The 144,179-nt window shown below is 41.8% G+C and overlaps 3 protein-coding genes across 7 annotated transcripts in view; 1 reads left to right on the plus strand and 2 right to left on the minus strand.

The window, feature by feature from the left end:
• Window positions 1-2,522, plus strand: part of NOV (nephroblastoma overexpressed) — a 6,509-nt gene extending 3,987 nt beyond the window's left edge. Inside the window, exons 3-4 of the mRNA XM_026055701.1 lie at window positions 150-358; window positions 1,825-2,522. Coding sequence (XP_025911486.1) covers window positions 150-358; window positions 1,825-2,121 — 506 coding nt within the window. The 3' untranslated portion in view covers window positions 2,122-2,522. The remainder of the gene's footprint in view (window positions 1-149; window positions 359-1,824) is intronic.
• Window positions 2,523-41,034: 38,512 nt separating this feature from the next.
• On the minus strand, window positions 41,035-98,887 carry ENPP2 (ectonucleotide pyrophosphatase/phosphodiesterase 2). 3 transcript variants are annotated; one of them, XM_026055686.1, is made up of 26 exons: window positions 98,693-98,739; window positions 98,288-98,390; window positions 92,273-92,428; window positions 89,970-90,095; window positions 87,897-87,957; window positions 86,656-86,753; window positions 85,910-85,989; window positions 84,583-84,702; window positions 75,146-75,201; window positions 72,816-72,881; window positions 72,066-72,138; window positions 67,651-67,806; window positions 63,897-64,008; window positions 62,390-62,515; window positions 60,238-60,269; window positions 59,317-59,444; window positions 56,847-56,934; window positions 56,621-56,708; window positions 55,519-55,697; window positions 55,188-55,239; window positions 52,287-52,423; window positions 51,672-51,807; window positions 50,166-50,243; window positions 47,457-47,589; window positions 46,606-46,762; window positions 41,481-41,651 (listed from the first exon to the last, which is right to left on the minus strand). In XM_026055686.1, the coding sequence occupies exons 1-26, from the start codon at window positions 98,723-98,725 to the stop codon at window positions 41,481-41,483; spliced, it is 2,745 nt and encodes a 914-aa protein (XP_025911471.1). In that variant the 5' UTR covers window positions 98,726-98,739. The 3 variants fall into 3 exon arrangements, with proteins under 3 accessions (XP_025911472.1, XP_025911471.1, XP_025911473.1); XM_026055687.1 differs by lacking the exon at window positions 67,651-67,806 and having other exon boundaries at window positions 41,035-41,651; window positions 55,188-55,236; window positions 55,525-55,697; window positions 98,693-98,887; XM_026055688.1 differs by lacking the exon at window positions 67,651-67,806 and having other exon boundaries at window positions 98,693-98,887.
• Window positions 98,888-137,178: 38,291 nt separating this feature from the next.
• Window positions 137,179-144,179, minus strand: part of TAF2 (TATA-box binding protein associated factor 2) — a 60,218-nt gene continuing 53,217 nt past the window's right edge. For all 3 annotated transcript variants that reach the window (XM_026055683.1, XM_026055681.1, XM_026055682.1), the window contains one exon: window positions 137,179-138,850. In XM_026055683.1, the coding sequence (XP_025911468.1) occupies window positions 138,585-138,850 (266 nt within the window). In that variant the 3' untranslated portion in view covers window positions 137,179-138,584. The remainder of the gene's footprint in view (window positions 138,851-144,179) is intronic.

The raw sequence follows: 144,179 nt of genomic DNA on the forward strand, positions 1-144,179 counted from the left end.
TGACTAAGACCTGTCAAAATCATCGATTTGGGATTTTTTTTTTCTCTCATCTCACTTGTTTCCTCCCAAATGTAGAAGAGCTCAGATATACTGGATTCTCACATTAAGTCGTTCTTGTAATAGAGTTTCCTGTGGGGTTTTGTCTCCAGCATACAGACAGGAGGCCACACTGGGGATCGATGTGTCCGATTCAAGTGCCAATTGCATTGAGCAGACAACAGAATGGAGTGCTTGTTCCAAAAGCTGTGGCATGGGCTTTTCCAGTCGGGTTACCAACAGAAATCAACAGTGCGAGATGGTGAAGCAGACACGGCTTTGCATGATGAGACCTTGTGAAAATGAAGAGCCATCTGATAAGGTATGATGCCAGCAGGAACAGGGGAGCAGGGCCTTTTCCGGCAGAGTTCCAGGGTTGCATATTTCTGTCTAGAGTGCCCCAGATACAAGCGGATGTAAATACACCCTCTAGCACATGTGCAGCAAGCCCAGTGTTTCTGGAAAGCATTAGACTTGCCTGTGTGTTCAGGAGCATTGCACTGCATATGCATATCATTTGCGCCATCCCAGCTAGATCAGATGTATTGCATGTGCCGACTGTCTTGGCAGCTCATGCAGTCTAACATCTCCCACAAGCGCTGTTGTACTCCTTGTGTGTGTACTTCAGAGCTTCTCCGGTCATGGGGAAAGGATGCGTCATATTTCTAGTCTATTGGGCATCCTGGAACTGCAGACAAATGTGCAACACCTTGCAAAAAGTGTTCAGGTAAATTGAGCTTTATCTTAATCCTCATGGAGCTTTTTCCAAAAGCAAATCCAGCACTGACACTTCAGGTGCTATAAGTGTGTATCTAAGTGAGCTGCCTTTTTTGCTGTTTCTACACGTTACACATTCTCACTGTCAGTGAGGATAACATGTAGCTACATAAGCGGGCCATCAGTGTATGCAGTGTCCTGGGTGATGGAAAGCATGCTGAGGCCTTTGCAGAATACTCTGTGCAGTTTTAAACACTGTGTTGARAAGGATGTGAAACATTTGGAAAGAGTTGAGGACAATAACAAGAATGATCAGAGGTCTAGAAAACATGTTCTGCTGGGAAAAAATTGATTGATTGATTGAACTGATACTAAAAGCAAGAGAATGGAGATGAGTTCTCATAACCATGTTCAGATATTGCAGCCTGTTCTGAGTTCATGGTGGATGTGACAGGAAGTGAGGAGCTTAGACTGCATAAAAACAACGACATGAGCAAAAACTTTCTGAGCAGTAAGAGCAGGGAACCATTAGGGTTGTCTGGAGCAGTTGTGGAGTCTGTCACTGGCGACTTCCAAGAACAAGTTAGACAAACATATACTAATAATGACGTGGGTAAGGCTGWTCCTGCCTTGAGTCACAAGAATGGGCAATGACTTTTGGCCCTCTTTTATTCCTGAACCTAGTCCTGTRTCTTACTTATTTGGCTTCCTAATTCTCTGGTGGAACCACACTAGCCTGAGAAGTTTTCTGGTGGAGTATAGTTTGATGATGAATGTTGGCTTGTCTTAGCATGTAGTCAGATGACAGCAATGAGTTTTAACAGTGTAATCTATTATTTATCATTTATTACTGGCATATGTAATATGTAAACTAAGATGTCAAAGGCACACCTCATAGGAGTGAGAACTGATAAGTAGCTTTTGAAGTAGCTGCAAAGTCTTATTGGTGTAAAGCTAGCAAAGACAATGAATACAAGTTTTCAGAGTGGATCTACATCCTTGCATGTCATTTTTTAACTGCATTCTGTCTTATGCTGTGATATATTTAATGTCTCTTCATATTTCTCTTAGAAAGGGAAAAAATGTATCCGAACAAAGAAGTCCCTGAAAGCTGTTCGCTTTGAGTACAAGAACTGCACAAGTGTGCAGGCATACAAACCTCGTTACTGTGGCCTCTGCAATGACGGGCGATGCTGCACCCCACATAACACCAAAACAATCCAGGTCGAGTTCCGCTGTCCTTATGGCAAGGTCTTAAAAAAGCCAATGATGTTGATCAACACCTGTGTTTGTCATAGTAACTGTCCTCAGAGCAACAATGCTTTCTTCCAGCCATTAGATCTAACATCTAGTGAAGCAAAAATATGAAATGCTTTAATTAGGTGGCTCAAAAGGTATAAATATTTTATGTAAAACTTGACCCACAATCAGGTGAATGTAAGTGCATATTTAAAATATCTAGGACTCTTTCTAAACAGTCTAGACACTTTTTTTTCCTATAGTTTATTAAATACCTCATTTTACATTTCCCCCCTCCAAATATCTTTTATTCACTTGAAGGAAATTTTGTACCTTGGACAGAGCCTTCTTTTTTTGTTGACAGTGGTGTAAAGCTAGTTAAATGAGCAGCTAGTCTCTCCGTGAGTTACAGGAATTATGCCACTAACTTCAGTGGCCATATGACTGGGCTCTTTAGTAGCAAATGGATTCCTTGGGGAATGCATCATACTGTATCGCATAAGCTTCCAGATTCTTAACTTTAATTTGCATAATATATATAAATACTTATGCAGCATTCGTTTTCCATTCTAATGAAATTCTATTTCTGATGATAGTAAAAATCTTACTGATGAGAGTGTTGAATTCTTGTGGCTTATAAAATATTTTCTGTCTGTACATCTGACTTTCTCCGAGGATTCAGTTCGCACAGAGCCCCTGATGTGACAAAACTAAGATCTCTTATCCTGAAGTATAGGAGGCTGATAGCTGATAGCAGTTAAATTTCGCTTTGGCAGCTTCTCCAGCAGCCTATCCCAAACCCACTGAAGTCAATGACTTAGGGGGACTTGGTTCTAACCAATGTGTGTCTGTAGATACAAGTGTTAGGATGCAAAAATAAGAATTATGTAAATTCCTCTAAAACACTAACTGTATCATATGGTGCTTCATATAACAGAAAGGTGTATATGTAAATAGAAACTGTATATATTGTAATGTAACTTTTCTGTACTAAATAAATAAACTTTATATGATCCAAAATATTTTTCCTGAAATTGTTCTTTAAACTACCAACTTTTAACAGCTAAAAGCAGCGGTAAGAGAAAATGGTCTGCAGATTCCAGAAGCAGCAGTTAAAATCAAAAGGCTCAATTTTGTGATATGCTTAGTGCACCTCATCCTAATCTCTGACCTGTCTAACAGAGATGCAATGTTTTAGTGSCAGGAGAAGAGGAATAATTTGTGAGGAGTAGGCTAGAAGAGAGAATTTTTAGGGTAAGTTTGCCTGGGAGACTGGCTGGTGTAAACAAAGTTAGGTTTGGATGAAGTGTGCCCTGAAAGGTAATGGTGGAGGAGGAATGTGATCTAGAGTTTTGGCTTGGGAGCATAGAGAGGGTTGTTTGGTTTTTTTAACTGTTTTTTCTCCCTTACCTGTTTCCCACAGTGGTTTTTGCAGAGCTCTAATGAAGGTGGTATAGTTGTCTTCTTACAGTGATAGCTGAGAAAAAATTCATGTGCTAAAGTGTTTTGTGTAGTAACAACCAATAAGTACTTACCTGTTGCGCTCTGAAGTGATAAGGAAGTATTTAGTTGCATCTTGCAGCATTTCTGCCTCACAAGCGCGGCCGATGACCCTGCGTGTGCTAGCTGCTGTACAGCAGTATCCCCCAGGAGGACAGARGCTGAGCACGGCTGTTTTGTATATCTTAGCTCGTGTATGTTTGAATTGTGGATTGTGCAGTCAGGTCATAAGCACGCTTGTGCAGACATGCAGCTGCCTAGACTGTGGAACCAAGCCCAACATGGTCCCTGTCTCTCTGTTGGAGATGCCAGAGTAGTGTCTATGCCACAGCCATGGTCTTGATCACTTATGTGTGGTAAAAAGCAGCTTCTATCTCTTGCAAAAAAAGGCAGAAAAGACCAAATGGGTGTGTAGTTCTTTGAAGGAGCTGATAACATCCATTTGGAAATTCCTCGGATATGCAAAGGTGCAATTCAGCTCCGTGTTAAGACTCCTATATCCAGTGTCTGTGTGTAGGTTTCTAAATGCCCATTTTAGCCAATGGAGCCCAAAGCAAACTGTGAGCAAGGATCAGCAGCAGAAGTTTCTTAGTAACTTTTAAGACATCCTGAGGCCTTGGCACTAAAACCCATACTGGTTCAGTTAAATTTAGATGGATCTTTGGTCCTCACCTGGACGCTTGCATGAGAAGCCTCAGGAATTGTACCAGCGACAAACTCCTTTGTAATCCTTGCTGTTGTTATCCAAACAGTCCTGACTGCTTTATGCTGTTCAAAGGGCTGGAGCAAGACTTGTCTTGCCCTCATCAGGAGCATGCTCTTGCACACTCACTGGCCCTCCCCTGGTTAATTTCTAATGTAGAAAATTTGTAAAGTCCTTCCTCCTTTTCCTCCCCAGCAGCCTCATGCGCTAGGAAATCCAGAGTATGGGATAGGACAATCCCAGGACTCCTCTAAATGGCTAAGGAAGAGCTAAGGAACAGGTAAGAGTCTGGGAGAGAAGAAAAAAGGATAACTCAGGCTACTTTCATCTCCATCTCCATCAGGCCCTCTGAGGTTCAGGCTGGATTGTACAATGCTTTTCTAACTTCAGGCAAGCTATCAAATATTCCTCTGAATCATCTTGCAAATCAAGTGTGTCTTAAGTTGAAAGAGACACATCAACTACCAAGCAACACAGCATTTGGTTATCTGGCCAAATCTGAACCATCTTTGGATTAATTAAACCTAGCTGACCCCAAGCCAGTAGTAATTAGAGAGGAAGGTGGTCAGCTACCGACTTTCTAAGAAGCAAAAAGTTGCATTCAATCACTTTATTTTGACAGCTCCTCTATTCCTTTCACACTCAAATAAAATATTTTTCATTTATACTTGTGCACCAGCTTATCCTAGTTGTGTTGCTTCTCCTTTATCCCTCTGCTTTACCTTCATGTTATCTTGATTTCCACATAATTCCTTATTCTTTCCTTGGACTGGAGCTTACAAGTGGAGCACAGACACCAGAGAGAAGCCGTTCAGTAGGTAGCTTCCTCCTTTCAGGCAAATTGAAGGTCTCATCTGCAGTATGAACCCATGACCCTTTATACATCAACCAAGACCATCCACTATTCTAGGTTTGTGTTTTCTTCCCCACCAAGGAAAGGCATTTAAAGTCCTATATCTTAGATGAGACATAAGCCCAACTGCCTGTTGAGGTCCTTCTTGCAGATCGTCCATCACTTCCTCTGAAAGGGGACTACGAGCACTGTGGTATATGAGCTAAATTTTAACTTGAGTAATCCCATTTGCCTGTTTAACTATGGTCTTCACTTCAGTGCATTCAGTGCCAAAATGCCTCCTATATCTCACCCTAGTGCTGCTCTATGTAATCTCTATACGTCTTTGATCCACTTTATGAGAAGAGAGCTGCACTGTTACGAGCCTTCACAATCTCCACAACCTTCACAAAAGAAATTTTCAAATACTTATTGCTTATCTTTATTCACACCAGAATTATTATGATCTCAGTGTCTTCTTACAACTATGCAGCACATCAGCAGGTAAAATGTCTTTTAGAAAGGAATACAAATGTTTTCTCTGGAAAAAAGGAACCAATGATCTGCCCTAGTTCTTCAGTCTTTCAGACTATTTACAATACACCAATTTAGTGGCTATTTTTAACCTCACCTTAGCTGATACAGCTTTTCATTTGGTAACAGTTTTGTTTTACATTCATTTAAACTTGTTTTACTTTAATATGGACAGTTACTAGCTTAGGCTTCGAGCCAATTTCAGTGTGTTCCTGCAAGAGGCCACGGCACTAATTTAATTAAAACACAAGACAATGAATTAAGCCTGTGACATTTTTATATACAAACTCTAATGGTGAAATCCTCAACTTTTCTGTTTTAGAGCTATGATTTTCCCAAAYAAGCAAAATTAAGTTACCTAGATTGAGCAAAATTAAATTAAGCAAATTATTCAAATGTCAGTTATTCATTTTAGTGTCTCCCAGGATTCCCATCAGAGCATCGCTGGGAACATCGCTGAACGTTCAGTTCCCTGCTTGATAATGAAGCCATACGGCTTCATTAAAGCAACAAGCTTCTCAAATTTAAGCTACTTTAAATTTGTTTAATGCAGCAGTCAGATTTCCAAAGATACTCTGAATAGAGACACCATTAAACTTGTTTTCACCTAGTATAAGAGTGACTGAAGACTGTGACTAAGCCATCACAACTGCTCTTTCTTCAGTAGTGGGAGTTTATCCACCTCTCTGCTCAGTCCTATTCTCAGCAGGCATTTCAAGCAAAAAATCAAGCAAAATGAGCTTGAGGTGGGAGTATATATTCTGTCTGATTTGCAAAGGACACTTCAAAGCATTTATTTCCTGGCGGGTCTTGGGAAGGTAATTAACTGTTTCATTTTAGCACCATAGTAGGAGTTTTTGCTAATTGCAAATCTAAAGAAGAGCAAATATACTTTTTTTATTATTATTTTTAACTGCTTTTTGAGTTCTGTCAATGAAACAGAGGCACTTTTTCATTCTCTTCTAAATCACTTACTTCTGTTTTGGGTATATTTAGCTGCACCTATGAAAGCCACTATTCAGAGTTCAGGTCATTCTTTCTCTGTGCTTGTACAAACCTGAAAGAATTGGGGAAAAAAACAAATATAAATATTGCAAATTTGAATCTTTTTTTCTTCACTGATTGTATGAGGGGGCCATCTGTCAGCCTCCTCAGCTAGATGCCTGACATTAGAGAGAAAAATCTCACAGGGAGTAAAATTTTACCACCAATTTCAGTAAGATCATGGTTTCACCCTTTGTGTTTTCCAGTATAGTTTCAGGAGTAATACAGTAAAAAATGCAGGAAAAATAGAGTATCCCTATTTTTTTTCTTTCTAGTCCAAGCTATAATTTACCTTCACTCTGTTTTTATTTATTTATTTATATGTGTGTTGGGGGGGGAGATGAAAGGGAAAGGAATTTAGTTACTGTTTCTAGACCTAATCTTTAGATCTCATAACAAATCTGAACTTCATGAAATATGATCATATATCTCTCATCTGACAAGTTACTGCATGGGAATTTGTATTCTCAATTTTTTGAAGTCATTGTGTGTGTGTGTGTATGTATATATGTATATATGTATATACACATACCTATATACACTTTTTTTTACCAAAGTCTTCTGCATTATTTTTTGTTTCATAAAGCCACTCTAGTTATGTCTACCATAGTATATTTTCTAATATGAGATCTCCAGTACAGGCACAAACTTTAGTGTGACCTGCAGGAAAATTCTGCTCTGATTTTCCCATTGCCAATCCCAGTTAATGTATTATAGAGGTATGAAGAACTGTTCTCTGACCATAAGATATTCAACTGGCATCAGTTGAAGAGACCTACCATGCAGGTGTGAGAGGAACCGTATATTTGCAAATATTTAGTAATTGAGCTTTACGTTGGCTTAAATGGCTGCAGTTATGACCATTAGTCCTATAAATATGCATTTTGAGCTAAAAGCCTGTATATTCATGATAAAGCACATTTTTAAAATCTAGTGTTCTCTCTATGGGCTGTGGAGGGAGTGCAGATGCTTGCCTGCCTGCCAGTCAGCTCGCTAAGGTGGCATGAAACAGCCTCATGCGAAGCCTCCCCCCTCAGCCGCAAAGTAGGGACTAGTCATCGCCATCAATTGATTTATAGATTAGCAAACAGAAAAAGAATACTTATTTACATCCCTGCAAGCAGATTTACCCATCCTGGACAGGTAAGAAGTCATATTAAAATAGTGAAGAAAATGCCCCACTGACCTAAAATGCTTCAGTGTTCATATGGTTGCTATTATTCTCAGCAGAAGAATGAAATATTGCACAAAAAATATTGCATTTCAGTTCGTACAGATAGACCTGTATCTCTCCTCCTCTCTCAGCCTCTCAGCCTTTCCATGCTGTGCCGAGTTTGCTTCTCTCCTTGTTTTGTATCCGTGTCCATGCTTTCCTCCACAAAGTGCTCTTTTTCTCCCAGCTCTCAAAGCCTCGTCCTCAGTATTCATTTCTCCTGCAGTGCCCTCAAGTGGAAAATTCAACGTCCCTCTCCCACTGCCGGAGGCCTTCCCCGGGCATCCTGCCCATCCCATGAGTCTTGGGGCCCTCCGGGTCTGTGGGATGTCCGTCAGGGCCATGAAAACCTTGCTGCTCGGAGCTAATCAATCAGAGCTTTCCTCAAAATAATCAAAATGTAATCTCGCCAAAAGGGAACCATTTTCAAGGGAGTTCTAATGAGGGGAAAAAGTGTGGAGGGTTGAGGTCAAACCTCTCCAACACCACCTTGTTGGGCACATTAGAGACCTGGACTCAGCACCCTGTCTTGCCTGGTTCAGTGTAATCCATGCATCAGGCTGGACAGAGCCCTGATCCTACAAATATCCTAGGACTGTACTCTAACAGTCAGCACAGAAAAGTATGCACATGTTAAACCCTGTGGGAGGACTGCTAGTTTGTTTTGAGGTTTTTCCCCCTGCCGCTCTGTTTTTAATTAAAGAATTGCACTTCAATACAATGATGGTTTTCTGTGCAGAAAGAAACAAATCCCAGAAATCCTTGCATGGGTTGAGGCAGAATTAAGTCCTCTGAATTGCTTTAGTAAACAAACAACTACAGTCACTGAAACGCTCGGAAATTTGTACCCTGGCCAATTTGCAAAAATCGCGTCTTCAGATTGCTACCTTTGGGGCTGATTCTGGAACAAAATGCAGCTCTTTGGGGAAAAGAATCAGAATCTCAACTTTTTTATACGCCTTTGACATCCTACAACTAATGCAGCTTGTGACTCTGATTTTGTGGGGCACGCATGTGTGACTGCATTAAAAGGCCACAGCTCTGGCACAGGGCGCACGTCTAGGGCCACGCAGCTCCGGCAGCAGGGCGGCGATTGCTGCCGCGGCCCCGCTGCACCGCTCGACGGAGCAGGGCAGAGGGGCCCCCAGCAGAGCTGCCGGCCACGCTGGTCTCCCTACGATATGGATCTCAGCCAAACGGCCCGGTTCTGCTGCAAACCCTGGAGAAGGGGGACACCTGCTGGTTACAGGTCACGTTGTATCGCGAATGACGATATACTTTATTTGGTTCTGCTCCTAAAAGAAGCAATAGGAGCATCTAGAAGGATTAGGCCAACTGGTATTACTTATGACAATTTAGTTACCATCGATTACGTGGACATTAATACTGAGGTAGGGCAGAAGTTACCTTAATTGCTGTCCCACTTTTAAATGTATTCAAATTATATTTATTAGCATTATGGTAGGCCATAGCCACCCTGGAGACCTCATTTGGRTTGGTGTAGATCTACAACACAAAGAGACATTTCCGATCCCAGAAACTTTACAGTTAAGTGAGAAAGACACAAAGGATGAGGGAAAGGAGAGGCCCTTTCCCCTGGTTAGCACACAAGGCAGTAAAAGCTCAGAATATATGAGCAACTCCCCTCAGCACACACAATTTGTGGTAAAACCAGGAAATGAGCCCTTTTCTCTCAAGTCACAAACTACTGCCTTAACCACAAAGGCTATCCTCCTCCTCCTCCTCTTTAGCCGTTCAAGTTGATCCTTCACTTCAGAGGACCATGCTGCAGTGGAAATGTAAATAGATGTATGCATAAATGTATGCATGTATATAGGTGTGTATATGTATTATATATGCATACACACACACACACACACACACACACACTCTTTTGGTGAACCGGAGAGGTCTTGCGCACTACATAATACTTTTGCAGACTAGTAAGACAGCAAGGTGTTTATTCATGGAAATCTAGGATCTCAAGGAATGTGACTACTTGCTGCTTTGGGTGTACAATACACGCTTACCTATGACAGTATTGAAAACCATCATATTTTTGGGTAACAAGTTGCCTGCTGGAATTTTGCTTTGCATTTCTCTCCCAGCTCTAGGAGCCAGCATGCGCTCCCGGGGCACCTGGCACACAAAAAGGGAAGGAGGAGAAAGTCCCTGCTCCAGCCTTCGGACCTGGAGCAGAGGGAAGGGGCAAGAGCTGAGCCTGAGAGATTTGGCAGGGCCTCAGTGTGGTCGCAGCTGCAGGCTGAGTTCTTTAAGATATCTTTGCTCTTTTATTTCAGCTTATTTGGGTTTTTGGTGCCTGAACAGAGACAATATTTTTCTCRTCTTACTTCACATTTGTTCAACATTTTGAAGACCCCCAAAGAARACATGCAGTTGAAATTCAAACACTTAGCTTCACCCAAAGTTTTTCAGTGTTTCCAGGAAAAGATGTTTTCTGGATTTACCACGAGGGGGAGGCAGCTGAAAAATTATCAGATGCCCATTTTTGGAACTCTGKTTTTTTTTGTGTGAAAACAGCAGGATATCCACAAAAGGAGTATAAGCAATCTGACCCCAGGCTTAGAGAAAATATTAACCTTTTCGCAGCTGTTATTGACTCATATCCTTTAACGTAAGGAATTTTTTTAAGTCTCATAATTGCAGTTAGAATAAACTTAGCATTTTTCCAAGGGAAGGAAATCTGCTAATTGAAAAAAAAAAAAAAGCTCTTGCTTCTGTGCATGTGCTGAAATAACAGAAAGAGTCTCTCCAGAATTTAAATCAACCAGCAAATGCATCTTGCATGTTTAGTATGAAGCAGATCAAAGAAAAGAGTCTTCCTAAATTTCATATGCTGCATATTGAATCCAAAAATATGCATTTGTACAGAAAAGTAGCTGCTTGTTATAATTAGATTATTCTCATCACTCCAAATCTCTTCCCTAACCCAACTAATCTTGCTGTGTGTCTACAACAGACTTTTTTAGGATGTAACTATCAAAACCTAAGGACATGAAAGGAGACAGAGCAATATCTAAGGCCACCGGAAACCTTTCACAGCCCCAAAACCCAGCTGATGAGGCAGACTAAAGGAAGACAAGGCAGAGGGAGGGCAGCTGCCTTGCCCACGGTCACCACCAGATCGGTGGCAGAGGCCAAAATAAGAGGCACTAGCAACGTATCTCTTGGCTGGTGGTTTTTTTTTCTTCTTAAGTGATGAAAGTGAAAGGAGGGATCTCTCTTAGGCTCTCCCCAGGGATTGTACCTCACCAGGCAGGCGAGCATTCGAAGGCCAAGGTCGAAGTGAACATGTAGCCATGAAAAGCAGCTAGGGGACCCTTTGGGAACACTAACTGTGAGCACATGAGAAACGGTCCTCTCCCCTCTCTAAGTAAAAGCCTCTATCAAAGATTGGCATTCAATAGCAAGCCTGCAGAATAGGCCACCTTTGAAAGCTATAATGAATAACCTCGAAAGAAACCCTTATAAAATCTTAAACATGTGCAAGATACTAGCCAAGGGCTTAATAAAATACACAAGCCCCACACGCAAAAAAACAGGCAAAACAAACAGAAACCTATGGCAACTCCAAACATAACAAGATGGATCTCATAAGGGGGAATTAACAGTAAATCTCTCAGTAACGTGCCCTTCGTGGCCAGAGGTCTGCTATCTCCCCAGGGTACGGAGCACAGAGAAACCAAATTAAACTGTGGTTATCTGCTGTCTCTGGTGAGATTCACTTAGCTGCACGTCAGAGCCCAGTGGGCAGTTAAAGCCCGGGCCYGGGAGTCGGAAAGTCTGCGCTGGGTTCCCAGCTCCGCCACAGCCTTGCTGCGCAGCGCTGGGCCGGTCACTCCGGCTTTGTTTGCCTCAGTTTGCCTTAAAAGGTGGGCATGGCGACAGTGCTGTAACGCCGAACGACACTGCAAAACTCTTTGTACGTCTGCCCGTACCACTACCAAATGGGCTGGTTTCGCGATGCTCGCCATCACGTATTTTTGAGTTATTTGAAGAGCAGCCTGCCTTGCCACTAGGAAACAGGACCGTATCGTATGGCAACTATGAAGGGGAACAGCTATGCAAGCTTTGCAATATATCACTGCTGCAAAGGTACCTTCACCCCTGCAGTTACGTGACACCCTGTTCAATAGAGCCAAGACCAGACAATGCACGTTTTATGCCCTCCCCGTGAGCTGGGCAATTTACAGCTGGTTTCTCACAGCCTGGGGTAAGCTCAATTTCATAGAATAGAAATCCTGGAAGAAATTCTCAGCCCTTAGTGCAAATCTAGTAATGTCACTTGGCAAGTTCTCTGCCCATTAGGCACACTATTTTCCCATGTTTCCACAAAGTGAAAAATCCCTGAGCCAGCCCAATTTCGGATGCAGGCATATGTAACCACACACAAAGAAATTTGCAGGAAAGTTGGTTGTGAAGGAGGGCTACAGCCAATGGCAAAGGACATGAAGATGGGGTACAGGAACATGGGACAACAGTATGCTTAGAGAGCTAGGTCCTGGCAAGACAAGGGCGCTCATCCTGATTGATATTTACTTCAAAGCAGATGGAGGAAAGTCAATAGAGCCATCCCAACACACAGAAGAACAAGGAATCAGCCTACAAAAATGCTTGCCACAAAAGGAAGTATTTACATTAAACACTGCATCCATTTTAAAAGAGAACAATGAATATTGCAAATTCCAGCCCTCAAGATTTAGAAATGCCACAGATAAAGCTCCCTGTGTGAGGTGTGATCTAAACAGGCTCCAGCATCAGTCTCACCCCTTATCTGCTTTAAGAGTTGAATCTGGGTGTTGCAGACCCCGTTGCAGGCAGAGGGTCTCCAGGAGCCCAAGTCGTCCCTGCGTCCTGTGTCTATTGTGAACCCCAAGAAGCCCTCTTTGAGGATAGCAGGTATCTTGGATAGGATCCAAAATAGCAGCTGGAGCTATTAAACTGCTATTAGCAATAGCAGTTTGTCTCCATGATGCCAAACCAAGATGATAGGGACCAAGGTAGTAGAAGCTGGTTTTCCCTTGCAGACAGACAGGGAAGTAAATTGAATGGGCCAAACAATCTATGTTATCTCTGTAAAAAAGGCCARATCAGCCAGGATGAAGTTGAAATGACTGTAATGGAGATGTTCTTCTTGAGTACAAACCAAATATGGGTTCTCCCTTTTTTCCTCAACACTGGACCCGTACATGGACCTTACCTGACYTCTCAAGGCCTGTTAGTTCAAAGTGCCTCTAGTTTATACAGTTTGAGACATATGTTCCCTTATGGGAGTATAAGTAAATCTTGAATTTGTCACTTAGGAAAAATATTTTTAAATAATTTAAATTAATGAATTAAATAAAACAACTTCAGACAGCTTTATTGCATCTAAAAAGCCAAAATTACATGCCATGTGTGACAGACATTAAGATACACAGAGTGAGATCCAACAGCTTGTGTCATACGATGTTCTTCTCTTCGCTTCTAACTTCAGTCAAATCTTTGCTCCTATGTTGCCTCACAGGCTCTTTTTCTTGTCTTGCCTTTTTTAAGATGAGCTCCTTAAAGGGCCTGCCTAGGGGCACTGTAGTTTTACACTGTCATTTTTAGATGTTGCTATATTTCAAATAAAGATGTCATTTACATTTCACTTCTAGGAATGGAAAAGAAGTAAAAGAAAAGAGGACAAAGTAGATCAAGAATAGGAGGCCAGGAAGCAAGAAGCAATGGAAATACATTAATAAGACATCTGGGTCATCACCCAATAGAAAGGATCCAAAGAACCTGAGAAATCTTCACAAACTGTCATGCACACATAGAGGAGCGTTGCATAGGGAACACTTTCTGTAAATGACTTCAGCAGCTGGGATATGAAAGGTGAGGACCAGTCCTCCAGCCTTCAGAGGCCTCTCTGTTGTGTGCCATTTGCAGGTCTGTTTTCCACTGTTTGATTTCATGTTTGAAGTTGTCTGATATTCGCATCCAGAAAATCACCACAAGAGAATTGAATCAGGATGTGTTCTAAGACGCTTTATTTTCCCAGGCACTCCTTCTACCCACCTCCCAAGTCTCAGAATCATACTGCATACGTAAATAAGAAACAGGGTTGTGAAATCACCCCCAGCATGATGGAGCCTGAGGCCCAGCCTCTGCAGACTGTGTTGTTCAGCCTGACCTACGTGAAAAAGTAAAAAGTGATGCAGGATCTGATTCCTGATGTGCACACAGTGCTGTTGGTAGTGAGCCAGCCTGTGCAGAACTCCTTGTCACTGTGTGTTATGGTCTTTCTCCAGAGCACTACTGTTTTGATCTGGTTTCAGTAGTTCTCTATAGTTCCGAGTAAAAGCCAATTGTACAGAAATTAATTTTTTCTTTAGGGAACAAGTCAGTATTTTTATGGCAGTAAAGACAACAGCATGAAAAAGATGAATATTCTCTGTTCTTGTGGCCCACATCTGTAAGACAGCCAAAATAAAGATCCACAGCATCTCACAGATTGCAGTGAAATTACCACAGAAATAAAATTGCCACATGCCCCAAACTTGACCATGCTCTAGACACTTCTAAACTTTGAACCAGTTTGACTCTAGAGTCTGTTCTGAGCTTTACTGTATTATTGGCCTTCTCTGTCAAGAAACAGTATCAGACAACACACACAAAGCAGGTGCTTACCTGAAACAAGATTTTAAGAGTCTTGGAAAGCACTTTCTGAATAAGAAACACATGAAAATCCCAGGATAAATTCTTCCAGCTGATATTTATATCACCACTTGGATACAAACCTAACTATCTCTACCTAGCATGATGGTGCTTGTGTTTATAGCTCTGGTAGGCTAGATTGCTATATTCTAGCAATACAGGTCATCATAAATTATGATAATAATAGATTAAATGTGGAATTTGTGGAAAATGTGGAATCCACACAAACACCTGGAACTCCTGTAATTTGGACAGCACTTGTGCCTAACCAACAGTAACTAAAATTGTCAGACCTCTGGGAGTCTGGACATTGTAAAACCAACCTAGATTCAATGAGAAAAACACTGCATTTTGGTCAACACGCCATCTTCTAAGCTAACCAAAGAGCATTCTGGTTTGGGCCGAACTAAAGCAGGCCATTGCTCTGCACAAAGCATTTCTCCGCGGATCCATATAAAGTGATTTCACTGCTGCCTTGCTCTGCAGTCCCAAACTACTAGAATTGTTAGGACATGTCACTCTTCTTGTCTCAGCAAGGTTTGACATCTGAACTGGTTAGTGCATCTGGTCCTGGCTCACACCAGCCCTGGGAACGTTCTTGTGGACCTGGCTGATGGCTCACAGTTCAGAGCCACAATCAACTAAAGGAAGAACAAAGCATTACAATGGGAGACATGGATGAACCTGAGAACTGGAGGGACAGAAACAGGATGAAACTTTATGGTATATGATGCAAAGTTGTGCATTTTGGGAACTATCAAAACTATTTAATATAAAACACAGGATCATGATTTGAGAACACCAGAGAGGATTGTTTGTTATATGTTTTCTTCTCAAACACCCATCGTCAGTAAAGGTGAACTTAAGCTAGAGTAGATGCAAAGAAAATGGGAACAGGAGGCCTACCTCACAAGAGACTACTAGAAGAATCTGGTTTAGCCTGGAGTAAACAGCAATGGAGAGGAACTGTGACTATAGCTACATGAAAGCAGATGAAAAAGAGCAAAAGAGCTAATAAAGCTAACTAGCAAACCTGGTCCAAGAACAAATGAGTGCAGAGTGGCAATGAAGAAATTTAGGCTGGAAATTAAAAAAAGGACTCCTGAGAAGTTCAACAGCATGTTCCAATAATAAGAAGAAAAAGCACAAAAACAAATCACTTCTAGGACCGTGCTTATTAAATTTATTCCCACCATATGTTTTCCAGCAATAGGAAACAGCTCAAGTTTGAGGTTAGATTACTTTACAGACCAAGAGCTGGGACACTGAGCAGTCCTGGCTAGCATAATCTTACCAGTGAAAGCCGCTGAGAACCTCACTGACACCTGAACTTGACCGGGATGTAGAAATTAGTCTTTTACTCTTCCTAAATGTGTTCAGAGGCTCAATCTGAAGTGTTAGGYTTACTCTGGGAGTCAGTATCAGACACCTATACACATACAATTGCAGCTCTGCTTTCCCTGAGGTGGCAATGGCAGGGGTGCTGCCTCTCCTCTATGTAGTATCCAAGCATTTGTCCAGAGAGTGGGATACGTGGACTCAGTGGGAACTCGCACTGGTTCAGATTCAGCCAGTGAAAAAGGACACAAAACTCAGTGCGGCAGAGAAAGCAGGAGGGAATCATAAGTCTGTGGGCAGAAGGGAACCTTAGGTCCCGTCCCCGCTCCCAGGAGTCTTTCTTTAATTTTACCAGACATTGGATAAGATATGAAAACAGCTCTGGGAGCAGAGACCAGAAGTCAGGCCACTTCCCAGATAAATGCCCTGTTCCCTGAACTAAAAAGTCATGTTTGTGCTCTTCCTATCCTCCGATGCATCCTGAATTATTTTCTGCAGTTTCCCCAAGAGCAATGCAGCATGCCCAGTCCAGAATAATCTAGAGCTGGTGATTAAGACACTGCTGTTTGATGGGAGTTCTTAAAAGACAGGGCAACTCTTCTAACCACAGAAAGCAAGCATGGATTTATTCCCCACCCTCCACCCCCCTCTCTTTATCAGCAAGAGAAATATGCTGGGGGACACATTAGGCAGGCTGGCCATGTGCTACAGCACCCCTGCAGTCACTCTGTGACCATCCCCGCCTGTGTGGAGTTGAACTCCACTCAGGTCTCAGAAAAAGTCTTCAGGAGACGTTCTGGGCTGTGGATCACAAATGAGATGGAAAATCTTCCCAAGAAAGACAGCTAGACCTCAGGGAGGAATGGGATTTCTGACATGCCCCTGTCCTCAGCACATCCTATGGATGTAGCTATGGATGATGCATCCTCATTTTATGTGACGTTGCTCTGTGATGCTGAAAGTTGGAGCATCCACCATCCCCCAGAGTACACAGGGAACCCAACATAAACTTCTGTTGCAACAGCATTCACAAGTCAAATGTGGTAGCACCAAGCACTGAGGCAGCCAGTCCTACCTAAATCCAGATTTTCTGGCTAAACATGGCCACAGGTGTCTTCTGTGTGACCCTCCAGTGGAGCTTCTACCATGCTTCCAGGTACAGACCGGGGGGACTGGGCTTTTCCAGGGGAACATCCTCGGGCTGCTCCTCCTTGCTAGTTGGCAAATTTGTACACAGCTTTCTTTAAATGTTGTAAGCCTCTATCCAGCTCTTATAAAGATCAAACAACTTTTATGAACAAACTCTTTCCCTTTTCTTACCTAAAGTATCCAACCTAAACTGAGGTACTTTCCCTGTTAGAGAATTTCCCATTTTTTACCTTAAGGAGGCAGTAAAAGGACCAGCAGAACTTCCCAAGCAAAATAGGGTTCATCATCTTTATTTTCTCATCCCAGCTTAATCTTCCCCAACATGGGCTGCAATGACTGCCTCTCTGAACTCTCTCTACTACTTAGTTCTGTCCCCACACCTGCCTGACTGCCACTTCAGCAAACGAAACATGAAAAATGCCCCTCCTTGTTCCCTCATGGTGCACTGCAAGCTTTCAGGCAACTACTCCTGCTACCTGACTACAGCAATACAAATGAAATGACAAGCTAAGTAAATCATAAACTGGAAAGACCAGATCAGTTTGTGCTATTTGTCATTACTTCATGATATTTTTACTTCTAAAATGCAYGAGCAGAGCTGGCAATGCAGCTCCTAACACATGAAAGGAGATGGCATGCTGTAACATTTAGCTTTAAGCAACATARTGTAAATACACTGTAGGTCTGCATGATTGTCCAAGTCAGTGGTTCCCGAAATTTTAGGATAAAGGGACCACCATTAATGCTCAGACCCTCTTGTGGACCACCATGTATCCTCTATCATCAAGCTTTTAATTGAAAACACGACTGAAAGCTGTTCAGTTTGGCTCTGCAGACCATCTGTGGACCACTTACCATAACCTCATGGACCACCAGTGGTCTGTGGACCACAGTTTGGTAACTATTGGTCCAAGTGACTCAAGGCTAGAAATGTGCCAGAAAAAGCAATGGTGGGGTACAAATGTCATTACAAAGATATTACACRTAACTAACCATATGGATACAGAGCTTTTTATACCACCCGCAGCTTTCAATGTGGGAACGCAATTCCAGCTCCTGATTGTCTTTTTGCTAATGCCTTCCATACAGTGTATATTTTGCAGCACATCCTGGGACTTGTTTATATGCATGAGCTTTGTGCCACAGCCAGTAGCTACAATTAAGGCATAATTATATGTGGTAGGGCAGGGAGGAAAACTTGGCTACCAGTAAATTTCACAACCCGTGGTTCTCCTGCATCTAATAAAATAGTTTAATTGGGCTCCTTCTTGTTTGCCTCATTCTTTAACTAGTTATGGGCCTGAGCTGCTTTTTCAAGGTCCTGGAGTCTTGTAGGTCTATATTTTAAGGCCCAGTTCTCCTCCTCACATAGAGGAGGTGGAGCAGTGAAAACCAGAGATCTTTAGCCACAAATAACTACTTCGAGTTTTGCCCAAAAACAGTTTTCTTATATGTTTTGGGCATTCTTGAATTCTTGGTTTATGTTTTTAGGTTCATCCAAATTCTAAATACACATTGATCTTTGAACAGCAGATACTTGTTTAATCTGCTGTAATGCGCATATACACACACAGAGGGTTTATCTGCAGGACACAGTGAGGTGCTGTGCAGAAATACCTTAAGTATCTCTAAATGACGTTGCTGAGTACTGTACAGCACTACACAAAGCCATGCTCAGAAACCCAGAGGACCTTAAAGGCAGGCCTTTTCGGTATTGGTGTCAATATGCATGCCACAAGGTAGAGAAGCCCAAGTTGTCTCTAAACAAGCTTCCTGACGTACTAGAAATAGTGAAGCCATGACCCTGTGGAGCAGTGTAGAGATATTGTAAGCAGCATATTCTTTACTACAGAGCGTACGGGCTACTGTGGCACTTTTGGAAAGAAAAAAAAATGCGTTCAGTCCTCACTCTGTCATGTAGAGGTAAATAAGCACAGTGATGCTGCAAAGTCCCCAGGTACCAACAGGCTTGTTACAGTATGAGAAGTCCAAGGAAGCCTGAAGGGAGAACTTCAGGCTGCTAAAAGTGGATCTCTGCTTCTTGATCGTTCATAAACTGAACCCATGCAATGCATGTAAAGGCTGAGATGACATTGTACACAAAATTCATCTTAGGCACTTCCTGACTTGGACCTGGTAAAGCTCTTCTGATTGATAGTATTTATGGCTGTTTGGGAAGCAAATGCCACATTATTGTTTGGATACAGAAAGGTTGGGTCAATTGCTCTAAATCGCAGAGCAGCTCAGTGGCAGGGCCAGAAACTGAGCTGAGGAGTTGTGATTACATGCTCTCTTCTCTCCACCCTAGGCCTGCAGCCCAGTACTGCAAAAGACGTCTTGCACTTAGGCAGACAAAGAAGAGAGAGGAAGCAAGAAAAAAGCAAGATAAAAAATCTGGAAAAAACATTGCAGAGAGGAAGACATTGCATACCACCCCTAAAAAGCTGTTTGTCACATAGCAGCAGTTCTCCCAAGCCAAGCCTGTGGAGACAAATTTATCTCTTGTGCAACATAACCGAAGGAAAGAGACAAAGTTACTTCAGGATTGGACTTGACCCAGTAAAGCCTAGTCATTTTGTTTGGTTGTAATAAAAACTTGCTGTATTCTTGAAAAAGATCTGAAAGTAGAGCTGGGCAAATGAGAAAAAAAATGTCAGCAGCATATGGCTTTGTGAGATGGAGGAGCCATGGAGATTTGTTTTTTCGTACAAACAAGTTCCCCGCAGATGATGTAGATGGTACTCAATTTACACAAATGCCCTGAAAGGCAGAAGCTCTATCTGGGCTGACGCCAGTGCTTGCCGTTGCCCATGTCACCCCACTGTTACACTCCCTTCTGATGTGGCTCATTCTCCATGACTGAGAAACAAATGTGACACCTAAAGAAACAGCACAGCACAGGCTCGCATTTTTATATGGAAAGGTAATGGATTAAACTATCCATCTCCTGCAAAATCACGATAGTCAGCTCATGCTAAGTATTCTTATGGCTCCCTTTTTAAGTAGGAGATGCGGAAGAGAGACAGACTTTAAGCACAAGCTATTCACTGTTCCCACTGGTGCCATTGGGACCTGTGGGTATGTGGCACCTCGTAGGAGAGCTGCACCCTAAGAGTGTCCCATTAGGACAAAGTAGTGTTTTGGAGCATGCGTGACTTCCTTCTTGTAGGAGCTGGGGACCTGGATTTTACAGACCAGGTCTCCCAGGGCTTTGAGTGTCTAACTGAGCACCTAGGACTAGTGGAAGTCACCAATCCTATGTCCCACTGGAAAAAAATATTATTATCTATTATTTTGATTCCAGTGCAAGTGCATGCGAACCTATGGCGTTCCGAGGCATGCACAAGCCTTGCTTCCTGTGCTCCAAGCCAGCCTGCTGTAAGCTAGTCATGCAGAGGGGAGGCTTCATGAGCCCATGGAGCACCGTGCAGGAGCCAGTATGCCCCACAGTGAGCTCTGGCACAGCACTGGGTGAACGCGCCTCTGTGGGGGAGGAGTGGGAGTCAAGGCAGCTCAAAATTCGGGGGTGCAATTGCTACGCGTCTTTTTGCAGCTCTGCAGCTCTCCAGGAGGAGATAGCCACCTCTTTGCTTCCTGACAGGGGTACGCGTGTGAACTAACATTTATACATATATTTATTTTATGTTTTTCACAGACTCTCTTGGAATTTCTGGGAGCTTATGGGTCTGAAGTAATGGGAGGTCTGTTTTTCTCATGATACCTCGGATCCTGCATGGAGGAAGTACAGCAAGAAGACGAGACCTAATCTCATATTATTCCATCCTGGAGGCTCCTTGAGGAATTCAGAAAGATGGTGAAAAAAACACAAAAGAAAAACAGAGGGAAAAAAAGAGAAGAAACCCACAGACAAAGAAATCCAGCTTWATTTGGGTTTCCCCTAAACACGTTACTCAACTGCATAGCACTGCTCACTGAGACTATATTTCCTCAGATGTCTTGTGACTCATAGAGCTACATAAACTATGTTTGCCATTTGTTATGGCACTAAGTGGTGCATATTTAGTTCATCTCTCTCCCTTTGTATTCTTCTTATTTACTTTTCCCAGCAGCCTGACCAGTAACTCCTTCCATCGCTGACTATGCCCATGGTGACCTTTCAGGATAAGCAGACTTACAAACTATTTTTCTGCTCCATGAATTTATCTCCTTGTTTCAGCGCAGTTTTTGGACACAACCATTTGCTATACTGTCCAGAAGAAAGTCAGTCTAATTTTCCATTGTTTAATATTTCAAATGACCAAAGTCAARTAGAAGGTACTAACATTGATCTTGACAAGGGAAAGCAAATTATTCCACTGCTGTTTTTGTTCTTCTACTAAGCCTGTTATCACAACACACTCTCTAAGTAAAACTTTTTACATTCCAGTCCATTTAATGGGCTTATCTGAAACGTCAGTATTAATGCATTAGCATGTCATGTGTTGATAAAATAACAGTGGCATTGCCCAGTCGCAGCACACTTGGAGGTTCAAGTGCTGAAAAACAGATTTATAGGGGGAATCACACTAAGAAGTAGTCTGCAAATGCAGATATTTTCATAGGAAAATTAAAGAAGTTCTTCGCTCCCACCCGTGAGCAGTTTTATCTACCAGCTCTCATCATTCGAGATGCTGAAGTACATAGACAGCACAGTGTACAGCGGGGTTTCCCCCATGCTTGCGCTTCCACAGTATCTCCGAGGCCTGTCCCAAAACCAGCATAGTTTCCTCTTGAATAAGTTTTAACCCATAATAAATTCATTTTATTTCAGTCTCAGAACAAGAAAGGGGTTGAATGGGCTAGATGTAGCTGGTTTTCACTCCACTGGGGAGCTAACAAAGAACTGTTCTTTTAAAGCCCTTCTGCGGGACTTATCTGTAGATAAGGGGACTTCAGATACACCTCCTGCCCCTAGCGCTAGACCAATAGGAGAAGCAAGGAGATGCTCTCGTAGGGGAGAGCGTAGCATCCTGCGTCCCTGTCTCACCCTGTTCCCTGCGGCACAGCACACCTACGAGGAAGAGAAATGCCTCCCTCCACTCCACAGGGCAACTGAAAAGCAAAGGCTGTATATGAGAGCCAAAGTAATAGTTCGAGAAACTTCTGGTCCTTAGGTCCAAAATCACAATTTGAGCAACTGCCCAGGTCAGCAGCTTCCCCCTTTAGCAAGGAAGCTCCCAAGGCCCTGCCACTTGGCATCTGCCAAACCCAGGACTGTGCTTGCTCAAAACCTAGTCACCCGGCTCCTGCTTAAACCCCACTGGGATCCAAAAGTCAGCTTGGTGGGGCAGATCTTTCCAAGGCCCCTTCAGCAGGCACATTCTGGGCTCTGAAGCACACAAGCAGGATCAAGCCTTTCACAAAATGTAGCTGCAGCCTCTTTTATTGAAACAGCAGCTGGAGCATGGGGTGCAATTACAACCCACCCTCTCTGCCTAGAGGACAGGGCACATACCCAGGAAGCGAGAGGCTGAGGCTGGAGACCCTCCTCTACCTGAAGTGGATCAAACCCAGAGCTCACCCTCAGGAGCATTCACCCTGGCCACCAGCCTAAAAGCTAGGCGAGCTTCCTGAGGTGGCCTCTGTACACCATCGGTGTGCTAGATTTAAATGGACAGAAAGACTAACCCTGCAAGTTTAGGAGTGGGCTTCATCCAGCATCAGACCCAGCAGAGGGCTTTGGATTTCAGGGGCTGGCTCTAGGTCGACCCCCATACCACATATTTTTTGGACTGAGCACCTGAGATGACTTACTCTCTCCCTCCCCTGACAAGGGGGCTTGAACGCCCAGCCGGGTTTTCCCTGTCAGTCTCGGGCAAGTTGCTAAGCCTTGCCATGGCTGTTCGCAGCCTCAGCCAACTTGCTGAGGGTTGCGCAAGAAGTCTGTGGCAGAGCTGGATGCCGAGGCTGATGATGGAGCACCATGCGGTCATCTTGATCACTGAACTGCCCTGGTTCTCCCGAGGCACACCATAACGCCCTCGCACAAACAGTCCTGTGGAGTGCTATGGCACACAGAGACACACAAATGTCTGCTCAGAGGCAAGATCAGGACATATTATCACATTATGATATCTGGGCCAACTATGATATGATATTTAGGCCAGGCACCTGGCTCAAATATGTGAGGCATCATGGATCTTCATTTAATTTACTGGGAGCTGAGGGCATTCTGATCTTCGCAGGATCTGAACTACTGACCTAAAAGTGAAAGGCCCTTTTTCCCATGCTAAAACTACTATTTTTCCCATACATGAGTTTTCATATTGGCTTCTATTCAACTGCTGCTTCAAAAAACAACATTTTGTGTGAATATTTTGAGGTTTAGAGAGGAGGGTTTGGGCTAAATGTAATAAAAATTAAAAAACTAAAACAATTAGTGGCTGAGAAATAGCAATAAGCTTCAGCAGAATTTTTATAATAAAAAAGGAAAAAATCCTGAAGGAGGTGGAATCAAAATAACACTGCCATCTTGCTATTTCTTTTATAAAAAGTTTGTAGCAAATATGAAAAAAACAACCTGATGTTACAACAACTAAAGAGAGTTGATACAATCTATAATGTACTGTCATATAAAGACAAAGAGAAGTATTCCAAGGAAAATTTTGACATCTGGGAATTTTGTTTTCCATACTACAAAAAAATTCAATATTTACATGAAAGAAAAATTTTAAAATGTCATTCTGGGTCCATGAAATATTTCTTTTCAACAAAATCACCTTGATTAATAATGACACACTGTATTTTAAAAATAGGGTATAAATGTTAAAGCAGTCTTTTTTACAAAAAAAGTGAAACATGCCCTTCCAAAGAGGTCAAGCAGCACATTCCAAGCTTTATCAAAATGGCTTAATCTGTATTTCCCCAAAGCAAAACATTGTCAAAGTAAACACATTATTGGGGAACAGTTTGATTTTCACAAAACAACAGTTTCCGGTGGAAAAAATCTTCTACTGGCAAATTTGCAGCCCATTCTCCTGATTTGCATGAGGCGAACTGAGGCACAACAACCCAGCAAAACCACCAGGTGAACCTACTAGCGCAACTCACACCATATATACGTGGCCTTGCCCACACTTACCTCCTCCTGCGTATTAAATTGCACAAAYACACTTCAACCCCATGTCCAGGGGACATTTGGCCACCAGACCACTGCCACCTTGCTCCGTACGGGGAACAGACAGCCAAGGGCTGGGCAGGTGCATGCGTCCGAAGGAGAAGCCGGGACACGTGGGGCTGGCAGGTCCCTCCTGCCCCGCGGCACTGGCGGGAGAGGGGGAAAAGCCGGGCGCCGTGTTCGGCGCCTGCTCACAGCCGGGGAGCTCCCTGGGCACCCCACGGACGGCACRGGCAGGGTCCACGTGCCTTGACCTACCCCTCCAGCAGCGGCTCCTGCACGGCCAGGCGGGTCAGCAGGGCTTGGCCCCGAGCTTCAGCCCCTGCAGCTGCTGTGGTTAAACCATCTTCTTAATTACGCAGGAAAATGTGCTGCAGACCACAATTTACATTGGTTCAGCTCACCCCTGCCTGCAACCAGAGTAAACTGCGCAAGAGGAAATCACAGCTAAGAGCAGCTTTTGCCTGTCCTCACCAAGTGTTATCAGGATGCAGGGACATCGGCGTCTGGGAAATAAAGGCTTTGTCCGAAATGGAGGCACAGTCACAGCTGCGATGTTTCTTAAACCACACAGACTTTTTTTCAGAGTTACCTTTATCTTGGTTCATATTGGCTGTTGTTTATTTAAGCCACTCTCTTCAAAGCTACTGCCACTATATGTGTTTCCATTTGCTCTAATGACTATTTTTACTTGTTGTGAGTAGGTATACCCAGAAAGTCGGAATGAAGAACAGAACCAGCTTGCATCTAATTACAACAATTGCTCTTGCTGTGTAATGCTGTTTAAACTATACAAATTCGTCTTTGCAAATGTAGGCTAAATGGCTTCAGCAGCGTGCTTTTAGAGACGTTGCGGACGTCTTACTCCAAGCAAACTGAAAATTACTTTCATCATATGGTTTGGAAAAAATAGCCAAACCTCAGGGCTTACTAATGACGGGTAAATAAACCAAAGTTAGAATCCTGGGGAAGGAATAAACAGTAGCCGTGCTTGAGATTCGGTGCGGCGACCCAAGCAACGATACTGATCAATGCCTTCCCGGAGGAGGACAAATTAGAGAGCGTGGAATTAGAGACACCATTCAGTTTAACATGAATGGAGCCTTAAGGAAAACAGAAGGGAACAGCCTTGTGATGTTGTAAAAGGGCCTTTTTGTTCAGCCCGTACCATACCTCCTTTCATTGTGCAATGCTGTTATCATCTTTCATTAGCGGCCCTTTCAGCACAGAATTTTTCTCCCATGAAACAGGCAGATTTTTATGGAAGAAATTAGGACCATTAAATTAAAATCTTGGATGCTTGGCAACAAAATACAGTTGAGGAGAGAAGTTTAAAGGCACACAAGAAGCAATCAAATCACTTGGCAAACGGAATAAGCAAATAAATACTTTGTGGCTGGACAAATGTCGTGTTGTATTAGCTTTCAGGAACATCCTGGGAAATAAGCCCATGGCGGGTATAGGAGACCAAGTTTAAAATCTCTGCTAACTTTGAGGCAACAGTATGGATCTCTTGGTTAGGGTCTCCTCTTTTCTGTAACACTGGGTCAATTTATTTTACCTAAATATTCCTAGTGGCTGGAGCCCAGGTAGCCACAGCTGCTGAGCTGGGGAGCGCCCACGGCTTCCTCTGGCTGCAGGAGTTGTTCGGGATAACCTGCAAAGTGAGCCGGCATCAACGGGTGAGCAGAGGACGTGCCCCAGCGGCCTGCCCACCCCACGGGGCTGGCATAGCTGGAGAGGAAAGCAAATACAAGCCTYCACCAGCAGAAGCGTGAACTGAACGTGGGTGCCCTCATCCTTTGTGGATGTCCTCATCCCCAGTGGACGGGGATTGCCTGCGATAGTGACACCGCTCCTGCCTCTTGCACGGTGTGCAACTCCAGACCTTACTTTCCATAGTGTCTCTTTGGTTATAAATGCTCAAAAGTGTGTGTGTGGGGGGGGGGGGGGCGGCAGAGAGTGAGAGAAGATTCACACACCCCTCCCTGATCACACAGAGTTAGTGGATTAAAAATATAAAAATTCACCCTGGTCGTTCTCAGAGCAGGCCCTGCTTTTCCTGCAGTGAAAGGCAGCGTGCAACTGGAGCTGTCATGCAAAAAGCAGAGTCAGACGTTCACAGTTCCTCTTCTGCCTTGTCCCCAGCAAGGCAAGGGGAAAACATTAATCTGGCCTTTATCTCAGGTCACCTACTTTCTGCTCAGCACTCCCTCCTGGCAAGGGGAAAAGGCAGGAGGAAGGGTGCTTCCTACTCACTTGATCGTTGCAGAGTGTATCAAGAAATGCCTTCAGCCTGAGAAGGAGAGAAGGGGGATCTGCAAGGGCTAGGAGGAAAATRTGGTGCGAAAGACCAGGGAACACACAGTTCTTGTAAGAATTGCCATGTATTAACACCTCCAAAACTCTTACACAAGAACTGCGGCGTCCAACTCAAGGTAATACTAGTGTTTGATTCATCTTGACAGCTCCGAAGGAACAGATCAGAGAGAGTGGTTTACATTAGTTGCATGCAAACAGAACAAAATCCAAGCCAGTAATTCTATACACTTAGTGTTTTCACGAAGTCCAATTATACAAAGCTGAAAACAATTATGAGCCAAATTATTTCAGAGAAAGAATTTAAACAGGAAAAATGTGAGTGATAATTGGGGACTATTTAAACACAATTTACTAAATGCCCCAAAAGGCACATTCTCACATTGCATAAAAGAGGTCAAGTGGAGTTAAAAACAAAAGCAAAACAAAACAAAAACACAAGCTGGCTTAGAGAGGAAATTATATCAGCTTTTATAAAAACCTCCACAAACAATCTCCCTCCACTATTCTCCCAGCAACAGAACATTAAACAAACCAAAAACACATATATCATAATGAATAAGGAAGGAACTGCTGATAAGAMATGCATATCAGAAGACAGCAAGGGTAGATCACTGAAATGAGAAGCAAAGAGATACCAAGAGAAGTATTTGGCCATCATAAGGACAATGAGAAGGGATCTTTCTCCCAAGTRTAAATGTGGGGAAAGGCCCCCTAAGAGTAGTATTTATTTACTGTTAGATGGTAAAAGTGGTGGAACTGTGATTCATAACAGAAGATTTTAGGAATTTTTTCTTTTTTATATTTGGTGGAAAACAAAAAGGCTTAGTCCTATAGCATGTTGGCTGTGGTGCTGATGAAACACAGTAAGGAAAAAGGGTATGAAAAGTGGACCTAAATAAAATGACAAATGCGCATCATTTTCAATCAAGTGTCCCACCCAGGAGTTCTCTAAGTTTTTAAATACTGGTTTTCAGTTGCTTACCATATTAAGAAGCTTACAGAGGAGTGTGAGAACATTCATGTGTTCAAAGGGAGTGAACAGCACGATCCATGGGGCAGAGCATGGCAGGGAAGGGGTGACCACGATGGACCTTCCCAGCTGCGTGTCCAGCCCTGGCCCGTCGCAGTGACAAAGTCAGGCTGACTCTGCCCCTGGGCCAGGAGGAGGCACARCAGGAGGAAAAGGCTGCACCACAGAGCTGTGCAAGTTGCTGGGATGTCCTGTAGGAGATCGCTCTCCCACAGACGAGCAGCTCCAGCTTTCGTGCAGAACTGGGATTTCACCCTGCAGATCTGTCCACCTTTATGCACCACACATGCAGCAGTGCAGACTGCRCACTTGGTTATAAGCTGGTCTCTGAGCACTGCAGAAGCTCAAAAAGCAATTTAAGCAATTTAATGACCTACCCAAGGCTGGGCATGTTAAACCTGACGCTGGGCCCAGGTTTCTCAAATCTCCTGCCAATGCGCTGCCCCTGGAGCAAGTCCCAGCAGCTTTGGCAGAGGCAGGCAGCATGCAGTGGGGCCAGCATGAAGAGTCCACAGCTCCCAGCTTTGGCGCCCATGGGTCCCCAGCTCAGCGGAACATGGGCCCCTACGCAGGGGTACGATCTCTTGGGTTTTGCCGGCTTTCTGCCAGTTCGTTTAGCCTCTACTAGCGTCTGACAGCCCACTCTTGAACGACCACTGATGTCAGTGCTGGTGCTCCCTGGAAGTGTGCTCGTCTGCCCTGGAAGGGACGGCCTTAAAGCGGCTGCAAATTCTGGTCTCCGGTGCTAACTTGATCCATGGCATTTATGACGTCTTCCAAGAAGTCAGGCCATGAGAACAGTGGTTTTAAATTGCTGCGACAGATGGTATCTGTTTTGCTCACAGCTGGTTGTGTGTTAATACACGACGTTCTTTTGAAAGGATTTGGCTGAGCAACAGAGAGAAATGCTACCAGCTTGCCTTGCCTTGGCTGCTGCGCTCCAGGTCAGGTGGTGCCGTATGGAGGGAAGCAAGAGCCGAGCTTTCCTGAAAATACCAGGGATGGGAGAAAGCTTCCCCAGGGAGAGAGGGAACGGCAAGGGGGAGTCGTCAGCAGGAGAAAGCGGGAGACGAGCAGGGAGCAGACACCCGACGAGGCCTAATGACAGCGAGAAGCACTTCAAATACCCAGGGGACTGGGAGGGCTCGCAGCAATTTGAGGAACCAGTAGGATGTTGCTGGACTAAGATAAAGCTCAAAGCGAAGGCCCTGTCTGTAAGGACACAATGAGCAGGAGCAAGATTTGTCTGTAGACCTTCTTATTTTCCTTCTGAGTTTCCTTGAAGCTCTCGTTTCCCTTCCAGGAAAGCCTGGCCGTAGCGTTGACGAGCTCCCGTGGTGCCGGCTGTGCTGGACCTCCAGAAAGGACACCGCTSCTCTGGCGAGCTCCCCGTATCGCAGCTCTTCCTACAGTCCACATCACCCCAAGCCAGGGCACGAACCCAGGCAAGAAACCCAGGGCTTTTAGCCCATTGCCACAGTTTCACTCTCACCAGATAAGCTTTTGCATTGAATATTGCTCAAAAGAGAAACAAAACCAAGAACCACAACAGCAAAAGCAAGTACGGCCTTGTTCCATGAGGCTTAACAGAAGCCTTGAAACAATATTTTCATTCTCCTCAGGAAAAAGGGGGAAAAGAAAGGATTAACAAGTAAATGAGTATTAAGATAGTTACTGGCTTAAAAAGGAAGAAATGCAACCACAGAAAACTTTCTGCAAAACAGGGTCTTGCTGCCTGTTTCTGCCACATTTAAGGGGCAGCCCAGAGAGGAAAGCAATACTGGGAAATGATACCACCGCACGCCAGGGCTGAGGCCAGCTGAAGGCCCTGCCTTGGCTGTGGGCTAGGGAAATGCCCCCAGGCAATCCCACCCGTGAGTGGTGGCTTTCACACAGGTCATACATCAGCTCCTGTTGTCTTCTCCATAGCAGACAGGATTCCCAAACCATGGGACAAATCCCACAAGAAATAAACCCCGACCACGCATGCAAACGGGGTTCAATGCACCTCCTGCCTTTGCCAGGGTTGTGCCTGCTGCTGCCACCACCGGTGGTGGCACCTGGGCCATCCCCGGTGGGACTGTGGCAGGAAGTTGGGCATCTGCTCGGAGGAGCCCTGTGGCTGCAGGGGCTGCACTGTGCACCCACTGGCAGCGTCCCAGCAAGCCCTGGGAACACCATGAAAAACAAGGCTGTTTTTGCTTATATCTATATATTCGCCGTTGATTGATTGCTCAGGAGTGAGTGGGACTGTCCTCAGCGTAAGCTGCTGCAGGACACGGCCGGGTGAAGCCTTCTGTGAGCTGGGCTCCCTCGTCTCTAACCCCCCGAGCTGGCAGCAGGAACATCTCCTGAGTACGGCAAAGAGACAAGGGAGCAAAGTGGTTGGGCATCACTCTGGAAACTCCTCAAACGCTACTATCCTCAAGTCATATTTAGGTATTACAGTTGTTACTCAGTAGAGCAGGTATTTCATTGAGCATTGCTGAATGGAAATCTAATGTCTTAAATTATGCTTTATGTTGCTTAAGAAAACTTTCGATGGAGAGTTTGTTCTATTAAAAATCTGAAAAAGCTAAAGATTTTGGTGTTTTGGATTGTTTTTCAACATGGGAAAATTCTGGGCTTGATTTGAGCCTTGTTGATAAGAAAGAAAAAAAAGAGTTACTGCTTGACTTTTCATTTTTTGAGTTCATCTTGTCCTCTTCATACATTAGCTTTACTGATATGTTTGAACAGATTTAATACAACATGCCAAAAGTAGTCAGAGCAGTATATGTAATAAATGATATATAAATAATAAATTGTATACAAAGAGGTGATAGCTTGACATTTGTGTCTTTGATCTGGATGCTACTTAGCATTTTGCAAGTTTAATCTTTCTCTGTTCATCTGCCTGTTATGTATATGTGTTTTATCTTTCACATCGTTGTAAGTACAGATTTTGATTCAACATTTAAAGATCATTTAGGAACTATTTTTAATGTTACATAAGCGCCTACACATCTTACGTGCCTCAGCTTTTAAAATTTCATCCATACTCAGAAGAAAACCATTCGGATGGAATGTACCAGTTAAAAATACAGAGAAAAATCATAGATTTTGCAAGACATCTATAAATTAAGTATGTGTTTTTAGAAGAGTTAAATAGATCCTTTATTGTACTTTCAACTTGTGAGCTAGACAGGCACCAGCACAAACCCTAGACAGCAGGCAACAGTTCATAGCAGGGTAGTAGTCAAAATGCCAAAAACTAATTTGGCTCTTCCCCCCCACCCCAAACTTTTCAGAAACATTTTTCTTAACTTTCTGGACAACCTCAGACCAAGGCAATTTATCTAATCAAAATAAAAGGGTATTTTTACATTGTTCTATAATTTAAAATACCAAACATCTCAACAGACAACAATTATTTTGTTTATTTGGTTTTCCTGGAAGCTCACTACTTGATAGGCCTTGAAATACTAAAGCTCATTGCAGACTAATCAGCCTTTTAATCACTGCTATTCTGCAAGCCCACTTAGAGATCCATAATTATTGTCTCATTTTCTTTTATACACTTCCTTTGCTTTATCAGTGAATACAAGAATTCACCACCACAGCTGAGAATACTTAAACAATAAAATAAACAAACAAAAAGCCCCCCAGATCCATGCATTTTGGAATGAAGTCAATCTAGCGGAGCGATCAATTACTTTTCCAGCATGCAAAAGTTATGCAGAAATGCAATGGACAAGTAAATATATACATATAATTTGTAGCTGACAGAAATAAGACTTATTTATAAAGATCAAGGTTGTTTTCAACCATATATTACCATTTCTGGAAAATCAATCTACATTATTTTTAGTACAGGTTAGGAACTGGGAGCAATGATTGAGTTATTTGCCAAGAACAYGGTTAGACAGGCTTGGAAAACTGGAAACTGTGATTTCTTTCCAAAGGGAACATGTAACATAGTCACAGCTGGTATCACTACATAGAAGAGTTTGAGTTCATAATTCGTGGCGTAAGTGACAAAATACATTTTAATACAAAGCCTCATATTACCAAGCAACAGGAATTACCCTTGAGCAGAGTTTAGTCAAGTCCCTATGAAGCTGCACAGGGGCTGCAATAGTACTTGGCATTTTACATTTAGAAAGTGCAGTTTAACATTGTCTAATCCTCCCACCTCACTAGCAAAAGGACATGAGATTATCACTCTGTTTAGCAGAGGGGGAGGTAGACCCAGCAGACAAGTCAAAAGTCATGAAGGTATCTGGGGTTCATAAATACTTTTTTCCAACACCTCTATGTACTTCTCCCCAAAGTAAAACTCAACGTACAAAAAGATTTTGCATCTTTAAGCTCAAGCGCTCTCAAAATGAAAAGGATTTAAGTTACAAATGTGATTTAAGCACACGCATAAGTGTCCTGCTGAATTACAGACTGACACAGATTTGATACAATTGATCAAATCCACAGTCCAACAACAGGCGTATGTTTGCCACTTGCATGGTACAAAATCTCTGTCGCACCTGGGCACCGTACCCCAGCATTGCACCCAGGAACTGCTCTGTGAAGGGGCAGGTGCTTCTCCAGATGAGACAGAAAAGACCAGAGAAACTGAGAAGAGGAACCAGAAGGAGCCCAGCAAAATAAGTAGTAGCTTTCTCCTTCGCTGGCATGCAGCTTTACCTAGAGAAACAAGACTCTCTAACTGCACATTAATTGGAGCTACCCTGAAGCCATGTTTCCTGGTGCCTCTTCTCTTTTGGTTACAGAGGTAACTGTAATTTAGCATGATTCAGTCTGTTTTGTTGTAGCAGTTAGTGTTCATCCATCCTAGCAACAAATGATGTTGTGCAGGATGAAATATTCGTTTTTCCTAGAAAGGAAAATTCCTTTCTAGGACAGCACAGCGAAATTCCTTTTGGTCAGAGAGGAACTTCTTGGAACAACTTTACATTTATAAAAATTGACTAATTTGTACAGATTGGGTAACCAGGAGAATCCCAAGTTTTACCACATATAGGACCCAATGTAAAATTAATCTCCTTGTTCCCTCAATAAATGTTGTTAGTAAATGGTTTGGCAATGTTTCACCTGGGCAGAGAGGGCAAAAAATAATTCACAGTGGAGACTCATGAGCTAAAGATAATTCAGTACAAGAGGGTGAAAGACAGGGAAAGATTAAGCTCCTTTCAGAGAGAAATACTGTTTTTTATGTTGCAGACAGAGGGTGTCAAAGACTGCACAGAGGAGTGAGATTATAATGGGAGCTGTTTCATTCGGCTGGTAAGCACATTTTGAAGTGCAATCCCGCATACACTAACACCTGCAGGGAACTGCTGAGCAAACTGTTAGCCCTGTTCTTCCAGCCCTGCAAAATACCTCCTGAAAACTGAAAAAGTAAAAAATCAAACATAAAAAAACGCTTGCCTAAGAGGGGCTTGGGATGGTGGAGTGAGAGGCTCCACAGTCGGAAGCGAGGGGCGAAACAGCAAGGGAAACGTTGGGTGCACGGGAGGACAGCGTCCCCTCAAGGAGCCCTGCTGGGAGGCAGAGCAGCYGCCCGCTGGAAGGGGCCAAAACCCCAGCCCTTGGGTCTTTTAAAGCAAAGCAAGCACACGCTGCAGGGAACATCTGCACAGGAAAGAGTAAGATGATCTAAAAAGGGATTTTTTCCATGAATAGTGTCTGGGGTGATGGAACAAGCTGAAACTGTATCAGCAGATCACCCCATCAGTAACTGCTGTCCTCTTTGATCTGCTAACCAGGCATACCCTGTGCTGCTTCCTATCCCATTTCAACCTAAATGAGCCACATAGTAGATCTCGAACATTTAAACTGTTCAGGGAAATCATCTGTTACTCCAGCTGATGTGGGTTAGTGGGGAGCAATTGTGCAGGCAACTGAGGAAGCAATAATCTTTGCAAGGAGGGGAGGCAATAATTTCTTCACCCCGCTCAGTGCAGCTGAAAGAGGCCATCTCCAGAGCCTAGCAACATCACACGATTTGCATCTGCAACTCCAGGAAATTCAACCTTCTGCTAGAGGTGGGGACTTCTTAAACCATTCCAGAAAGTCCCACAACAATATGCCCTTACGCAAAAACTGACCCTAAATTTTGTGGGGATGGACTAAGTGGCTGCTGAAGAATGATCATTTTTGTGCCAGCTTTATTTGTTGGTGCATATTTATTTATGAGAATGGAAAATACAATCCTCACTATGACATCCATATTGTAAAACCAGAATTAAGCAAAGGTACCCAGGGCATAAAATGTAGTGCTGTTTGCATGTGTTGTCATAAATCTAAACTCATAAAATAAATACAAAAATTAAACAGGCCTCTTTTCCAGGAATCCATTGCAACAGTTTCTTTTCTTATTCAGAAGGGTTGTGCTTGCAGCTCAAAAAAAAATACATTTTGGGAAAGAGTGGGTGGATTATTTAAATACCAGAGAGGAAGGAGAGCTTGTTAAGATAAGGATGATGCTGGCACAAGCAGGATAAAAAGATAGAATCTGACCATGAACACATTTAGGCTTGTCATTTTTTATCATCTTTATTCTGGATCTAGCTTCCAGTTAAAGCACTGAGGCCAACAACTTAACTCCACTTAAGCTAGAGCTTGTTGCAATTCTTATTTAGCAGTTTCCTAAACCAGTTGCCTTCAGTGTCCAGAGCTGGGATGCAGTGGCCTGAAAAATGCTACTTCTGAAGGTATTTGTGCATTCTTTTGGGTGACATTCAGAAGAGCAAACTCAAAAACTGTCTGTTTTTAGCTCCTTCTTTCTCTGTTAGGTAATGCATATGGTACAAGCAAAGCTCCAAAATCTGCTCTAACCGAGGCTAACCTTGCAAGACCTTGTCAATTCATGCTTGATGCTGAAATTTTGAGTGGGATTTTTTCATGCTCCTCTATACCTTCAAGTGTTGTAACAGTAGTACAGTCTAGAAATATTTACCTTGAAATTTTTACCATTGTGAATACCTATCTTCCTTTAAATATTCCAGGGGAGAGAGAGTACGAAGTAGGGCTGACATCTCTGCCAGTCACAGTGTTGTGAATCCAGCATTTCTGATGGACCATCCTGGGATTTGGGATGCAGACCACTAAACAGTCATGATGTCATGGATGTTAGATAGCACAACTGTGTGGCTGTTCTGCCTTTATAGCTGTATGGCAGGGAAGAAGATACAGCACCTGCACTGTTGAAGGCAAAAGCAAAAAGGGGCTATCATCCTTCTTTCCCTTTCCCATCTTTGCCTCGCCCTCTTCTACTCTCTCCTAAATCTGCTCCAGATGACTGCCAGCTTTGCTTCTCTTATGCAATGAAAAATTGCTAAAAAGCAAGCAACTGCCTTTGTAGGAGACAAGATTTTCCAGGGGACCTGGACAAACACCACAGAATGAACTCCCCAAGAAACCACAAAATCTTTTCTCCAACTTCAGAGCAACATGAAAATTAAGAACACCAACACTCTCTGAATCACATACTTCTCCAACTTGAAAGACAGTGAGACAATAAACATGAAATATGTGTCAATTACATTATTTAATGGACAACTGGAAGGTCCTCAGATAGATTGGTGATGAGAACCTGGCTAGATCAGAGGAGAACAGGTGAAGCCTTTGCAGGACAGAGCATAGGGAGGAGGAGTATGGAGGGAGGAAAGATGAAAAAGATTGTCAGGTAATCCCCCAACCTCAGAAAAGAGATGTGGACAGAGTCAGATAAAGGGCAAGTGGAGTGAGATGGAATGAGGTCACCCCCAAATACCCAGGAAACCATCCAAGCTTCTGTATTTCTCAACTGATTGAAACTTTTCTCAATGAATAATATAAGGATAATATTTTAAACTAGATTAAGGATTACATCAGATTTGGGGTAACAACAAGAAGAATAGCTCATGATTTTGACCACAGGAGGGCTCCCAGGTTTCATGAATGCATATGGAAACCTTTTGAGAAAGCCTAGAAATAGATCACAAAACATGGAAGATGAAAGCCATGGAGTTGGACTGGAATCTTTGTTAGGCCAGCTGGGCATGCTACGTGTAATGGCTTTCTTCTTCAACAAAACAGAGAGAAACAAAAGGAACTATTTTTCTGCCCTCCGCTTTTTCTCTCTTCCTATGAGAGAATCCTTATTATAATGTCAGATGTTAGGTCTCTGAGACAGCAACATTTCTTCTGGTATTACCAGTAAGGAGGACCCACCACCTCCCAAGCCAAAGGAGTTTTGGCTAGTGAATAATGTTTGGAGATTGCATTTTTTCTCGTGGGAAAGGACTATCAACATCTGACCAGTCTGCAGCCCACATGGATTAAGTACTGCCTGCCAGAAGATAACACACTGTCCGTGACCTGCTTTCTACTGTCTTTTTCTCAAGGACTCTCGGAGGTGGGCTGGGAGTAGACTTCAGACCATGAGCCAGGGGCTCTTGAACATGGGGGGACATTTGCAGTCATATGACAGTGGAGCATCTGACTAAGTTAGAGAGCTGGGGACAACTGTGCATGTGGTCATACAATGGAGGAGGAAGAGGAGGGTGAGTTGCTGTTGACTCTGAAGAGTCCCTCAGAACACCATGCTCCACACATCACAAAGCACGTCCCAATAGACAGCTAGAAACACAGAAAAGACTAAAAGTAAAAATGATAATATGCATCAAGAAGACAGCTGGTAAAATTACAATCATCATCAACATACTAAAGAATTTGTTAAACAAAAAGGGTCAGTTAAGCCTAGGAAAAGGTCTGCACAATTCCCACTGAATCAAAACTGAGACAGTTCTTGCCCTCTGATATAGCTGGATTGGCCCAAGCTTCACAGTCCCGGAGGAGGTGATRCTGACATTAGTAATGGAAATTGATATCTACTTAATTGTCAGTAATGGTCTAGTTGGTCAAGTTCTTTTCAGAAACTTTCTGGTTAATACCTCAGATCTTTGATGACCTAGACTCAATGACTTTAAAAGCCTCCATGTAAGGCCACATGTAGATAAAGGTCACCACGTTAAACACTCTAAAGAGAGTTTTCACTTACAAAAGCTGGTTCTGGGGGTTTAATTGTACTAGAGGAAAAACTGGGGATATATCAGGATTTTCCACATCCTTTCTTCTGTAGGAGGAGTGCGTAAGGCCTTGCAGAGCTAAGAGCTATCTAAGGAGGAAGAAAAAAGAGGAGAGCTGGCAACAGTGCCCACTGTAGAGATATACATGTGCACAGAAATAGCACTGGCCAGGCTACCACTGCAGCAATTTGGAGATGGCAAACAGCTAAGAATTGGAAGAAAACAGGGAGACCAGAAAAAAATATTAGTGACAAAGGGGGAAGGTAGGAAGGTTCCCACTTCAGGAGACAGAGAAGAGGCTGAACAGCTTGAAGGTCTGGGGGATGCTGGTAGAAAGGACCAGGGACTGGAGAAGATTTACTAAGAAGGTTTATGAAGCCCCTGTTCCCCGCACATCCAGCTTCTCATAGATCAGAGCCCTTCACTTATAGTAGTTTAAATGACTCCCTACTTTCTGCACACAACCAGGAAACAGAAACCTTCCCAGGAAAATATCCCCTGAAGATGATTTCCTCCTTTTCTGTTGAGGGTTTATGATCACAAATAGTCCAACATCTTTTCTAGTTAGTTCCAGTTGTAAAGTCAATCAGTTACAGCTGTGCTAATCCACTATTACCAACTTCTTTACCTGCTGATCTCTCCATGGTGAAACCTGCAGGTGAAACCAAGGTGACCTCCATCTGCCTTTCCCTATCATATTTAGAAAACATTGGGATGAGGTAAGACTTCAGAACAACTGTGCACATACTGTGGATGCTACAGCATGGGAAAGATTTTTCTTTGGAAAGGCATATGTTTGAATAGGTTGCATCCCAAACTTTTTGTCTTGTAAAGTCAAAGAAAATTGTGGTTTTGTTTACCACAGTTAACTGCAGCAATGCTGCTTTTTATGTCAACATACATTTTAGTAAATGTTAGCTTGTACTCTGTAGTGATGGGCTGTTTGCAGTAACCTTGGAAGTACTGCTCTTATCTTATATTTACACAACAAGTGCAAAGAAACAAGATTAGGTATTTTTCCACAATGTTTTAAAAGCCTTTTTCCTCCTGTCTTGAACAAAGGCTGAACTTTAAACATTTCAAACACTTGGAATATGTACAGTTAATTCAGAAATAATCATTTGCTGACAGGTCTATCCTGACCAGAGGATATTCTTATTAGCATAGATATGCTGGGTATCTCAGGTCAGGTGCGGTGATTGTACGGGGCTCCAGCAAGGGAGATGGAAATCAGATTCACAAAACTGATTTGGACTGGGACTACAGACCCAGAAATTTAGGATGGATGGACATAGAGCATGGCATTCCTCTGGAAACAGGGGAGGACTTTGATAAGAAAGCAGGCCCTATCACAAGCATTTTGTTGGATTGGACTGATAGAAAATTAGCATAATCTACTGTCCCCACAGGAATAGATTTTTGTTTCTATAGTCCTACATAAAATTTTATTTCAGCCTCATAATTCTCAGACTTTTGTGCTTTACAGAATTTTCCCTGTGCTCTTCCAGCAGTGGTAGCACTACCCAAAGTGATTTAAAAATGCCACATATCAATCCCAGTACAGGAGAGCTTGACCAGCTTGACTACTGGGCTTACTGCACACGTGTCCTTAAACGTATTCTACCTCTCCGTGCCTCAGTTGCATCCTTGTGAAACGGTGATAACAGCTGCTTCCCAGGGAGGCTATGGGATTTCATTTGTCTCTATATGTTAAAAGAGCAGGATAAAACCCCTGACCATAAGTGCAATATACATTTCAAGAGCCCTGTACCCAATCAGCGCTGGGCAAACACAGCAGGTCGGCAGCACCGACACTCTCCCCTGCCCTGGGAAAGCCTGACTTGCGTTCACCTCCCACACCAGGCTGAACAAGTGCATCAGCTTTGCTGGGGGTAGGCGGCATGCAGTTTTCAGAAAAAGAAAAGGATTTTTCTCATGCTGCTTAGCACCACGAACAATATCTTCCCCGTCTCTTGCAGAGAGCAGCCCAGCTGAGCTGCACAGCTCTGCAATATGAATTTACAGTTAATTAAAGATGTTTGGAGTGGAAGTGGGATTGAAGGGAACAATCATGGAAATGTAGCTCTACCTGCTATAAATCTGTGCCTTTCAGGTCAGGACCTGAACTCTCTCCTCACTGGAGAGACCGTGAGGCTTTTAGAGTTCATGCACTTTTGCTGCAACCAGTGACAACTTCAGAGGGGAACTGTCCTTCAAAAACTGCATGCTTTCATTTGCTGAAATCTTCATTACCTCTGGATGAGTTGACCAGCTGTTTGCACAAAAAGCACTGAGAGGTTGGAGAGTACAGCACGATTGTTTCGTAGCAGCCTCCAGGGTCACAGCAAGATTGGTCTATTAAATATGTGTATTCAGTTTTACTCATACAACATCCCTGCGAATACTAGAAAACCTTCACAAGACAACACAGTCTAAACAATTATATTTCTTTAGTCTTTCTCATTCATCTGGAGTTTGCTTAAAAATGTCTGTTGTTTCTGCAGAAGGCCTGGAGTTGCTCAGAGGCATTTACAAGGCTCTAGCTTCGCACTGGAGCTTTTCTGTGGATATGACAGCTTTCAACAGGAAAAAAGAACACCCAATTCACAGAAGCCACCACAAACTTTCCCCACACAGCAACTTCTGCTAGCACACTAAAATAAAACAACAATACCATACAACAGCTTGGGGCCAAGGAGTTAAGAGAAGTAAACAGAACAGAAGAAAATTACAGTAACCACTGACTTAAAAATCACATTTCGCTACACACTAATTTCTAGATGATGATTTTTTACTGAAACTGAGATAAAGTTAAACCATCTCTCCCAACAATCTTCAAAAACTGTGTTTCAAAAGCAGGAACTTGGCAAATGTCTCTGAATACATGAAGAGGAGTCTATCTTTCAGAGCTTAAGTGTTCCTTTGCTATATATATGTCACTTTCTTTGGGAAGAAAATAAAGGAATTACATCATTTGCTAGACTGCATTAGAGACAAACAGAAAAAAGCAACAGATGAATGTCAAAACAATTCATCAGTGGTGGTCTTTTCTTTAGTTTATGAACATCCACATTATATCATTGCTGAAGTCAGTGTCAGGGAAATTGGGTCTTAACTGAAGACTGTTTTAAATCCAGAGGAAATACCCTTTGTAGCACATGTAAGAATGTAAAGTTTATCATGGCAGGAAGCCCTGCTGAAAGCTTACAGAAAAATGAAATATTTCTGTGCTACCAGACACCACAAGAGACAAATTTTAAGTTGCAAGAATAGAATGTTTCCCAAAGCTTTGTGTAGCTAATAGAACTTCCATCCACACTTTTTTTTAGGATTTTAAAGTGCTCATGTTTTGTGCACTTTAATTTAAGCAGAATTTAGCATGTAGAATAATAAGACTTTGTCTATTGGTCAGAAGAACTGAATTATTCATTATCATCAGTGTTAACATGATTAATTTCAGTTTAGCAGTTTCTCTTAGATGTATTCTAAAGGGATGCGAGTTGCTAAAATTGTGCCAAGTTTAATTTTACTTAGGAGACCTGACAACTTGTATGTGTACATGGCTGAGATGATTGCCACCCCTTCTTGCTTCCCCCCTGCATGTGCAGCCCTCAAAGAGAAAATGGACACAAACCACTTTGGCAGACAGAAGGAAATCTGTAACCCCAAACAACTTTCTCATAGTGCCACCATTGGATTCAGACTTCAATATTTCTCCAAATTCCTCAACAAGTATTTAAGCAATAAGCTACCGTTTACCTGGTCTAACTACCAACTATGCTCACTGATGCTTAATGCGGGTCTTTACAATTCCAGCTGCATGCTCCACACTGTATGGCTTATATAAAAGCCATTGCCTAGACACCTGTATACAACACTGTCATATCCATCAGTCTAGGACTGTGCCATAGGTGTCCCCTGTGGGGCTTGTCAGGATTACAAAGTCACAGTCTGAGATGGTGACTCCACAGAGGTAGCCAACGGAGACTTGACCGGCTTGACTTGGTGACAGTCATAAATCACACATGCTATATGGGAATTACAGTACCAGAAGTTATATACGTGCTCTCAAGCCAGGGGGCTTCCTTTGAGAATGAGGGCAGGCATTAGGACAACAAATCAATCCCAAATCTAGGGGGAAACTCTGCAGATTCTGGTCAGGAGAATGAGAAGCAGAAAATCAGGCTAGGAGGGCCCTCTCCTTCTTCTCCCGGTGGTAACTGCTGCCCCACAGTGCCAACCAACCTCCTCTCCCAGCTCTGCCCCTATAGCAAAATCTAACCACTAATGACCACCACGAGTGTCCGTGTCATGGTCTCATTACAAAGCATTAGGGCAAGTCATCTGGGCTCTTGTCAGTAGTCTCATCCAGCAAATCCAGACTCATTAGAAGGGGAAGGTGGCTCTGCCCTGTGAGCAAGAAAGAGCCTGCAGCACTCAGCTGCCAGCAAGTCCCTCTCAGAGTCCCTGTGAAAGGAAATCAAAAGACATTAAAAAAACTGAATGTGTGGTTTATTATATTTAAGATTCTATTTGTCTATAGGGTTTAAATATGTCTGTCACATAGTTAACAGTAAATTAATGTATTCTTACATGTTCAGTATTTTGATACACAGTACAGGACTACAAATGTGGTAAAGGAGCATGGGAAATTACTATTTCCTTGATGCATGTATCAAATCCTGCAGCACCACTTAAAAGCTTGGACTAAGGACTCAAGCTGCAGTATTACAAGCGCTACTAAATAAACCAAAAAACATACCTACATTAAACATTAGAGAAACAAAACAAATGACAAAAGGTTTTAATATTTAAGATTTGATACAGGATTAAAATACTAATATTTTTAATGTCCTGGTTTCAAATTAATAAATATAAAAACAATATAAAAATATACACCAGTTGATAAAAGGATGCACTGAGTAAGGTTAGAAAGCTAAATTTCACTTTCAAACGTATGCAGGTATGTCTTTAGGGAGAGGATTTCTGTGTAGCTGCGACTGGTCTTTCGGAAGAAGTCCAAGCTTGTGAGCTGTTCGATGTCACGCACCCGCGCAGTGTGCATCTTAAGCAGATCTTCAACCCACTTTGATTCATCTTCCAAGCTCTGAAATGGGAAAAAAAAACATTATAACATGCCATGCCAAAAAGCAACTCTAAAAGCAAATGTAGCCTTTCTAAAAGTTAGGTCCATTTGAACAATCTCTGAGCACTACTCAGGAACAACTAAGGTAAGGTTCCCTAAGATGAAGGAAGCCTAAGGTAAAGGGGTTCACAGAAAACAGGTTTGAAGCTTCAGATGCAAGATCATCCCTACAGTTTTATTTTTGGACCCATTTTAGGATATAGGCTGAGACAGGGGCCAAAGTCATCTGTGGAAAGCTGACTCAACATTGCAGGTGTTTCAAAAAAGCATGCATACTGCTCTTAGAAGATCCATAGGTCATTATATAATTTTTATCTCGCAGAAAGAGCTCCATATTTATCAGTCATTCCGTATTATCAAAACCCACACTGCAGGCTGTTTATCTTTGAACTCTCCCCCATGCATTATTCTCGTCTGATCAGCACCTCCTCTAAACTTTACTCTTTGCCATTAGTAGATCATTATGATTAATTTCAATAATGAGGCTAAGGTTTCTGGTGGTACCTGTAAAACACTGTTATTATAACATACAAGTTATTCACTGATAGAACAAATACTTTGACTAAAAGTTTTCCCGTATGAAAGAATCAAGAAGGCAATTTTTCCAGGGTCATTTGCAGTCCAACTCGGGCTGCGTGGATGCAATATCTCTTAGAGGACTGGTCCAAGGGACACAGAGAACCAACACAACAGCTCCAAAAGGGGCAGGTCCTGCTCTGCTTCCTATCACTCCCCTCCTCCTGGCTGCTTGTGCCCGTTGCTTGCCTTGTGCCAGCTCTGTGCCTGTTAGAGACATCCACAAACTAATTTAACTCATTTTTTCATGAGAAAACCAGCCCTGCAAAACAGCGGAGTTTTTGGCTGTTTGAGTGAGTTAAATCAGCTCAGTGACGTGTCCCAGGAGCAGGACAACCAGCACCTGCGACTACAAGGCTGGGAGCAGACGTGGGAAAAGCACAGAGCAAACAGGACTTTCCCCCTTTCGGCCTCACAGGCTAGCACGTTAGCACCCCTGCCAGGAAGCCTCGCGTTAGGGAAAGGAGATTTGTGCTGAGGGCGTCCAAACACGGCATATGTGACCCAGAAATCTTACTGATAAAATTCTTTCATTTCTGTGCTTACTCCTGAATTAATCCCCTTTCAACTGCCTCAGCAAGGTCTTCCTGTGAAGGGGTCCTCTCACAGACAAAAACTAAGCTTCAGTAACCACAGAGACTACCCAAAGCAGTGGAAGTGCCACAGACCAGGCTGTGTGTCTCTCTGTAAAAGCCAGGAAGGTGAGTGTGATCATTTGCACAGAGAGGACAACTGGGGCACAGCCAGCTGCTCTAAAGCATATGTCCATGACCATTCAGCACCCATCTGTTTTGAAACAGGAAGCTTTTTAGCTCCAAAACTATTTTGCCTTTTCCTCTCCATGTCGATAGCAACCTGAGGCCCAAAACCACGTCTGAAATATGAAATGAGAGATGYAAATTAAGATGGAAAAAAAGGGAACATGCTCTGCTCCTTCCGCTCAGCCTGCCCATGCTCCAGGAACACGGCTTGGCAGCACACACCTGCAGGAAATCCCTTGCTCAGCATTCAGTCTGGTGATCGAGTTGCTAGTCTGCAGATGGGCCTAAATGAGGTTACTACTGTAAATGTAATTACTGTGAGGTTTTCTTGTCTTCAAGCCTTCCTTTTAAACAGGAAATCTGCATTTTACAGAGCTCAGATGGAAGTCCCCTTGCTACAAAGTTCAGCTTTTGAACTACAAGGATGACTCAAAAAAGTTTGCAAAAGAACTACTATATCAATAGATCACAGGACTGTGAGCTGCGTTTTAAACCAAATACAGCAAGAGAACATTTGCATAACCCTAGAAAATCAGTCAGTTGATCTGTGTTTTAGTTTCTCCATTCCACAACTAACCTGTGAAATCTTAGATCCAGCAACAAGGTTTTTAAACACATTGATCAACTAACATGGTATTATATTACTGCAAAACAACTGATTAAGTGTATACATTTAAAATGATACTATTTTCTCCATCTGTGCCAATTAGTCTGACCTCAACAGCACTCAATAATAAGACTTTTAGTGAGTCTTGGAAGGAAAAAACAACTGAAGACATGGAGCTCAATAGAAACAGGCAATAAAATAGGACAGTAATGTAAGATTTCTTTGAAAAGATACCAGATATTCTAGACCAAAGAATTGCAGTGATATCCATCTCTGTGATATCAACAAAGTATATGTGAGAAATTATTAGTTGGAAAGCTGAAGATGTGCAGAGTGTAAACAGGTGGATCAGGAAATGGCTTATTAAAAGAGGTATTTAAAGATTCTGCTGAAAGGGAAAACAGTGGCCTGGAGGAGTTTCTAGCAGAGTTCCTCCAGCTTTAGTCTTGGAACTGATTTTATTTAATATTTCCACAAGTGCTTTTTGTGCCAAGGTCATTAAGTGTGCTAGCAAAAAGCAGTTGGGAGCTCCTGTCAATGCAGAGGAAGACTGGAATGTCATACTGGAAGATCCGGACGCCTTGAGGGTTGGAATCATCAATATAGTATGAAATTGGGTTTTCATCTTTGATGCTGAGAACTTCTGGTAAGCTGTGTGGGAGCTCCTCAGGTGAGACAGCAGACAGAGGAGAAGAACCTGGGTGTGCTTATTTATCACAGGATAAATAAGTGAGCCACCATTATAATATGGCTGTGGAAAAAGCAAATACTAGAAAGTATCAGAAGAGGCAGGTCCAGTGAAAAGAATACTATTTTCATTTTGAGATCTCAGCTAGAATATTTTATCTCATTCATGTCCCAAAAGAAATTCAGGCTGGAACAAATGCATAGAAAGGCTACTAAAATGCTCATCCTCTCTTACAAGAGGAGTAAAAAAGAGCCTGAGTCTCCTGTGAATAGAGAGAGGTATATACCTAGAGTATAATCATAAATCATCAGGAGGGGTAAAACCCAAAGAAGCCCAGTGAAGTCATAGAAAGCCATAGAAAAATGTTGACACAAGAAGAAATGAGTATAACCTCACCATGAATAAACACAGTTTGGAAACGAGACAAATTCTAATGAGAAGAGTAGCGGTGTTCTCCAATGGCCATATAAAGAGAGAGAAAGTGTGTGCAACAAGAGCAGAGAGGGAAAGCTAATATTCCTGCAGATCTTAAAAGAAAGCTATGGAGAGGTTAAAGGAAAATTCTCATATTATCCCAAGCGTTTCATCCATGAAGCATTTGAGGTTTTACACAGTCACTTCTTTGAACAAGCCAGATGCAATACCATGTGCAAGAGTAAGACTGACAGCGCACATGAGTGTCAAAATTTTGCCTAACTATATTTTGATTAAAAAGCTACATTTAAACATTTTTGTAGTGGCTCTTTGCTATGTCAATCACAGGGTAATATCTATTAATGACTGCGCAGTAGCGCTAACATTGCACACAGAACTGTAAATACATATACCATATGTAGCACAACTTACACAGAAAAGAAACCCAGGCTGGAATGTAAAAGATCAAAGAGGAAAAAGGCCATTATTCTGAGCATTTCATGAAAAAGATTTCAGCTGTTTAAGAGGACAATGACACCTACCAGTTAGAGCACAATGTAGGGGGAAAAAAAAAAAAAGATTTTGTCACAAAAAGTCACAAAATCACATATGAGAAGAGATATGAAGGCACAGGCACTAACAAATGCCAGATTAGTAACTTCCAGATCACCAACTGGACCTTGATTCAAAGGTCCAGCAGGAAAGCCATCCAGAGAAAAAACACAATGAAATATACGTAGGATTTTCTGAACGTTCAGATAGAAGACATCTTTCCCAAAGCAGTTAAGAGTCTAAATAGGAGGAAGCCAGACCTCTTCAAGAGAGAGGGGGACTGCTCCAAAAGTTTGGTTTTTAAAAAGAGAGACCTGAAAGCAATGTTTGATGAATGAGAAAGAGACACTGTTCCAGGTGAATTGTGTACAGAGACAGAATGACTATTTCTGCTTGTAGCTGGAAAAGGAGTTTTAACTTTTTGTGCCAATACAAAATTCGTAACATTAATGTGTTCAGTCAGGAAATAGACTCCTGGCAGCCTATAGTGACAAGTCTGTGTGCAGGAACCCGCACAGCCGTGCAATGGGAGAACAAGTTCAGGCGGAAGGACAAGGCGAAATACAGCTGCCCGTGATGACTGCTGCCCTAGCAGAGCGCAGTAACCCGTGGGGACTGTACCAGCTCTCCTGCTGCATGATCAGCTACAGAATATTCGTGTTACTTTCTAAAGCTCTGACCAAACCCAATCCTTTGTACTTCACCAAGATTCTTACGCTATAGGATTTTTCATCCTAAAGGAATACGAAAATGGAACCAGGAGGGTATCTGTTCATCTCTGTGATTGCTGGTAAAGAGAACCCAAAATTCCCTCTTGAATCAAGACATGTCCTGGAAACAGCAAGAGTTTGCACTCTACCCTCAGAAGACAGCAGAGGGACACTGTAACAACTATATTCTACCTGCATATGGAAATAGACTTCGATAAAAACCATTGGGCTTGCTGCCACCACGATACATCCTAGGCACAGAGCCTTTCCCCCCAGCCTGCTCTGAGGTTACACTGACAGAGTCTGGCAAAACATGCAAGCCAACAAGTTGCTTACTGTGCTGCCAACTCACTGCATGTCAGCTCTTCCAGGTAATTTTATTGTGCAGTAATAGTTCTACGTTTTCTCTGATAGCCGCATTTATCATGAAAGAGCACTTTTGTCTAATGAGTGGAACACGACACTTTACAACAGAGTCGCTGCCCTGTGGTTTCATTCGAGACTTCGGTGAGGCCTAGCACCTTTCAACTGTAACTGGGTTTCACATATCCCATGGTCATATTTATCATGGGGCTGCAATAAGGCAGCAGAACCTCGCTGAACTTACATTGCAGCTCTCGTCGTTGTCAGGCCGATGGGGGAGTATGTAGGAGAGAACCGAGAGTGGCCCATCGCACTTGTCAGCAGGCTGCGTGAAGTCTAAGCAGCTGGTTATGATGCTGTAGTAATGAGTTGGGACAGGGATGGCACTGCCTTCCACAAACCTGCGGTGGAAAGGGAGATCACCACAGATAAAGCAAACATTTACCCACAGAGTATTAACCTATCTGGAAGAAGGGGTTACACAAACAATATGATCTTCCCTCCCCTACATGAGGGTATGCATGTATTTTGTCGAGATGTGTCTGAATATTAAACTCAGTCTTAAAATGAGCATTCAGTTAGCTCATGTTTTGATACTGTGCCATGGAAATACCACATGCTGATTTCTAAAAGGCTTCTTCAGTTCAGGGGTATAGGCAGAAAGCCCTATTGAATTAACAAAAGGTTTGAGTATCTAACTCAATAGCACTATGATATGCTCTGATATCCAGCTGCTCACTCTTAAGCTCTAGAGAACATCAGAGAAAAGAGATTTTTTGAAACATAAATTAGCTTCATCTTAAGGGTGAATGAACACTTGATTTCAAAATCAAAGCGAAGAGTTATCTAGTGAATTGCCATTCCTGTATTTTTTCACTGTCCTACTTATAAGGGTCATGAAGAAAAATCTTTTTTGAAAGAGTCAGAAAATCCACATAGCTTATCTAGTGGTTTTATTGCTTTCAAAAATCACCAGCAATCATGGTTCAAGTTAGTATTCTATATCTCCTCCCCAAAATTAATGTGAAAATATTGAATTGTTTAAGATAAAGGCATCATTAAGTGAAGCAATAGCAAATCAGTTTAAACTCTTACTGTTTTATTTTGTCAGGTGTATCATGTAAACCGTCATAGTCATAGTCAAAGATTGGTCCACTTATAACATTGACTCCATTTCGTTCAGTGGCATATCTCTTCACCAAAACTCTTTGGAAATAATTCCATACCTCTGCAGGGAAAACAAAAAAAACAAACAAATAAATAATAATAATAAAAAAGCAAACACCATGATTTGGATGAGTCAAAACCTGCCTAATTTATAAATAATCTTTTTCTGCATGAAGATAAAAATTCAGTGGACATCATTCACCCTACAGTTGAAGAAATCAAAGAGTAAGCATTACAGATTTATTACAGTTTCATTCAGTTTTGGCCAATAAAGCCTATTCAGACTTCTTCTCTATTGATTTTTTTTTTCCAACCAGTGATAAAGGAAATGCACAGTACCATTCTAAGGCTGGCATTGTGATAGATACTACACAGAGAGCTTGCTGTTCCATCACTAGCAGTTGCAACAGCTATTCACACACATACACTTTTGATATCCTTATAAACACTTCCTTTGTCTTTCTTATCTAGTTTCAGGGACTGATGCTATTTTTTTTTCCTTCTAAACAGGAAATAATACCATGATTAAAAGCAAAAACCAACCATTTTAAAAGAAAGGCCAGTATGAAGGTCACATTCTTTCAGTTAAATTCTTCTTGGATACAAAATGTCTAACTTTTAAATTAGGTGCAGCCTGGTATGACCAAATTATGGTATGGCATTTCAGTAGATGTCTCGCCTAGAGAGGAATTTTAACCACAACTTTTGGAAAGAGCAAGACACAATCCCACCACACTCTCCTCAACCTTAACAAGTTCAGGGTACAGAAACGGGATCCCCAGTTACATAATTTTTTGCCTCCCCTTTTTTTTATATATATATATTAACAGAAGCTTGTCTAAACAAAGCATCTCAAACTTGTAAAAGTTTAACCTTCGGTTCGCCAGCTCAGATGTAATTCCATGGTACCCCAGCACTGATGGCAATGCCAGTTTAAGCAATTCCCCTTCCTTCCCCAGTGCACTTTTTCTTTTTTTCTTAAGACTATTCAGTGCCATATGAACTCATTGCTCAAGTTTGTGAAGAGGACCCCACAAGCAGTGGTCTAACAAGAACCGCAGCTGCGGTAACCAGCTGGCAGTTCCACTCCTCTGGCTGCTCACTCCACCAATGCATCAGCCTTAACAATAAAAATAACCCAACAAGAAAAGCATTTTTTCTGATTTTCCAACTGAAATGCAGTTTCCCATCTGCATTCCCAGCACAGGTGTATAGACAGCAATGTCGGTGCAACTGGGAGCCAGCACAGGGGCAAGATCTTGCAGTTCCTGGAAAGTATAAGTGCTTAAGCCAGACTCACTACTGAAAGGATGCATACAGAATTATTGCCTGAAGGGGGACAGCAAAATAAAATAAAATTAAATTAAAAAAGCAGGAGAGAGGGCTTGTGCAGCCAGCACTGCCACCAAAGCCAGTGTAGCATAAAACTGCCACCTTATATTCCCTCAGCTGTGAAAACTTCCATATAATGAATGGTCTCAGCTCTCTGCATTGCAACCTGCACACCTGTAGTAGTTCATAATTCCTCAGGAATTATATTAGTTCCAACATTTACTTTTAGGGAATCCTTCGCTCCCTGCTGATAAAGCGGAACACCACAGGACAAAATGAGCTGCTTATGGTTGGTTGCTCTCCAGTGATTAGCATCTCAGCTAGTTTGCTTAGATTAGTATTAGCATAAAAAGCATTTTTATAAATAGTGGTTTCAGAGTGGGAATTCCCCAATAATTTTGCACTCTGTAATCAGTTACATGCTTTTGCTCAAATTTCCAGCAAACATCACCACTTGTTCCTACTTAGAGGATTTTGGTTAAAAACACTTTTTTTGGTTAAAAAGAAAAAGCCTCCCATATGCTTTGATGTTTATCCAAACCTCCCTGGTCTAAAATCTGAACTGTAATTCTCACAAGAAGAGGCTATTGAGATTCTTCCAAGGTTTCCCAGGTCCTGCCAAGCCAAAAATGCCACCAGAATAGTCTGATGGGTTTCCTACCTCTTGGCAAAGCTAGAGAAAAAAAGGGATGTGCAGACAAAAGTAATGTTAATACACTATTCATAGAGCCCTGAAAGCTTCAGCTGGTTTTAGATCACTCTTCATTTTTCCATAAATTGGTTTCCTCTTCCTTTTTCTTTATAGGTAATAAACATGTTTGGTCCACCTCTAAGGATACGGTAGAAAATTAAAAATAATCGAGTCGCCACTTGACTCTGAACTACAACAACACAGGCTATGTGCACACTCCCAGGCTGCTCCAGTTGAAAAGTAAAACATGTTGCTTGAGCATATGCTGCACTAACTTGGGGGACAAACAAGAAAATTTGAATTGTCTTGTACAAACTGAATTACTATGGCACGAAGCACAGCTGCTGAGCTACAGTTACTCACCATGTCTGTGCTCCTATCTTAGTCCAGATCTGAGGAAAATATCGTTAGCTTAAACTCTCCTTGTGGCAGTTTGCCTGCCCATATCCAAATTTATACAGATTCCCACATACATTATCTGCTGGCTGCACCTAACTGAAATTTATGTTCTAAACTTCTCCCATCAATTCATACCATAGTTTAACAGCCATAACATTAAAAAAAATTACAATAAGTTTGGGAAAGAGAAGAAACACCATGGAAATGTCACTTACTTTTGAAGGCAGGATACATTGGAATGACATTTGTTATTAGAAAGGCATCATATTTTGCTTCTGCAGAGGAACTTAATTCTGAAAACAATAAAACAGAAAAATATTACAAATTGAAGTATCAAAAATTCAAGGAACACAAAAATGTTTTCAAAAAACAACTTTCAGCAGCAATCAAAAGGAATAGTGTCTTCTAAACAGAGATCTGAAATCTTTATTCAGAAGTACAYATTATATGCATAAAATTTATTCTTACTTTAATGTGACAGCTGGATGTGGAATGTAGGGATTTTACCTTTGCTTCAACTGTCAACCATTTCAAAATATTTTTATAGCTCATCTATTTTTATAGTCTCCAAAGTCAGAGAGTTGCTCTGCATGCTTTTGCAAAATAGGCACGCAGTTTCCAGGGCAAAGACTGCCAGATTATCCTCTCGTTCCAAGCAAGCCTCCTGCACCAGTAATTCCATATCTCAGATCTGTTCTTTGAAGTATTTCAGTCACTGAGCGAGGAAGGCAGAGCAAAGCAGCTCACAACTGCGAGACGCTCCAGTTGTGTCCTTTGAACACTTACTAATCCCAGAAGACCACAGCTACAGTTTGCCCCAAGACTGAACAAAGATAACCGCACTAGGAGAATTTGGGACGCTCATTTACATAGGTTTGCTACTAGCATTGTTTTGATATGATGACAGAACTTTTTTACAGTATGCAACAGTCCAATATGGATTTATAAATTAGATGTACATTTATCTCTCTGCTGTTAGAACCCAAAATTAAAAACTTTGGCTAGATTCTCAGCTGGTATAAACTGGTATCCATGCACCAACTTCAAAGAAGAAATATCAAATACTAGTAGCCAAGGATTTCTCCCTTCATCCCTACTACTGCATACACACTCCTGATTACAGAGACCCCAGCTTTGTGTCCTTACTTGCAGATTTAGAGTCCAGAGGGGAGCACTGTGATAGCGATACAGTTTTGTGCATTACCACGGCCAGGGAATACCATGCTCCGTCACCTTGGTCTGTGCTACAGCACACGGACTTGATTTAAAGACTGACCATTGGAAGGTCGCTGGCTGGGTTACTGCCATTAGTGACAGCTATGGAAACGTTATAGTCTTCATCACTCTGTCTACCTTCAACTTTCAGCCTTCATCTATGGGATCAAAGGGCCAGGTTTTGATGACTCTCTTCTTGTTTAAATGTTCCTACTCCATGAAAATCCTCTTTTTATTGTTTTTTAGCTCAAAGGGGACACTGCAACCATTTCTGTGCAGGAAACTAGACACTGGTTTGAAATCTCTCTCCAGTCCTGCAGAGGGGAGAGGCCACAGTTGTGCCACCTTCCTTTGCTCTCATCCCCTCCCAGATGCAATGCCAGCTCATGGTATTAAGCCTTTGGTCCTGTGCAAGTGCAGTAAGAACCGTATATCCACCCCATCCCTATGTTTGACACTGCTGCAGAAATAACTTTAAATTCTGCAGACTTTCCACATAAACTTACGAGGAGGGAACAGGAACCCATAGGATAATTGTTTGTCGCCTCTGTAGGCTGCACAGCTCTGACTGTTTCCTGGAGAAATGCGCAGGTCAGGCCTCACGCAGCTGCTTAGTTGCTCAGGGACACCAGATACCTCAGCCTGCATTGAAAGACATGCATTGAAATCACAAGAAAGGCAGTTCCTGCATTTATATCTAAAAGGGAGTTATTTAAGCAAAACAATTTCATATAGCCAACAGATTAGATGGAAGGCCTTGTACAGAATGAAGTAACCCACCACAGCTGTACAGCCGAGCCCTTACTTTAGGTAGCAGAAATCACCATTAGACACTATCCAAATGTAGAAGCTAATTCTCCTGGGAAAACAAATTCCCACTGAGAAAAACTTAGAAAGGAAATGAAAATAGGAAATGAAATGAAAACAGGTCCTCTGTCTTAAAAACTGTTATCTTCTGAAGGAAATAAAGAATTTGTTGTTATTTTCAATAGTATTCAGCATCATTTCTGGCAGAGAAGTCTATTTGGGGAAGAGGAATTTTTAAACCTCAGGAATATAGCTATGAAACAGACTTTACCAGCATTTTTCAAGCAATTTCCAAGAGCAGAGAGAGCACTGACCTGTTTGGAAATAGTGTAGGATGTCCAGAGAGGCATCAGGAATGTTTCGCTGTAGCCACTTTCAAAGTCATGGTGATGCAAGATATTGTATTTTGTGCGATACAGTACTGCAGGGCGCCCATATAGAAGATGCCTCTCTACAAATCAGAAGAAATTACATTTAAACTTACCAATGAACACCTTAAACATGGAAAAAAAAACCCAAAAAAACCCCACAGTTGGCCTTCAAACACATGCTGATTTTACAGCAATCCTCAATGGGATCCTGGCCCTTAACAACTGCTAAGGAAACCTTATAATAGAGAAAGCAGTAATTTTTACATATTTTTGGTGGGGAACCCCTTTCCAGGCTTACAACCCACTTTGAGATTACATGTCGCCTTCTGCATTTGAAAGCTTGTCGGGGTCATAAATGTTTACTTAGAAATGACTGAGAGCATGGAAATGGCTCAGAGCATGGAAAGAGGCAATTTCTCCAAACACAGGAGACTCCAGAACGGTCTTTGTATCCACATTTCAGCTGCACATAAAGTGAAAAATACTTTTTTTGTAGCTTTAAGCCAGACCCTATCTTATCACTCCCTGCTACTCCTCTCTAGACTTTCTCTCCTTCCTCTGTTTTCTGTACAGGAGAAGGTCCCCCACAAAAGAAAGGAAAAATTGCTCACTCACTGAAACAATTTTTTTTCCACTTGGCTGATGAAGATGATATTCTAAAGACTGATGTGTTATTTTCTGTCAGTAACATGAAAGAAAAACAACAAACAAGCAAAAAAACCCTTTTCCTAGCTTTGGCTCCAAAAGGACATCTTCAACTCTGCAAAACTTGCTTTTCTTTTGTAGTGGAGGCATGATATGTTTAAATATCTCCAGCTATCTCAAATAAGTTTGTTTATAGAAGGACAAAAATATCATTAAAACCAAAAAGAAGAAAAATAAATTTCCTGGCAAATCTTCCCTTGTGCTGCATGATTCATCAGTTTTGATAATCATCTGGAAAACAGTCTTGGCTTGCTTTTGGAAATCAAACATAGAAACAAGGTAAGTAGCCTAACACTGTTTACTGATAGGAATTTAACCTGGAAGAAAAGGGCATGTTTATTAGTGTTTGACTCCAACTAGAGTATATTTTTATAGGACACAGGAAAGAAAAGTAGAGCACTCCTTGTCTAAGAAAAAAGGTCATATACTTCTTTTATTTAAGAGAAACTGAAGGAATATTCTTCTGCTTGTGAATAACAACATCAGCTAAAGATGCATGGTTCATGACAAAAAGAAGGGAATTACCAACTAAACACAGGAAGAAATGTTAATGTGCAAAAGTCTGTCATAAAATACAACGGACTAACTTGAACATATTAGAATTGTTTATTGTTTAAAAAAGAGGCACTTAATTCCAGTTCATGAACAACTTACAGATAAACAACTGAAATTGATTTAAATGTCATTTTTTAAACTCCAACAAAAATATTAATTTTATACTACTGAAGTGAAAAAGCATCAGAACCTAGGGCAAAATAAAAATGTTGAGACATTTAGGAGTACGTTGATTTTTTTCCCGTTGCCAGAAATCGTCACAGCAGAGAATAACTCTTCACTAATTGAAAAAAATCTGTTTAACAAGATGAAAGCCTATGAAAGACCTCACTTTACACAATGCGTTGGATCATTTATAAAAAGTGGTGTTTGGGTTTTTTTTCTCTCTCATTTCAGTATGGACACAAGCTTAGTAAAAGTTATTGCAGCACAATACATGTAATAAAAATGTCAACAAATTTTACCTGGCTCATCTGGCACTTTATGTTTTGAGAGAAGCTGCAAAAAGGCAATTAACTTGCAGACAAAAAGGAATAGTTTCACCCATAGAAACTAAAGGATTGGCTGTATTGCTGGTTCACTGTAGTAAAATTGAAGTAGCAGCAGCTTCATGAGAATTTTTTTATTTTTAAATCTCCTTATCTATCTGATTTGAAGTATGTTAAGTCCATGTATAAACTCAAAGCTTGAGATTTTGCTAAATTGCAGGGGGGGAATGCTATAAATTATTATGCTGAACTGGATCACAACTGCAAGAAGAAAAGCTGTGCTTTGATGTACCTTTAAGACAGCATTGCTGCTCCCAAAAGCAGTTCCCATCCCCTCTTCTCTGGCCTCTCATCCTATTTCTAAGTTTTAACCTGGCCCGATACCCTGGGTGACAGTACAGCCACCCAAACTCTGATGCTGTCGTGGAGCAGGGAGGGCACGGGAACTCGCCTCCAGGAGAGCAGGGGATGCTTTTTTCTGGAAGAAACATTGACCTGAACGCTGATGAGGGACCGAATCAGCCTTAGCATCTCTGAACCAGCAAAGTAATTGTGCATTTGTTTACTGAACAGGTTCAGCGAATAACCTGCATCCTAAAAACTAAGCGTTACAAAGCAAGTCAGAGTCAGATGGCCAAAAGAACTGCACGGTCCTTTTTACCAGTGACCAAGTGAAACCCAAGACTGAACATTACTGGTAAAACAGTGTGCAAACATGGTACATGTTCCTTTTTACCCCATTTATTGCTTGTGATTGAATGGCACGCTGTGCCGCGCTCCCTCTCCTCTCCTTTCTTCTTCTCCCTTTCCACAACAGAGATGAGACCTCTGAATGGTGATGGAAAGCAAAAGCTAAAACTTGTACCACATTGAGTGATACTTTGGCCATGGTTATCATAAAAGACAGCATGCATTTCCTTACTTGAGCAGCACTTAGTCTTATGCCTGTGTGCTATTTTGACAGTTATTTGAAAGGATAGTGTACTACACAACATTAATTAAGCTAAAATAGGTGTTTGTCTGGTATTAGCGATGCGGTCTAAGTTGCAAAAGAAAACAAAAATCGTTTTTATTAACTGAGTCGCCAGGTTCTTACCTTCTGTTCCTTTGACATGAAAGCGCTTATTGAGTTCATCCAACTTGTTCTTCTCAAGAATAGAAAAAAGGAACAAGATTAGGATCACTGGAGCATTCTGACATCTTATTTTACTAGGCATCTAGCAAAACAAAACTAGTGCTATAAAACACTGACAATTTCTTTGTTTCTTGTTTTACAAGAAGCATTAATTGTTTCATAAGGGCACAGAACACTTCATAGAAAGGATTTGGGGAATTCTTATAGCTCAAGCCTTCTAAAATATGATAACATGGCTATAACTTTCGTAGGCAATTACTGCTAGTAGTGGAAGTATCAGCAGATCCTAAACATCTACCTTGTCATCGCATGTACATCCTATATCATAATCTGATGCAGAAGGAAGAGCTACAGGATAGAGTGGTTTAGCAACTTCATCTGGCACGGTTGGTTTATAAACATTGGCTCTCAGCAGGTGATTTAAACTTCCATGAGTTCCATTATTGGGAGCAGGCTTTAATCCAAGCAGATCTGTGAAAACATCAAATGAATGATGATTAGATTGCAAACATATGTATTCAGTAACATCTCTACTGAGCTAAGCAATTTATTTGTAACAGTCTTTACATCTATGACATGCTAATAAATGCTTTTAATGTAACCAAAACGCTAACCTTTTGTCCACATCATAAAACTTCAAGTCCTGCCTGAATAGTGTGGTAGTCTTAATGACAAGAAGGTTAATTTGCATGAAGATTTTGGAAAACAGCTTTATTATAACTACATCTGTGGGTTCCAGTGTAAACCTGCAGGCAATCTGGTGATCTTCACACCAGCCATCTGGAACACAGAGTTACTAGTCACCAACTTTACAGACAAGGGATAGTTACCCTTTTGCTATTTCATGATTTTAAACAATTTAAATGAGTGAATTACACCTTCACATTGAAAGTTTTATCCTCTGGAAAATCGGTATTAAAGAAAAGATCATAACCAATATCTGCATACATCATCAGACTCTACTTCACTGCTACAGTAAGAGTACAACAAAACCATATTAGGAGATACTGTAGAAAACTAAGTGATGCCCCTGAGCTGTTGCATGAGACATGCAGGCGCAGAAGCAATCTTTGGATTCAAGTCACCTTCCTAGACTAACGAAGCATGGACACCACATACTGTAGCGGTGCATATTTGATCTCGGCCAAGCTGCAAGCAGCAAAATTATTTTAATGCCCTTTACTAGCCAGTTGCTAGAGTAGAACAAACCCCGGCCCCTGAGAAGCACGTTCTGCCCTCCCAGCCAAAGGATGAGTGCCCAGGAAGGAGGGAATAGGGACGGGATACAAGGAGGGAGTCAGGACATCAGCTCTCATGTGCCTACATGGATCCCTGCAAGCCCCATTAGCTAAAGCATCACGCTTCCTTCACAATTCATCCAACAGGTAGCTTACCACACATGACATTGTAAAGTTCAATATTTTCAAAAGGAGGTACTTTGGTCTTGTATTTAAATGTAGGGCCGTAACCTATAAAGACAGTCTTTAGAAAAAAAGAGAGAAAAATACAAAAGAAGAGAGTTAAACGGTAGATTTTTTCAGTGAATATATACATTTTAGAGACCTCTAATTTCTTCTGCCACCAATGACCCACCCATAAAGATTATTGCACTGCTCATACCTGCATGCTGTTTATCTTATTGTCATAGCCATGGTCTCCATGGAAGAAACATTTTCCCGTAGGTTTCTTGTAAACGTCCACAGCTTTCCTAAATTGAAAAAGCATTAGCGAGTTTCTCAGGGTTGTAGTTAGGGTTGCTGACCAAGCATTGTACTTTTGGGATAGGAGGGACAGGACTTCAAAGGCAGTAAGCTGCTCATCTTTCCTTCACAAGTAGAGGGGAGTGCAGGCTCATCTGACAACCCCCGTGTTAAACACGGGCACCGCAAAGCCACATCTCAGTTTTGCGGCAGCTTCGTTCTGAAGGATGCGGCCAGACTTCACAGCTCCAGCTCTCCCCCGGAGCAAGCGGAGTGTGACGCTCACCACCAACGAGGACAAGAAGCAAATGCATCACCCCAGCGAAACTCCGAGGGAGGTACTGCAGCTGGCTATGCAAGCGGATCGTCATTTTAGCTGTGGTCTCCCAGGAGGATATTCAGTTTCATTTTACTCTTCCCCAAAGACATGGTTTCTCCCCGTGCTCCCAGTACATGGGGGTGCAAACCTAAAAGTTAGCTCTTATCCACTGATAACAACTTTAATGTGTTTACTTATTTTAGCAGACTTTCTCATATCATATCATCTCCTGCAGCCTGGAGATATTTAGGATCATACTCTCCCAATCAGTATAAGGCCAATAGAGGCTTCTAAGAAAGCACTTTAGTGACGTTACAATGCTGTAAATGTTGTACAAATGGCAACGCTTTAAAGTCCTTTCACCTATTCATCTTCCACACAATAATAATAAAAAAAGAGAACAGCAACAAAGCTGGAGGGAAAAGAAAAACTGGAGAGGGAAAAGAAGAGAAAGATTGTAATGAAGAAAAATATCTGGAAAAATAAGAACTGTGTCATAGGAATGATAATTAACAGCTTGTTCCAGAGTACTTTTTTATATACAGTTTTGAGAAGGACATGAAACGTATAGGCAATCCACACAGTGCACTGGATTATCCTACAGGTTACTTTGTAACCATCCTTATTAAATTGATGCTCAGCCAAAGTTTGATTTTGACCTTGTAAATTACTGGAGTTACAACAACAAACTCTAGAGCTACCCTCTTCCTGGCTACCAATACGCAGTGACTTACAGTTATATTAACAAATGGCTTATGGTGAGCCAGATTTCAGAAAATATTGTCAGTAAATAAGCCAAAGAAAGCTTGAGATGAATAATAAAGAAAATAGCTAATGTAAATCAGCTTGGGTACTCCACTTCCATCCAGTCAGTGCCAGTAAAATTCATAAAACTAAAAATTTTATAGGCCTAAAACTCAGAGTCTAATTCTCTGAAATGTACGTGAACCCTAACCACAGAAACTGTACAAGGAAAATAGCCAAAATCTAGTGGAGTTATGCAAGAAAGCAATTGGGGTTTCTCATTCTCTGCTTCAGCAGCGTGATCCTTGCATAATTCACAGGAAGATAAGCACAGATGTCAAAAGGTACTTACAACACACCGTGTGTTTGCCTGGCAGCAATGCAGGCAAAGAAAACTGCCGTAATTTAAAGCCCATAACAGAATATTATGAGCCAAATCTGTGCCATCCTCCAAGAACCACTGAGTCAACTTTATGCATAAAGACCCAGCCATTCTTACACTGTAATATACAACGTGTCAAATGATCAAAGGGACAAAAAGACATATTAAACTAGAAAAGCATGTGCAATTCATAAACAAAGGCTATTCTGCTTCTGTTTTCTTGGTACCTATATGTGCCAACTTGCTTTTCCTCAATCAGTTACTAACTAACTAAGATTACAAAAAATTGCTCATATTTTACAACTGAAAATTCAGAGACATATGGGGAAGAACAAACCAAAACAGGGTTTTCACTAAACAGCTGAACTGAAGCACCCTGGCTCCCTATGGATTAGTTTCACAGCACAACGCTCTCTGGCATGCACTACGATGGCCATCCTGTAATACCCTCAAGATCTTCCTCATATTCTCAGGCTTTTAGTCACTCTGCCACCCTCTCAGTATCACCATTTTCTTTCCATTTACCTGTTCCACCACTCAGCCCCATTTCCCAAACCTTCCCTGGCCACCTATGCCTTCCACTTCCTCCTGTGTTCCCCAGTTCCCAGTTGGAATAAATGCGCACCTTAATAAACGAGCTGATAAGCTAATATATATGTGGGGTATATGTGAGCTAATGAGTCAAAAAGCACACAGTCATTTGGGGGAACTAATCTGTGTTTCTCCCCTCTGTCCCGCTGCTAATTTTCCTAAACTTTACAACAATTCCCTGTTCTGAGACACCCTTCCCTACACCGGACATGACTGAACCTCACCAGGACTTCAAAACTCTCCTTGTTCCCAGGCAGCAGGCAGGGGATGCTGACAGGCAGGGCAGCCCCAGAGGCCTTATCTCCTCAGAAAAACAGGGTGAAAATCAGGATAAAAGCATAAGCAACAGCTTACCTTGCCACATGCCATTTGCGATCCACCAGCAAATGGACATCCTCAATTCTTCGGTTGTAAGCGTAGTGCAAGCGTTTAGGAAGGTGCTGTTTCAAGTAAGGCTTAAAGTGCTGGTCTGGCTTTCTACACTGAAAACAAAGCGGTTACAAACACTGTCAGTGAGATACGAGGCACATGTAACCTTCAACTACATAAATCAAGCTGCTGAATACATTACTGATGATGCCTTGAAAACAACGTGTACATGCACACCGCCCCACACAGCCCTGTCTGTGCAATATTTGTGCAAGACCAGTGCATAGGAGGTCATTCAAAGATGTATTTGGAAAACTTCATTCTCATGATAGTCTTTTCAAAAGCATCATGCAAAATGTCACACTTAGCTCACAGATGAAGAACTTTGTTCTAATTTGACCAAGACTTAAATTCAAAGGAAAGCTGAATGTTGAAAATACATCTTGTCTACAGGTATATTTAAACCAGTCCAGTTACTAAATTTGATAAAAATCAGCATGTATTTTAAACATTTTTTTTTCCATTAAAGACAGGGTTATGGTTGAGGGCTATCAAATGAACTTTTTCAGCATCTTCAAAGTGCTAGTAAAATATTTACTCTAAAAGATTACTTTCCATTTCTGAAGGAACGAATAAATAGACTCAATTCAGGGAGTCAGGATGGTCAGGGAGATTCTGGCTTTGCACTACTCGAAAAGGTTATAAAAGCTACTACAGTAGCGAACAGTGGAATTCATGACAAACATTAATTTCTACTCATGAAGGGCCCCATTTAACACTCTTTATTCACATTAATGATTGGTTTTCCTGCCTAAAGAGTGAGCAGGGAATGCCAAATTATGTCCCAAATTAAGGTGTGAAGCGAGCAGTGCACTATAGACATCCATCTCAGTAATAAATACTTACTGTAAGGTTGGCAACAATCACTTTAGGGTCATCTGTTAAGCAAATAAAAAAAAGATAAAGATATCAAAAGGTAAACCATCTGTTGAAGAAATTGCAAGGTAAGAATGTAACATTATAAAAAGGGTTCCTCTTAAAAGTTGTCTGATCATTACTAAAAATACACTGTATATCAGATAGGATATTCTGAATATGGACTAAAAATTTAACTCTCTTCCCTTCACTTAATATTGTTTTGCTCAAGTAATGTTTCATGTTGCTCATTTTTTTATGATTTGGGCCTAAGCTTAAGTTTTATTCTAGTTTCTAAGGATATTCCTTTTCAAGTACTATGTCTGCTTGCCTTTAAAATATAAAACCATCCCCAAAATATTCTGAAAGAACATTTGAACACAACAATGCGCTTTCTTAGAAACAGTAAGGTAAATATGTTACATTTTTTGTCTCTTTTAGCATTACACATATTTCTGTAAGCTACTACAGAGTAAGTGAAAAGCAATAGTGAAATATTCTGGATGAATTTTAGGATTATTAAAGGGCTATGCAAGACGTAGCAAAGCTCAGCCCAACAATAGCCAGCGCTAACTCTGACTTCTTTCAGGGTGAAGAAAGAGCATTTTTCAGTCTAGAGAGAAAGAACAGGCTAAAAGAAAACAGAGTACCATCTTTCTTAACCCTTTTTTGGTTTCTTAAGGCATGATCTTGCTTAGCTTGAACTCTATTGAATTCCAAATCTATTGAATCTATTACAAAGGTGTGCCTACGGGCCTTGGGGCAATATTAGGAAATAGGAAAATGGCAGAAGAATAAAACAGCTGGTAGTTTGCCATTTAATGAGCCAAACTCCAGTTTTAAGACCAAGAAATATGCTTCTTCATTCTGTGTTCAAACTGTTCATTTATAAGCAATTGCAAGTATTCAAACTAGGAAGCTGGGAACAGAAGCCAAAAGAGGAGAATGGTGTTGCGGGAAAACCAGAAGTATGACTCAGAGGTCAGTCAGACTAGCTGATTTTTTGGAAGACAGAGCCATTCATCCTCCAAAGAAAACTAATTTTGCTCAGCAATTTGGGAATTCAAGGATTGAAAGTTCTTTTAAAAAAAATCTTCTCAGAAGAACTGAAATATGAATTTTTAGTAGACTCTGAAGAGCAGGAATTCAGTCTTTCTGTTGGTCCAGTGAGTTTTATCAACATACATTTTGTTTTCAACAGATCTTTACACACACATCCTGTATTCCTAGAGTATAAATATCCAGATAAATTACATTATAGTAAATAAAAATCATGTTTTTATGGTTTCTTTAATCATTCCAGAAATCTCTAATCTTCAAAAAATAATTGTTTGCAAAAATCTGTCTTCAACCAAAGTATGTCCAATGTATTGTGAGGGGTCAGTCGGCTGTCCATGCTATCTGGTAGTCCCCTCCACCAAAAGCTCTCATCCTTGCAGTAYACTTTGCAGAAATGTGGGTGCTTATGATTTATCTTTTGAGTTTCCCACTTTGCATGGTAGCTTAAACTGCTGGCAATGCCAGATTTGCACTGCTACCCTGAATCAGAGCAGCCGCAGTGCTGGCAGAAGCCCCATCCTGGTGCCGCTGCCCTGGAGGTGGTAATCCTCAGCAGAGTGGTTGGGGCAGCTGGGGGCAGCAATGCCATAAATCACAGTTAGCCTCACCAGAGGACACCTGCCAGAGCCCTCAGTGCTCTCTTATAAGGTCAGCTCATCTCAAACACCAAGTCGGGAGGAGGTTTTAATAGCATAACACAATAAAGCAGTAAGTTTAACTGTCCCCCTTGGCTCAAAGGCACACTTTACAGTGTTTACTTATATCCTTCAGCATCCCCAGGCCATCTTGGCTATTTAGCAACCCACTCTGCTCTTCATCCATGCCAAAAGCATGAAGAAGTTACTGAATTCAGAATTAACAATTCACTTAATCCATTAGGTCAGAAAAGGTAAAAGACTCTCTTTTTATATCCCTCAAGTCCTGTTTTCATTGACAGAAGGGTGAAGAACAGCCAGTCCTAAGCTGTCTTTCCTCTGAACATCCTGTCAGCAACCTGCAAACTTACACCCTTCAGGCTACATTGGCCAAGGAGGGGATGGGGTCTAGTTTTCAGGACATAAATGGTATGATTAAACTAACTTACATTTCAGATTATTGCTAGACCTAGGGCGAATTCGCCCTAAAGATCCAGGCAACAAAATGATATCTTCCACGTTAGTCAGATAGTTGCTTAAAAATTCAGTTCTTTCACAAGTAGTGTCTTCCATCCCTGCAGAAGGAAAATGCAAAATTAATCCAGCTTGAAAATGAACATATTTCCAAAACAGCATGCAAGAGACCCCAAACAGACTATTTTACGTATTCTTTTTGTTTTGGTAACTAATCCTATTCCTCTTCTTTCCAGTCATCTAATTCCAACATTAGACACTGGTAGGAGCCAAATTAGATGCTTTTAACACTTGCCTACCTGAGAGAAATACCAGTCTCAATGCTGTAGAAACAATCACCACATATACCGTGTGTGCACTGTCACATCTCCAAATTAAACTCATGGAAAAATCAAAGTCTGTTTCTAGTTTAGTATACTACTTTGGGGAATTTTTTTTAAACAAAGGATTTTAAGAGAAGTCCCACACAAAAGGTATTGTCTGTTGGTGGTCTGTTCTAAGCCAGCCACAGATAAACAATTCTCTCCCAGTTTGTGGCTTGGAGGAATGTATTGACGGGCACAGTCCAGTTCTCAGCACAAAACTACCTCCTCTGTAGATTTGTGCTGTCCCATATCCTTCTCTCCCCACAACCAGACAGGAGGCATATTCCATTTTATTGTTAATATAGCACATCTTGTGAGATTTTCAAAAACAAAGATCTGAACAGAACAGTACTCCTTACAAATGATTAATGTCTGAGTAATTTGTGAACTTTGGATATGCCACCAAAATGTTATGCCAAAACAGGTTTATCTCAAACATGGACACACTTCTTTTAATAGAACCTTCTTTTTCCTGTTTTTGCTGTTTCTTTGCTAGTATTTATTATTTCTTCTCATGAAAATGTTTCTTCCAATTTCCAAGAGTAAGACCTACCAAATCATATAGCTGCTTTTACTGGTAGCCCTCCATCTGTCCCCTAGATATCTTTTGTCCCTTTTCCTCCCTCCTCCATTATTTTGATGGCTTTCTCCATCCAAGCAGACACAGTCCCTCACATACATTCCACTCTTTCTCCTGTTAAGATAGCGTGTCCCATTAATTGCCATGGAAATGTTTTGCTCCAAAGCTCTACTCCTCCCCTCATGAAAAAGGGAATAAGGCTACTAAATTGTTTTCTCCCGTGAAGACTGCCCCCCCCCCAAATATCTGCTGGGGGGGTTGCACTTGGATGCGACATCAAAAATGGCAAGCTTTGAAAAACTCTATATGAGGATTTAAATATCAAGATCACTGAAATTAAAGAGAAGCTTATCCCAGCAAAAATTAACAGGATAGTTGAATTGTGAGTCTACACTGACTGGTTGTGTTTTAGGACTTAACCTTCTAGAAAAATCAGCACAAAAATATCTTAAATGTGACTTTCATTTAGGCTATCCATTATATATACAGCCATATTGCAAGCATTTCTATAGCAATAAAGAATATTTTTTATCTTACCATGATCACCAACAAATATGACATTGACACATCGATGTAGTTTCAACTGTTTCAGTCCATCCATGAGTTGTCCTACTGTCTTGTCAATCTCCCTCAGGGGATTTACCATCATCTGTACAAATACACACAAAGGACAAAAGTTACTACTGTCATTGCAATGTTCCCCCTTTTAGTACAAATGGAGGTCCTTTGGCAAAACTCCGATAGGATAACCATCCAGGTCAAGAGGCAAAGCCTTGGCTGAGTTGTTACACCTACAATTTATGATTTTCTTTTCCATATCCACACCATGATTTCCTCCTGAGAAAGCCCTGCTGGGAAGCTGTCACCAGACAGCAAAAGATCATCTTTATAGCTGCTCTAGGCCTCCCAAGGACCCTTGTACATTTGGTAAAACCAAGTACCAAGAAATGAGAAAAATGCACGTGACTTTGGGATTCAGTTTGTTTCTTCTAGATAAAGAACTCTGCTTTTAAATGGCTGTCTTATGTGAATAGTATAGTCCAAACATGTACATGAAATGAAGCTTTTGACTCAGAATTCATATCCCAAGACACTTACTAAAATTCACTTCAAGAGATATCTGATACTAGGATGACTATATGCAGGTCACTTGACTGCAGTAGAACATGGGGCTCAGAGGGAGGCATTCATCTGCTTCAAAGCCAAGTTTCCAACATCTCAGATTTCAGTTTTGGCAAAATTGCCAGCAGGCCCCAGAAGACATGGATACAGTACTGTGATTTCTTCATTTAAGTTTATTTTTCATTAAGAAACTAAACAGAAAACACTAAAACATGCTCACAGGATACTGTTTTCAGCCATAAGAGAATGAAACATTTTTACCAGATGGCACAGAGAAGGGAACCATTTTAAAGCAAGATTTTAGGCAGAGGACCTGGATTTTGTTTTGGTTTTGAGAAGAAAACATTTGTTGTCACAGTATGCTGACTTCCTCCTCACTTCTGTTTGATTTGGCTGGTCTGAGTATCTGGAACAAAACATTCTCCCAGTAAAAAAAACAGAATGCTAACAAATTTTGGATGAGAAAAACTAGATTTTGGCAGAATTTTCTGAGAAGAAAAAACAAACACCACTTGAATATAACTCAGAAAGAGAAGGTTCAGAAATTCCCCCTCTGTCTGAATCATTAAGGGATGATATATGAGCCTGATAATTTATAAGATGACACAGGAAATGTCATCTCCCATGTGGCACTGTAACAACATGAAGAAACTGCTCACAGGAGATGCAATCATGGTGGGGAACAAGAAGAACAATTTCTGCAACCCATGGTAGTGGTTTGGGCATAGGGTGAGATTTTGAAATATTTTGATTCAGGAAAGCCTAAGCAGTTAGTGTTGTTAAGGCCATGAAACATTCTGAGTTTAGAAAAAAGAAAGAAAATATGGCTACAAGAAAATTGCCTGTTTCAGCATTCTCCCACAGTCAAATAATGAGATTTTATTCAATGAATGGGAATTCAGTTTTTTGAAACTCTATCTGTATAACATCAATCATATAAAGAAATACAACTTTTTCTCAGAATCTAAATCTTATTCAGGAAAAATGGAAATCCAGATAGATTTCCCATTAATGTTTACTTTTGTCAGTGGGCTTGAGGCTGCCTTTGTAAGAAAACAGCAACAATGTTTACAGAGATTTCAGGGATTCATGAGTGATGTTAATTTGTTTAGCTGCTCTCTTCACCAATTTCATCTGTAGGTCTGCAAAGACACTTTTGAAACTCAGAGAAAGTCAACATAAATGAAAAATCCTGTTCTTAAAAGAAACTAAAAGGTCACACAAGCAAGCCACAAAAAACTCCAACTCTGCCATTTCTACTACCTGACTGTTCAAAGAAGCTCAGAGAAAGGCCCTCACCCATGTTTCCTCATCTCGTTGCATTCCTTCTCTCTCAAGTTTTTAAATCCTAGCTATCTTTTATTTTTCTATCCTGAACTCAAGTTTTTCCCCAAAATAGTCACTGAAGGGTAAGGCCGGCTGTAGGTGGCATATTCAGGCAAGGATTTTTCTGTTCACACACCATTGTCACAGGTCATGTGCTTTCCCAGGTGCAACTTCCAAAGAATTATTAGCGAACAAATAAAGCTCTGGCAGGTACCTTTCCTCAGCTACATGTTGGTCTCAGGACTTTGGGAAGCTGTACAGAAGCATTTTATCTTTGAAGATGTATGGATATCTGAGATGGTACTAGAAGAAAGAGCTGGTATTACTATGAAAGCACAGGGTATGGGTTCCAAGACGTGCAGACCATAATTAGATTCTCTCCTGAGTTTTTGTTTGGAAGAAGTTTGATTAGGAGGAAGAAAGAATTTTACTATATCCTGTTTTCTTTCCTTGGTAGGATCCTGGTCTATACTACATTCCATTGCTCTTGAACAGCACCAAAAGATTAACTTGCATACGTGATGGGAAATATCTTTTGTAACAGCGGGATTTTCTTTTCTGAAATTCTAGTGATAAATTCAAAGTTGACTTTTCATGAAGAGTTCTGAAAGGGATAAGAAGTTTGGATAAACCTTTCATTCAGAGAAAGAAAGAAAGAATCACATATGCTCACTTCAGGAGGAATGTTACAGGCTACTTAAAATACTTAATGACAGAGAGGTATAACTTGCCAGGTAAATTAATGAATAATAGCAATATTGTCCACAGCAGTTATCAGTTCTTCTCTCAGGTAAATCAGTGTTAAAAGTACTCTGAAAATTTTCAGTTTTCTTATACCTGACAACTTTCTTGAAGCCTTTTGTGTCCCCGTCTGCCCCTTCCCACTTCCAAAATGGGCCTCAGAATAACTATTTCAAGCTGAATCTTTGCAACACATGCAACAAGTTAAAACACACCACACACACACCTATTGAGAAGACTGTCTATGGCCTCTTGTAAAATACAGCGGATTGTCAAGGCTTTTGTTTGAAGCCTAAAGGAGAAACATTTAGGTTGCTTATTTTACAAATTTTTGAACTGTTTAGTTAAAATTCCTAAATGAAAAGAGCACAGAAGTTGTCTATTACCCCTYCCAATGTGTTAATTAGTGCCAGGTGGAGAAAGGCAGTACACTAAGGAATACCCTTTTCCTCCACATTCATCTTTTCCCAATGAAACAATTTCCAGTTGRCATTTTTCTTGTGAAAACAGACTTATACACCACTGTACATTTCTATTGCAATCTGGCATTCAGAAATTATGTAATCAAGAATCTCTTGCCCTCCAAAATTACAAACTGGTTTTAAAATAGATATTTTTAAAATAGCTTTTCAAAGTTTTCCTTTTCCTTTTAGTTTTTGAGAGTCACATTTTCAGGGTTTCTCCATAAACAGGATGGCTAGAGACAGAGTCTCAAATAATCATGAGACTTCCAAGAGCTGGGGAGTTAAGGAGGCTACCAAGTATTGCAGAGTTTGCAATAGGTCAGAAGGGTTGGCAACACTCACAGTGTCTTTCCAGGAATTTATCTGACATTGCCTCCAGCTGATGGCTGGGTTTTTAAAGAGATTTTAAAGACGACTTTCCCTAAAGCAAACAGAGTCTGAAACAAGAAAAACGGTTCCCAGAAAACTTGGTCTTTTTGGCTGCTTTCCTTTGGGTCCTTCAGTACACTTATAGAAGTTCTGTCTGCAAAGTCCCAACCTGAAGCATGGAGGGAACTCCCAAGTTGAAAAAATAAAGCTAGAGAAGTGCCTAAAAAGTGGCACTTCTGTCATAAAGTTTTGGAACACATGGAACTTACTTTCTTCCGGCGAGCTTGCGCAGCATATTGATCCACTCTACGTACTTTTCTTCTTCTTTTCTTTGGAGCTGCAACTGGTCTTTCCTGTCTCCTCTTAGGAGCAAGCTTTCTCTTAGGTCTCTTAGGCGAAGTAAGAGGGAAGCGATAACTACTCTCCTGTACTGGCAGGGAGAGATGTCTGGACTCAGAAAAAAAGCCCATCTTCACTCACATCAGATAGCAAAGCTACCTGCGTCAGCTAATCCTCAAGCACAAATATAGTGGCGTCTTCAAAATTTTAGGCATTTGGACAATTTAGGATCTGTCTGTCTTTAAAGAGGAATCCACCAAATTGTACTGAAAGCAGAATAGCAGTTATAAGAGCAGACAGCATAAAAGCAAATGAAATTGGTATTTCAGGAGAGAGTATCTGGGGCTTATGTTTTTTGAAAAGATATAGTTTTGCTTATTTTTTATCCATCAAGTATTAATCCACTAATATTATCAAAAGATCACCAATATAAGTAGAATTAATTGCAGACAATTTAATGAGTGCTTGGGGGAGAGGGTAGGTGGAAATGCAACACCTCACTTGGTTGATGGTTCAAGTATGAGTACTAACACACCTGCCCAGTAGGAATGGCTTTCTGCAAGGTTTCCCACACACTTTTTGGCTGAATCGGTGACTCTAGGTACCCTTATCAGTAGTGTTAGTCAGTGTCACCATTCTGTGCAGGCCATGTACCCCACTGATATCACCGGAGCCCCTCTAGCCACTGTCTGGGGACTGCAGGTCATGGAGCTTACATCCTTCAAATCAATTGGGCAGGGCATATTTACTAGTGGCAGTGCATCAGAAAGCTGCACTGCTACCTGCCATGTACCAGTTTTATGTGTAATTTGAGAACTACATTTCCTAGCACTTTCAGTACAACATCCCATATAAACAATACTATTTTTGGGGKTTTTTTTCCATAACTGCACAGATAACTGAGATAGACTTAAGAAGTGAAAAAGCCTTTTCAAGACTTGATTGGAAAAAAATACCATTATTTAATTCACTGACACTTTTAAACTGTACAGTTCCCATTGACTTCAACGCAAGCGGGAGGCTCTCAGCACTGCTTGGGGAAGCAGCGATAGATGATGCCTACTGGGAGACAGCAGAGTAACTATAGTGTGCCAAGTATAACGGAGCACGCTGAATGGGCTTGAGAAGAGTCAGTGATTTATGATGATATTTACTTCTATGTATTTAGTCAGCTTCTCACAATTGTTCAGTTACAGAGTTATGTAAATAGGGAAGGGGAAGGAAGGGGATGTTACCATCTGCCATGCTGTTTCATTGCTTCGAAGGCAAGCAGCTGGAAAGGAGATTCTAGTCCAGTCTCATTCGTCTCTCTCCAGAAAGGCATTTTAATAAAGCAGCACCAGAGTTCTCTTTTTTTAAAACGCTTCAAGCTTTGTGCAGTCCTGATGAGAGGAGCGGCAGGGAAAGGAAGGATTCTTGTTTTACTCTCTCTGAATAAACTCAGACAGAGCTTCACAATGCCAGAAACACACGAGCGCAGGAAACCCAAGAGTTCTGAACACCGAAAATGGCTGTCTCGAGACAGCATGTTAGAGGAGCAGCAGGGACGGCTTAGCAATGCCAGTTTTCGACGTGTTTTAGAGTTCTTACAGTAATATATTTCTAGAATATTTTATATCCCCAAAAAAGTTAGCTTGGAGAAAAAAAAATAAAAGCCAAGTTCTTATTAACCAGCCAAATCTTAGTCTTGCTTGAAAAGAGTCAGAGTAGAGTTATGGAGGAGGGAAACAAATCCCTCCCCGCTTACAGAAGGGAACTGTAACATCACAAGGGTAACTAGCCAGCCAAAGCTCTGCTTCTTGACCCAGACAGACCAACCTACCAGAGTTCAACTGCAGAAGCACAGAGGGAAAGAAAAAAATTTGCAGAAGTAAATCAAGAGCAAGCAAATATTTGATAACTCCCATCAACTGTTCCTGAAAATAGAATGGAACCTCCTAAAAATACATCCTAAGAAGTTTATTCAGGTACCACCAAAATAATACCTGGACAACCAGTTCCATTTACATTGAAACCCATGATATTAGAGGACATGAAAATTTACTGTAGTGGTCATTGCCCATAACCTGTATTCCATTTGTATCAACAACACTGGTAATTCACCCATAAGGTTTAAGTGCTTCTAATTCACTTTATTCCTAGCTTTTAAGGCACTCTGCATGTAGGTTGTTGCTCATGTCCTGTGAAGTTCCTAGTGCCAACAGCTGAAGTCACTGGAAGCTGAAGATAATCAGCAGTGAACGCCTTTAGACCTTTAAGATTATACATTTAAGATACATTTAGAGCATTATTTGGAATAAGAATCTCTAGTAAACACCCACTTTACCCTAATGGATATTTGGAGGATTTCAAGATGTAAAATTATTCCTCAAGCTACTAAATGCATCAGGAAAAGCTCAGGATAAGATGTTCACTGTGCAAAAGAAGAAATCAGAAGCCCATCTTAAATATAACAGATAATTGTTCAGAGCTTGTTTTCAAACATTATTGTTTTGCTGATCTGCCTTTGCATGAAGAAAAATAAAGTGGTCAGCACTAATCCAACTGTGTAACTGCTGCCAGCTGTATACAAGAAAAGAATGATTTCATAGGGAGGTCATGCTGTCAGTATCAAGGAAGCAGCTGAAAGGGATCCCTTTGAGGACTTCCTTCCCAGCTGATTTATGCAAGTTTTATAGCTCCTAAAAATTATATTGAAAATAAAGTGTAAAGAGAAACAGTATAAAATACTTCCTAGCTTCTCTGTCCTGAAACCAGGCCCCCCAACAAATCTCAACATCTGTATACTTATACAACTGTATTCATTTATTTAAACTTCCATTCACAAAATTATGGCCACTGTTTGAACTGTAAGCCCATACATGCTCATCTACTAAATTGTCTGTTCTCAATTTGCTAAAAGTCAGTTTCATGCTCTTCTTGTGTTTTACATAAATGTCATAAATCAATTTATTTGTAAAACTTTCACAAGCTGTTAATTCACACTTATTAAGAGCCTAAGCTTTTCCTTGCAATTAGAGGCCAATCTTTAGATAACCATCCAGAAGAATCCCCAAACAACAAGAGCCTTAGGGGGCTTTCTACTTTTGTAATGATTTTTGTTATGATGATACAATTACCTTTAACTTTTTAGACACTTATAATTAACCTGAAACTGGATTACTCAGCATCAGACTCTTAACTAGCTTGTTAAAGGCTCAAATTTAAAGAACAAAATCAATGTCATCTTCATAGCCTCTTTAAGTCCATGGAAAGAGCCCCACAACTCTGTTCAGAAGGAAGTGGTTGTCTACAGATAAATAAAATTACAGTTGTCAGTCATAAGGCACAAATAATATTTGTAACAACTTCAGTAAGGGGAACTATAAAGCACCATTGAGCTGCATCAGGTGCCTGGCTGCTCTGGGAGACTGCTGTAGCACTTTTCAAAGGGTAGGTATCTGATACCTTCCTCAGTTTTCAAAGGTTTACAGACACTTTTTTACCATTTAAAAGGCATGTATGAAACCTTCTAAAGTCTTATGACTGTGATCTACGGGCAGACATTTGCACTGAAGCCAGAAGTTTTGCCAGATGTTCAGCTCCCAGTCACTCTAAGCAGTGAGATATCTGGGCACAAAATTCGTTTTCCCTCCTGACAAATCCCAGACAACTGCATAGTCTAAGTGCCTGTAACCTGCTCAGCTTTGGCAGGGAAGCAGTATGCATTACTTTGAGTCAACTACTGAAACCTCAAACAAGGGGTTAAACTACTGTAGTGTTTTGAACATAATTTTTCATTAAAATACCTTACAGTGCTTCAAAACATTTTCCAAACTCAACAGTCCTAAGGGAACAGTATTGGCAGAACTTCTTGAACCCCTGTAGGGCCTATATGAAACTAGAAATAGCAGTTTTTTAACAGTTCATGACAGACTGGAATTATCAGTCTGGCTACTGCAGGATATCAGCTTTAAAGAAACCTTTTGCCTTCTCTGCCTTTTCCCTCAACATTTTCTGTATGATATTTTTATTACTTTTGAGAAGGAGAAATTGTTTGAGGAACGTTAAATTGTGCTGTTGAACCCAATTAATTTCATGTCTTTGCCAAGGAAATCTTTCCATTTGCATTATTATATCACACCGAGAAATAGTCTCCTGAAAGGCATTGGCAGTTCCTTCTTAAAAGTGAATCTCAGATGATAAATCCTTAAGACAATAACTTTGCTTTCTCTGGCAGTGGGGAAGCATACTGCAGAAACAGGAGAAAAAAAGTTGCTAAAAATGTTACTCCTGAGCAGTGGCAGTTATTCCAAAAATTTTTTCAAGACATGTGCTTTGTATACAGAAGAAAAGCTATACCAACCTCTGAGTTGAAAGGACCATATCTGTGGCCAGCAGCATCTGGTTGTTCAGAGTAGAAAGCATAAACATAAGGCCTGAAAGAAAGAAAAGCCTTGTTCACATAGCTTTCCTTCAATAACAACAAAAAACCCAAACCTGCCAGGCCAAGTCAAATCAAGTCAACTTTCCAACTAGAGCTGGCTTTATGGAAAGAAACTGTTGTTCAGTCATATGTTTCCATGGTATGATTAAGCAATTAGTTGTTCTACAAATTGATTAAATCCAAGCACACATGCAGGGAGGCTCATGGGGTACCATCTGAGGACACACACTCTTTTCTTCATTTTGCAAGAGAGATCATAACAGCAGCTCGCATGAGCTTTGCAGCCAGCAGTATGTGGGAACTTGTGTACTAAAAAGGTAGTGATAATTAAAATCTTGAAATTTTCCCAGTCTTCGGGGTACAGTTCTGTATCTGCCATCGTCTGTAAGGTTGTTAAGTCATTATTTGACTCAGTGGGATAAGAACAATCTAGCTTAATCCACGTAACTAAATGTTTCTTCATAGAAAAGAAATTCATACCATAAATTTATTGAGAAGAAACAAAATGCTGATGAATAAAAGCCGGGATCCAAAAAAATATCCTCAACTTAGTGATACTACAACAGACAAAAAATATTGTAAAAATAAAATTTCCCCTTGCTCTTCCAGCTATTTTCAGGGAGATGAAAGGGGCCATTATGCAACAACAGATGACAATAAGTGAATTACCTTTCATTATCCGGAAGGGTTAGCCACTGCAGTATTGTTAATATTCTGCGTTCATGAGGGATGACGCTGGACCAAAAAATGCAAAAAGTATGCCTTGTTATCACAGAATACAAAAAGCATCAAAAAAGCCATACTATGAACTGATTCTGACATGATTAAGACCAAACATCATAATGTCATTTTCTTTTAGTATGTTTTATCTTCTCTCTTCTCATTTGGTACTGATTCTTATTTTGTAAACAGAATCACTTCAGATCTGTTGGATGTCCACATACTCCAAGAGAAAGATGATTAAATGCTTGCCCCTGGAGTGAGAACTCAAGGCAGTAAGTTTAACTGTTCTAAATCACAGTGAAGAAGGATCCATTCCTGTAGCTAACCCAGGTAAACCAGTTTTATTCACAACAGCACTACCATTGAAGTCATATGGACAGCTGGCATGAATAAAAACCATGAAATTGCTCACGTCAGTACGAGTTTACACAATCATCCTTCTCTGGTAGTCTTGAAGATACTGGAAGAGTTCCCACTTATTTACTAGAAACCGAACAAAGGGCTAAGCCAGTGCAAATCAAAATAGATCCATTTGGAGCACCAGGCCAGCAACACAGTAACTTGCACAACTTTGACAACTTCTCACTCTGCAAAACATGTTCATCCTATTTCACTGTTTGTATCCTGAGACTTCTTGCTTGGCTGCTGAGGCCAAAATTCACGCTACGAGAATGACTAACCTTATAAACAAGCTGTTAAACTTCAAAAGTTCTCATCTTAGGAAAGCTCTACAGGCCACTGACCATGCTATTAATATAATATAGTAGCATTTGTCAATCCAGATTCCATCAGATCAACAGCAGACTCCTGAGCCAGGAATCAAACTCAATCATCCTGGATTCACCATGCTGAATCAAATTCAACATTATTTGGAAGCATATCCAACAGCTAAATAATGATGTCCACAGCCATTTTGAAACAAGTCAGTTCTTAATGCCTTGCAGAGCAACACTGGTCCTGAGTCTCCTGCTATGTAAACAACTTTCTGTTATAAAACAACTGTAAGAATGAGAATTCATGCTAAAAATTTGCAAACTGGGCAATACTCAAGATTGTTATTCCACTTTATGGTATTGCATATAACTGGGCAATACCATAAAGTGGAATAATAATCTCAGGTATTGCCCAGTTTGCAAATTTTTATTAGAGGTGCAATTTGAAAAATCTACATTATTCCAACTCAGTCATTTGAGACTGAAATCATTTTAACACTTATGTTTGCCTGAAAGACAGTTAATCTAAAAATTTTCTGCCTCAAATTAAATAATAAAGTTTTAAGGAGGGTATATATTGTTCATACATAAAGTGGCTGAATCCCTCCCTTAATATTGACTTTTGTATGAACTATAATTGGTTACCTTCCATAACATTTTATATTCCAAGCATGCAAATGACCACCAGCCTACGTGTTTATGATGACCATCTAGTTGTAATCTTTAGAATCATATAAATTTCTTTGTTTTGTAGAGCACTAGATCGAAGCTCTGTCAAATAGCTGGTTTGCAAGCCTAAACGTATAATCATCTTTGTACATGGTACATTTTTATTATTCTCTCCAAATATGATATTTAGAGTAGCAAAGAACATTATTCTTAATGGAATCACAAAAAACAGGGAAACTCCTTGGTACTTCAATCTTCACAGTTTGCCCATTCTCTTCACTCCTGGGATCATGCTGCCAAAATGAGAGGTTGATCCACAGGAATTCCTCAGAAATGATCAAAATTTCTTCATTTTCATGTAGGAAGATTTTTCTTAGCTGGGACAAGGGAAAAATAATTTGGAACAGCAGAGATCCTCAAGACTGTCGTTAAGAAAGGGGATTTGGATATCTTATTCAGAGGTTAAACAGACTGGAATGTAAAATGAGTGTCTATTCTAATTGCTTTTGAGGCAATTAGGCTGCTGATGTCAAATGACATAAGAGGACAATAAAGGAGTCTTCCACAAATATTCAAAGATCTAGAAAATATTGCTATCAAAACTAAGGGACAAAACAACACACAGTCAAATGAAGGAAAATAATTTTTGACAGTCACACATCTTTTGTTCAGACAATTGCTAAAAATCAGTGTATGAACTTAACTAAAACAAATGCTACAATTTGCTGTTTTATCAGAAATATCACACAAAGGGAACACAAGAGGGTTACAGACACAGCCTCCAACTAGGCAGACACTGAATGCTTAGAGCAAGGAAAACATCTTAATAAACACTTGTATCAAATTAATTCTGAATTATTCATTACAAGCCTCAAGAAAACAGAGGGGACTTACACAGACCAGAAGAACGTGCCAGCTTTCACTCCTTGCTTGGCTGCAGTAATCCAAATCTAATGAGGAAAATATAAGAGGATTAGAATGTGTTCAGGTCTTTAATGTCCCTCTAAAATCAAAAGAAAATGTTTTCAAGACACATTCTTCTACACTGAATCTAAAAATAAAAATTGCAGTCTTCAGCCTGCATCCCTAATTCAAACACTCGGAGTAACAAACCCATGCAGATTCTGTAGCAGTGAATCGGTGCTTTACCAGCTATGCCATAAACGATTTCAATCCTGAATATCTGTGTTGCTTTTAATGCAAAGCACTGAGATGTGTGGCCAGGCACTTCTCCAGGATAACACTTAATTTTCAACAGCAGCCATATTTCACCTGAGCACTTTAGTGTTCATTTTTTGGAGAATATTCAGTTAGGAAACTACTACACATTTAAGATCACAGCATAAAACTACTCAGGGTCAGAATAAAGGTCGCTCTATCCCAGTATTCTACCACCAGGAGCAGTCGATAGAAAATGTTTTGGGAAAACGTATACAAAAAAGGGTGTAGACACAGTGAGCAGAGGAACAAAGAAAGCAGAGGGGGACTCTTTCCTCAGTTGGAGTTTAAGAGCTTTCCGAGCTCACCCAAAATGGTAATTGATGGGAATGATGGAAACAATCTCCATGAATTTATCAAATCTTTTATTTGAACCCATCTATTTTTCTGGTTTCCACAAAAGCTTGTAGCAGCAAGTTCCACAGTGTAATTGCACACTGCATGGATGTATTTTTCTTTTGTTTGCTTTAAGCCTGCCAGTTTCACTGAGGTTAGGGTGAAGTTTTCATACTGTGAAAACAAGTTATTAATCCATTCTCTTCCCATTTCTGTATACCTTTCATGATTTTTATAAGCCTCTTCTGTATTCCCCTCTACTTATTCCCTTTCAAGTTGGAGCAGCCTTGGTTTGTTTGACCTTTCTTTAATGAAAGCCATTCCATACCTCTGGTTATCCTCATTATCATTCTCTCTCTTCTTTATTATATAAATATATATACACAAGGCAGGGGAGTGAGAATGATCAAAAATCAGGAAGCCCCAAAACTAAGGTAAGCACGCAATACAAATTTATACCCTGACAGAACTAAATTTCTTTTGCAAAGAACTACCCAAATTATTTCAAAAGCCATTTAAGCAATAATGGCTTAAAGACCAGTATTGTATATATAACTAGGTTACTTCTTCCCCATGTACATTATTTATACATACTGCATTTCATCTATTTCATGACAATTTAAGCCCAAACATAGTTCTGTTACTTGGTAAGTGCAAACCTACTGGTTTACTTTAAATCAGCTGCTTGAAAGTACATTCAAGACCACTATACCTTGCTGAGGTAGACACTTAAAACTGTCATCTGGGCCTGCATTATTCGTATGTCATGCCTGAATTTTTCACACGTTAGTTTTAACTGAAGCAAATTTGGCACAGTCTGATGAAAGATCATTTCCACACTGAGGTTATAGTAAATGGCAGATGTATCTGGACAATGTTATATTCATGAAAGAAATTGGGCATCTCTGCCCTTCAGTGCACATGTCTCCTGGACATACCTCTTCTCTGCATCATCCTCAGTTCTTCCAAATCTTACTGGACCTAATTCAGTTATACTAAAATCAAAGCTATAAAAGAACATTTGTCTTCACTTCATTCAAAATTTTCAGTAAGGTATCCTCTTTTCCAGGGGAGAATACATCCTCAGTAACTTTACAAAAATGATGGTTTACTAAATAAATGCAGCAAGAACAGGCACGAGAATGGCCATGGACTTGCAGCCCACTGTTCTCAGTTCTCAGGTGCTTCCAGGCAAGTCTGGTTTCAGGGGTGGCTTGTATTGATCTGTGCTCACACTGCCACTAGATGGGAAGTTCCCCCAGCATCATCCCCCAGCCTACATAGCTCCAGCCTTGCATGGTGGCATGGACCACAAACGGATCTGGTTGAAAACTAACTCTTCAAAAAGAAAAAAAATAAGAGGTTGAAATAGTATTGGAATTTTGTTTTGAATTGTTGAATAACGGGGACATTGTTTTTAAACATTCATATAGTACTAACCCTGACAGGACGGGACAGAAAAACGCAGGTAAACATGAGAAGAGATGAGGAAGGGCTTGCCCTTTCGCAGATTGTGTTACTGAGCCCATGGCTGCAGTCAGAGACACGACTAGCGCAAGGACACATCCACAAGCTCACTTGTGGCACACACTTCAGCATGGGGTATACAACCCCAGCCTGGATCCTGTGTCTAACTAAAGCTGGTGCTAGTCCATATCCATTAGTGGTTCTTGGGCTACCCAGGTGAAAAGCACCCTTAAAGCAATAACATTTTCCATTGTGTTGTAGATACACTCCTAGAGCAGAACCCCCTCGTGGCAGAGAAGAGAGGTCAAACTCAAATTCAGCATGAGGAGTGTCAGCTCCACTGCTGTTATGCTCTTTGGTCTTGCTGTATTTGGAAAACCATTGTCCCTATAGAGCTGCAGCAGATTTATTTTTCTTTGAAAGTGTTTGTGTTCCTGCAAAGTTTAAATAATTTTGCAGATATCTTTGGGCAGTTACCAACAAACTAAGTTCAGGGAATTTGGTATCTGGATTTTACCATCTGTTAACTCTCATTTAGCTTTCTAGTACTTTGGACTGCACAGATCCAAGCGGTCTGATCTGTCTATGGTTGGCCAGATCAGATCAGCCTTGTTCCACATGCAGCAGCTCAAGTTGTCCTGTGCAGCTCCTGACTCTTAGCCCTGGTGAAATTACCCACGACACCATCCATTTTGGGCAGTGATTTTAAACTTGTGCCAAAAGACAGCTTCTCTCTGGCCAAGAAGTTGGTAACTATTTTTTATTCCAGTCCAGCATACAGCATGCTTTATGAATGCCAAATGAAAACTGCATGACTGCCGTCCTGAACAGGAGGCAATGCAAGCAACCATCCACTTCCCACCTGTGTGCAAAGGTCAAAGACACATGCAGCTTTAACCAGCGCCCCTCACAAGACACTGATTCTAGGAAACTTCTGCAAAGCTCTTGCAATACCGAGTTCAGGATAGGACAAGAGACAAACCTGCAGGGTGAAAATTTCTATATTTTAAACCAGTCCTTGAAGAGCTGTTCCTATACCGGGCTGCAGAGTCTGACAATGTCCCCAGGACAAGAAAAGTAGGGAACATCCCTAACTGCGCACTCCTAGCGCCTCCCTTTGCCCAGTTGAGGTAGGCAGCAGTGAGGAGAGGGCCGGAYTTCCCCTTCCAAAGGCAGCCAGATGGGGAAAAAAGGCAGCTTCCCTGCTTCCAAGCATTCCACCTCAGGAAAACAGCAATTTAAATTGGTGTTAAATGCTGGGATGAGGTCACATGTCTGCTGGACTTGAAATAAGCTCAACAGCTAAGACAATGATCTGTTCAAGTCAAAGACCAACAAATCACATGGTCCACATCTGACCCCCATGTCTGAGAAGCGAGTCTGCATTGACTCCTCCTTTAACTCAGGGCTACAATAAAATGCTATTGGAGCCTAAAAATAAATAAATAAATAAATAAAGAGAGAGAGAGAGAAAGAGAGAGAGAGAGGAGCTTGGTTTATTTAAAACCAAAATGAGAAAATTCAGCACAATTCAACATCATACCTAAAGACACTACCCATAACTAAACATTTGCAGAGACATCTTAACGCATGCAGAGAAGCAACAGCAGTCCTCCAGGTCAGACATTTCTATCCACATTAAATACACTTTAAACCAAATGCCCAGTGTGTTTTAGAGCTGTGACAGTTATCTCTCGTGAATCCAGCAGCAGCAGTCTCAGATGTTCTGCTTCATTATCCAGACCTTTTACCACTTCAGCGAAATTAGACAAAAGACTGTCAGCTGGAGTAGGTGATGTGAGCACCTAAGTTTCCCTACTGTCCTCAGCTATAGGATAATAACTCCAGAAGAAAAGCATGGCAGCTAAGCCACGAGTGAACATCTCTCACAGTCTTTAAATTAAATTCATTGTCTTGCAAGACACGACACAAGTCATGTCTCTCCTGGGCTAACATACTGTCAATCAGGGTAGGAGAGAAAAGGAAGATGTAGCTGATGCCCTCTCAGTCTTATCCATCCAGAACAACAGAAATTAAGAAGGGAGTAAGAGTTATTGTTCCATTCCCTCTCTGCTGGTTAAAGTCACAATCTTCAAGTTAATTAATCCTAGATGTTCCAGCACTGCGCATGTAAATGTAATGTGTTATACTAGCCTCCGTGGCTGGTCACATCTGTTCAGGTCACTTACCATAAAGTTTGCTGTGTTTGGCATTGCAAGGTCAGTACCATTTGTGAGCTTATGTAATTTATTTGCCATATGTAAATAAATTGGATTTAACTGTTAATATGTTGGAATTTTATAGTTAGCTTTTTAACTATGTCAGCTGTGCATCTCTGTTTTGCATATGGGACAAGACTTTATCATCTTGCAAACTATATAAAGGCTATATTTCTGAATGAATTTGCTTAAGCAGAGAAGAGAGTAAGAGAAATAAAAAATTCAAAGAAACTAAACTGTATTCACATCACATCATAGGGATTAGAGAATACCTAACTTTTCCAATGTAGAAAAATCTGTTAAATTATGGAACCACAGATTCAACTCTAGTACACTGGCAAATGTCCCAAGAAATAAGATATGTGATTTGCTATGTGCATACCAAACATATCCTCTAATTTGAATTGTTATAACTTTTATATCCTCCATGCATGACTATAGCTCTTCTCCTTTGTTAATGGATAGAAACACACAGGCTAAGCAACACTGTGTGGCCATGCCATAGGGAACGTGGACGTCCCAAGTTCTCCCTCTCTAGTTCCGACTCCTAAACAAGACGCGTTTGCACACAGCTTTTACAGAGAAAAATCAACCAAGATAGCTGTCAAATGGTGACAATATGCACAAAAAGTGCTGTGTCTCTCTACTTTTAATCTTCCGTGAAGAAAGCAGCCCCAGGAGTTTTGCAAAGGCTGCCCGGTGCTTGTCGCGCTAGGAGAGACCGGGCAGCGGCGCGTCTCAGGTCAGGGCTGCCGGGAGGGCCGGCCCCGGGGGAGAGCTGTGCAAACGCTCTCCCCGCTCGCCGGCCAGCGGAGGAAATTGCTGTCAGGAGCAGAGGTTAGGCACACACCAGCTGCGGCCAAGGAGAGGGAATGCTCGAGCAGGAAATCCCCGTCGCGCCCAGAGAAAGGTGGGGAGGGGGAAATGGCAGCGTTTCTCCGGTAAACAGAGGTGTACAGGACCGGGCAGGGGTGTACAAGCGGGCAGGGTTAACGCTGGGGTGCACCGAATGCAACGCTCCTGCGCCGCTTGCATTTGTCCGGCCAACAAGGTAAAGCGCACAGCGGCCGCTTCCACCCTCCTTACCCCTTTAACAAGACGTAAAGGGACTGACAGCTTTGAGCACCTCAGCGTTGCTCTCTTGCCCAAACAGAAGATTTTGGTGCAAGAAGCTTCTTAATTAATTAACTAGACAGAATCAAAGGGCCTTGTTTCTTTTACATGGTTCAAGCCAGGGAAAAAAAACACTTCTCAAGATCCAAAACTTATAGACAGACCTCTCTTCTTCCCCCAACCACCTTCCCCCTTCTTCTGGCGACAAAGTAATGGCAAAACATGATGGCTCAGGACAAGAGCTCAGGATGAAAAGGCGGATGGCAGCTCTCCAGAGAGCCCTTCCTCCTCCTCAGCTGTAACTACCACCTCAACACTGAGGTTGGCCAGGCAAGAACAACGAAAATCAAGTCCCTTCTGTAACCCTTAGACAGTCCAAACCAACAAAATTCAAATTAATTGAAGAGCAAAATGATTGTTTTTATGCCAACAATAGCTTTGATATGGAATTTGAAATTTAGATAAGCATCAGAAATATACAGTTAAGATGTGTAGCAATGATGCCCAGTGTCTACAGACTATAAAAACAGCTTTATGACATGCCGTGACATAAGTCACTTGCTTAGGAACGTGATGTCCCTTTTTTAAGGCTCAGCTCCACATCTCAAGCTGAGCCCTTTTGAAGGGTTATTTTCACTTAAAATGGCTAGTAATGTAAAGCTTCATAAAAGATGCCCTAAACAACCCTCAGTAGTGTAAGATATTTCTGAAAGAGAAGAGTCTTCCGAGGCAAATTCAGACCCCAGCGGCGCTGCCTTCTGAGGGGGCCTCTCTGTCTCCACTGACTACTGAATAGCAGTTTTATACCTGCCACCTTCTGACCTCAGGAGGGTCAACGGATTATTTCTAAGGATCATGAAAGGTCATTAAGAAAAGCAACATATCACCAGTAAGCTTAAGCTCACTACACCAAATTACTCATTGGAAAATATTTAAGATGCCACAAATGGAAAGAGATGGAAAACTACTGCTAAGGCAGCTGGGGGCCTAATTTAGGCAGTTCACTTAAGTGCTTAAATTTACATGGAGTAAACAGAGTCTCAGTGTCATGAAAAATAGAGCGGTGAGAGGCTGCAGAAAAATAATGATGATGAGTGGTTATGCAGGTGTTTACTGTCAAACACTTTTGTTTTAAAAAACAAGGTATTTTATGTACTAAGCCAGAAAACTAGGTCTCAGGAGGTCACGCTGAGACGCTGAGGAGTTAGAATGCCTTGAAACACTTCCAAACTACCTTCTCCCCCCTCCTCCTTTTCTTAATGCTCTTAAAATTAATTTCTCATAACTCCTGATGTGGAAACACTCAGCTACTCATCTGCCAAATCCTACTGATGTCACATGGTATTCTGGATGTTTCCCAGAAAGATGCTGACTATGAGAACAAGTAATTAAAAAAAAAAAGTTAACAAAGAGTTATACAACAGACCAGTTTCCATGAGCAGGCAAGTATTTCAGAAATGATCACCATTAAACGACATTCTCCTCCAGCCAGTTTCAGCCATTATACGAGGCTGGGGATCCTAGACATTTTTATTGCTTTCCTGGGGAAAGTAGGCAGTTTTAGGTTACAATTCCTAACCAAGTACCACTCCAAAGTTGTCCAAGTACTCCAGTTTGAGACCCACGACATAAAAGAAGCCATCTAAATAAATTTTCCTGTAAAATACTAGACAAGATTTCCCTTCCCCCCCCCCCAATTTTACTCTCTCATCTTTGACTACTCAGCTATCTTTGTTAATCTACATCAATGTGATATTTAGAGAAAATTATTAAAAGGACTTGGATTGGGAATGTGCCTCAACCATACAGACAGAGAGGTTTTCTTCCTCATCAAAACCTGTCCTCTGAGTTTTAATAGCTCATCTTCACTTTTTCTTCACTTTGCTAGTGAAATTGTGCCAAATGTGCAGATCTTCCATAGGCAGAAGGAGGATCATTTACGTCAATATTTCTGCAACAGAGCTACCTTCTTCCTACCCAGCCACTACATCAACTCTATCAGATTTGCCAAACCCACAGGTTTCCCTGCAAGTTTGTAAGCATCTGGGCCTGAATTATTGTCCTTCCTCTATGCATTTGTTTCCAATTCTCCAAAGATGTTTCTAGCTTATTATATTTTCTTTTTAACACTTCTCCAGATCAGCTGTTTTATTTTTTCATCCATACTTGTGTACGCAACACTTTCCACTATCCTCTGAGAATCTCATTCGGCCTGTGCTGATCCACTGGTGCACAGCTTCCCTCAGCTCTTCTCCACTGACATTTTTCATGACCCCTGTTCACAATCCATCGCAACTTCTATGCTCTGGAACAATACAGGTGTTTCTAATGGGTGGGTGCAGGAATTATCCAATATTCCCTACTCAACAGAGTAGGTGATGCAATATTTTTAGAGAGATATGTGGTACTTCAAAAATATTGTGGTTTAAAATTTCCCCCAACAGAGGAACTAACTCCTACCTAATTTTGATTAAGGTAAGATGCACAATGAAATTAGCAATGCTTAATTAAATTACAGCTGCTTAAGAAGTTGTCACACAGCAGCTGAGTCACAATATTGCCTACGAGCTCGATGTTTGACTGCAGCAAAACGGGTTGGCTTGTAAGGACCTGTGGCTGCTGTGGCTGAACCTGAGACAGATGAAAGGGTTACCTGCTGCTGCTCTTCCATTGCATGTGTCCTCCATCCTGCCTCTCCTTTGCTCACATCTACCAGGACAGCAAGGCACAATTCTTCACCCTGTCCTGTCCAGAAAAGCCATGCTAAAAGCTAACCAAGGTCACAGTTGGGCAAGGGAGTGACTACACTCACTATTATGCTGACAAACTTTACAAGAGAACAAATATCTCATCTTGGCTCAGCTACAGCCAGATACACGTGCCGGTCACGCATCTGTCTGAAGCTCTAAATTGTCTTGATTTGCATTTGTTGCAGACTAAAATCACTCACAAATAATACACACTAATTTGATAAGCCCCCAAACCATCCAGGTAACTCCCTTTAGTCTCTTGGGATAATCCTATCTTAGAGTTTGGGGGCTGACACATGACCATCCTAGAGAACAGCTCTGACAATTTATGGCATTCCCAATCCCTTCCTGATCCCCCCCACATCCATCACCCGTCTTGTAGGGTTATTTGGTTGGGGCGTTTTTAAACAACTCTCCAGTACAGATTGTAGTTACCCAAACAATCAGTTCACTGACACAGTCATGCAACTTGGCATGTAAAATCTGTTAGTTTAATTTAAACCCACTTTCACTGGCAGTTTAAATGAAGCCACCACAGCATGCACCAACAGGAGAAAGTGCAGCAGAAGCAAGGGGACTGACTTAGGGGGACCTTAGGGGACCTCAGCAGTGCAGGACACATTGAAGGAGACCATTTGCTTGCCCAGAGTAAGGATTCAAGGACAGAGAAACAACTAATTCAATACCAGTCTATGAGACAGTGCCTAGTTCAACCATTGCTGCCGTGTTCAAAGCAGAAATTAATTCACAAACTTCTACAGCCTCTGCAGCAAGTCAGGTAACAGCAATCACTTGTAGACTTAACAAATAATAATTATGAAGTTGTGCCACGCTACTCTGACAGAACATTAATACTCCAACTGCCACAAAAACATTACTAGGACGAAAACCTGAGAAATCCTTAATGAAAAGGAAACATTATGCCATGGTGACGAAAATATAGTAATTTGTGTTAAACTGCTGCCTAAAGTGAGGGTTTTTTCCTAGCCACATCTAATTTATACTTATCAACACAAGCACCGTTCCATAATCAATGGTTTTATTATTCTGAAAAGCAAAAGCCAACTCAAAATGTTACATTAAAATGATAGACACCGGGCCCACCGTGGGGAGATTAGGTACAAATTGTTCACAGATGTATTTTTTTAATTATTATTATTGGCTGTGTTCCACAGCCCAGGGGGAGGGGAGGAAGGAGGGAGGGAGGAGGAGGGAATCTGAAACTTACTGGTTGACCTCCCCACCATCTGTGATTGAATTTCTCTCGCCCTCGAAGATTGAAGCTGGCATCAAACACTGGGTCATACATCGAATTGCCAACGATTCCGTGTGATTCAGGATAGAGTCCCTTTGTGCAGAAGTAGATTAATTAGTAAAACCCTAACACACACAAATCCAGTTCTCCATAGCTATCCACAAATACACTAAATTATTTTAAAATGGGTATCCTTTTAACTGCAAGCCAGAAAAGATTTTCATTTTAAGATAAGCACATTTAAAACTGACTGTAGTAATTAAAGCAGTAGGAGATGATTGAATTGTGTTAAAAAGCACAAAAACTCCTGTTACTGGATACTTTAAAGTATTTTCACACTGGATAAAAGTTAGTTCGGGGCCATCTAAAGTAAGCAAAAATTTATAAAAAGAAGATTGATTTGAACTTTCAGTTCCTCTTCATGAATACCCTTTCTGGAAACAGTAATTCATTCTTTGGTGGCAAGAGTAACACTTAGCTTTTCCATTTTATAATGTTTTATCTTCACCTGTGCCTCTGTGAGATAAGTATTATTCTCAAGAAGAAACTGAGGCAAATCACCCAGAGCCATGGCTTCACATCACAATTTCCCCAGCAGTAAAGGTGATTTAAGAGGTTTCTTCTCTCCTCCCTGTCTCTCAGCCCACTCCCATCCCCAGCTATTTATTTTTCCATTCCTCCTTTCTCTTCCCAGTTAACACTTGTGCAAAGGCTGCAGCCTACAGAAAAAAGAAGGGAAAAAAAGGCGGCTGCAGGTCGGGAAGGGTGGGAGCCCCCTGGCCCAGCTTCAGGGGCACCGTCGCTGCCATGCAGGAGTGTCTCGCAGCCCCAGTGGGGACAGACTGGCCGCCAGCATCGCCACCAGGGTACGGAGGTGACACTTCATTTTATAGCAGAGCCAGCGCGGCATCCAGACACACTCAGCAGCTGTAAATTGTGAAGTCAGCTGTTAAGTCAGTTCCTCCAGTGAATGAACAACTGCTGGTTGTATTCTGGTGGTAGCATTTCTTTCCCCCCCCCCGGCAAAAACTGTGACCTATAATTACACAGCAGTACAAATAACAGCAAAAGCAGGCATAAGAAAGCACAGGAAAGCTGTAACACAGTGCATAATGGTGAGATACGCTTTATCTGAGAACTTCAGAACGTTCAGGAGAATACTTAACCTAACTGAAAGCAGAAAAGGATGGACAGCCAAGCAGCTTTAATAAAAAAATCTTGCCTCCCACAACCCACATTTCTAGTGAAGTGCAACATTTTATCATCAAAAAAAAAAAAAAAATCCTTCACAGAGACTTACAGTGGCAAGGGTGTACAAGTTGGGGAAGGTTTTTGTAGGGTATACAGGTCTCATATAAGGAGAATGTGTTCCACAAGATCCTGAAAAAGTCAATAGCAAATGCAAACATTAGGAAGTGAAGCCAGCATACACAGAAAACAAAAATAAAAGATGTCATTTGCTTCCTGCAGAAGCAAACTGCAGAAACGGGTTAAATTTTAACTGATTCAAATGAACGTTCTGCACTATAACAGTGGTCAACCTTCCCGCAGGACAGTGCACTCGCACACTCTTTGCACTTCACAAAACCCAACTAAAATAATAATGCAGCCACAGGACTATGAAACCAGCTAGATTTCCATAGACAGTTATCTCTTTTGTGTCAGCCTCCTTCCAGATCCACAGTCATTAGAAGTATCTTGTTATTAAGTAAAACAGCAGGAGAAAATACAGACTAATTTTAAGTGACAAGATAAGAAGCAGCTCTCTGCCCACTCCTTGATTGCCCTGCACTGCTTTAGCCAGGGAGCTTCAAGCCACCAGCAGATACCATCTAAACCAAAGAAAACCATCTAAACCATCTATTCCACTTTCATGGAAAAAAAGATTTAACCGTTGTCGGACCTTTGAGTCAGAAGGGCCCTGCATTTGGCCCAGCCCTTCTACCAGCCAGCACCATGCTGACTTCCGTTCCTCAGTAAACAAAGAAAACAACTGGACCGCAAGAGATTGTCTTTTGTTCATTGTAACAAAGCAGATGTACTTACTCAGTTTTTCAATATTGGGCATGACCTTGTTCCCTTTCTTCATATATGATGCACGGAAACCATCAACAGAGAAGATGATCAAAGGAGGACGAACAAAGCTAAAAGCAAAACCAGGAGGACTGTAAGGCAGCATTTCAAAATGACTTTTTATTTCCACATGCCTATTGAGACCCCTGAAAATTTAAAGTACAGATACTGCAAGTGTTATATGTCTATAATTTTTTGCTTACATAACCAACCAACATAAACTACTGCGGTCAGTCAAGAGGCTGAGCTCCAAAAAAAAGACATCGTCCTTGAGCAGCTAAAAGCATACAGCCAATAAAGGCAAGTACTTACAGAGGAGATGGAGGAAAAAAGAATAGTAAGCGTGAGTACTCAACCTAGCACACAGTTTGTTTTTAAAAACCTTATGTCTCATGACACCTGGTCTTCACTCCTTACAAGTCCATGTGGTATTTCACATCTGCTTTATGGGGGCAAAGCCCGTTCTCACATATTAAAGATGACAGTACTCCATATTATTTTATTACACTTTCATTACTACTTCTACGAAGAGTTGAGCCCAGTCAGGCATAGATGTGTCCAGAACACACTTGGACATTTGCTATTAGTTGCCCACTGATGGGTAAGCTGTTGTTGGAGTCACTGGCGAGGCTGGTGCTCCTGCCTCCTCTGACCTGGCCTCCTCACCGCACAGTCTGAGCTGCGGCACAGCACAGCRCCTTAGTGGGTGCTTAACGTCAAGCATAACAGCAAGCAAACTGGTTTCAAAAATACTTGCATTCTTCAAGTTATTCACATGCTTGAGTACCTCACCCCCCCTCACTCAGGAAAATAGTACTAAAAAAGGGGGGGGGAGGGACCTGAAACGTGTTCACACGTGGCTCAACCTGAATTTTATTGAAATGAGAAAACATTTCCACTGACTTAAGGGAGTTTGGTTATCTTCGCCACACAGAGAAGTGAGGCAGGCAAACTGATCAGCAGGTGATCAAACGATGAGAGTTCCAGCCCACCTATCATACACCACTACTCATCCAGAAGTTCAAAGGGAAATGAGTTACAATATTATAAACCCAATTTTAGAGACAGTGAAACACAGGACAGCAACGAACCCACAGCCGTTCAGCGAAGGAACTGCAAGGCCAGCAAAGAAATCCAGCGTTCAAAGGCCCAGGGCAGAGCATGGACCATTGGCCTTGTTAAATTTTCTTTGAGGTTGCATGCAAAACACTTACCCTGCTGGACATTCAGGAGTCTTTATTTCTTCACAGTCATCATCTACCCAGTGGGTTTCCCCTATCAGGAAAATCACATCAGAGTTTTAAGAAAATCTGTGGACATGGCTACAGGTTTTACAGAAGATTTCAAAAAAAAATAAAGTCTAGCTCCAGTTAATGGACCAACTTGTCAAACTTCCTATGAATAACGATGAGGTCTCTTGTACGAAGCTGAACAACTGACCTGATTATATTCTATTCAACAAGAACATCCAGACTAGCACTGCTAGAAGTAGGTCTTAAAAATGGAGTTAAAGGTATCCTTTTGATTGCAGAAGACAGTGGTAAAGCTTTAGACACAATGGTCATCTTATTTTTATTTTATTTTTATTTTTGATCTGTCAAAAAGGGCAGTGCTACTTCTGGCCGTGAATTCCTACCCTCCTTCCCACCAGCTCTGATGTCTCCATGAGCTCATTCAGCTGGCTAAAATCACAAGACAAAACTCAGTCTGGGGAAGAAAAACAACCCTAAATAGTTTCCAGCTGGTTTAGAGAGCTGATCAGCTCATGGAAGGATCAGGTGAGACTCAGACACAGCTACAAAAGCATTAATACTCTTTCAGAGCTAAATTATGTTATGTAATCAACTATTTGAGTAATCTTTTTGCTACTGAATGCTGACTATAGAGCGGATAATGACCCGCACTTTCACAGGTCAACTGAAAAGCAAATTATTAGCTAATGAGGCTCACTTCCTGAACCTGGCACTATTAAAGGAATTGCAGTTCAATTAAAAAGGCAAAACAGAAAGCACCATAGAAAAGAGCTTCAGGAAATGTGTCCTGTAGCAATTCTAATTGACCATGACAGGAGGTGGAGGGAAGACTTCCAAGCAAAAAAACACTATCCTTAGATAGGCAAAGGCATGAATAAAGAGGAAATACTGTTCTCACATAAGGTTTATTCCTGACAGACTGCCAGGGTCATTGAGATCATTTGTTATTAACCAATCAAACAAAGGTTATGTACATTAAAGCAGGAGACATGTAAATTCCTCTGTCTTGACCCTTGTAAGAGGGAGCATACAAAAAAGGCAGGAACTGAGAACTATACCAGTATTTAAGCAGTCTCAGCCTTGGGTTTCTTTGGAGAGGGGAAGAATTCAGTCTGTTGGGACTTGCTGCAAGATGCATATTTCATTTTGATTCCCAACAGCAAAACTCAAGTAAAGAAGAAAAGCCCGATTCCAGTACATGGATCTGGACTATTACCACTTTCTGAACTTATGCAGCTGGCCAACAGAGGTGTGGAAGACAAAATTTCAAACCTTATTCCCTCCACCATTAAAGTGAATAAATGAAAAAACTAAGAACTAGCTGAAATCCAAAAGTGAGAGTATATAAGGCTTATTACTAAGAACTGGAAGACGCATTATGCAAGGCAGGACATGTTTCAAAAAAATCAGGGTAGAGGATGAAAATTAAGCTTTCACAGCCCATCCACCACACTGTGCAGGCAGGCCATATTGTGGCCGTGGTATGTCTGGAAGGTGGCACAGCCACCCCTACCATGACACCTGGAGCCTATGCCACACTCGATGCCACCCATCTGGGAGTTACAGCCCTTGTATTCACACAACTCCTGCCCCACAAGAAACAAAGCATTCAGGTTTTGGGCCAAGTCATTTGGGAAGAAGCTTTTGTGGCAGGGGTGGGGAGAGGCCTTTGAGACAGAGATAACATATCTAGTAACACTCAAGACCCCAGATATCTCTTCTCTCTCTGTGATGCAGACAAGTGTATCTAAACATCTTTGTGTTCTTTCTCCTTTAAACTCCTCTTTGTCCACCCACCTCTATTCTCTTCCCACCAGTATTTCTGCAGGCAAATACAATGTCCTTCTACTGTTGGCGAATTAGAAGTATCCAGCTCTTCTAGTGTTGAAAAAACTTATAAATACAGTTCTCCACATATTCTTCTTCCCTCCTCCCAAAAATCAGAACAAAATAAGGAAAGGGTTTCTCCTTTAGAAGAATACTTTTTACCCATAGGGCTGCCTTCTATCATGGTTGGAAAGACCAAAGACCTACCTTTGCAAACGACTTGGTAATTAGTACAACAATCTCCTCTACTTAAGCAGTCTTCAGAGCAGTGACAGGCATTGTCATCATTCCTGGTTTCTCCACAGCGATCTTTGGTACATTCCCAGCCCCGAGCTAAAATATTCACAGGGTAAGCAAGAATGAGAGATTATAATCAAAACAAAAAAGTACTCACTCAAGCTGTAATGACAACACTCTAGTCGTTAAAGTTGGATCTAAAGTTTATGGCCCTGTTTTAGTGAATTCAAGACCTCTGAAGGAGGTATGTTGACCATAAACAAAAAGGAGCCTTGTGTCCTGCAGATGCAAGAAGGGTCCTCCATCCACACACAAGTGCTTTCAACCCCCAGGTGTTGGTATTCCAAACTTTTTACAAACTGAATGCCAGCAAAGATGTAACTGGTGGAAGAAATAAGATAAGAAAGACTCCTGAAAGATAAGTGGAGGGGCCTGGAGCATAAACTAAGAATACTGGTGTTTCTTGGGTACTTTATTCTTTTTCTCCTAATTATTAGAGAGTTCAATGAATGGAAAATGGAGAAAGTTGAGAAGGGGCTATATGGCATGCAAATTGGTGCTTTACTCCTATCAGTTCCATGTGCACAAAGGCAGAAGGCACTTTCTAATACCTCATTGGGTGAGTTTCAGTACCAACCGCAAAAAATTATGAGAACAAGAACTGCTTTCCAAGGAAAATCATGGCACAACAGCTGTAAAATACTCCAGCCTTTCTCATCTTGCAAATGAAGTCAGGATCTAAGGGTCTGTCTAAATTAAGGCATTCTCTCATGGGTACCACATTGCTAGACTTAAGAATCAGTCCTGAGGGTGTAAGTGTATGGTTTTCCATAAGTCCTGGCCCAAGCAACAGGAAACTTTAAAGATCGCTTTAGACAACATGCACCCAGCAAAAAGCACACTAGAGCAGTTCTTTGTACCTCCCCCTGCAACCTTCTCCTTACTGTGGAGCTTTTTTCTATAAATATATAATATTTACAAACTGTAAAAGTGATAGCTATCTTAATAAGTGCCTATGGGAGTATACAATAATTTACACAATAGTTCTAAGAGCTACACAGGTATCCATACAGCTATGTGGATATGGTACACTGTGGACAGGAGGCTGAGGAACCAAAAAACTCTCCTTTTGTAGCAAACATTTTCTATTGTGCTGAAAGGCTTCAGAGCCTCACACCTTGTAGCCATTTATACCCAGGGCAAAACAGCATCAGCCTAAAATTCAGAACCTCTTGACCTAGAACCAAACCAGTTTTTCATACCGGATTAGCTCATAACTTTTCGGTACCAAGCTATTGAAATGATATGATTATATATAGAACTGAGGAAGTCAGGACTCTCAAACACGGCACATCCACAGGGCAATTACATTTTTAATCATCAGACTTCTTTTCTGGCTGTTTAGTAAGTGTAATTCTTTGATAAAGCAAGAAAAAGTTTAACAGCAAAAGTAGAGGGCACCTGTGTCAACTCTGACCACTGTACAAACATTCAAGGAGATGGGTACAACTAATAACTTAAATGCAGTATGTTAAGAAATAAAACATAACTCATGGCTCTCTTTGAAGTTGTCCTTGCCTATGAGTCATAAAAAAAAAAAAAAGGAAAATGAACTCAGTACTGTACTTCCATTCCCCAGGGTCCAGTGAGTTGAGGCTGAACGTTTTTACCAGTGTGTTATATGTATCCTGACATCTGGAAGTAAGAGTCCGGAGTGATGGTAACAAGCTCAGTCTATCACCTGCAGCTCCCTTCGAGAGGACCCACACAGCTGAAACGCTCACCACTTCAGAGGCGCTTATGTGAACAACCACAACACACAATCCACAAATGAGCATTAATTGCCCAAATATCAAGTTTTTCGCTTGGGAGAGAAAACAATGGCTGACACTGGCAGACCAGCGTCCAGGGTTTACGATGGCCATTTTCATTCTAACCTGGAGGGGAAGCGGGTGCCTGAACGCTGATGGCTGTTTCTAAGGAGCATCAGAAGATCTGCTTTTCGGGTGGGAGCTGCTACGAGGAGTAGGCTGCCTTCTTCTGCCCGCAAACCCTTGGTGGAGCTGGCCAAAGCCTGGCCGCGAGGGGCGGTGGGTGCACGTCCCTCCCGCTCCTGGCAAGGAAAGGCGGGCTGCGCGCTGGGCTGGGCGAGCCTGCCGGGAGAGGCGAGGCAGGGACGCGGGTTACGGCAGGGTGCGCTGGCTTATAGCGGCAGGTCCAGGCCGCTCGCATAAGCCAGGCGTCGGCGGCGCCCGGCAGGAGCCCCATCGTACCTGTCTTTAAGCACAGATCATCAAAGTCGAAGCAGCAGCTGTTGTAGCTCTTGCACAGGTTGTCACAGCGGCAGCCAGGAGGCTCTGCCTCTTGAAGTTCAAAGCATCTGTTTTTGCAGGAGCCAGAGGTACTGATCCAGGGGGAATCTGACAGGACTGTGTGGAACAAGAAACAGAGCAACATCCGTCAGGCCGGCAGCGACGCGACTGCTCGACTGGGAGCCACCCTGATGAGCGAGACCTCAGCCGCCTTGTTAGGTGAAGGGAGGGCAGAAGGAAGAGGAGAAGGTTTGTTTGCAAAAGCAAAAAAAAAAAAAATCTAATAAATTCCAAAAAGGCTGCTCTTTTTGGAAAAAGGGGGAAAGCAGCATGCTGGATAATGTACTGCAAGGAGACAGACCTGGCTTTACCTCTGCAATAATCAAGAGATCATTAGCAGAAATGTATTGAAGTCTCCCAGGCCCAGCTGCAGGAGCTGCAGCTACTGCTCAGAAGCAGGCCTTTGCAGAAACCGAGGGACGTTTTCATGGCTGGCTGGGCAGTTCGCTTAGGAAAGGGCTGCAATTAATCTACGTGCAGTCAGCACCACTTGGTTTGCTATACTGGAAGGCGCCAAATCAACATCAAGCGTGAAAGAAAACTGTAAGATGCTCTATAAATTAATGGAGACATAGGGCAAGGCTTTTGGGTGGGCTTCTACAGAGCATTAAATTATAAAATTTAAACAATGACACAGAGGTTTATGAGAAATCAATGTATTTGATGCCTATAACTAAACGGAGGACTGCCAGTCTAAAACCATGAAAACCATCAGACTTCAATAATCTATTAGTAAAGTTCCTTGTTGTCAGAGCTGATGTGTGCTTCCCTGCTCCTTTCTCAAAACTTTGATATTTTATACATCTATCCTATCAGAGCTACAGGGCAGCTTATATAAAGCAGAAAAAATGTTTGCTGCTCTCTAAGGATAATGATGTTTTATGAAATAGACTGAACCAAATGCATGTTACTCTTTAGAAATAGAGGTATTCCAAGGAAAATTTCACAATGTCTTTTGTTCCTTGAGAGACCTATTAAAATTAAGACTTTGAAATTTTCTTGGGGTTTGTTTTCATTTAAACCACATTTTGGTTTTGGTTTTGGTTTTGGCAAACCTCACCACAATTAGCAATACAGTTTTAAGAGAACTGATGCAATGGTACTTTTGGGAAACACTTATTCTGGTCCTTTTCCATATATACATATTTTCCTGCTCTTTTGCATAGCTGAAAGTTTAGTCTCTGCATAAACTGAGGAATAGTCTCTTCCTAAATAAGATGACATTATCCCAACACTGTGAGAGGATATGGAAAGGAAGATGGAGGGGGAGTTGGGAGGTGACATTGCAGTTAAAGCTGATTTAGTTGATCTCCCAGCTCTGAACTCCAGTCCTCCTGTTCACCCACTTGCCATGCAGTGGCACTGGCACTGGTCAGACAGCAGCGTAAGCCAGTTCAGGGAGTTAACCTGGCAAAAAATTAACCCTACAGGAAGATAATGGAAAGAAAACATGCCATGGTTACAGTCATGGATCATGACAGTGGCAAGGCATATGCATATGACTGCTGGAAAAGGTAACAGTAGGCACCTGTGTTGAGCAAGGGAGGCCTTGCTTTTGTGTGATTTTAAGTCAAGTCAGTAATGCTTGTAGCAAGTAGCAGTGGCATGTTCGCAATTAAGTTTTACTCTGTAGTTACATACCCTGCAAGCACGCCTTTAATGAATCATCAATATTTCGGCCATCTGGAATTCCAAGGAGCTAACGGCAGTGTATCTATTCAGGCAACTCATGGACCATTACTTTCTTTGCTCACATAAATAGACCATGAAGCTATGTTAGAAAGTAATCACATTAGAATTGTTTCAATGTATGCTAATACTCAGATTTTCTTATCTAGAAGCCTCACTCCTTATTCTTAATGACAGCTGCTTCGCACCAAATGCTCCTGAAAATCTGTTGCTGAAGAATATTTCTACATTATTTAACTCTTCTACTACCATCCCTTTGGAAACTACATAGTTTATCTTGTCATCAGAATCACAGATGCAATAAGTTACAAATCTGGAGCCAAAAGGTATTATATACTAGTGTACACTATCTATCCCTTAACATTGTCATTGCCCCTTCATTTCAAAGGGATGCTACCTTTAATAATCTTTAAATGAGAGGGAGACCATTTCACTAGGTCAAAAAACACATGCCAACACACATTCAGAAGAACAAATGCTAAAATCTGGCTTCACTAGAACAAATTGCCCATGGAAGTTGTAGGATTTCCAACACTGGAGATTTTGAAGAACAGGTTAGGCAAAGACCTGTCAGGAGAACTTTAGAAGTAATTGTCCATATCTTGGGATATAGAGAAGGTCTAGATAGCTGTTCAAGGTCCCTCCAGCTCCATCTTCTATGACTGCAAGAAGGGTTAYGATTTTATGTAAGAAGGGCTTGTCTGGCTACCTAGTCAGTTATTTTTTTCCCATCTCTGACAACCATGAGCTACAGTTTATTACTGATGTGACAAATTATCCAAAATGCCTTAGCGCTTTCAAGTCATACCTCTTGACTCAATGTAGGACACTTTACATATAGCAACACAAAGAGGACTTGGTTTAACTCCTCTGATCTCTGAATACATTAAGACCATTCCATTGTTTATTACACTTGACCTTGCCTTTGCAGCCAGACCATGATTTTCAGGTCGTGCACAATGCCATGGCATGGGTACTGGTGCATGCAGAATAGCTTGAAAGTATATCATCAGGAGCTCCATCCATGGTGAACAATTTCAAATTAACAGAAGCCCCTGCATGGAACAAACTCACAAAATTTCAAAATCCCTTTCAGAATTGCTGGATTCCTCCACAGCTCCTGCCATCAGACCTGCCTCCACCCAGCCAGGCAGATGGACCTCAACATAAAGATCTTTCTCTCCTTATTTAACACTTGGAGTTTTTCACATCTTTTCCCACACTTTCTTTTCAGCCAACTAAGCTGAAAACAACCATCTAAGGACGATGTTTTTTATCTCATAAGTCATAGATTAAAGAAGTTACATGGGGCAATAGTGCCTTTCTGATTTAGTTCATGGAGGTTATCGTGCTTCCACTGCGAATGCGTTATATTCACCTTGGAAAGCACCCTATCAAATTACTTGGTCTGATTCCAATATAAAAAAAAGGATCAAGTCTGTTTACTTCCAGTAATATTTCAGTCATAGGACTACACTATATAGACATGTTTACATAGTCTTTCCAAGAAGGAGACTGCCTGGTATGAATTTAGCATTTTCAGCCTATATGGAATAACCAAGTACCCAAATGTCTAGAAAACTCTAGAACACCAGTTTTGCTACGTAATAATATTCATATTGTGAACTTGCATTTTCTTTCTGCAGAATGCCATTGCAATAAAAAAATTTCAAGGAAAAGTCATATAAAGTGAAAATACACCCTAACTATACCAATACAAGAGAGATTGGATTCCATTTTTAGCGACATTCTTAAAAGTGCAGTGAGGAGGAAAAGGAAAACTTCAATGTTACTCCTTTTGAGATTTAAGCTATCATCCTGTCCTGACCAAGGAATATGCTTCAAGAGAGTATTAAGGCCATTTTTTCTGAAAGTGCTTAACAGAAGTCTGGAAGACTCATACAGCAAATAACTTAGAAGGCAAAGTTATGAAAAAGTAGCAGCCTTGGCTCTCTAATTTCCTTGCTCTAGAATGTTTAAGTCAAACTTAGTTCAATGAAATCTTTTGTTGGGTACAAACAGCAAACAACTCAAATGTATAAAAGCATATATATATATAGATAAGAACACTGTAAAAAGAGAACAAGAGATTTTTTTTCTTTCTTAGCCATTATAGTAGTACTTTGACATGGATGTGTAAGGGACTCAGAACAAAAATCATGTTGGTTTTGATTCATAAAGGAGTTCTACACTAGATTAAAACTGAAATTTGCATATTATCATGGCATAACCCTGGAGAAATAAGACATTGGACACGTACAGCAATGGTTCTTAAAGAGACAATTTTTTGTCAGGACAAAACAATTAATTTTAAACACCAAGAAACTTGGAAATATATAAGCCAAGGCAGAGTGGAGCTGAAAGAGAATATACAGCAATCTTTTATTCTGGATATTTCAGGGGACTGGGCTTCTGATGAAGTACTGCTGGGAGTCATGCAACTACAAAAGCYTAAGCAGGTTCTTTGATCACAGTGTTTTTGTCTTGTTAAAGCAAGGCACATGCTCCAGCACAACAGTTTCCTTCCTCTTTCAGACAGGTGTGGCTATAATATTTTATTCTTAGCTATCACATCCAACTTTTTAACTGAAATAAAAGTACCTAGGCTAGCCTAAAAAAGGGACAAAACCCTCCCTTACTTCTCTGTCTCTCATTGTTGCACTCTAGATCACTCTAGATCTAGACTACCTCAATGCCAGGGTCTGGTCCAATCCCAACAAAGCAAATTTTCCCTAAACTGCCCAAAATACCACATCTCCTGTCTTCTTGCAAGAGACCCTTTATTTCTTACTGTTCTCCCAGGATGCTGAGCTAAACCTCCGGCTATTGGAAACATTACGCAGCTACTGTTCCCAGCCCTGCGGCACTGAGCAACGTGCTGGTTGCTTCAACAGAGCTGGCACTGATGAGCTGCAACTGGTCCTCAGTATCAGACCTTTGGGACATCTGTAAAAATTAACTGAGCAGCCCTGTCCCAAACCACTGACAGTCTCCAGCAAAAGCAAAGCAATTGACAGTCTGGTGTTGAAGAAATGAAACACAAATCTTTCACGTCACTATTACACACGTTACCTAACTGCTCTACAGTTAATGTGCTAGGAGATAGAAATAGAAATAAATTTGTTTTTCCAGCAAATTTGTTTTACTGCTATATACAGGCCAAAAGCAATAGCCACTACCTTTTCAGTTACCTAAAATGCCTCTGCTCAGTCGTCAACAGCCTTGATTGCGGCTGCGATTAGACAGCAATTCTTGCAGAAGACAGGGGAAAGATGGGATGGATTCATTACCAGGAACACAACAAACTCAGGTCACAGTAAAGGACTTTTAATGAAAATTCACAAGCTATCATTACAGCTAGGTATCCTAAATGAAACCCTTTCATTTCAGTTATCACCTTAACCAATTCTAAGTCAATGACCACAGGTTTCCTTTCTCCTGCCAAAGGAAGGAACAGAGGCACAAGTCAAGCCTACTTAATAATAATAAAAGACTACTTTTCCATTTTATACATTTTTCCACTTGGACTATGCCTGAGCTCACAAAACCTTACGCTGCCCAGAAAGCCAACGGCAGTCACTTCAGTGCCACGCTCCTGCTGTGCTCCGAAGAGGAAAGCAGGAGACGAAAGCAAGGCGCGCGCCTCCCGGCCAGCACCTCTGCTTCCCGCAGCTCCCGCCGGGAAGCCGGCACCTGCCACTCGCGCTCTTTCCCTCGCCACCGCTGGCCACCTGCCCCTGCCCTCCGCAAACCCGCACGACCTCGCGAGCCACAGCGGTCCCCAAAGCTTCTCGCCCAGGCGCGCCTTGAGAGTGGCCATGTTAATCGAGATCGCAGAAACCGCGTCCATAGCCACCAAAATAAAACCCCTGCCCCGAAAGCGACCTGTGTCTTTGGGGTCTAGAAGGAAACTACGCAGGGGGCAAAATGTCGCGAATGCTGTGTAACAGCTGCTGAGCCCGGTTTCTGCAAGGCTGACGGGGCTCAGTCCTAAAATAAGCGAGATTCTCCATAGTCACATGCACACAGAGCAAAAGTTTAAGTAAATAGGAGACCTATAGGTGAGTCCCAAAGGTCAACAGACTCAGGCTCGGCGAGTTATTTATTCTTCGCTATATCCTAGAGGTAAAAGGAACAAGCAAACTACTGTTTTGGAGTAGGAGCGGTTTCTAACCGCATATATAACATAAGGGTAATGCGATGTACAATTTATGTCGGTTACCATACCTGAGACTGGGCCCTCATCCCATTCTTCAGATCTCCTAAACCGATTTGTTGTAAATCCCATGCAGACATTTACTCCAAAGGCAAATGCAAATAAAGATATAACCTGCAAAAGCAAAACAGCAAAGTGATCAGACTGAGCAAAAGACAGGACGTTTCAAGTTCAGAGCGTTACTGTTCAGACGGTGGAGATGGTCCTCTGCGCGGTGGAGCGAGCTCCCAGCGCCACAGCTCCCAGCACTGGCACGGGGACTGACAGAGTCGCTGGTTCAGAGCAACGCAAACCAGAAGGGGTTTATGAATAAAACATCTCTTTTTGCAGCTGAAACGCTTCTTTTTGCAGGAACTTATTCAAGAGAGACGGGCTACTCCTCCTCTAAAAGCAAACATGCTCCTTTCCTGCCCTACCTGATGTAACTGGAAGCAGCTTCTCTTAGCCATCCTGGAGGATTCTTGAAAAGCCTTTGCAGCGTGTGCTCTTTTTCTTTATACGGCGCGCAGTGCTCTGTTTGCTCTGCAGTTCGGGCTATTAGGCTACAACTAATCCCACCTGGTGAGGTTGACAGGCTCGTGTGATTTGTCCAGGGGGTGATTTCATCATGTTTCACTCGCAAATCGCAGCTCTGAGTGCAAGAAGCTCCAGGCATCATCCCTCGCTGCGCCCTCCCCCCAAACACACACACACACACACGCACGCTTTTATGTGGTTTCCTCTGGCAAAGCAGGATTTTCTTATGCTGCTGCGGCCAATAGCTGTGCATGGTTGCTTCAGTCTCCTCGAGGAGGTAACATGGTTAAAAGAGAAACCAAATGCGTTTCCATCTGGCTGAAGCAAGCGGGGGGGAAGCTCGCTGGGGCTGTGAAATGAAAATACCCTGACGCCATCCTCGGATGTCACACCGCGTTGCCAGCGAGCGTTTCCGTGCGGGGGGCTCGGCGCACGGGCAAGCGCGCCACCACCACCGTGACCTTGGGACAGCTGCGCGCTTCCGTGGTCTCCGTCACCAGCCTCGTTCGTCAAGGCCGCCCCTAAAGCTTCGTGGGTTGCGGAGCAGAATTTCTTAACCCGGGGACAACCACAGAGCACGGGGACGCTGTTCCCCCGCGCTGCTGTTACGGTGCAAGCTGCAGAGCGACGTAATTGCACACAGTTTTACCCGAGCAGCTCGAAACCCCAGCATCTGAGGAAGGAAGGGAAATGACGCCTTCCCTTTGCCCCACATTTTCCCAGTTTTGACAGCAACGGCAGAAAGCTCAGTTGTTCTGATAAGCACTTCTATTTACAAAGCAGAGGATAATGCTGAGTAGAATTATGGTTTGAATCAGTGGCTTCAATATTATTTGCCAAGGCAAATTATTTGCCAGTGTAGTTCACCTCTTTGTCTGATGAAAGCTTCTTTCATTGAAGTGTTTACTAGCAATTACACTTAAAGGGACAGAGTCAAGGTTCGTAAGCCTACGAATGAACTTAGCTTCCTTTGAGACTTGTCCCATATTGTGTACTTGCATTACGAAATCCAGTATAATTTTCTTTAAATCATGTTGCAGTATTAAATGCATACAATCCTGAGCTTTCTTTAGGAGTGCATTTTTACCTGCTGCAGTTATCTGTCCTCCCCACGGTGTGGCTTTACAGGGCAGAGGCTAAAAATCACTGCTGTTTGCTACCCACATCTTATCAGACTGCCACCCTCAGCTAGGAGCTGATCCTTTTTTATGCAGCTTGTTAACAAAAAGTGGCTCCTTTGTGCAGCTGTATCTTTTCACTGCAAGCCTCCGGGAAATGCAATTAGCCTGAGAAGAGCTAGATCTTAGCTACTGCAGGACGCTGTATCCCTTTGCTTTGCACTGGCCAGGGAAAGGGCATAAAGTCAAGACCCGTCTCCTAATTTTCACTTCACCACTAGCTGATGTGAAAATGAAGTAGGCAGCTGAGCTATAGGCTGCGTCACATGCTGAAGGCAGTCTTCTTCTAGCAAAAAAACTGCACAGAGATCTAGAAAAATGTAATCACCAACATTTTTACTAGCTGTTCCTGCAAAATCCTTAGCCTCTGATATATCCTGCATTTAAATGGCTGCATCTCATGCACTAGGTAAGTACAGCAGTGCATGACAGTAGCATAAGGAAAACAAAAGGCATCACACAAAAAAACTCTTAATTGTTACATATCACAGTTAATGAAGTTCCTAATGGCAGAATAATAATAAAGGCAGAACATGGGACTCAGAAGACCCAAGATCTCTCCCAGCCTGTGACTCTTGGCTCACTGAGTTACCTAGGCAAAACACAGCTAAGGTTTCAAATCTGGTGACCAATTCTGAGTGCCCAACCTAACATGTCCAGCCTCATTTTCAGGTGCATTGAACACTTGCAGCTCCTGCATATCTTCTCTACTCGTCTTAATGTGCTTTGTTCTTCTGAAGAAAAGTTCCCAGGTAAGTTGAAAATGGCAACCCAGAAAAATAAAGCATCAAACAAAAACAAAAAATACAGCAGAATGGACTTCTCTTATGGATTTGAAAATGCACCTCTCATTCATGCATTCATGTAACCTCTCTGGAGTTGGTAAACTCTGCAAATTCACATTAACAGAGGAGTTCATTTTAATTTTGCTGATCCATGCAACTAGTATGTTACATTAATTAACCTTTTTTGTAATATCCTTTGAGAACTACAGATGACAACCACTCTGAAACTGCTAATATTTTTCTTGTGCGTTATGTAGCACACATTTCCCAGTAGCTCTGAATTGGCTCTGAATTGGTACTCAGATGGACAACCTTCTTTTCGTAACTAGGATTCTGCCTGAAACCATCCCCCAGATGCACAAGGAACTTATTAACATAAACAAAGGAATAACAATTTTGTGCAGGGAAAATTTCACTGCTGGGTTCACTGGTGATTAACTTTTTAATTAGCAATTAATTATCATTTTACTCATCAAAATAAATACTATTTATAATAAATACCAATAAATACATTTTTAAAAAAAGAATAAAGAAGCAATAATGTATAATGTTTTTCTGACTATTATTCAGCAAAAATCAGAAACAGAATGCAGAGGTTCACTGAAAGTTTTAGGACTTAAATGAAACACACTAAAAAGGGAATTTTATCAAAATCAATAGAATATGAAAGTCCTGTTCATCAGTTATTGTGCATAAGGACTGACCTTTGGCTTTTATGGCTGTTTTATACATATGATGTTACTGATTATTTAACTCAGAATGCAAAACTTCCAAGTAGCCACTAGGTGACACTTTGAATGAGAAGTTCATATTGCAGTTTTTCCCCAAAGTTACAAGAATCTCTGCTCTGATACTCCATAGAGTTAATATAAGAAAGGAAGGCAGTATTTACAGTCAAATAAAAAAAAAAGATTTTTTAATGACAGTTTTTTAATGAGAAAAGAAAATRCAGAGAAATCGAGTACATTGGCTGAGTCAGAGGCTGGGACGGGCTCTGAAGAAACTAGGATTTCCGTCCACTCGTCTACGCTTTGCACTGCTGGGTGCAGCTCGCAATCCCCGTCAGGTGACAGCACGCCGGGGGAAGGTGCCGATAGCCTTGGCAGCAACACCAATAAGGTGAAGGACCTCTTCTCCAAAATGTCCTCTTCCCCCTCCACATACCTTCCACGTCTAGATGTGGCCATGAAAAAAAGGCTAATCATGTACATGAAAAGGCAAGTTCAAAGAACAAAACCTTCTGGTGAACTATGGAAACTCAATCCCCAAACTCAAGCCGTGAGTCATGTCATGTCTCCTCAGATAAAAGCACTGCAAAACCAAATAAGCTTTCAGCAGCTGAAGCAGAAGTGGAAAGATGTGGGTAGTCCGCTGAAAACACCCGGCGTCTTTTCAGCAAAACTAACACAACAAAGAGGCACCACATAAGAAAAGCTGATTCCTAGGAATAATGGACTGTAAACTATATTTTTATAGGGCTTTACAGATCAAAACCAAACATCTTTGACGCTCGGCCAGCAAAGCGGTTTGGACCAGAATTACGGTAGCTGGGTTGTGGCTGTGACATGTGGTGCCTCCAGCCAGCTGGTGGCCGGTTCCTCATGAAACCGAGGGCTGACTCAAAGCGGCGGGAGCAAGGGAGGGAAGGGGAGGCGAGCGCGTGAGGGCAAGGTCGCCAGGAGGACAACGTCCAAAGGCAAAAAGGGAGAGGAGAGACGAGAGGAGCAAGCGTCAGCTGAGATCAGCTCGGGATCTGGGCCACAGCCATACACGAGGTCCAAGAAATCTGGATATACAGCCCCAGAAAGGGGGCGCGATGGAGCTGGGTGTTCAGGCAAAACTACTCAAGAGCTGCTGAAGGACAAGGATCTGCATCTGCTCGGCTGGCTAGGACAACRCTGAAGCACAAAAACATGGTAGTGGAGACGTTCTGGTTACTTGAGAGGCAAGGCGCTGTAGCAGGTGACAGATTTCAAACACTGGCAGGTCGAGTTGGAGATGAAAGATTACAGTCTGATCATCACGGATCAGAGAGGACACATGTTCTCATGGATATGCTAAGGGGATAGGCAGGAGCCCTTAGCCAAGACTACAGTCGGGATGTCCCTTCCTCGGGCTGGTCAAGCTGCTGCGACGCTCACAGCAGCTTCTGCAGGTTGCTTCTCCGCTTGCGTTTGGTCATGGCGGCGGCTCCCCGGCCGCGGCGCTGACCTGACCGGCCAGGGAGCTGCGCAGGGAGGCCTGCCACAGCGCCGCGAGCCCGGGGGCCCCGCGGGCCGGGCTGCGCTCATGGAGGTTCCCCTCCACAGCGCGCGACGGCGACGGCCCCCGAGGAGGGCCCAAAACCCGAGCGCGAGAGCCCTCGGCTTTCACCAGGCAGGCCCGGTCAGCTGGAGAAAGGAGACGGGTTTTCGGTGACCTGAGGAAAGCGTTGCGAGCCGGAAGGCAGGTCTCCTCTCCCAGCACCTCTGYGACTGAAGGACACCTGGTCTCTCTCATCAAGGTGTTGCGCCAGCCGCCTGTGACCCTCACAGCAATGTTAACGCTAATCCGACACACATATACAGTCATCATCTTCAAAGAAACGACAGATAACGTTACGTTTTTCCAACTAAATCGCCGGTCAATGGTCTTATTGTGAAGAAGTACTAAAAGGTACTGGCAGTTCATAACTATATGTCTTACCTCAGATAAGCATATATAATAACTCAGGCGTGCAGCAGAATGCAAACTACCCCATGAGGAAAAAAAACTGCTTCTTTACGCCTGATATGAGTGAAACATGAAACCAGGAAAGCTGATAGGTGGTTTTAACGTAGCCAGCGCGAGGCCGCGTACGTCTGCAACTTCCCGCCCTTGCTTTCCGCCGGCGGGGACGTGCCGAACCTCCCAGGTGGCCCACGAGCCACTCTTCGCCTGCCGTCGAAGGCRCTGCAGGCGCGAGCTGGGCGAGCCTCACGCCGCCCCCGAGGCCGGCTGCCTCCAGCGCCTACGTGCAGCCGCACGCATGGCACCCACCATCRCCGTTAATGTCTCTGAGCTTCACACCGGCCCAACCTACCCCTTCTGTGAAAACCAGAGCCCTTTAGAAACAATGATAAGTTAAATTAAAGCTAAAAGGGAGGAAAAAAGGGGGGGAAAACAGACCAAAGCTAGGAATACTGCTTAAAGATGCAATAAAGCAGGTATTCTAGACTTCAGATAAAGTTCCTATTTTATTTATGTATCTTGCACATACATCCTTTACCATGTTTAATTATCTTTTTTTCCTGTTCAACATTAGCTTTGACCTTCCTGGGTGTATAAAACTTCATGTGAGGACATCTACAATAGTCCTGTAACATATTACTTAACCTCCTATTTAATCTTATCTACCCTGAGCCCAAACTCAATTCTGGCACACTCTTCAAACTCAGGGCTTGTTTATGAAGAAAAAAATTTCCAAGTGCTATTCTCTCCCCTACAACTAAAATGTGGATATAATTAATACAGATTTGCTTACTTTTATATTTTTTCTTTGCCAAACAAGTGTTTGTTTGTTTTAAATCCCTTTTTTAAAATATTTCAGCACTTGGATCAAGAGAGAAATACTTTAATTATTATTTTTCTTCCTTTTAATCTAAAAAAMCACTATTTTCTAAATAGCAAAATCCTTTTTTATTTCAGTTTAAAGAGATATGCCACTACGAATACCCATTCTCAGCTTGCCTGTAATTGGAGCTTTGGACACCCATGCTCTGCAGCACCAATACTTCTTCTGGGGATGAAGCAGAGTGGGGTGAGGCTAGGACAGAGGATTGCCCCACGTCCACAGAAGGGGACGCCCTCATTCGGGCACATTTTCCTTTTGTTTCTGTGTTGCACAAGGAAGCATTTCAGGACTGAAGAAGGGGCTACTGTCATAGGGACATATAAGTGTCTGTACCTACGAAAGCTTTTTCAGCATGGTAAATGAACGCCTGAACGTACGACTGCAATGCTGCAGTCCAGGGACGGGCTATGACAGCGCTGCAGTTAACAGAAAAAAAGGCTGTGGACCCTCTGGGGCCTGAACCTTCCTCACATGAATGTAAGCGTGAGTCAAGCTCACAGCTATTTTACTCGCATAGGGGCCGCAAGATTGCAGCACTGACTGCAACAAGTCCAGCATAAAGAGAAGGAACTCCTCTATTAAAAAAAAAAAAGAAGAAGAAATGAGGACAGCTGACAAAGAAAGGTCCTCTGAAAACRAAAAATATAACAGTTATTAAGAGTTGGCTGAACTCCCTGGGCTGGTTCACCGAACGGCCCCAYGGACACTCAGGCAGAGGAGGATACAGCAGGAACTGCACAGGCTGCTGCAAGAGAGAAGGGCAGGAGGACACGTCTAGCAGACTTGCTCCGACCTGCAGGCTTGTTTTGAGGGGACTCTTTTATGGCTGAGAGACGCATCTTTGTAGTTTACAGAAGCTTAAGCTGCCTGCAGCTGCTGGGAGGACTGAGGTGTCGGAGTGACCTGGAAATACCCGGCTGTTTTGCCCTTTCCCTTCAGAGCAGACGTAAAAGCAGGCAGGAGCCCGGGTAGCAGAGGGCTGCCAGCAGCCCCCRCAGACTCGCTATGCCTCGCCTCGTCCCCCGTGCGCACGGTCACCTATCCCTGTACCGCACGATAGTTCCTAGGGCCCCAGCGCGAGTCAAAACAGGTTAAAAAAAAAAAAATCCCTTCCTTTCAAAGGGTTTTGAAGTCGGGTGAGTTCCCTGGTCTGGCTCGGAGCCCTGCAGATCATGTGGCCGCGAGAGATGGCAAGCGGCCCTGACCAAGCCCCGCGCGGCACCCTAAGGAAGGGGCATCCCGGCGCCAGGGTCCGGCGAGGGCAGAGCAGGGACGCCGCAGCTCCGCTCCTCCCTCCACTCCTGCCTCTGAGCAGCGGTACCGCCGCTCCCGGCCAGCTCACACCGTTTCTGAATAAGCATCTGCCTCAGCCTCTCTTAACGGCAAAGTACAAAAGCTTAAAACTAATTACTTTTTAGGTCATTTCAGACAAATGGGCCGTTTTCCAAGCATCACAAATTTTCCCTAGTTGAACTGTGTCACCACTACTGTAGTCGAACGCCAGCTTTTTTCTGATTACAGCTGAGTGCAAAGATGACAAATGTAGGAACAAAGGGGAAAACATCCTGTTGGAACAGGACTCCCTGTTTTCTCAGGGTGAGAAAAGTAGAAATGACATTTCAACAACAAAACAATGTGATCCTTTGTTGGACTCTTTCTAATCCCATATCATAATGTGTAACTGAATAAATTTCAGGCTCTGAAGGAATGCAATATAAAGTGTGGAGGAAAGTGCTACTAAGCAAAAATATGCAACTTCATGCTAGCATGGTTCTGGAGTTTGCATAARGATTATCAGCTTTCTTTTGTTGTAGATACTTTTTTCACCTTTGTAGCATAAAACTTTGGAAAGGAATAAAGGCAGTCATTTTTTATGGATTAAAAAGTTGACTGCAGGGAAACTCTAGCCACTTAAATATTAACAGATCTCCTCAATATATTAAAGCAAATAATCTTACTGAGTTTTGTTTCTCTGATTCAGCTTTCTTCCATCTAACTATACGAGATTTTCAGAAATAATCTTTTGCTCAGTTTAATGATTCCTGACTGCTGTACAATAAAAGCAAGTTATACTTGCTCAGCCCTTGCAGAAAAGATACATCTCCTCTCCATCCCAGTAAATTCCTTTTTCAAAGCAGCCAACAATAAAGTCGCCTTGAAATGATGTTTGTTGAAGTTTCTCAGGGCAGAGATAGATGTTCCCGGGCATTCACAGAGCACCTGGCAAAACAGCTGGGGCCATTTAAACTAGTGTCCTGCCCTGGCTGTTGCCGCCCCTTCTCCAAAATGCAGCATCCAAACAGCTTTCAAGGCAATGTCTGTTCCAACACAAAGTAAAAAAGACTTGAGTAAACTACAGCTCTGATGAAGAGCCTCCATAGAGCCACTTGCTTCTCCAGGAGCTGACCACCCCCGGCTGCCTCTCCACCACCCACCTGCACTGCGCCTTACCAACTGGTGYTCCTCCAGCCTCATTCAGAGCAATGCTATGATTAATTCACTTTAAAAAAAAAACAAAAAAACCCCAGCCAACTTTGGGCAAGGGAGCAGGGTTGGGTGATGGAAGTAGGCTGGGAGCAGCAATATCTCCTTCAGACTTCAGCTGTGCACCTGAAGAGGAGCAGCTCTACTCCTCAGGCTAACCAGGTTCACTTTGCACTGAGACGGAGCAGGAGCATGTACCTATTTTCTCTGAGGTAGCTTAAGCCATTACAGCTGTTTCAAAAGTGAATATCTAACTATAATCTCACCCCTACTTGTAGGTGTCCTGAGCCTGCTGAAACATCTACTTGACTTTACAGATAGTTTGGCACGTTTTTGGAAGGTACCAGATTCTGATACCTTCTGACAACACTAGGAAAACCTCTGCTTTCATTACTCCGACACATTATGAATTAAACAACCCCAAAAGCCCCATCAAAGGCSCAGGCGACAGTGCAGTCGGATCAGACCACTGTGCTATCAAGCCGGTACAGAAGGCTCAGGGCAGARGCGCAGGAGTTTTTTGCAGAGGCAAAAGCTTCAGCAAATAAACCAGGAACGATAAACCAGGCCAGCAGCACCTGCCGAGACAGCACAGTAAATGAAGGGCACCCACTGTACCACTACAGTCATCCCATGGGGGAATGCTGGACGAGCTGGGCAGAGCAGTGGAAGGGCAGAAGAAGAAATTTTGGAGTTGCAGGGTGAAAGAAGAGACAAAATATGAGAGTGGAGCTCTGGAAACTCCAGCAGAGGGAATTTCTCCTTCCTGTTCCCTTGTTTGGGGGATCGGCGGGGAGGAAACCATCCTTGTGGTCTCTGGTCGACTGCTAAGGCTCCGTTTCGGTTATACGCTGCCGCACAATTCCAGCATAGGTTAAGGGACATTAAAAAATTAGAACCTACACGTTGAAGTTCTCTGGTCAAGCGCAGAYGGCCTAAGTAATGAGTCCTTCTGGGATCACAGCTAGCGAAGGTTTGGACCCTTTGGGTTGTTCTCTTTAAGAGAGGACTTAGACAGTGGGATCAAGTAATTCTTTGGTACAATCCTGTCGTTCACAAAGAATGTACAAAAAAATGCTGTTTCCCGGAGCGTGGAAAGGAATTCTTTTGTTCCAGATAACCAAAAGGCACTTAACTGCTTCCAGCGCTTATCCTGAATGAAGGGCCATCAGCTCCAAAGAAATTTCGCTGGACTTTATAGCAGCGCTCCCTTCCCCCATCCCCCTCCAAGCCCTCCGTTGTCTCCAGTTGTCTCTGCTTTGCCTGTTGTCTTCCCTGCCTCCTTAGCTGTGAGGCCCCCCATACAGCCCACCCTGAGGAAAACCCAAATTTCCAYATGAGCCAAGCTTAATTATTTACAAAGATTTGTTTCACCAGGACATTCTCAYCTCACCCCTTCAAAACAGCTTTATTTTCATCCAGATCTACTGGGAGGATTTTATTTCTTCCAGCTAAAATGTCTTTCGGGTGGCCTCTGGGAATGCCCTAAAATGCTGGGACAACGGGTTTGGGCGAGGAGGCCGTTCCTGCCTGGCCTCCACCATGCTGCCAGGCTGCGGAGAAGCTGTCCTCTTCCAGGCGCCCGCTCACCCGTTCTTGCCGTGCTTCAGGCAGAGGTGCAGGGGTTCTCTAAAGCTCCTGCAAGCAGCAGTCGGAGCTTCTCTGCCCGAGCGTAGGCAGTCCCCAAGCACGACCTGGAGGAAAGATTAATCCCCCAGTTCCTCTGCTGCTGCTGGTTCCTCCCCACCAGCCTGTCYGGGCACCAGTAACCCCCGCCAGCCCTAGGCCCTTCCCAGTTCTTCTACCCTGTCCAGAAAACTTTTTCCAGGTGTCGCATTCATCAGCTGCACTGGGCACGTGCAGTTAGTACAACTGAAAAAAGGCTTTTCTCCAAGGAGAAATACACAGTAAGTGATTACATATTTTGATGATAGCAATTTCTACCTTGAAATTCTCTTTATACTCTTTTCCCTTTTTACTGATGCTTTTCAAGAGTGCTGGTGCTTACTGCTGTACCAAAACCTCAAGGCTCTGCCTCAAGGACTCGCACTCAAATACGACAGTTTGGTGTTTTTGAAGAGCTGGGCCAGTGGAGTCAAGTCGCTGAGGACACATTGAGCAGTGTAGTATTAGTAGGCTGTATTCCTCCCCACTGCTTTCCTATGCTATTTGCAAAGTGCCGAGGAAAGCATTCAAATCCTGTCCCAGGTCTGCGCAGGGCTAACTATAAAACCTGGAGAGATTCGTTAGGGCAGCCTGGCCAGAAATATTCTGCCCGTGCATTTGGCAGTATGTCACATGCTAACTCTGATTCTAAAAACTTCTGCTACAGCATGGAAACAGCAGTAAAATCACCCTTTTTTCAGTCTATATGTACTACCTTCTTGCAAATTATTCCTGCCTGGCAAGAGAATGATCTACTGAGTTAGCATGTGTTTATAGCAAGCAGATGGACTCATCCTGGCTTACCTTCTCCAGATGTAGTCCTGGCTAAGTGTAGTCTGCAAACAGCGTAGCTGGGCAGCATAGGAAACATGCCCTAGAGCTGTCCTTCTACCTGCTTTTGACAGATGCCAATACAAAACCAGAAGCCTGAGATTTGATGTCAGATTAAAAAACCTGTATGAACAAAGTGGTATTAGGCAAGATGGTTAATACATGCCAAGTCCTTGGAGAGATGACTTGGAGAGACTACAGAGGTGAGAAGAAGGACCTCAGCTGAATGTACTATTTAACAACAAGCAGCAAGAAATAAAGGACCACAAAGAGAATAAAACAGGAAATTGCAGTAATGGGGATGGGATGTAACTGCTGTGGGAGTGAGGATTTCAGAAGAAAAATGGCAGGAACAACTCTGGCAGCGTTCCACAAATGATATGCAGGCTCCTACACCCGATGACATGGGAGGAAAAAATAAGGTTACGTTCAAGGATGAGTTCCCAAGACCTCAGCTTCACACACACACACACACACATGCACACAACAGCTAACCAAGAGGAGATAGCAAAGCCAGAGATGGCTTCTGAAACTAGAAGGCTTTCAGCTTAAGGTCTCTTAACAGCCAAAAAATACATGGAAGCAGGAGTTCAGAGGGTGAGAGTCCAGAAATGTATAACATTGTACATTATGTACATAAGTATAAGGTTGAGATTTAAGGCTCCATATGAAAAATCTCTAAAAGAGAGTATGAAATTATATGAACAAAGGAGAAAGCTTAGAGATGAAACCTGAGGTACTTTACAATAAAAAGAGAGAAAGGAGGACGTAAAGTCTCCCACAGAAATGAAAAGAGAAGGGCTAGACAGAAATTGCATTAGCAGAAGAGGCAGCTGGGGACACAATTTTCTGTCCCCATCCCATGTGACAGAAAGATGCATCTGCAATCGTATAAAGGTTCTGTTTGGCTCAAACAGGGCTAGAAGACAGGAGCTGAGCCTGCCTGCTATTCTTCTATATTTTTACTTTCTTTTTTATCCAATTTTTCACATACAGCACCAGCAACTGGGATTTCTGACCATTTCTTCACACTTGGGAACTATAGCACTACCTGGAAATAAGAGGCCTGCTAGGACAAAAGACCATTTACCACGAATCTTTCTCATCAAATTTAATCAGTACACAACAGCAAAATATTTCTCCCATTTTCATAGAGCCCCCCTATTTTTGCCTATATATTTATTTTCATTTCTTAGTGTACCTGAAGCGACAGTTTCACTGTTCTCCATCACTCTAGATGCACGGTGCGCACATATTTCGTGGGCTTGAAGGCAAAGAAGGGCTGTGAGACCACTGGCTCCTACACCTGGTAAACACGGTCACTGTTTCCCCGCGCAATGAGCCCATGGGAAGGACCTGCAGAGGCAGGCGATGCTGCCTGTGCCCCTGCTCCGGCTTTGCACAGCCCAAGGCACTAGGTTACAGGTCCGTCGGTAATAACAGGCCTTAGTCCATTTGCATGAGTGACCTAGCGATTTGGTGAAGCGCCCCTAAAAAGCAGTGAGAAAGGGCGTGGGAATTTGGAGACCCAGGTCCCAGGCCAAGCTCTGCGAGTAGCAATCTCACGCTGCTGCGTTGCGTTCACCTCTAGGAAGCTTTCATTACCTCTGCTTCCCGTTCGGCGCGTGCCAGGGGTTACATCTGATGCCCCTGGATAAAGCCTGCAATGGGAGCGTGGTTATAACAGCTACAGCTTGCAAGAATGATGCTAGTATATCTTTAGCTATCTGGCAGTCAAACGCAGCTGATGTCCTTTATGGTTAACTGGAAACCTCCTCACTGCAGTTATTTTAAACTCACAGTTTAACCATCGTATTGTTTCCTCTGAAACGAGACAAGATTTTGCAGAATATACATTGCTGTCCAAAGGGAATCCTGACTTGTTTCCTTAACATCCTACACAGGCCAGCCTGCTAGGAAGAAACACTTGTACAGCCTTGGGCTTCAGGAGAAACTCCTCCTTATCCGGAAAGCTTCGGCAGCTGTCTCTGAACAGCTCCGCAGGGTGCGCGTGCCCGGCCCCTGCTCGAGGCAGGGTTGGCCTCTTTTTTTCTCTCTTTTTGCTTTTCAGCGCACTGTGCCCTGGCCTTCTGCTATCTATCGCTCCTCCCCGTACACAGCCGGGCCTCCTGCCCCGCACATTTAGTGACCTACTTGTGGCACTACTGGAGCAAGTCCAGCGCAGGGCTACAAAGATGATTAGGGGACTGGAGCATCTCTCTTATGAGGAAAGGCTGAGAGAGCTGGGCCTGTTTAGCCTGGAGAAGAGAAGGCTGAGAGGAGATCTTATCAATGTGCACAAGTATCTGAAGGGAGGGTGTCAAGAGGATGGGACCAGACTCTTTTCAGTGGTGCCCAGTGACAGGACGCGAGGCAACAGGCACAAACTGAAACACAGACACTTCCATCTGAACATGAGGAAAAACTTTTTCACTGTGAGGGTGACAGAGCACTGGCACAGGTTGCCCAGAGAGGTGGTGGAGTCTCCTTCTCTGGAGATATTCAAAACACGCCTGGATGCAATCCTGTGCAATGTGCTCTAGGTGACCCTGCTTGAGCAGGGGGGTTGGACTAGATGATCTCCAGAGGTCCCTTCCAACCTCAGCGATTCTGTGATTCTGTGACCTTGTACGCGCTGTACCGCCACGGTGGTGCAAACTGCAGCAAGGGGAGAAGGGGGCTGCGACACTGGGGAGAGCTGCCAAAAGAGCCCTGGCACCACTCTGGTGCTGCGGTCTGTCATGCAAGAGGAGCAAGGACCTTCTTCATAACAGAAAAGCTCCATTTCACTGGTTTTGAACCAGACACGCCAATGAACTGCTTCAACTTGCAGAGCTCAACTTCTCCAGCACGGGCTGGAGGGCAACCAGGAGCGGTTTGCAGAGCGCCCGGTGCCTGATGCAGGCAGAAAGGGAGCTTCCCTCGATCATCAGTAATTAGAAGCAAATCAGGATTAAAATCAAAACAAATTATAAGCAAAGGAGACTCAGAAGAGGGACCCAGTGATTAACATTTCAAAATCAGACTTTTCAAAATTATTACAATTCCCATCACACAGAGGAGAACTACAAAGGATGAGCTGTTTTAATAACTCCATATTAGCCTGGGTCTCTAATCAGTGCTTTGCGCCTGTGGCACAGGGAGTTATAAAAAGTTAGCAGACCCTTGAGGTGTCACTACTCTGATTAAAGAAATTCATATATTTGCCTTGGTAAAAAGGCTTAGGTAGAAGTGCCTGTAATGGGAACCTTATTTAGACAGATTGCCTTTAAGCCCAACACTTTACTGGTGAAGGTCTAGACAGTGCAAATTTTAATACAAATCAAAGGCCGAATGATGTGCAAGATAAACTCAGAATTACTTATTCCCATAACACCAACACTGTAGAAGGTAAGTACAAACAAAACACAATCAACTTTACTTGTGTCTGGACTGGGTGCCAATTTTAACATCTCTATAAGGTAACCAGATATGAAAGGTAGTTTATATTAAAAAGATTAAAAGAGACGGCCATCTTCATAATGCAAAACAAGCTATAATAAATCCACTACGTTTTTTAAAAGTATACATCTCTGTGCATTAAAAAAGAGCCTCTACTTGGATTTTGAATCAGAGGACTTCCAGCATCGCCCCCGAATGCACGCTGAAAGGACTTGCAGCTTGCACTTGGCAAAAATACATTGATGCTACTTCATAGCCTCGCTTGGCTTGCAATTATGTTTATATTGTAATTAGATTTGTATTGTAACTATATTTACTTAAAGCCGCCGTAACAAGCTAGAGAAAAGAGAGGGAGTGGAAGGGAAGATGCTCCTACCGTACCAGTGGTTCTTTTCCCTCCATGGCTGAAGCCGGCGGGGCTCGGCGGGGGCTCGGGCAGCTGGGCTCGGCGGGGAGCGGGCGCGCGGCGGCCCCGGGCTGGCGCGGGTGAAGTCAGGGCGCAGCTGCCCGCGCCGGACAATGGCCCCATTGGCACCGGGCTCCGAACAAAGGCGCTGCTTTCAGGGGCGATTTTATACCCACACGCGTGACCCCCGCCTGAAATGACTCTGTGGAAAGTGTCCCCCCACCCCGTGCTGAAGGTCTGTTTTTAAATGCACCCCTCTGATGCGCTTGCTTAATCTTTTTCTTTTTCTCTCTTTTGGCCGCGGATGCCTCAAGAGAGGTCATGTGCATGTAACAAAGCGGTCGGCGGTCTTTTGAACCATTTAATACAGCTGCTTAGTTATGGATAGGCTTATTTTCTTTGCTTTCAAAATCCTTCACCAGGATTTACAAACTGGAGTGCTTTTATCTGTGTTTAGGAATTTAAACACAAAACCAGAGGACCCTAACTTCCAGTGCGGCGTACTGAGCCGTCCCACTTCCGAGCTCAGGCCACCTTTGCTGGAGCGCAGAGAGGCTCAGCTTCAAGCATCCAGATAAGAATCATCAGAGCCCTTGGATTTTTGGTGGATTTGTGGGAGAAAAAAAAATTCCTAATCAATTCCTGTACTGTAAAAGTGATGTTTGAAGTATTTTAAAAGCTTTCTATTTGACTGGATATAAAATAGAAGCTGTCATTATTTAGCATACATGAAATCCAGATATTTCTGCAGCTAGGCTGGAGGGGTGAAAGTGGAGCTTATTACCCTTACATTGGAATACTATAGCAAACACACTGCAGCTGTGGCAGGTAAAAGGAAGGTCCTTTACAAAGCCTCTTTGTTACATTATAGGGAAGGTTGATAGCAGAGCATGTCATTAAGGTCAGCCAATGTTTTCCATTGGAAGGTCTTAATTTTTGTTGTTTATAACATTTCCACCGACCATTTTCACGCTGGAAAGACTAGGGTTATTTTAAATCTATTTTTAATTTAATGAAAAACGTCACCTATTTTTGAGAACAAGACAAAGGAGGAACGGTTTGCTACACCCATGTTAAAACTTTTCCTCTGTCCTTTCCATAAGCAGATCTAGGGCTTACACACTCTGGAGCAATGGATTGAATTTTGGTGGATGAGGGGAGAATGATCCAGAAATTCCAGACAGATTTGGTCAAATTATCAACCTTTAAGAAATCCTTGTGTTTGCACAGCACTTTGTGCAACTTGCTTACGCTCAACGGCTGAGCTCACTGAAGATCAGCTTCACCAGGTGAGGACACTGTCCCAGGCCTCGGGTTGGTTTTGAGCACAGAGGGCTTCCCCACAGCGAGGCGGGCACCTTCGTGCCTGCTGGCAGAGGGGACGCCTCGTCCCCCAGCAAATTCTGCCCCAACCCCCAAACCAAATCAGTCCTCTCGGTCCATTCACCCTCCATCTGCCCTGCTCTGCAAAACCCCTTCCCCTACCACCAGTTCTTCAAGAAGTTCACGTTGAAAAGGAGGATAAAATCAGAGCTTTGACGAGCTGCTGCTCAATAGGTGATCCTGTATGATTTATCATTCTTAAAACATGATTTCAGATATTTTTGCATGTGAGATCCAATAATTTTAGACACAAATCCAAAGGCAGTTATATAAATACTAAATGTAAACAATGTTTTTTAACTTAAATATTTTGCAGTGTCCAAAAGTAAAATAACTGAGCATCTTAATAACAACAAGGGAGCAAACAAAGCCTGGAAGAAGAAGAAATAAATGAGCAAGCTGACATACGATCTCCCCACCTCATCGCAGGCTGTTCTCAGCATTGTACTGCATCCTATTGGTCTGAATTCCTTTTAAAAGAAGGTGCCTCTCACTTCCCTTAGAAACTAATAGGCAGCATGTCAGATCATTGATAACATATTTTCCTTTGAACCCCATCTAATTTTAATCTAATTTTTCAAATTTTTTGTTTCAGTTTATCACTTCTAATTATTTCTTAGCCAGGCAAAATACTTCAGTTCTACAACACAGGGGGCTTAAGTTCATTGTCACAAGTGTTGTGCTGAATAAAGACATTTTTACATAACAAACTAAGTACTTCCAGTGTTCATGCAGTATCAATATCTGGAGATGATCACAAGCTTCCACATTTAGCCTCCTTAGCAGTACCTAGCATTATTTAATATTTCCCAATGTATTCATTGTGATCTGTAAACATTTTAGTAGACGTTTTCCCCTGTTTAACAGCACAGCATTTTCGATCATGTGGCTATATACTTCTTTGAGTCATCCTCAATTAAAATAAATCTTAGCCAGCTCTTTCCCATTCCATATAAACAAACTGAGGACATTCAGCAAAACAGACGCCTGCTGTCTCTAGATGTCATTGGAGCTCGACTTAGATGCTGCTTCTTAAGAATAAGCTAACATGAGCTAATACACTTCCAAGGACGGAAAGCGCAGTGGAGAAGCTGCTGGGAATACCCCGCAGCCTGGCCCGGCAGCGGTCCAGAAGGGCACGCGGCAGCGTCTCCTTCCCCTCGCAGATACCGCAAGGGGAAGCCAGTGTCCATCCTTAAGGACTCATAATAAGGCAGGCAAAGGATTTCTACCCCTAAACACATCCTTTAGATATGTCAGCACCCGAGGAGCTTGGTTTGGGAGCATTGGAGAAAGTGTGTTTAGGTAAGAAGGTCTGCTCTAGATACTAGTAACGTGAGGTTTTTAGGGCCATTTTTAAAATTTAACGTCTAACTATTCACTCTGAAGAGGTTTTTCAGCCTCACTCGTCCAGGCAGTTGCTCACCGAACTTATAAACAGTTCGGCGGGGGTTGTGCATTACCACTAGCACTACAGCTTTTTTAAAAACAGTGGCCACAGCTGCATTTTATCAAACATCCACTCCTGGCAACGTATCTTCAATGAGCAATGGTCAGAGCTATTGGATCTACTTTCAGGACTTGGCTTTAGGCAGGAGCAAGGCAGAGGCTCCTCAGACCAGGGCAATGCTGGACATACACAGGAATATAATTTTTGCACTTAGGAAATTTTCAGGTGTGACAAGAAGGTACTTCCCGTTTTAAGGAGCAAACCAACGGGACAGACAGCGGATTGCAAGCTTTGGATGCGGAATTTAAAATCTACTGAATACTTACTTTTGTTATGCAAAACCTTCAAAACATTCAGTCTAATGAAAAACAAAGCTACAGATTTCCAAATATGTTATATACAGAGATTATAAATGAGGAACTTGATTGTGCAAGAAATGCATTGACTTACTGAGGGGCATAATTTCACGCTTTAATATATAGTCCAGGACAGGGTATAGGGGAAGCTTAACTAAAACAATAAAAATTATTCCTTCTGTTTCAGGATTCAGAATTTAAGGAAATGGTAGYGGGTAGGACTGAACTCTGCAGCAACCTAGCAGAAAAGATTATATGGTCTTATTTTAAAGCAGATGTTCTCATCAAGATCAGAAATCGGGGAATCTGAACATCTCTTGATCTTGTGAAATCAGACGGAGTAGCTACATATTTAAATCAGGCCATGTGTTGAAAATCTATATATGGATTTCAGGACCTAACATTAAGATCCTATTTTTAAAAGCCGTGTTTACATATGCCCCAGCCTGCTAGAAATAAAGGCCTTTTGAACATTACTCCTTTTAATCCCTTCATTTTCTGCATTCATTTTTAAACAGTATAGTTGCAAACAAACTCATCAGAAAATTATACTGGCAGTCAAATGCACCATGGAAAGTACGAAAAACAACACTAAAATCAACCACAAAAAAACCCAGCACTTTAAAGAAATTGCACTGTTGATAGCGATAAATAGGAGGCGATTGTGACTTACAAGAAACATACGGCCCCTCCTACTATTAATCTGTTCCATATTTGATGATTGAGAGTGAACTACAGTTGAAAAATATCCCAGGGGATTACTTAATGTACTGCCTAGTCCAACCATCCATCCCCTGCAAAGTACAACCTCATGCGGTTTTGCTTCATTAGGAGCTCCTCTGCAGCTCCCATGCCCCAGCTCAGTTTCACCTCCCGCAAACAGGTTTGAGCATGAAGAAACAGCTTCTGTGGCCAGAGCCGCACAAAAATATGTAATTCTGTACAAGTATTATTCCATGAGCTGAGCTAATGGAAAAAACATATTCTGTCCGACTACCTTCTAGGCATGGCTGGAGTTACCCCTTCTGAAATCTGAAGGGATGATGTGGTGTTGTATCTCTAGCTTTGCTTTGGCATGCTCTCCTTTTCTTAACTCTTAGTTTACAGTATTAAAGCTGCACAACAGCTTTCCTCAAACTCCAAAGGTTTAATACTTCTGTTCAAAAATGATTTTACTGCCATGAAACGCTGCTTTTTTTTTTCCAACACAATTTGCCCACCAGAAGGGATGGCATGGTATTCTTTATCCTCAGTTTGTTCAAAAACATATCTTCACTTTGAAAAGTCATCAGATCCAGAACTTCTGGCAAGGACTTCTAAAGAGCCTCTGGCAAAAATTTAATGCTCTCCTCTTGAGCTCTGTTAATGATAGCATATGAGCCTATAAGCAGCTATAAAATAGCACAGCTTTACAAACGTGAACCAGCTTGGGATCTACCTCCTCGAGGGTATCTACTGCAGTGAGTTGGGATGAAAGAGAATTGGCCATAAACTGGAGTTGTGAGGAACGTGTGCAGGGAAACAGGGCGTGGATACGTGAAGAACCATAAAGATCATTAACTAAAGTTTAGTTCTCCCCTGACATGCATGAAAAGGCTCTGCATGAGCCAAAGGGTTCCACCTGGACGGTACGAACTTGCTGAGATAGCTCAAATCCTTTACAGCTTGGACCATCACACAGGGCACTCCAGATCTAGGATAAAGTCAAAAAGGGGCTGTAGGGGAGAGTGGAATATTACTCGCATCAGATAGATAGGATCCTAGGTGTTTCTTGACTCTAAAACTGATATCATGACTTCTTTATCTACTTTAATAGTTTTCTATGCTTCTTAACTTCTTCTCACACCCATTTTCCTGCCCTAACCCAATCCTAATACCCTATCCTGAACACCATTTTTGTAATCTAATGCAGATTCAGGTCCACACCTCACCTTGAAATTCCTGGTCTCATACAAAACGTACAAATTTCACATCCTGAATGATACGTACAAGTTTCTTAAATGAAGAAGTAATTCACAAATTTTAACAAGGGACCAAATGAATAAAAACCTTCAAGAGATCTGACATGCCTATGCCACAAAGGGAAACACTGCAAATTTCAGGGCTGCTCTTGTCTGCTACAGAAAATCCCATGTTGAAAGAAAGCTCTAAAGGTTTGAAGAGGGATATTTCCCTAGGAACGAGGAATACATTAACAAAACTAAAAGAATTGATGAAACAATATGATAGCTACAAAAAACCCCCACAAACTATATCCTTTCCACCAAATTACATGTGACCTTTGCTTTTGTGCTTCAGTGTAGCTGGTTATGGAGTCTTTCTGTCATCTTGGTCTTGCCCTACTCTTCAGCAGGTTCCTTTCCTCCTATTTCTCACCAAACAACCTCCAGGTACACCAGGGCTCTTCCCAGTCCCCTACTCCCTCTGTAACTTCCTCTGTCCTCTGACAACCTTTCAAAGTCTTCTCCCAAATGGGATGGCAAAAGCCCTACAGTGTAAGTCACTTAAAAACAGACAGGACAAAATACTTAGGAGTGTCCTACAGGGAAAACTAGCCTTTGCTGGCAAGAGTAATGCACCAGATAATATAACTCTGCAGGAGAAAGCAGCCAGCATCCCACCACAAATACAATCAACGTACCCTGGAGAGCTGAGCAGTGTGGAAACAGTTAACAGGTGAAGGGGTGATGATGACCTCCAAGGGGTCCCACTGCAGCAGAGGTGTTGGACGCACAGATGGATTCGCAGGTCATAAGGCTAGAGCAGCCTTCAAGGCATGGCAAAGGATTCTGACCACCTAGCAGCCTCTGTGCCAACAAGGCCCTGCTTTTTGTCCCATGGCCTTGGCATGGCTTATGTTTTCCATGCAGCATTTGTAGTTCAAGATCAACAGGTTAGCCACCATTACTGTGGTTTCTGACTTTCATAAAGCCCAGGATTTCCAGTCAGAAAGTAATAAGAAAAGAGTAATAAATGGGAGAGAACTTAAAAATATGAAAGTTTTGGGGGGGATAGAGGGGATTGGGTTTTTGTTTTTTTTTTTTTGGAAGAAAAAAACAGAAACAAAGATTTTCTTATTTCTCATCAACTTCCACTGGGGTATAAAAGCCAAGTGAATGGACAAGTCTTGGATTTCCAAGAGTTTTGAATCAAGCCTTCTTGATGTGCCTTCTGAGCTCCAGTCTGAACAGACATTTGATCACAGTGACGGCCAGTCCTGCACGAAATGCATCAGCTCTGGGGACAAAACGGGGAGTTTAGTTCTGGCCTCTGCAGAGAGGAGCACCCTGAGAAAGGAAGGCTCTTGGGCTACACACCAATGAACCAAGATCTCTGACTTGAATTTCACATATAACTACTTGAGATTTGTAATGTGACTCCAGTTTATTTGCAAAGCTTGGTTTATATTTCTGCTTATAATTTATGTTCTGCTTTTGATTCCTTACAACATCTGTGTCCTTTTTTCAGACCCCCCTGCATGGTTTTATTCACTAAAGCTTTTAGAGTTTTGTTTTCATTCTAATGTTTTTGCCATCTAAATTGTTTTTTATTATGATGTACATCACACTGAGTGCTCTGGCAGCCTGCGAGGGGTGTCTTCTAAGAAGAATAAATTATGGGCATTAATAACAAAGCATAAAGCTTTTGAACATTTGGTTTCAACGTGGAAGGATTCTCTTTCATATGGGAATTATGTGGAGGATTTATTTGTAGGAGGACTTTTTCTATTATTAAGATCTAACAAAGCAGTATTTTACTGAAGGGTTTTTGCTTTTTACTTGTTCACTCTGTCACGGTTGTTGCAAAGCTCTGCTGCTGTTTCTCATTTTGCTGCAAGGTACCTATGTGCACATGAAGGCTGCACTGTGCGGGTTTTGCTTTTAAGTCTTCAGTTACATGTGTGTGTGTTGGGGGGGGGGTTGTTTGGGCTTCTTTTGTGGAGAAGGATTAAGGTAAGGATACAGAAACCAGGGGAAAAGTAGTTCTATAAAATAAATCCAGCTATCCCCTCTGTAAACACATAGCAACCAAATATACAAGTTACGACAAATTGGTTGGCTGTGTTCATAACTGGGTTAGCGCTAAAAAGCAAGAGCACTATAAGCGTGGGTTACAACATTTATTTGGACCTCCTTGAAAAGTCTTCCTTTCAGTAGGCTCAATCCTGCAACATAAGCAATTTAGCTCTCATGAGTAGCCCCATTGACTGAAAACGGGGCCTGGATTTACAGGGTCACCTAAACCAACAGAAGGGTTTTGAACGCAACTTTTTCCCATAAGTCACTTCCCATTATACCCTTTTGCCACCTGGACTCCATCTCCTTAAATCTGTTTTATTGGTCCCATATGCCTTTATTCAACGAAGTGCCCAAGTGCTTTGATGAAAGGGAAGGGACGTAAGCAAGCACCGAGCTGCTTTCCTGAGCTGGTGCTGCAGCCGCAGCAGATTAATGCCTCCTTTCATATAGCCTCCTTTCAAAAGCCACGTCCCCGTGCGGCATGCAGGCAACAGCTTCCCACTTGTAGTTCCCCAAACATGCTTGCTTTCTCTTCCAAAATCTTTCCTAAAATCCACCGCCTCCAGGCCCCCTCCAGCTTGCACCTTTGCAGCCTTCGCCGCTGTCCCCTGCGTGAGGGAGGACTCCATTTGCAAAGGACCGTTCAGCGGTCAAGCCCACCACCAAGGAGTAACCCCCGGCTCGCCCCGTGACCCCTGGGAGTGGGGTCTCACCCACAGCCGAGCCCCCCGCTTCTTCCACCCCTGCTGCTCCCTTGGCCACGGTCAGCAGAACTGTGGCTTCAGATCAGATTAACTAATGGTGAGGTCATGCCCTAATGAGGGAAGAGACAGCGATAGCTCCAGCTACCCTTCCTGCGATATAGCACTGTGCAGCTTCTCTTTTATGTCTACATTTTATAACTCAAAAAATACTGGAAAATATTTTAGTGCAGATTTGCCAAAAAGAATGGTAAACTTTGCACCTGGATGGATCTTCAGCAGCATATAAACATATTTCAAAGCATAGTATATATTAGCTACACACCTGCTTTTAAGTAAAGATACAAACAGTTTGATTACCTAATACTCAAGATCAAAAAATGAGGGTGGGAACTGTATGTTCACAATGTTTGACTTGAACTCAAATGACAGCACTTGAAGGCTTTTATTGGTGTTTGCACTTCTCGATGACAGGAGTCAAGGTAAAAGCGACTTGATTGTTTCTTCTTATCACTTTCCAACCACGGTACAAAAACAGGAATCACGTAATTACTTCAGACACCTACGGGGTCAGATTGGCAGCAGCAAGGAGCTCTGAGCCTTTTCCTTGTAACTGATGTCATGAAAAACCTTGTGTGTTTCCTTCCTCACTACATGTTGCACGAAGAGATTTACTGCTGTGTTTTAACCACATGTCAGTGAGTTATTCAATATTGAGAGCAACAAATTTGGAGACTTATCTGTAACATAATTTTCCTACTGATAGGCTATAATTTATAATAAGTATTTGCCTATTTAATTAGCTGTATGATGAGATGAAATACCACAGAAAAGTAGGTAATCACAAACTGAGAAATGAGATGCAGCTAAGATTTCTTGATGCTTACAAACAGCAGCAAGTAAGTGTATAAGAATGCCAAGAAACGGATGCTTATCTGTGTGTCCTGAAGTTATGCAAGATCCAGTAATGCCACCTACACCCATTCGTTTTCAGCCAGACTCCTGAATCTTCCAGCAGAGACAAGGACACACATACTGAATTTACATTGGTGATAAAGTTGACAATTTAGCCACCTTTTGCTAAACAAAGGGCTTGAAAGGCATTTCTCCAGGCAGTTTTAGTGCTCAGGTCTTCGTGGAAACACAAGCCCAGCTTGGGGACACAGAGCAATGCTACCACAGGAGCACAGAGCTGGGCACCCACCTATTTCCCAAGCCGCCTCAGCAGGAGAGCAGGGAGAGAGGTCCCCTTTCCCCTTCGGAGCCAGAAGCAGGATATGAAGAAAAGAAATAATTTCCCTGAAGAAAAAAGGATTGAAGCTGCAGCTTTGCTCACCTTCCATGTTCACGGGACAGGTTGTGGCTCTGGAGCTGTCGGCTGATCAAGGTGGTGGGTTGTGAGAAGAAGCCAAGGAAGAGACCCGGTGGCAGGTGAGAGCTGAATATCCGCATTTTCTCTACACAACGTTTCTTCTTGTCTCTTGACACCACGTGTCTTGCCAGCCCCTCTGCTCTCGGTTGCTTTAGCGACAGGCATGCCAGGGAATGGGACAGCAGCGCACAGAGGACCTCACAGGATGTCTAAGCAATACCCAGAATCAAGGCTGGAGAATAATTTCTTGTTACCATAGTTTTTTTTTTTTTCCTCTTGCCTTCTTCTCCCAGCTGATTTCTTCTCAGACAGAGAAAGTTCAAATCAAGCTAAGGTGGCTTCAACTCACTTTTGGCATGCACCCAGAGCATAATCTTCCTCCACGTTTCAAAAATCAAACTTTTCTTCAGAACTTTGAGCATTTCCAGTTTAAATTGCTGTAACCTTTTTCTGCAATAAATCCATGTAGCCAAAAGAGCATATAAAACTTAGACACAGCAGCAACCTGCCAAGCTGCCTTCAGTTGAGTTTCTCGTTCCCATTTGGAGCTTGTTTTTATGGATCATGATATGGAGATAGGCATTTGTCACAGACTCCATTAATAAAAACTGTTAAGCTGACTCAGAAATTTCCAAGAAAGTCTTGTCACAGCTGTCTTCATTTCAAATTAGGTTTGTTTGGTTCATCTTTAAGGTCTAGTACAACTCCATTCCTCTAGGTCCTTTACTCTTAGTACAAGTGTTGATATTCTGACCACCCCTTTGGCTGAAAAGGTGAAAATCCTTCCAGTTTGACCTGCTGCACCTCTTATTAAAATCCCAGCCATAAATTCATCACTTCAGAGAGAGAGAAGCATTTAGCTAGCCTAGCAAAGCCTAAACCAAATAACCAGGTGACAGGACTATTCCATCTTCTACTTTCTCTTCTAGCCCCACTAACAGTCATTTCCATTAGTTTTATAACATTTAGCATATAAGCGCTGTGGTGCAGGGATCCCGTTTCATCTCTTGCGTAGTGCTCACAGCACCTTCAGGCAATATTTCTAATGGAAGTTACAAGCTTTCTCCTGCTAATAGGATTTTGCTGTTTGAACTTATCAGTTTTAAAACATATTCCAGCAGAGTAATATGAATTTCAAAGTAAGCAAAAAATATGTATTTAAAAAGACAACTTTGCAGGGTACCTTTCTACATCTTAAAGGAATGGGAGAGAGCACGCTCCATTCTTGTGTCCTCCTCAAGTGACTTGTAAGACACTTGGGAAATCCTGAAGCAGAGCAACAGGCCAGCTTATGTACAAACACAACACGCGTATAGCAGAGATAAAACAAGTAACCCATTTTTAAAACCTATTACTGAAGCATGTACTCTCCAGAAGAGTTTCACCCCCCTGTTAATTCAGCTTACTCTTTACCAATAGGTAAAAACAACAGGATCAGTGTGGAATTGCATAAATAAATAAAAAGCAATAATAAAACTTGTAAAGGGCTCTGAGAAGGTGTTTCTCTCTCTTGCAAAGCTACAGCCTTCTCTCTCGGATCCCTTATGTTTTCGCCATCCATCCAACATTGGAAGTAAAACTAAATTGTTAAATCGGAAACCGGGGAGTAAGCCAAGCTGCCAAGCCTGGTCTATGAAAGGCCCCCTCTGTCCATTAAAGGGTTTTATGGGGACTGCAGACAGCAAAGCTGTGTCAGCCTTTCAAGTCCGTCTTTATCAGGCAGATCTCCTCCGCCTGTGCTGCGGAGGAGACGCCGTGAGAGGCTTTGACCCCCCGGCTGCGCTGGCGCGGGGGAGCTCAGCTGCTCCTGCCTCCCACCCGCCGCACCTCCAGGCTGCAAAACCCCCCGCAGGCGCAGCGAGCTGGCTTTCCTGCAGCGCACACCGCTTCGGCACCCGCCTCCCTCTGCTTGCAGCCGTTCATACACCCGTTGGAGGTATGCAAAAATACGATACTTGTAAGAAGAAAAAATCAAGCCTCTTTCAGTTTGAGTACATGCCTTCTATTCTATAGGTAGGCCGTTTTCTTCTCATTTTGTTCACGAAGGCATTACAATAATTAAACAGTGCAAGGAGTTTGCTTTTGTTCCCTCTGGGTGATTTGCTAGATAAATTGCGTCTGAAGCAGGAGAGATTAGTCCGATATTTGCTAATATGTCAAAGGCTCAGTGAGCAAAGAGGGGAGGAATCCCTCTAAAAGGCTGTTTGTTATGAGATGCACCACGAGTGATCAGCATACCCTCAAAGAGCAAAGGCAGCTCTAGAGCACACCCGTAATGCAAACCAGACCGAATAACACGAAACAATCAGCTAGCTGGGTGAAGTAGTGATCTGGCAAGCATTCTGACGCTCCTCGCCATGGGATTTCCGGATAGTCATGGTGAAAGCAAGTAAACACGCCTCACTAGAAATAAGGTTAACAACAGGCGCAGCAGTAACACACAGCCGCACTATTCATTCAGAAAAGGGATTCCTTCCTATACCTGCCACTAAATCTTCCCCTCCGCATTGTACCAAGCAACTTGGATATGAACTTTATACAGGGTTTACTTCTATCAAAATACTTCTGAACTGGAGGTGGAGCACTTCAGTGGCTGTGTTTATGTTTCCTAACAAAAATGCGAGGTTCCCTAAATTAATCCGTACCCACTCTGTATGTCTGAAGAGTGGATTGGGGAGCTGGCTTTTTCTGGCTCCCAGTCTTGTGCAATACCCATTAGACAAAGAAGCTCTATATTTCAGAATTACCCAGTCCTTTCTGGGGTTTTTCAAGCCAAATCAATTTCCTCACCTGTAGACTAAGAGGATTAATATATGTAAAGGATTTTAAAAGTTCACTGTGTAGATGCCAATTGCTATTGTCCACGTAACAACTGAATCTTGATTTTTTTGTTTATATTTCATAGAAGGACCTCCTCCCATCCCCAGGGAATGTGAACTGCACAGAACAGAAAATTGTAAAAAAGGGATAGCTCATTTTGTCCAGAGGGCTATTCAGTCTCTCCAGTACAAGAATAAAATACATAGAGTCATTTTATAATTCTTCAGCTCTAGAGCTACTAATGCAGGGTTCCTTTAACATCTTCAAACTTGGATCATTAGCCTATGATCTCCTAATGCCTAACCTTTCTATCTGATTAGCTACAAAGAAATGTGAGCTTTTTGGTGACACCAAACTTGAAGGGGTTTGACAATCCCTCAGACTGGCAACTAACAGCAGCAGTTGTATACAAAGGTTTGGATTTTTGGATAAAACAGCAGGGCCCAAGGGGAATATTCTTACATTAAAATCAACATTTGAGTCCAAAATTTGACACCTCCAAGATGCTAGAGAGCTTTCCAGAAAACAAGACCATCACTCAAAGTGTGACAGGGGCTTCTAATTGTTACAACATCATCTCCAGCAGGCATTAACACTAAACTTTAAACACTGAACACTGGGGTTTGACGCAGCTCCAAGAAAATGCTCTGCTAAGCTTTGGAGAAGATGTGCTAAATTTGGAACACTGTCCAAAGAGAAAACCAATTATTTTCACCAGAAGTTCATCTAATGTTTTGCAATGACCTTAAAGCAGGGCAATATAACAAGGGATGGCAAGTAGCCACTGGCATGAACTACATTTCATTCCAGCTCCAATGTTGCCTGTCAGTGAGTGACCAAATACTCAGAAGACACATGGTGTTCGACACGCAGCCCAAGGGAGGAAAGGATCCTGCAGTACAGCTGAAGGACAGCCTCCTGCCTTCTACAGGATTAGCTCCTGGCTGATCGTGTGCTTATCTTCCACCAAGGGCCTGCTCAAGCAAGCAAACAATTCTGCATGTTGCAGAAGACATCAGGGTAAGCCAACATTCCTCATGCACTTGTTAATGTGTTCATATCTCGATACCAACTAGCTTTAACATGCTCTTGCAAGTACTCGCATGGTCATCTAGATCCAAAATACATCACCCAAAATGTACACCAAGTCACCTGAGCCTTGGTAGATCTCACTTCCACTGGAGTGTGTCCTCTGGCAAGACACTGATCCATGGCTCTGCTGCTCCTACTCCAGCACTCCTGTTTATTCAGGTGCTCTCTGTACAGGGACTGGTGCTGTAGACCCTTGTGTCAAACTACATTGTCCACAACAACAAGCAGATGGTCTTACAGCCCCTTGCTCCATCTGCTTCCCCACATCAGTGCCACACTGCAAACCAAATCAGGGGCCTGTTCCAGATCAGAAATTTTGAGCTAGCTTGTTCTTCGCTCAGATCAGTTCTGCAATGCTGCTAAGGAGAAAGGAGCATGGTACCACAGCCTTGCTGTTTGTGAACTGCAAAGCACGCTGGGGCTGCAGATGCTGCAGTGATGCCAACAGCAGCACAGAGCAGCCCAGCAAGGTCACTGCGTAGGAATTTGTGACTGTCTTTCATCAATGGAACACCACTCAAAACCCTGGTCTCTGGGCTTTTTCAAGAAATGTCTTTGCAGTAGTGTCCAAATGGTTTCCAAGATACTGCCACAATAGTCCTTTGAGATAAGGGTAGCATTATCACTATTTTCAGATGAGACACAGCATTATTAACAAACTATTTCCACTAATTTTAAGAGTCTGCCTTGAGACTTCAAGAATCCCAGATTTTGGAATACATAGCGTTAGATAGCACTACTTCTTCCAATCAAAATCACATTTCAAAAGACATGGGCTAATTCATGGAGGGTCAGGTCATTGATGGCTATTAAATGTGATGACCTGGATGCAGCCTATACCTCAGGCAGTCCTTAAACTGCTGATTGCTGAAACTTGGAAATGCTCACACAGTATTAATCCTTTTTCTCACACTGTTTCCTCAAACATCCTGTAATAGGTCCTATCAAAGACTAGCTAAACTGTTTGTCCCTGTTACCTCCAGCTGGAACCATCGGGGCTCAGCAGTTCTGTGAATCAGAACTGTGCCTCTCAAGCTGGTTGCTTAACAGAGAAGTTACAAATGACCTGGCAGTCTCCCGTATTAAATCTGTCTGTGGAGACACATAGACAGAATGCAGCTTTCCAGAACAAGATTCAACTGCTCTGAGCATGACCTGATCTGTCCTGCAACCTCCTGCCCCACTCAAGACACTGCTTTGGGATCATCTCATCATTCTTTGATGCCAAGGGGCTGTGTAAGGTTGCACAGATGGCCTTATTTCCACCGAATTGCAATCTTAAATATATTCTTCAAAGAGAACACTTTGTGGTATTCTGTTGTGTTTTAGAAGAACAAAATAGAAGAAAGATCAGCAAATTCTAGTCCATGTCAATGATGAGATGCATTTTGACACTCTTGTGGTTCAACAGCAGCACTGGAACATACCAGCTCATGCAAAGTAAGAGACTGGCAACTAATAGCTATTGTATAATGTTATCCTTTGTGTTGACTAATATTTAGTGAGGAATTAAAGCATGCATTTTAGCAAACACAGCTGCAAAACAAACTGACAAGGAGTGCTCCTGAATCTCCGTTTACAGCCCCAGCTGAGGAGGGGATTGTGTCCCCAAGGGATTCTGATTCTCATCATTTTTGCCCATTTCCCCTCACTGCTCAGCTTCTCCTTACTGCTGCTCCCTCGCAGATCTTCCCTTATCTTCTACCCTCTGCCACTGGTTTCCTGCTCCAGCTCCCTTCTCTCCATTCCCTCACTCCCTGGGCTAGTTTCCATTTCACCCATTTGACTCAGCTTCACCAGGAGTCAGTCTAAACCACCAGACTTCACTCTGGAGTGGCTGAGGCCAAAGCACCCATTCCCTTCTCCTTCCTCTGCCATGGGGGCAGAGATTTTGTGAACTGTTTCAGCAAGAGGTCATTTCTTTGCAGTGGTAAGCCTCACAGAAATTCAACAGGGCTTAGATTTGCCCATGCTTAAGTCTCTTCTGCAAACTGGACAAAGACTGCTAAATCATGTGGATGTTTGGGGCAAAGACTGCTAAATCATGTGGATGTTTGGGGCAATTCTACTCCTCACGTCTGCTGAAAATTTTGAGTCTTTTCATTATTCCAGGGAGATGTTAGTGGATGATTCAGGGATCAGATATATATAGTTCCAGCCTCTTTGAGTTGATGAAGTCCAAGAAAAAGTCCAAGAGATGATAAAGTTGAATAGACCTGAAAGTTATCCAAAGCCTGTAGTTTGCACTCAGTTCCCTTGGGAACACACAACACACACTGAGCAACGGATTCCAAAATATTAAGAAATAAGCTAGCGTGTAAGAAAAATAAGGATCTCCTGTTGAATTAAAGAGTTAGGTCATTAATGCTTGTTCATATTACATTACTCACACTTGAGAGACAAATAACTATCTGTTGCCTCACTAACCCACATATTTATTTGAACAAATATTTCCCAAGAAGTAGGAGGAGAGAACCATTGCAACAGAAAAGGTCTATATTATGGCCTTATCATAACAAGCCAAATCACAGTGCACTGATGTGTATACCGTATACAAGCATCCATTGTAAAAAGCTGTAAAGCATATCTCATTTTACGGTGCTGACACGCTCGTTCATTCTCAGAGGTCATTAGCTCACAACAGCTCCTCTCATTTCCGTACGGCTTTCCGAGGTTTTGGTATGTTTCAGAACCAAACCTTAATATGAGCATTATTAACTCAGAAGAACATGACCAGTGCACATTTAAAGTTTCTGGCAATTTTATGTATGTGTGTATATATACAAATCCTGCAATCATTCAAAAGAAATTTTATTAAAAAAAAATCTAGAGTCTCCAAATGGAAAAGGCATAGTAGATGATGTGTTTCATATGCTTAATATGTTTAATAGCCTCTATTAAAAAATAAAAATCAAACAAAAATAAAAAGCACCCAAACCTAACCAACAAACCTGCCTATTTTCCTCCAAGTTGAAGACAGCACTCAATCAGGTCTGCCTGTGAACGTGATGCCGGGAACAGGCTCTTGAGGGGGTGAACCGCTGTTTGCCTTTTGATCAAACAAATCGGTTGTTACTGCTTGGGTGGCAGCGTGACCCTCGCCTCCCGGCAAGCAGAGGTGCACCGGCCCCTGCACAGTGCAGCAACTTTGCCCGCTCTCTGGGATCAGTTCGGAAACGTCAGGAGGTGCCCCAGACAGCCACGGGCAGAATGCTATTGCCTTGGACAAAAAACACACAAAAGAAAATCAAAACTTCAGAAAAAGTAAAACAGGCAAATTATGGGAGCAGACAGCACCTAATTAGCAGACTTTCCCCCTCTCCCCCCCACACACCATTTTTAATTATCTATAGGGTATCATAGACTGTTTGATGGCATATACTGATACCTTCTGCATAAAAATAATCCTGTCTCCCTGTTCTGCTCCTCATCCCAATGGGCTTTAAAACCTTGCCATCCTGAGCAACTTGTGTCTGAGGTTGCAGAGATAATTAGTAAAGAAAATGGGGGGAAAGGAAGAAGGGAGACGCAAGAGCACAAGAGAAGAGGAAGAGCTTGAGAAGTGACGGGGTGTAAGGTGGTCTTTGTCCATCCAGTGAATTCAGCTTATAAGAGCAAAACTGTTCACTTCCTCGTGTCCCCCTCTCCCTTCACCGGCAAGGTGCTTATACAGCCTGAGCAGACACTCCACATTTCCTGAAGAGCTCACCTAAACCACAGATGTGGCTGATGAATATATCAATTGGGAGACATGACACAGAAGAACGAGGGGTAACAGGAAAAGTCCTGGCAGTTATGCCCGGGTGAGCTTACATGTTTTCTTGTATACTTTATTGTGCCTTCCTGAAAGGACAGGGAAGTCATTGGCACGCAATGGGGGATTTTAGCAATAATTTGAAGCAAGAGAGGAACCAGAAGCAGAGGAGAAGAGAGGAACCTTGGCAGAGAGGAACAAGAAGCATCCTCCCTGCAGATGCAGGGAAAACTAGCCTGAACGATACTGCGACCCAAAAAGCTGGGATGATCATCTCCCTCTGATTAATGTCAAAATATTAGGTAATAGTGTCAAAATATTAGGTAATAATAATAATACATGCAACAACTGGTCATCTGGAATTTCTGTCAATAGCAATAGCTTTGTGGATGCTTTATAGTGATTCATCCTTGCTTTAAGGAGTTTCTTAAAAATGCTTTAAACTTTACAGCTTCCCTCTTTTTCCCTAGTAGATAGAGGTCCATCAGAAGTTCCTTCAGGAATCCAGTAAGTGGAATGGGATTGTCCCAGCCTGAAAGTCAGGGCAGACTGCATCTTCCTGTGATCCCTGGGTGGAGCCTCTGCCACAGTTAAGTGCAAGATAGATGGATAAATGAGAAAAACCAGCACTCTAACTGGGGAATCTGGAAGGGGCTCTCAATAGCCTGGTAGTATCTGCTCTGATTGCCTAAAATTGGCCCAGTGTCTGGGGTCAGATACAGCACATTTGCTCAACTCACAGAACCACAATCAGAAATATGCATTCATAAAAAGGTAGCTTTTCTGTGCGCAGCACAAAAGCCAATTCCTAATTATTTTTCTATTCATTTGAAGTACACATAAGTAATTATAGACCAGGTAAATCAGGTTTAAAGTACATTTGAATTTTGTAATAAAGTCAAAAATCACATATTTACACTTTCTCTATTCTTAATAGCATCAATCACTAAAGAGAACCAAAAAAAAAAAAAAAACCCAAATCCAAATTGTTTAATAGCATGTTAGATGACAGGTCTTCAGTCATGATAAACTGCCTGATTATACAAAAGAAATGGAGCTCTTGCTATGTTCTCAATTAACACTACAGAATATAACATTTGAGGAAAAATGGTCAAAAATTAAGAAGCTGTTACATGCTATACACATTATCAGTGTCTTGTTCTCATTTATAAATGCCTTTTTCTCATAATTGACTTGTTGAACATTTACTGAAAAATAAAAGTACTGCTTCAACTGCTCTCTCCATACTATTTTACATAGGTTTTTGTCTCTCCTACATCACAGCAATAGCCACCCATCAATTCCTTAAAGTCCTTTATCAGTTTTCCTACTTGTTACAAAACAATTTCTTTACCTTTTTCTCTTCTATGGGGAGACGTACAAAAAAGCCTTGTTCTCGCTTCTCCTCTGTGTCTTGTCCTAGCTTGCAAGTGTTGAGTGCTTTATTAAGCATCTGGAACATTTTCAGTGCTGTAAAAACAGACTTCTAGTCTTAAAAATCTCAGTCTTAAAGCAATTGAAGTGTTCAGCATTTTGAGATGAGGCAAGTACTCAGAAACAAATACATGAATTCCAGCAGTTTAAAACAACTGTGCACCCTTTCATAAAAGCATTTGAGACAGAGGAACATTTTCTAATCATAATGCTCCAAACACAGGTAAAAGTGAGAAAGATATTCCTTACAAACTCTAACTGTAAGACATCCATAAGGGACAAGGAATATCTATGCCAGATCCTCTAAAAGGATTAATAAATAGTAGTAGCCTCTGCCAGCCACCGAGCTGGGGACAGAGCACAGAGAAGCAAGGCAGCAGAATCAAACCCCCAGCGCAGGGTCGCATCCCATCCCGGCAGAGCTCGAACCCTCTGCTTTGGTGGCCGTCTTCGAGGCATCTGCCTTTCTTGAGCCTCGCACAACCCTTGTGCGACTCAGCACACCAACAGACTGGAAAAGAAGCGAAGTTAAAGAAATAATGGAGGAAAACCAGGGAGGCTGCAGCAACTCCAGGCGTGAGCCCAAAACATCTAAAAGTAGTAGACACTGCCCTAGGAAGGTGAGCAATACAAGTGATCTGGGACCTTTAACCTCATCAAGTCTCTCTTCACTGCGGTAATAAATTATCTCAATCCCTACCCACCACCCTACCTCCGTTTTTTCAGTTTACAGAAAAATTAGGAATTAAATGACTAAAACTAGTAAAATAATAGCACAGACTCAATAAGCTGACTAGAGCTTTCACAACTGCCATATCAACTTGCAAAGCTGAATTCAAATGAAGTATTCCCCAAACTGCTAAATAAAAACCTTCTTCCCACGCATGCTTTGATGAGAGTCCTGGGCGGGAGAGGAGCTAGCAAAAGTCCTGTTTATAGTGGCAAAGTCGAATGCTTAAAAAGACTTTAAAGATTTGGCAAAACAAGCAGCTAGAAGCTCCTAAGAACGCTGTGCCGGCAGCGTAAGGTAAGCCAGGTCCCTGACTGCTCTTCCGTATGTTGTGGGTAGGTTCCCGGGTGAGGAAACTGCGACCACCTTCCCGTCGCTCTCGGTGTTTGCGCAGGGCCGGCGCTGAGCGCCACGCTCGCGCAGGCACCAGGGCTGGCCGCAGCTCACTCCGCCGGCTCGCTCACGCGAGCTCAGAAGGCTTCTAACCCATGAGCAAGGTCAAGTCATCCTCCTTTTCCTGGAAAGGTGAGGAGGAGAGAACTTCCAAAGGAGTATTTCTCCCTGAAGTAAGTTTTTGGAAAGGGGAAGAATCAACCGAGTCATGAAAAATGTACATTTCTAATGTGCTTTCAGACTTTGTCCTTCTTGTTGGGGCATATTTTCATGTAGAAGTTTTATCACACACTTACTTTTTACAACATGGTTTATTTATTAAAAGAAAAAAAAAAGGAACAGGAACATTTAGAAAATGAAAACCTGTTTTTAGAATGAAATACTTGGATTTCAGAACATTTTTGAAAACAAATTCTGTGGATAAAAATAAAATAGAGGAGGGATAAAATTAAAATAAAAAAAATCTATTTKGTTTTACCTGAAATGACCTCTGGAGCAATTCTGAAGAGAACTTTTTGGACCTTTATTCTTGAAACCATTCCTTGTCTTATTTTTAACACAGCACAGGAAAAAAAAAAAAGTTAGTCATGTAAGCTCAGCTCAGCTCACTTGTGTGTTCCAAAATTTTCAGAATGAATCCGATACAAAACATTTCCTGAACCTATTCACAACGAAATTAAGAATCCCAAAGAGGAGCAGGTATAAAAACTTGAATTCATATTATCACCTTGTCTTTTGAGAGGAGAGTTGCAAGCAGCAGCTCAGTCAAGCTAAAAGTTTGCCATTGCCAAAAAAGGAAGGGGCTAGTTCCTTCCCCCTGCTCCCTTCTCTCCCCACTCCACTCTCAACCATCTAGCCGTGCATTCATCTTGCTGCTTTCTGAGCCTTTGCTGAAAAAGCTCAGTTCTCTAACGCAGCAAAAACTAGGCCTCGTTTGTTGGCTGGCTGCCAGATTAGCCAGTTGAAGCAGGGCACAGAAGAGCCCAGTTAACACGTGAGAAGTCCGACGTGGGTCTATGGGGTCAGGGGCAGCGGGGAGAGACACCTCCTTGCCCCAGCAGCGGCAAGCTGTTAAATCACCAGACAGCCTCATGCAGTTTCACTCTTATTCAGAAACAAACAAACAAACAAAAATCTAGCTAAACATGCTTTCAATTTTTGCTCTCATTTTACAATGTTTACCACAAAAATACTCCTGTCTGTCTTTCTAAGCACCATACTAGGTGAAATATGTTCCAACCAAATATGAAGTTTTTCTAATGAAATCCTGACTCATCTACATCAACAAAGGTTACTCACATTGTAGACTTACCCTGACAGTAATAGAAAGAAAAGAAAAACCTGGAAATATGTTCAGCAAAACTATATTTAGGATATTAGATGACTATAGAATAACACAGACTTTATGTTAGTTGCCAGGGCTCAGTATGTATGAAAACACTCATATCATTATAACCATTTTACATAATAAAACCAGGATATAAATATATAACATGTATAAACATATTTTAAAATACAATATATTACAATAAATAGGTATAATGTGAAAACATATTTATACTTGTATATAAATAAAAGTAAATCTAACTCAAAACATTTATATTTGCCTTCTGTATTTTAAGGGYCCTATACAATATTGATACTGTGTTAAAAATTAGGTTCTTATCTTTCTGTGAATAAACTGTCTTAAGGAACTGAAAATATTGACATGACTTAAATTTCCTTATATAAAGTTTACATAAATTACCATATTTCTATGAATATGAAATCAACTAAAACACAACTTTCATATCCTAAAAAGCTAAAGGGTGTAAGGATAGCTTGTAGTCGTTGGTATTAAGCTCAGTTTATGCTCCAGTGCTTCAAGGGACTGCACACCAGTTTACTATACAAGGACAGTACCAGCTYGCCCAAGAATTCAGAGAAGTCACATTCTGCTGTTCTTCCTCCACTGCATGAGGACACACTGACAAGACCTAGGAGCTAACCAACCAAAACTGAAATGTATTTTTAGTTGGGCACCAAAGGAAAGAAGTTGTATCTTAATTAAAAGCTTGAGGATGTCTACAAACATAGCAAATGCACAGCACTTACTTTATAGACATCATCTTCTACAGTTACACTGAGATGTGAAAACACAAGACAAATGGAAAGTCAATATTAAAATTTCAAATAGGTAGTTTGATATTACATATTTGCCTTACACTGCTTCTAATGAACAAAATAGAGGAAATCACATTAAAATCTGAGATGTCAAAATAACCTCTCCAGACTTTGACCTCTTTGCACATTTCCAAGAACATATGCCTTTCTACTCGATATGTGTAATGCATATTCTTCCAGTATTCAGATACAACCCCACCTAAAATCAAACATTTCTCCTTCTGTTTCAGGGAGAGTGCACTAGAAACCAGAAGTTTAAACTGCAAATCACAACCTACACTAAAAGAAACCGCATAGGTTACAGCCCATCTATCAGGTTCAATTGTGGAGAGAATAAAAAGCTTAATCCACCATCCAAATCCAAAGGGTTTAACTGAATTGACATAAGGTTAAAACTTTGAAATAGTCGAAGTTTTAAATAGGAAAAAAAACAAACAATAAAAAACCACCAAAGCCAAGCTAAACCGCAATCACTAAGCTCTTTGGGAGGCAAAGGCCTTTGTTTCCCCACCTTCCACAAGTGCCTAAAACATCCARGGAGTCACTGCAATAATTTCTCTGATTGAGAAAAGGAAGATCAAAGAAACCATGAAAACAAACTATAATGGGAAGGTCACCTAATCCAAAGGCCTACACTGCGGCAGGGCCAAACATCCCCCAAGCACCGCCAGCAGGCGCTTGCCGATCTGCTGCTTAAAAGCCTTCGAGGAAAGAGCTTTCACACCATCAATAGGTGCCATTGCAATGTTTTACATCCTTTCTTCCCCTTGCAAATTAAGCCAATCTTTTCCTTCCCACAGAAAATACCAAGAATAACTAATAAACACTTTTTGTAGCAATCTTTTAGGTATTAGAATGGAGAGTGCCTTCCTCAGACTTTTTATTCTAGACTGAGAAGATCCAGTTCCCTTTGTTTTTTCTTGTGTTATCTATTGTTCCTCTTTTGGGGAATTTGCCCACCTATTTCTTAAAGTGTGTTGCCCCAAACTGGACACAGTATTGCCAGTAAGGCTTCCTCAGCACTTCATTGACTAAGTACTTCTGTGCCTTATATAAAACATTCCTATTAATTAACCCTTCAGTGAGATTTGCCTTTTTGTAACAGTATCAAGTTGCTCAACTCTATGTAACCAGATGCTATTTTTCTTACTGCACATTAACAAGTTATTCCCCCATCCTGCAATCAGGCGCTTCATTTTCCCCTCAAGTTCAGCATTTAAAATTCAGTAGGAATGAATGTGAACTTGCTGATTTTGGATCACCTGTGCAATTTGCCTAATTATTCTGCCTGCTGATGATACCTACCAGTGTGTTAGCACTGCCTACCCATTTAGTACTATCCACCAACTTCAAACTTTTTTGTATGCCATCAAACACATTAAGGCAAACTGCCAGCCAGGCCCATGGCAGAACCTCAGATATTGTACTGGAAAAGTCCTTTTGTTCCCCCCCGTTTTCTAGCAACTGTATCTTTGCCGTATTTCCTTAGCTTATGTTCAACAATTCACTCAAGGTCATACAGGCAAATATATGAAGCTTCAAATTACAGCATTACAGCTCTGTGCCCGTATCACTAAACAATACATTTCCCCTCAGTGTAATAGAGTGCAAATTCACGTCTCCAAAAGTAAAAACTACACCAGCCTAAATTATCCATGACTTCATTTTTAAAACATAAATGCATCTGCCTCCGCTCTACCAAACAATGCCAGCTTTCACTGCTTATTAGCCCAGGTCTCCCACAAACACCTTTGGCACTGTTACCTCACTCCTTAGCCAAGGGAAAAATATCTAAAAATATTTCCGTCGAGCTATTACTATAGCCTCACGAACCTCTCCCTATGATTCACAATTCATGATGCTAACATAACAGTTTGCTGGCTCAGGAGAGCTGGTAAGCTCAACTGCACACATTGTCAGTCTACCCAAAACAGGCTCAGGACTTCATTCTACCCACACTTAGACATCTCCCTCTTCCTGTCGCACCTTCAGTTCATCTAACTCCTAAGAGCTGGCAGTCTTTGCAAGCTAGAGGGGAAACAAATCCTGCCAAGGGGGGATCCACCTACCACGAAGGCTACTTGCATTGTGGCAGATGGGCACCACATCACACAGGGCAGAAGTTGTGCGATGCTGCCTAGTTCCATCAAGGCTAAACCCAGGCCCCAAACATATTTTAACATGCGTTCGGAGTAAACCAATTAGCAAAAGTATTCACATGTGGTTTTTGAATAACAAAATAAGTATATGTGTATTACAAAATACTTAAGTCTATTGCTTATCTTTTGATTCTACATGTGACTTGTTATTACAAGAATTACAGGATTCAACAGCAGGTATACAATATAAAAGCATTTATTAACGTTTATGAAACAGAATATGGCTTTAAAAAACCTTCCTGGGTCCCTGTTGAACTCTCTTTCTTTGCCCTAGAAGTAGAATCAGTCTCTCTCACAGGAGTTCGTGAAAAGTTTTAAATAAAATGTTTAACCCAAATACAACCATCTTACAGAAAGACGAATGAAATGTGAACTCTGGGCAACAGAAGTCAACTAGCACATGGAAATAAAACCCCTGCCTCCACGCACAAATAAAGAAAACACATAAAAAGTGGCAGAGATGACTGTACCCCTATTATCAGAACTTTTAAAAATTTAAGTTTCTAAATAAAACATTTGCTGGGTGTAAATATTACACTGCATAAAACACAGCAAAAGAAATCTGACTGTATCCATCACTTGAAGTCCCAGACCTAGATTACTCTAATAATATATTTTTCCCGTGGATTCATGAACTGAGAGAACAGAATGCTTCCACGAAAGCACCTTTCAGCAGGAGGAAATATATATTTTTAAATCTATATGTAGCTTTTCAAAAATACTTTTCAATTTTAGCAAAGCCATTTTTCGAAAGCATATTCCAATGTCAAGCTTAAAGAAAAAAAATCTGCCTTTGTCAAAATAATTTGCAAACTTTATTGGATTTTTAAAAGCCTGATTACAGGACAAAACATGCATTAAGCATTTTGCTAAAATTCCAAAAACATAATTGCAGAGTGTCATTATATTCAAAGGGTCATGTCCATAATAAATACCTGCAGCTTAAAAGCAGCTTGGAATTTTTAAGAGTTTTAGTATCTGAAAAAGGCAAATGTTCTATATATTGTTCTTAAAATTCTGACATTACATTGCAATGGTTAAAGCAAGAAACAGCTCAGTTGAAGACTACAGGAAATCCTTGTCTTCTCAGGAGGTCTACACTTCGTTATACAATACTACTCTGGAAACAGCACTTCATCAAAGGTCTGGCAGTTGGCTTCTGTTTAAAACATACTCTGCCTCATAACATTCTTCAAAGGATTAAAACATAATTGATTCTGGCAGTACACATGGTCAGCATGATGTGCAGGGGGTTGCCAGTGGACATGGGGCCCTTACATATAGGGCTGTTTTCTTTGTTTAAAATGAAGAMGACGGGGGGCGGGGGGGAAATAAAAGAACGGGATGTGTGGAGAACAGTGAAATACAAAATGACTGAGAATCATAAAACATTTTTTGAACCAGATTACTTCAACAACTGCATATGCAAATAGAAGACTTCAAATCAGGACTGTGGCAGAGCTGCTGAATTGCTAAGGCAATTCACATATTCCTATTTCCATAAAAAAAGATAGAAGCTATAGTTATATACATCCTTCTAAGTATTCAGAGAATATTGCAAGTCGAATTCTAGAGCCACTGATATCAGTCTGAAAGTGATGGAGAACGGATTGATCGTGCACTGGCTGGACTGTTAGAGAAAGCAAAGGGATCCTTTTCCTTTTCTTTACTATCATGTTTATGTTTATGCTTATGCTTATGCTTGTGTTTCTTCTTCTTTTTCTTGTGCTCATGGTGGTGGTGGTGATGGTGATCACTATGTTTTGAGGAGTTTGACTCTTTACTAAACACAGAGAGCGGAGCTGCCGAGACTGGGTGCATGTTTATCTCTCCTGAAGATTGTTCTTTACCTAAGAAAATGACATAAAGGGATTAATAAATTATTAATTTGTATGATTTTCAAACTGAAGAAATTATGAGATATTAGATAAGACCTACACTAGTATCTAATATGCAAACATACAACCTGCTAGCACCATTAGCTTTTTGTTATGCTCAAAAAAGGCTCGAAACATGCTGTTCATGTTTCCATACTACTGACAATTTTGTTGACAATGGCTGAGGTACTACTTCTTCCCTCAAAAGTGTAAGTGTGTCTCAGATAATTAGGAGCTGCATGGAACTAAGAAACTGAAAGTTACAGTAGTTTCAAGAAACTAAATTTTGAACACAGTAGGATACTGTGTTTACTACACAGTAGATACCTACTATACCATGAGAAATGAACAACATAGCTACTCATGAAAACTATGGATATAAAGTACAGGAGTGACATACATTAAAGTGCAGCCTTGAGATGTGAACTCCTTTCATTCAGGAAACAAAGTTCTCTACAAGTATATATAAACCTTCTGATACCAAACAGCAGAAAAGAACTAATTGATTTTTCAAGATAAGTGCATCTTACAACTGATTTAGCCTACTTTAAAGCTTATTCAAAGTTTTGTTCTTAAATAAAAAGAAAGTTCCAAAGGCAGTTACGACATACACTAGCATGGATTTCACAAATATAATATGACTACTTTCACATTATGTGAGTCTGATATCTGAATCTGGTGGAGAGAAAATTTGATCCATGGCCTCTCATTGCCTGAGCTGCKCTCTCATTCTCTCTTTGGCTCATTTAATATTTCATTACTTCACACAAACTGCAATAGCTTCAACAGTAAGGATTAAAGGGAAATGATCTACGAACAGCATAGTTAATCAGGGCAAACACTTGAAACGTTTGTTGAGTTCATTTAGGCAGAAATTAAATCGCTCACATCCCAGGTAAAGCTTTTACCTTAGTAGATTTTCTTCCCAGCAGCCTGATTTCTCCCCTCCCCCCCCTTTTTTTGGTGACTATATCCCTGTTCAAGAACAAGGGATTGTTGTATACTTTGAAATACTTTTTTCCTGTATATTTGAAAACACATTTTTTCCAGTACATTTTTTTATATCTTAAATTCTCTTGCAGTAATGCTTTATTCCTGGAAGTCAGAGCCAACTCACTTTAGTACGATAAACAAGCACCAAGAAAGATTTCTGTGCAATGTATCTAGTTTATCCAAAAGAAGATTAAGAATCAATCACTTTAAGTACATATACAGGGAAGTTTTTATACAGCAGAGTTTTGTTTTTTGTTTTTTTTAATACAACTCAAAGAGACAACATACTGCATCTGTAAGCAGCGTTTAAAATTCAGAACAGAAATAAAACACACATTCTTTATAGCAAGGGTAATCAACAGCTTACCACGGGACATGGTAGAATCTACTGCAACTCATAAGAATCAAAAGTTCAAGATCTGAACACAGTGCATATAAAATTCTGCTAATGTTATAAAGGAGACCAGAATAGAGTACAATAGTTTCCTACACTCAAAATCTCTGAATAGGCAAATTTTTTTTAAAAGTTTAATTCTGAATTCACCTGGATGATCCAGCAACAAGTGCATGTTAGCAATGCAAACTTTTCTTATCAGAATTCACAATGTCTTTACTTTTTGATGGACGTTATGTTATGGCAGATAAGATACRCACACACATTCAGACTTTGGCTTGCTGACTTCAATGCAGAGTCACTACATCTTTTTTCCATTCTTACCTAGAGCAGTCTCAACAATGCAGACAGCATGCAGAAAGGTAGGAGGTGGCTYCACTATTTAATTAGTTCTAGTTATATTTCTCTTGAGGAACTTCTACCTGTACCTAAACCTACTCCCATAATCTGAGCTCATTCCTCTAAAGCAAACAACTTTTAAACAAGTAGGAAAATTTTCTTTTAACAGCAACAAGCATGCAAAAACACCCACTATATAGCAGACAATTGTGGAAGAAAGAGCTTATCTTACTCAGGTCATTAGAAAAGAACCACTCGGAAGCTGTACCTCAGACAACCAAAGCACATACTATTTGACACAAGTAAAATATACTACAGTAGTTAAAAAGATAAACTGTGGTAGTGACACAAAAGCTGCTTCTAGTAGCAGAAAAATAAAGGACACTGCAAAAAAACCCTGAATAATTCCAGTCAATGTTCCTCCACCAAAGATGTGCAAAAGATTACCTAAGGCAGGGAACACAGTCTCACACGTTCTCAAGCTGGTCATGTCTCATGACACATGGTACATTAAACTATACAAGGTAGACTACAGCCAACATAAACAAAACAAAAACAAAGCAAAACAAAAAAACCCTGTGACACAACCCTTAAAACATCACAGTTCCATTAGTTCCAAACTGTGATGGAAATTGAACCTGTAAGTCTACATACTACATTTGTAACAACCTCAAACCAAAGCTAAGCCTCTAAGTTTTAAAAAAGTTAGTCCATTCTAAGTAGTATAAGGATACGGGCCTAAGTTTGCAGGGATGATGCAGCAGTAGCTCTAAGTGCAAAGTGCCCGTGAACACCAAGGACGCAACCAACAGCCCTTCGTGATGCTGCAGCGCTACCTGATGTTATGTGTCCATTTCCTGCTGTTTACTGTTCTACCAGCTCTGCTAATGCAGCAGTCTACCTGATCATTTCTTAACTCATTTCAGCTAGGTTATCAAAAATCTACTATTTAAAGAATTTAGCTTAAATGCTGCTGACTGGAGCAAATTAGGGAACAAATATGACACTAGCTCAAGCCAGCAGGACTGAAGGAGCGGTGATGAACACCTGGAAATTGAAACAGGCAGGAAGATGTTCAGGAAGAGGGGAATGTGATCCAACCATAACTCAGAGGTTACTGGCACAGTCAACATTGGTAATACTGTACAATGTCAGTATAGAAATGAGGAAGTGTCATTATAAAAATCTACTTTTACTGAAGCAGTAGTAAGTACACATTTTTTTCATAGAACTCACTGATAGCGAAAATGTTTTGCGTTTTAAAAGCAAAAATAACAACTATCCAGAAAATATCTTCATACTGTCAAAAAGTGCTCTGAAACCAGCAATCAAATACACTGATTATGGACGATGTCTCAGAACGGATGTATCTAGACTACTGAACTCAGTTCTCTGTAAAACAAACAGCTCTGTAAAAGCTCCGTAAAAGATTTTACAGATTTGTATCTGTAAAATTCAACCAAGAAAGGAATCGGGGTTAAAGTGGCAGAACACTTTTTCTTCTTCATAATTTCCTTTTAATTAATAGCTACTCAAGGCTCATGCCAGGAACCTGCCAATCTAGAAAAGCCAGGTTAAATGGGAATCACTTCAAAGGGCATTAATATCATGCTCAGATCAATGGGGGGAGACAGCTGCACAGAGACACAAAGCATTCCCTTTCCCTCCAGGGAAGCCACTTCCTCCTGGCGCAGGGAGCAAGGATGGATCCCGGGTTTCTCAAATAATAGCAGAGCCCAATAAATACAGGGTGAGCCCGGGAGTCCACTTGTGAAGTGGCTAGCAGCATTCCCTGGAACAGAACGCCCATACATTTGTCTACCCACTTGGATCTCCTCCTGGTCTGGCTGTGGAGATTCCAATACAACTATTGGCTTTTTGGTGTTCCAGCTAGTTGGCTAGGTGTTTAAAATTAGACGGGATTACAATCTCATGAGGGAAAGTGGGGTAGGTGTTTAAAATTAGATGGGATTACTATCTCATGAGGGAAAGTGGGGTAGGTGTTTAAAATTAGATGGGATTACTATCCCATGAGGGAAAGATTGGAAACTTTGTGCACACCTTATCTGGAATGATACGGATGCCATAAACATGGTGCGAAATAATAAAATACAAAAACCCAGACTATATAGTTCAGTTATGGAATGAAAGGGTTTTATACTTTCATAAGCTTTAAAGTAATATTTTTTGTCATAATAAAAATTGCTGTCAGATAATTATAACATCTTGTTCATCAATTGTAGGGGGKTTTTTTTTTGCTTTTTTTTTTTAAGAATCATTGGTGCATGAACATTGAATAGATAGTGGGGGGTAGAGTCTTTTAGTTAATTTATTTTGTATTGAACCTTTACAATTGGTAAAATATAATCTGAGACATGAATGTGCAGACAAGATCTCAAAAGATCTCCCAACTAGTGTCTCTTCTGTATTTCTGATTTTGTGTGGGTAGGGTGGGACACCACAGACTTACAGTCTCTGTTTCTTTGCATTTACAATCTATTTAAAACTGCTGGCTCAAGTAGGACTTTTCCAAATAGACACTTGCTAAAAATTACTCCATTTGCACCTGATTTACTCAACCATCACAGATGGAGAAATTCACTTTGCAAATCATGGTAAAGGGTAAGGGCCATTGGTCCAGAGTTTTCAGCTGAGGACAGGCTAGCGTTCAAGAATGGTGACACTGCTCACCACTGTGAAGAAYATCAACACGCATATGCTAGCACTTAGTAAGTCTCTCCCAGAACCCAAAGCAAACTTGCTGATGAGAAAAATCATGTATTCTCTTTGCCTAATAGCTGGATTGCAGCTCTGGCCAGTATTTTCTCTAAAGATCATACAACTAAAAAAGCTGAAAAGATCTTAAAAGCTGTTTTCTCAAGTATCTTGTTTCTCCTTATTTCTACTAGTCTCTTTTAATATTACCCTAGAAAGATCTCAAATTTTCAGTCTGAGGCTGCATGTATGCATCTGTTGAAACATCAATGACGTCCACACACAGAAGTCACCAAGTGTAACTAATCTCCAGTTTCCAGGATGCAAGCATGTTTGTCATTTGTCTTGAACAGAATTTTCAAATTGTCTATTTACAATGCCAATTTTCCATCTAGCCGAGTGTTCTTTGAAGGACCGTAATGCAAAACTTAAGGATTGAGAGTAAGGAGGAAAGGTCTGGTTTTCATGCAAAAAATTAAAAAAGAGCTTTTCTGAGGTTATGCTAAACAAATCAGTTAATTTTGCTTAAATTTTTTTTTAAACAATTTGCAGATTCACTTGACTTCATAAAATTCTTTAGTGAGATTTATAACCAGATAGACAAGACCTTACACCTTTCCTCTGCTAAAATGTTTTAAAGATAACCAGGTGATTTAACCAAAATAGATTTGTAACTGATAACTTTTAATTATTATCTCTTTCATTTGATTTAACAACTATATTGCTTTGCCCCTACATTAAAACAGTAGCTTAACTTTGGTGTTGGTTTTACTGCATTTACTTCAATATTCTAGAAAATTTACAAGAGAGAAGAGAACATTTCATTCAGTAAGTCAGTTCAGAATACTTTGTGGCTCTAAC

Source organism: Apteryx rowi, unplaced genomic scaffold (genome assembly GCF_003343035.1).
Source record: "Apteryx rowi isolate R43461 unplaced genomic scaffold, aptRow1 scaffold_125, whole genome shotgun sequence".
NCBI lineage: Eukaryota > Metazoa > Chordata > Aves > Apterygiformes > Apterygidae > Apteryx > Apteryx rowi.

Coding starts and splice junctions, on each gene's coding strand:
- ENPP2 (XM_026055686.1), bottom strand. CDS start 98,725: ATGGCTAAGAGAAGCTGCTTCCAGTTACATCAG. Junction 84,703..85,909: donor ACTTGTACACCCTTGCCACT/GTAAGTCTCTGT, acceptor TTCTGCACAAAG/GGACTCTATCCTGAATCACA. Junction 75,202..84,582: donor GATGGTGGGGAGGTCAACCA/GTAAGTTTCAGA, acceptor TTTCCTCATTAG/ATTTGGATTACTGCAGCCAA.